The sequence below is a fragment of the Quercus robur genome, chromosome 9, assembly GCF_932294415.1.
Source record: "Quercus robur chromosome 9, dhQueRobu3.1, whole genome shotgun sequence".
NCBI lineage: Eukaryota > Viridiplantae > Streptophyta > Magnoliopsida > Fagales > Fagaceae > Quercus > Quercus robur.
Genome location: NC_065542.1, coordinates 20,763,703 through 20,907,881, shown reverse-complemented (window position 1 = coordinate 20,907,881; position 144,179 = coordinate 20,763,703). Strand labels below are relative to the sequence as shown.

At 35.4% G+C, this 144,179-nt stretch overlaps 5 protein-coding genes, 2 long non-coding RNA genes and 2 pseudogenes across 8 annotated transcripts; 5 read left to right on the top strand and 4 right to left on the bottom strand.

Moving 5' to 3' along the window:
• Window positions 1-43,032: 43,032 nt before the first annotated feature.
• LOC126700832 (benzyl alcohol O-benzoyltransferase-like) lies at window positions 43,033-48,209 on the bottom strand (annotated as a pseudogene).
• A 6,089-nt stretch (window positions 48,210-54,298) lies between these two features.
• Window positions 54,299-55,098, top strand: LOC126700830 (universal stress protein PHOS34-like). Its single transcript, XM_050399014.1, has 2 exons — window positions 54,299-54,313; window positions 54,655-55,098. The coding sequence occupies exons 1-2, from the start codon at window positions 54,299-54,301 to the stop codon at window positions 55,096-55,098; spliced, it is 459 nt and encodes a 152-aa protein (XP_050254971.1).
• A 1,719-nt stretch (window positions 55,099-56,817) lies between these two features.
• LOC126699712 (uncharacterized) lies at window positions 56,818-61,850 on the top strand. 2 transcript variants are annotated; one of them, XR_007646868.1, is made up of 5 exons: window positions 56,818-56,868; window positions 57,715-57,802; window positions 58,401-58,572; window positions 61,307-61,434; window positions 61,550-61,850. It is a non-coding gene; the product is annotated as an uncharacterized LOC126699712 (long non-coding RNA). The 2 variants fall into 2 exon arrangements; XR_007646869.1 differs by having other exon boundaries at window positions 61,304-61,434.
• A 14,031-nt stretch (window positions 61,851-75,881) lies between these two features.
• On the bottom strand, window positions 75,882-76,793 carry LOC126699889 (WAT1-related protein At5g07050-like). Its single transcript, XM_050397858.1, has 2 exons — window positions 76,230-76,793; window positions 75,882-76,138 (listed from the first exon to the last, which is right to left on the bottom strand). The coding sequence occupies exons 1-2, from the start codon at window positions 76,377-76,379 to the stop codon at window positions 76,001-76,003; spliced, it is 288 nt and encodes a 95-aa protein (XP_050253815.1). The 5' UTR covers window positions 76,380-76,793; the 3' UTR covers window positions 75,882-76,000.
• Window positions 76,794-87,334: 10,541 nt separating this feature from the next.
• On the top strand, window positions 87,335-88,165 carry LOC126700829 (uncharacterized). The gene has a single exon (XM_050399013.1). It carries the CDS (start codon window positions 87,335-87,337, stop codon window positions 88,163-88,165), a length of 831 nt encoding a protein of 276 aa, XP_050254970.1.
• A 960-nt stretch (window positions 88,166-89,125) lies between these two features.
• Window positions 89,126-96,723, bottom strand: LOC126699929 (uncharacterized). The gene is made up of 8 exons (XR_007646930.1): window positions 96,419-96,723; window positions 96,191-96,315; window positions 94,578-94,694; window positions 94,450-94,492; window positions 92,982-93,345; window positions 92,773-92,862; window positions 89,343-89,412; window positions 89,126-89,159 (listed from the first exon to the last, which is right to left on the bottom strand). It is a non-coding gene; the product is annotated as an uncharacterized LOC126699929 (long non-coding RNA).
• Window positions 96,724-103,295: 6,572 nt separating this feature from the next.
• Window positions 103,296-108,155, top strand: LOC126700828 (benzyl alcohol O-benzoyltransferase-like; annotated as a pseudogene).
• Window positions 108,156-116,374: 8,219 nt separating this feature from the next.
• Window positions 116,375-122,267, top strand: LOC126699343 (benzyl alcohol O-benzoyltransferase-like). The gene is made up of 2 exons (XM_050397096.1): window positions 116,375-117,086; window positions 121,175-122,267. Exons 1-2 carry the CDS (start codon window positions 116,631-116,633, stop codon window positions 122,090-122,092), a joined length of 1,374 nt encoding a protein of 457 aa, XP_050253053.1. The 5' UTR covers window positions 116,375-116,630; the 3' UTR covers window positions 122,093-122,267.
• Window positions 122,268-128,925: 6,658 nt separating this feature from the next.
• On the bottom strand, window positions 128,926-131,587 carry LOC126699344 (benzyl alcohol O-benzoyltransferase-like). The gene is made up of 2 exons (XM_050397097.1): window positions 131,050-131,587; window positions 128,926-129,909 (listed from the first exon to the last, which is right to left on the bottom strand). Exons 1-2 carry the CDS (start codon window positions 131,503-131,505, stop codon window positions 129,004-129,006), a joined length of 1,362 nt encoding a protein of 453 aa, XP_050253054.1. The 5' UTR covers window positions 131,506-131,587; the 3' UTR covers window positions 128,926-129,003.
• Between the last annotated feature and the right edge of the window lie 12,592 nt (window positions 131,588-144,179).

The following is a 144,179-nucleotide window of genomic DNA, read 5'->3' as shown; positions in this document are numbered from 1 at the left end:
TTTCATTCTTTCTTTTACTTATTCATTTTCATACTAACCAACTGACGGCTATTCTATCTTATAGGCACTGGTTTGTATGAAGGCTTTACAGGTCAAGGGTGTTGCCAACGAAGGGGTGATTGCTCATCAAGAAAAGTGTATTAAGAACCTGATCAATGGGCAAGATCAGTATAAGGACGCCTTCCGTACTCTTAACAAGGAGGTGAAGGAGTTGAAAGAGAAATTGGAGGAGGAGGGTCATCAGAGGAAAAAATATCAGGAAGCCAAAGAGACGACGGAGAAGGAGTTGACGGCTCTACTAGGCTAGGTGGAGATAGCCAAGGCTAATGCTGTAAAAGAGTTTAAGGAGTCGCCGGCATTCATTGATTCCTGCGCTGAATATTATGGTGTGGGGTTTGAGGATTGCCTTAAACAGGTTAAATCCAATTACCCTCACCTAGATTTGGTGAAGGTCTCAATGGATGAGCCTTTGCCAACAACTCCTACAGGCGATGCCATTCCTAAGGGTGCTGACGGTGCCATTGAGTCAAAGCAGGATACTCAAGATGATGGTGTCATCCTTGCTCAGCCTGCCGTGAATCCTCCCGTCATTCCTTTAACTTCGTCGGCCAATCCCCCAGTTGCTGACAACCCTTCATCTCAGGATGCCCCAGATTAGACCAAGGGCGACGGGACCCCACAAGACCTCTTTCTTGTAAAGTTTATCTAATTTCTGGACAATGTTTTATGCTCTTTTGTTTATTTTTGGGCTCTGTTTGTAAAAACGTCATCTTATTTGTATATCCGTCGTTTTAAGCATATATGCGTTGCTCTTTATCTATATGCTCGTTCCTTGTGCTTGTATGATATATTTTCATAGGTTAGAGACGAACCCGTTTGTCTGATAGGCTCGTCCACCTAAGGACGTCTACTTTGTAGACTTGATTTCTTGGCTTTTGACTGAGCCCGTTAGTTTAGTTAGATTCATCTATCTTATAACCTCGTCCACTTTTATGGACTCGTCTAATTTTTAGGATTGGCTAACAAACTTGTCTGCTTTTGTGGACTTTATTATTAAACTCGTCCACTTTTAAATGGTAATTTTATGAAGTCGTCAGCCTCAAATGACCTTTTCCACCTTATTAAGTAATGAATTCATCCACTTTGTGGACCAATGAACCCGTCCACTTTATGGACTTTGGTTTGTCTTTTTTGTGGACTTACTATTGAATTTATCCGCTTAATGGACATAATAAACTCGTCCACTTGGTGGTCTTTATAATATTTCATCTTTCTGGGATGAAGTCATCCACTTTACGAACTTTAATAAATTCGTCATTTTTTATGATAACGACTGTTTACTTTTGTAGTAAACTCGTCTAATTTATGGAGTTGTCCACTTTACGGAGTCGTCCACTTTATGGACTTAATAATGACTTTGTTTACTTAGTAGTAAACTCGTCCACTTTGTGGGGTTGTCCACTTTATGGACTTAATAATGACTTTGTTTACGTAGTAGTAAACTTGTCCACTTTGTGGGGTCGTCCACTTTATGGACTTAATAATAATGACTTTGTTTACTTAGTAGTAAACTCGTCCACTTTGTGGAGTCGTCCACTTTGTGGACTTAATAATATTTCATCCTTCTAGTATGAGGTCGTCCACTTTTTGGGACTTAGTAGCGAACTCGTCCACTTATGGACTTGGTAGTAAGCTCATCCACTTTATGGACTTAGTTGCAAACTCGTCTATTTTATGGACTTGATAATATATTGTAAAAAAAACACATTAAGTCATATCTGAATGAAACTCCTCTTATTATGATAAACCGTGCATTTGTAGAAAAAGTAGTTCTCAAAAGAAGAAAACCTGCCCTTTGGGCTTAAAAAAGAGTTATTGTAGCAAAACCTAAAGTAAAATAGAAAGATTGAGGAGTGTAGCTAAATTTAACTAAGGTATACTAAAAATAAGAGGGTCTTGCTCTTTACGCTATCCTTTTTACTGGTAGTACTTCCGTAGATGCTCGGCGTTCCATGGGTGGTGTAGCTTCTGTCCATCCATTGTCTCCAAGTGGTAGGTGCCCTTCCTCTGCCATGACGTGACTCAGTAGGGTCCTTTTTAATTGGGGCTGAGCTTTCCTTGGGTAGGGTTTCTAGCAGTGCCCATGACCTTCCTTAAAACGAGATCTCCGACCTGAAAGTCTCTGTGTCAGACCCAAGAGTTGTAGTGTTTAACCATGCGGTCCTGGTACCGTGCAAGCCTTTGTTCTGCTGTCGCCCTGACTTCGTCAACTAGATCAAGCTGTAGACGTATAGCCTCATCATTTTTTCTTTCATCATGGTTATCTACCCTATAGTTTGTGAGTTCGACCTCTGCTGGAATGACTGCTTCGCTTCCGTACGTTAGCCGAAATGATGTTTCTCCTGTGGGCGTCCTCGCCATTGTCCTATACGCCCATAGTATGCTTGGCAACTCTTCAGGCCATATACCCTTTGCCCCCTCGAGCCGAGTCTTGATAATTTTGAGCAAGGATCGGTTCATGACTTCAACTTGTCCATTTGCTTAAGGGTGGGCAGGGGAGGAGTAGTGACTTTTGATCCCTAATTGCGTGCAAAAATCTCGGAACGAGTCGTTGTCGAATTGTTTCTCGTTGTTTGAGACTAAGACTCTAGGGATCCCAAACCTGCATATGATGGACTTCCAGATGAAGTTTCTCATGTTCCTCTCCGTAATGGTGGCTAAGACTTCAACTTCCACTCATTTCGTGAAGTAGTCGATGCCTACTATCAGGAACTTCAGCTGTCACATCGCTATTGGGAACGGCCCCATGATGTCTAACCCCCATTAAGCAAACAGCTATGGGGCTGTCATAGGGGTCAACTCTTCGAACGGCTGTCGGATGATGTTGTTGAATCTTTGGCATTTGTCGCAGGCTTTGACATATGTTTGAGAATCTTTTTGCATGGTGGGCCAGTAGTACCCTGCTCGAATCAGCTTGTGTGCCATCGATCGTGACCTTGGGTGGTTTTCGTAGATCCCTTCGTGGACTTCTCTCATATCGTAGTTTGCTTCTTCGGGACCCAAACACCTTAGATATGGGTGGGAGAAGCCTCTCTTATATAAGACGTCCTTCATCAAGATAAACCGCGCTGCTTGGACCTTCAGCTTTCTTGCGGCCTCCCTTTCGTCTAGTAAGACGCCATTTTTTAAGTAAGAGATCAACGGCGTGGTCCAATTGGTTTCGGAACCTATCTCCTGCACATCGATGGTATCTATTATTGGAGAAAGCTGAACAAAAAAGAGTATGTTATCAAGGGTAGTCATATGTTCGGCTGAAGCTGCTTTGGCAAGACGGTCGGCTTGCTCGTTCTCTCTTCTAGGGATCTGGATAATTTTGGCATTCAGCTTGTCTACCCTTCTCCTTACTTGATCCAGATATCTCTTCATTCTTTTGCCTCTGCACTCATAATCCCCGTTTACTTAGTTAGTGACAACTTGAGAGTCGCAGTAAAGAACCACTCTTGTGGCTCCTGCTGCTTTGGCGAGATTAAGCCCTGCCACTAAAGTTTCGTACTCCGCTTCAATGTTGGTGGTAGGGAAGTTGAGGCGAACCATACATTCGATCAGGTCTCCTTCAGGAGAGAGAAGTACGACACCTACGCCCCCAGCTTGCTTGTTGGACGACCCGTCTGTATGTATACTCTACTGCGGATATTCATTTGCGCCCTTGTCTTCCCCATTGGTGAACTTTGCTATGAAGTTAGTGACGACCTGCCCTTTGATGGCAATGCGTGGATGGTACTGAATGTCAAACTCACTCAACTTTATCTTCCATAGCGCAAACTGACCAGAAGCTTCGGGGTTGCTCATTACCCGCCGTTTTAGGATGATTACCGTGTGGGCTTGGAAGTACCTTTCCTTTGCACCATGAAATGCCCAGCTGGTGTAGTACACGGGTTTTTGAACCTTGTCTTCTTCTCTGACCAAGGCCGTGTTGATGGCTGCCGGGGAGATAGCCAAATACAGGAAGAGCTCTTTCCCGGTTGTGAAGGACTTAACAGCGATGGGGAAGAGAGGTAGGCCTTTAGCTCCTCAAATGCTTGCTAACACTTGGTAGTCCATTCAAAAGATTTCTTTAGCATGTGAGAGAAGGGTAGACATTTATTCGTCGCTCTTGATACGAACTTGTTCAGGGCGGCTACTTTACCGTTTAAACTCTATACTTCTTTCACGTTCTTCGGGGGGGCCATCTCTACTATGGCTCTGATCTTGTCTGGGTTGGCCTCGATACCTCTTTGAGACACCATGAAGCCTAGGAATTTTCCCGCTGTCACCCCGAATGCACACTTACTCAGATTAAGCTTCATGTTGTAGGAGCGAAGGGTGCTGAATGTTTTCTCGAGATCCTTCAAATGGTCTTCTTCTCTTCGGCTTTTTACCAACATGTCGTCGACGTAGACCTGAACATTCCTCCCAATTTGGTTCACAAACATCTTGTTCATGAGCCTTTGATACGTCGCGCCCGCGTTCTTAAGGCCGAACGACATTACTTTGTAACAAAAAAGATCTTGGCTGGTAACAAATGAAGTCTTCTCCTGATCTGCTTCATCCATCCGGCTCTTATTGTACCCTGAGAAGGCGTCCATGAAGCTCAGTAATTGGTACTGAACTGTAGAGCCTACCAATACGTCGACTCGAGGAAGAGGGTAGCTATCCTTGGGGAATGCTTTGTTTAGATCCGTAAAGTCTACGCATATCCTCCATTTCCGGTTGGTTTTCTTAACCATCACCACGTTTGCTAGCCAATTGGGATAGTATACTTCCCTGATGAAGCCCGCCTCTTGTAACTTGCCGACTTCTTCTACTATTGCTCAGTCTCGCTTTTGGGCGAATACTCGCTTCTTCTGCCAGACGGGTGGAAAAGAAGGTGACACATTCAACCTGTGTACCATGACTGACGGATCGATTCCTGGCATGTCTTCATGACTCCAGGCAAACTCTTCCTGATTCTCCTCAAGGAAGGCGACGAGCGAACTAGGCCTCGAGGGAACTAGGCCTCCTTAGAGAATGAATGGAATAATGAAGGAGAGAGAGAGAGAGAGAGAGAGAGAGAGAGAGAGTAAAGGTAGTGAATTGTACATCAATCTTCATTAATTCCTACTCCTTAACAGATTACTCCTTTATAATAGAATGACCATGTTATAGTTACAATGATACAAGACTATAACTACCTCTAACTAACTAACTACCCATCCAATCACTTGACATAACTGTAACTAACGGCATAATCCACAATTATAACCACTAACTTCACAACTTATGCCTTGCTACTATCTAGCTTACAGCACAGCAGCAGCATGGCAACACCTAATCACAACCACAGCAACTCCTGATCACAGCAACAGCAACTCCTGATCATAGCAGCTCCTAGTCCACTCCTCTCCAATCATAGCAATACTTAAATCATTCCTATCATTCCATCCCCCTTTAAAAACCTTGTCCACAAGGTAGAATGAAAAGAAGAAGTTACAACAGCTAATAGGGTAGAGTGAAGTAAAAGGAAAGAAGTGAAGTTGCAATAGCACCCTTCCCTCAAAGCACTTTTCCCACAAGGCGAGGAAACTAAAGTTGAAGCTTGTACTAAGATTCCCAAGTAGCACACTCTGGGGACTGACCATGCCATTAGACCAACACCTCAGTGATTGTTCTACTTCTGAGCTGCTTAGACATGTGCTGCAAAATGGCAATAGTCTCAGGATTAAGAAAGCCCTCAGAATCCATAGGTGGAAGAGTGGGAATGGGAGTAATGTGAGCACCCAATTTAGGCTTAAGGCAAGAGACATGGAGCACTAGGTGAATTAAACAACCAAGGGGTAAGGCCTGCTTGTAAGCCACTTGACCAATTCTTTGTACAATTTGGAAGAGACCAAAATACCTTGGAGACAACTTGTGAAACCCTTTAGAATTGAGGGATAGTGGCCTATATGTTTGAAGCCTAAGAAAGACCCATTCACCAACTTGGAAAGACTTGTCAGATCTATGTTCATCAGCTTGAGTTTTCGTCCTAGCTTAAGCTGCAACCAAATTCTGTTTGAGAAGGTCCAAAAGAACAATCCTATCATGAAGCACAACATCCACTACAGCAACTTTAGTAAGACTAGGCACATAATCCAAGACTCGAGGAGGGGGAAAACCATAAAGAGCCTTGAAAGGGGACATTTTAGTAGAGGTATGATAGTTGGTGTTGAACCAAAATTCAACCAAATACAACCATAAAGCCCGAGTATGAGGTCTGTCACATACAAAGGCCCTCAAATACTGCTCCAAACTTCAATTCACTACCTCAGTTTGCCCATTAGACTGAGGGTGATAGGCTGAGAACATAGCCAACTCAATACCTTGGAGCTTGAACAACTCCTTCCAAAAGGTAGAGGTGAAGGCAGCATCCCCATCACTCATAATGGACCTAGGTAATCCATGCAACTTAAATACACCAGTCATGAAAACTTGAGCTACCTTAGCAGCAGTATAAGGATGTGAAAAGGGCATGAAGTGTACAAATTTAGTAAGCCTGTCAACCACAACCAAGATGACATCATAACCTTGAGATGTTGGGAGACCAATAATGAAATCCATGCTAATATCTAACCATGGTTTGTCAGGAATAGGGAGTGGCTGCAATAAACTAGCAGGTTTAATGGTATCCACTTTGATGCTTTAACAAGTCTCACAAGTTCTGATATGCTCCTTGATGTCTTTCTTCATACCATACCAAAAAAATCCTGTTGTACATGATGCATGGTCTTCAAGTACCCTGAGTGACCTCCCAATGGACTATTATGAGCATGCTAAAGGACCAAAGGTTTCAAAGGTGATTTGGAACTCAAAAATACTTTATCTTTATAAAGCAATAGGCCATTTTGAAGAGAAAAGTGAGTATTAGATGGGGTAGCAACTATCAAGTTAGAGAGTAGCTGTTGGTACTCTAAATCAGTCCTATAACCATCCTTCAAAACATCCAACCAAGTAGGACAAGGAAAAGAAATAAGGTATAGCTGAGCATTCTGATTTTCTACCATAGACAAGTCATCAAACAAATCATCATGGCCCTCCAATCTTCTAGAGAGTGCATCTGCAGCCTTGTTTTCCTTACCTTTCTTATATTCAACCAAAAAAGAGTACCCCAAAAGCTTGGTAATCCATTTTTGCTGAGCAGGAGTGCCTACTCTTTGCTCCAAAAGAAACTTCAAGCTATGTTGGTTTGTTTTGATGATAAAAGGCTTGCCAACCAAATATGGTCTCCATCTCTTCATTGCAGTGATTTATGTGAGGAATTCATTTTCATAAGTGGACAAATGCAAACTCCTTCCCTTAAGGGCTTGGCTGTGGAAAGCCAAAGGCCTTTGATCCTACATCAAAACAGCTCCACTACCAAATCCTAAAGCATCACACTCCACTACAAAGGTCTTAGAAAAATCATTAACAACAAGGACTGGTGGATTGGAAATAGCATGTTTGAGAGCTACAAATGCTTGCTCAACTTGTGGTGACCAATGAAAAGCATCCTTTTTCAAAAAAGCAGTCAATGGAGCTGCAATAACACCATAATTCTGAATAAACTTCCTATAGTACCCTGTCAATCCCAAGAAACCCCTTAAAGCCTAAATTGTCCAAGGAATAGGCCACTGCTACTTTGCCTCAGTTTTCTTTGGATCAGTCCTGACCCCTTGAGCAGAGATAAGATGGCCTAAATACTTCACCTCTCCACAACCAAAGACACACTTAGATTTCTTGGCATACAACTGGTTGGATAGTAGAACAGATAAGACCACCCTTAAGTGAACAATATGATCTTCCAAAGACTTACTAGACACCAAGATTTCATCAAAGAAGACTAGGACAAACTTCCTCAAATAAGGCTTAAAGATATGATTCATTAATGATTGGAATGTTAAAGGGGCACTGGTCAAACCAAAAGGCATAACAAGAAACTCATAATGCCCCTCATGAGTCCTAAATGCAGTTTTATCAATGTCACTCTCCTTCATCCTAAGTTAATGATATCCTAATCTAAGATCCAACTTAGAGAAAATGGCAGCACCACACAATTCATCTAGCAGTTTATCAACCACAGGAATATGATACTTATCCTTTACAGTGGCCTTGTTTAAAGATCTATAATCAATGCACATACCTCAACTCTCATCTGCCTTTCTAACCAACAAAACATGAGAAGAGAAAGGACTTTGGCTAACTCTAATAGAACTAGTTTCAAGCAATTCATGCACAATTTTCTCAACCTTAGATTTTTGATAAAAAGAATACCTGTAAGGCCTTTCACAAATGGGTGAGGTGCCTTCCTTCAAAATAATCTAATGTTCATGCCCTCTTAGGGGTGGTAAGCCAACTGGTACCTCAAAAACCTTAGTAAACTCTAGAAGCAGATCATCAATGGCTAAACAGTGTTGCATAGCTAGAAGTAGAGAAGAACAGGACACAATTTGCAATACCAAACCCTTCTTGATAGTGGGCTTGAAGAACTAATATCCATCTTGAAGGGTAGGAGCTAAAGGTTTGAGACCTTGGAGCAAAACTGATTTGCCATGGTAAGCAAATTGCATGGTGAATTTCTTGAAATCCCACTAAATCAAGCCCAAAGAGTACAACCATTGAGTTCCCAATACTACATCACAGCCTCCCAAGGGTAATACATTCAAACCAACACTAAAAAGGGTGCCCTGAATCTTGAGTTGAACATCAAGACATGCTCTCTCAGTTTGAAGAACAGCTCCATTAGCTACCTTAACCTCAAAGCAAACTTGAATTGAAAGAGGCAGCTGTAGCAACCTCCAAAGTGCAATATCCAAAAAATTATGGGTGCTTTCACTATCAACCAAGTTCACCATCTCTTGATGGTCAATTCTTCCCCACACCCTCATAGTACCTAGTGATGGACTGCCCAACAAGGCATAAAGAGTTATCTCAGCCACTCCTTCAGGAATTTTGTCCATCTCATGCTGCAATTCCAATTGAGAAGCTTGTTCATCAGTTACTTCCTCCAATTGAAGATCTTGTACACCTTAATAGTCCATTTCTTGTAAACCATCCATATAGAAAATTTCCTGGAGTCTTACACTTATGCCCTATAAACCACTTGTCATCACAGTAATAACATAATCCCTTCTTCCTCCTTTCTTCCATTTGAGAAGGGGAAATCTTCTAGATTGCCATCTTTGCACTCTTAGGGTCATTCATGATCACTGGTGGAGGACCAAGTTTTGAAGCTTTAGGCCCATCACCCCAAGATTTGATGTTTCTCCTACTAGCCATCAAATATTCTTCTAGAATTTTTGCTAATCCAAATGCTGCATTCAAGTTTTGGGGGTTAAGCATTCTGACTGGCAACCTAATCTTATCCTTCAAACCACTCAATAATAGCTTATTTTGTGCTTCTTTGATAATTCCTTGATTCTATTTGATAAAACTTCAAACTGTCCTTTATACACAACCACACTACCTACTTTTCTAAGCCTAGTCAGGGTCTCCATTGGATCATCATATGATGATGTACCAAACCTCACATGTAAGGATCTTATAAAGGCCTCCCAACTGGTAAACTGACCAGCCTCTTCTGCTTCTTGAAACCAAATCAGGGCCTTCTCCTCCACATGATAAGAAGCCAGAAGAATCTTTTGATTAGAGGGAGTGCCATACAATTGGAAAATTTGATAAGCCTTATAGACCCAACCCGAGGGATTTTCACCCCTGAACCTTGGAAATTCCAACTTCATTGCTCTAGGAATGGTTGCCAAGGTTGTTTCTGGATGGCTTGGAGACAAAGGTCTTTCTGGTGAGGTTGATTTCTGTCGCCATTGATTGCCAGCCTCAGTTAATCCTTGCACAATCTGAGATAGGGTCTACAACATGCTAGTGATAGCATCTAATTTCTGGTGAGTTGCATGTAATTCTTGATCATGTAGATCTGAAGTTTGATAGAGAGCATTGATCTTATCATTAAGAATAGAAAAGGATCGAGTCTCTGCCATGGTGGCAGAGGTAAGCTCTGATACCAATTGATAGGAATTTGCTTGTTCCTATCCTAATCAAAAAGCAATTCTGGTAGTTCTTCGAGGGAACTAGGCCTCCTTAGAGAATGAATGGAACAATGAAGGAAATAGAGAGAAAGATAGAGAGTAGAGAGAGTAAGGGTAGTGAAATGTACATCAATCTTCATTAATTCCTACTCCTTAATAGATTACTCATTTATAACCAAATTACCATGCTATGGTTACAATGATACAAGACTATAACTACCTCTAACTAACTAATGCCCATCCAATCACTTAACGTAGCTGTAACTAAATGCACAATTATAACTACTAACTTCCCAACTTATGCCCTGCTATAGCTTACAACATAGTAGCACACAGTAGCAGCACAACAACACCTGATCACAGCCACAACAACTCCTAATCACAACAACAGCAACTCCTGATCATAGCAGCTCCTAGTCCACTTCTCTCCAATCATAGCAATACTTAAATCATTCCTATCATCCAAAACAGTCAAAAACATGTTTGTCTATAAAATGATAGAGGTTGATTTAGGATCAAAGCACTCTAGATTTGTTTTTTCAATTCGAATGTTTAAACCTTTAAAAAAAAAAAATTAAACCCCAAATGCTAGATCTATTTTTCTATGAATGAAAATTTGTTTTTTTGTTTCTTTTGACATGTTGGTTGATATGACATGACATGATGGTAGCCACCAATACTCTAGAAGATCAGTTTATTGGGCGAGATGGATACCTAACACATTTCCACCTCGTAACTTAGCCTTTAATCTTAGATCAATGGTTCATACACTATGTCATGTCTAATGTAATTTTCAAATGTTACTAGGACTTTAATCCATGTAATTGGCTTAAATTGTATTTAGGATCAAAGCCATTTAATGTTCTTATTATATTTAAATCAATGTAAATTACACATTTGTTATCATTAAAATGATGAATTTATTTTATTATATGACTTTTTTTTTCCTAAGAATTAAAATAAGTGGTGCCTCTAAATGTACAATTCTCGATCTAGGGGATACAATGTTCATAGTCAAGCCAGCATTTTGAAAGACAATTAAACACAATCTCACCCATTCATGTGTTTGGTCCAAACACTCTAAACCAATAATGGACAGAGGGATTCTCACATCAGTACGTGTGATTTGGCCTCACGTGATAGAATTAAGCATAATCAAGACAATCAAATTTTCATTTTGAATTTGAATTTATATATATTTTTTTAAGAAAGAGTTTGAATTTATACTTTTTTTATGAGAGAATTTGAAATTATATTTAAATTTGAACTTAAATTTATTATTATTATTTTTTATATACAAGATAGAAATTCTACTCTAGCCTAATCTAAGTGTATATATGTGCGAAACTCCTTCTTGGAGACTTGAACTCCGACCTTTGTCCTTCATACCCTACGAGTACTTATACTTATGGAGTGACTATCACACCAAGGGTGCACGGTAATTGAATTTATTTTTCTATCACATGGAAAATTGAATATCATTAAATGCTAAAGATTTATTTATTTATTTTTATTTCCTCTTTTAATTATATCACATGCTTTTAACTTTACTACATGCATGATTTTGATTACTACAAAATGGTTTGATGAGATATCTTTTCATTAATGCTTTGTTTATTTCGATGGAAAATATTGTGTAAAGATAGTTTTCTATATTTTCCAATATTAGGTGGCATCAGAAAAAATAAGTCAAAGGAAAACTATCTTTAGTCAACATAAGAAATATGGTTTTTTTTAGAGATTGTTTTCCACTAATTTTTTTTTTTTTTGGATAATAATTTTATCTCACAACAAGCTAAATAAAGAAAGTTAAGAGACTGTTTTTCAACTTATTTAAAGTTGCTACCAAATATATGAAAATAAGATAGTTTTATAGAAAATGCTTTTTGAAAATTAAGGGCCCGTTTGGTACATGTATTTAAATAATAATTTTCAGTTTTTTTGGAAATACGTGTGGGTAAAAAAAATGTGTGGAAATATGTATAATATTGTTTAAAAACTGAAAACAAGTGTTTAAAATGGTGTACCAAACAGGGTCTAACTCATTTTCTAGAAAACATCATTGCTGAAACAAACAAAGCGTAAATATTAATTTAATTTTCTTTTAGGAAAAAAAAAAAGGGGCTTGCATGTGTAATCTTTGTGTGCATACTTAATGTAATAAATAAATTATGTGATTGAGTTAGGATTTCCTTAGTAAAATTTTGTCAAATATGGTTCAACATGAGTGAAGGCCAACCATACAATTGGATGAGTTTAAGTGTTTAATATATCCATAACTTTGGACTACTTAAGTCCAGACAAGTAGTCCTTTGGGTTCAAATTTGATTTTTGGACCTATAACTATAACCAAGTGACAACTTTTTTCCACCTGACCCACAAAATTTGTGACATACTCCTAAGTCCTAAGCCCATCTATAGGATAAGTCCACATTGAACTCCACTCTACCCAAGGGAACTATTGTTTCTTCTTCTATTTTTTTTTTTTTTTTTTGGTGGCAGAAACCCAAGATAACTATTCAGTTGACAGTCATGGTGGCCATGCCTCAAGGTGCTCACAGTTATTCCTTGAATGTTATTTGTTCATAAAGTCATCAAACTCTTGGCATATTTGAATTTCCAAACCATTTAACTTACTTGTACCACATATTCTCAAAAAAATAGTCAAATTTTTTGATATCTTAAGCCTATGATATAAAGCTGATAGGCCAAAACGAATTAACCCCTTGTGATAAATTAACCAATTAATTTAGCCAAGTGAATTAATTAAGTTAATTAACATGCAAACGTGTGGTAGCACAAACAAATTACCAATAAACTAAATATGCAGCAAAAAATAAATTAACACGGTGATTTGTTTACGAATGAGGAAAACTAACACGGCAAAAATCTCACCGGGTGATTTTAAGGTCACCACTCTTGAAATTCCACTACTATCACAACAAGCGATTACACGTAAAGGAATCTTAGTACCTTATACCAATCTACAGCTGAACCCTTACCCCAATAACCAATTGGACTTGTTTTGTAGTAACAGTTTCTTTTTTTGATGCATAACTCCTAGTACGTGACTAACCAATTGCACGAATCCCAGTACGCGACTTCAATCACCAACTAGAGAAGGTTGTTGGTTACAAAGTTCTTCAGTTCATTCACGATGAAGATCAAGAAGATGCTTGGTCACAAAACCCTATGGTGCACAAACACAGCAACTTCTTCACAAGAATGATGAACTAGGGAAAATTCTGTCTCTAGTCACAATTTGCTTGAACAAACTTTGCTCAACACTTGTGCAACTTGTGAACTTTTTGACGGCCCTTAAAATAATCCTTTTATATGTCTAGGGTTGTGAGAAAAGAAAGCCCAAACACATAATCACGGATTGGAGCTAAAACAGAACTGAAATTCTGTTTTTCATAAACCTCGATAGATACCCTATCAGTCGAGCTGCTATCGAGCCACGGGCTTTAATAGCTCTATAGGTCTCGATAGATAGCTAGCTATCGAGTTTTAATGAACAACACTTCTTCAGCTTGTTTCTTCGATAGACTTGCATGGTTTTAGCACTTGATCTTGAAACACAGTTTCTTGAAGTATTAAACACATCCTAGATCTACCCAATTACAAGTAAAGTGCGTTTTATCAAAGGATTAGCCAATTACATAAAATAGTGACATATGTTCCTAATAAGTGAATCACATATGTCCTAACAGTCTCTCCCTTTGGAAATCCATGACAAAACTATAACAAACAAATGAACATATGAGAGAAGTCATAAATCACTCAACTCATATTCACTTGTTGAATACAATAAAATCTATCCTAACATAGAGTCTTGAAAAACTTTGTAAGAAGAGAGTTTATGGCAAGTAGACTTTGACAACCTGTATTTCTGAAACACTTTAAACAAAACTCATTAAAGCATCTTTATGTGAAATAGAAATAATAGATTGTATACAAGTAATAAGAACCATGTGTATAAAGAAAGAAAAGAAACAACACATGCAAGGGTAGGTGAAAGAAACATACATCAACATATATAAAGAAGATAAGTACAATGTATGTCAATAATGGTCACAAGACTCATGTACAAGAATAAATGTATCTAAAATAGAGAAAAGAAAAAGATACGTGTAAACCTCATTACATCCCTCAGAAATATCAACACTCCCCTTAACAAAAATATCCTATACTAACTCTCCCCTTAAGAATGACTACTCTTATATCCAAAACTACTCCCCCTTTTTGTCACGAGTGACAAAAGGTAAGAGTGTCAAGTAGACATCTCATCGGTAGAGCTAGTATCTCCATCATCATCATCATCAGAAGCATCATCGTCATCACCATCATCATCATCCTCATCCTCAGAATCAGAAGCCACTAGAAGAGGTGGAAGAGAAGCCTCAGGAGCAAAGCCACCCATGATCTCTTGCGGCCGTGCAATACGACTGACACGAACGTTCACCTGATACAACTCTGTAGAGAGTGTATCGAGGTGAGCATTCATGTGTTGTAGCTGCGCTATGATGTCTTCGAGTGACACATCGCTTGTAGAAGAGGAGGGAGCGGATGTGGATGGAACAGAACGAGATGAAGCCGAAAAGGAGGGAAGAGCTGCTAAATCCGACTGCCGTGACCTAAATTGCGCCTCACTACGTTTAACTGTAGCGGCGTCTATGACACACATGACAGAAAAATGGTCGGAAGAGGGAAAAGGAACAGAAAAATGGCATAAAATTCGCCTGATAGCCGAAGGGAAAATAAGCTTATCACGGGTAGCTGTATCCCTATACACATTTATAAGAGAAAGAATAAAATGTGAAGGAAAATCAATAGTAAGATGCTCAAGAAGGGACAACAAAAATCAAACACGAGGCTCTGTGATAGAGTTGTAGTGAGAGAGTGGGTGCAAAACAAAAGTCATCACCATATTTATGAATCTAGGACCTTTAGCAAAGGCCTTATATGATTTAAACTAACGATCACCCTAATCAGAAGGGCGCTCGCAGAAAGCAGAAATCATCTTGTCTTTGGACACAGTCCTCAAACGCTCACATTCACGGTAGTCAGGATACTCTACCCTCGGAACACGAAGCACATTCGCAACAAGCTGCGGTGTGACAACAATGCGCATACCTCGAACGCAAGTAGAAAAGAGAGGTACTGAATAATCGAATCCATGCATGTTGGAGTAAAACTCCTGAATCAGCACGGATAGACATGTGACCAGAATGTCACATAGTGACTCCCAACCCCGACTGTGAATGACATTGGGTAGGTCAGTGTCAGCGAAGTTCGCCAAAATGACTCGGCGTTCCAAATGAACACCTCGTCGAGAAAAGTTCTCCGAGAAGTCCTTTCGAACATCCTCATCACGGAACCGAATATGAGAAGGAGTAGGATCAGAAGACGATGCCCTAGAACGCAAAGGGTTCTGGGATGGAGCTGACTTACACTTAGGTGCCATAGACATAACTAACGTAAATAGAAAAGAGAGGGAGAGAAAGAGACAAACAAAAAAGTCCCAACACATTTCAAATATAGCAAATATATTGAAAAAGAAGTACGTATGCATGGGGAATGCATGAACATGTGACATGCAAAAGAAATTGCATCATGGGCTCAGCCTAATCCAATTCTACCAATACACAATCAATTTGCACATATCTAAATGCATGATAATACTGTTATAATGCACATGAGATGCAATACATGAAGTTTTAAGATCACATAAGCAAATCCCAACCCAAAAATTTCACCAAAACTTCATCAATTTTGAAAAACCCCAAAATATTTCAAAAACCCCAAAACCTATGTTTCAAAACATGAAAATGCATGAAAAAGAGAGATTCGAAGCTTACCAAGTGAAGAAAAACTGGTAAAAGCTTGAAGAAACCTTGAGGAAGAAGTTTGGAGTGAGTGAGAGAGGTTTGGGAGGAGAGAACACGAAGCTATCGAGAGAGAGATCAAGAGTGTAAGGTTGAATTTATTCAACCATCTAATTGGCTTTATTCCGTGCCAAATTTGCTTGTAATTCAGCATTTAGTAACCCTGTATTTAGGTGGGATTGTTGTAAGGGTAGTGAGTGAGATAGTGTGAAGATTGCTCAAGAGTGTGCAAGAAAACAGAGTGTCGCGGCTGGGACTCGCGGCTGGACTCGCGGCTTCAACCCGCCAGAAGATGCACACGTGCCAAGCATGCTGGAAGATGAGCAGTCATGCTAGCTGGAGTACTACAGGACAAAACAGGACAACTGGCCATACGGTTAACTCGCGACTGGAACTCGCGACTTAGTCAAGCCGCGAGCCACCCCTGTTTTGGAAAAACCTGACGTTTCGCATTCCTCTTCACTCCAGTATAAATACCCTTTTAACCCACGATTGAAAGGGAGCTTCCAGAGAGAATTTTGAGAGAGAAACCCTAAAGAAAAACCAAATTGTTTCACCCACAATCTCTACCTTAGAGTCTCATCAAAATCCCTCACTCTCTTCCTCTCCATTGTCAAATCCTTGAGAGGCTTTATACCAAACCTGGTTCTCACCATTATCATCTCTGTGAGACAGACGTTTGGAGTTCTGGGAAGCAGTTAGGAAGGAGCCAATATTCATTGGTTGATGCTACGGTGTAGTAGCGGAATCCGGAAAGCTAGAAAAGAAAAAGGTTCGGCGCAACCTCGTTGGAGCAAGAAGCTTGGAGGGCTTAGGTGCATTGGGTAGATTAGGCTTGGAGGGTCTATTGCTGTCCTTGTATCCCAACTGTATTTTCTAGTGGATTGATTACCGCTTGGAGGGCGGCGGAGAGGTTTTTCGCCGAGGTCTTCGGTTTCCTCTTCGATAACATATCTGGTGTTATCGCTGTGTTTGCATCTTCCTTCCTCTCTATCTCTGCCTTTACATTATCTGCTGTAGTTTATTTTGTTGAGGCTTAGATAGTTGTTTAATCAATTCCATGTTATAGCATATGTTAAGTTTCCGCAAACTAGTTGTTTAACATATTGCGTGTGTTGATTAAATTGGTTTTTGGGGGTCTAAACGTTCAAAAGTATTTTTGTACACGTTTTTGAACTTTCAAAGAGAAATGAGAACCGGATCGCGTTGGACCTTTATATAGAAGGTCAGTAAATCTTGACAGATGGAGGTGTCGAGAGGTATCAAGCCATCTGTCAAGGAAGGTGTCGAGAAAAACAACGTTGACAGATGAAGCTGTCAAGAAGGTGTCGAGGTACAAGACAGACACAAAACAAGAAGCTCGATCGATCCACCAGCTGTTGAGAGGCTATTGAGGATCCAGGAACTTTCTCGATCGATCCACCTAGCTGTTGAGGAAGTGTCAAGATTGCTATAAGAAACAGCTTAAGATCTCGACAGATAGCTAGGTGTCGAGGAGGTGTTGAGATTGCTTAAAATCAGTTTTTCAAGAAGGAAAAAACATAGATATGAATGCAATCAAGCATGCAACTCAACCAAGGATCCAATCAACATTTTAAGCTCTCAAAATCATCTCCCAACAACAATTTTAAGCACACACACACACACACACACATACTAAACAAGTCTAACCAATTTTATATTTCAAAAACAAGTTAAAATAGTTTAGTAAGCATACATTAACACATGTAAACCTTGTGATGGCCAAATCACATTGTACCTGCATATGTATCAAGAGTAGCAAAAAATATTGCGTGTTGTGTGTGAAAAACATCGCAAGATTGCATAAGTGTATACATGTTATGACGATTTGAGATATGAGAAAATCACTTTAACTCACACCCAATCATAACTATTTGATGGAGACTATCACCTTCAAGGTACATCTTATAACTCACATATCTCTTAGAGTACACGCTTGCAATCATATTTAAAGCATTTTGATCTTTTTGCTTTTTATTTTTCTTTGCATATTTTTCTTTTTAAGCAAATCATGCATGGACATATAAGAGATAGAAAAGAAATACCCAATTATGTTAAACTTTTGACATTCCAATTTTACTATGTCGAAGCACACAAATGTCATTTCATGATTGGCGGGTAACAGTGGTGAGATGGTTATTTATGCCTTTCTCTTAAGATTTTTTAGTCCTTCCTGTCAAAAAGAGTGATACGAATGTTAAGTATAAGAGATCACTTAACCTTACTCATCACAAATACAAGCCACAAAGCTCACTTGCTTAGTTCTGCATAGTGACGCTCATTTAAGCTACAAGAGATACAAAATTTAGAAAACTTTATTTCAATGGCCATTCAAGGTACACAAGTACCAATGTACACATAACACACACTGTTTTTGTATTTTTTTTTATTTTTCAATTTTTTTTTTAAATATTTTTATATCAAAAACAAAATAAAAAAAACTGAAAGCAAAAAAAAAAAACATGTTAAACAAAGCAAAGCAAAACGAAACTAGATACAAATGTATGAGGAAGAAGGAGGGGAGAAAGAGATCAATCCATGGAGATAACACCAATGTTTTGACTAAGGAGTTCAAAACGTTTGCTATCAAGAGGTTTGGTGAACAAGTCAGCCTTCTGATCATCGCTATGAATAAACTCAAGAGTGAGAATACCATCTTCGACAAGCTCCCTAATGAAGTGACGTCGGATCTCTATGTCTTTGGTTCAAGAATGTTGAACCGAATTCTTAGAGATGTTGATGGTACTGGTATTGTCACAATATATGGTGAGATGCTCTTGACAAATACCATAATCATGGAGGAGTTTTTGCATCCATAAGAGTTGGGTGCAACAACTACCGACAGCGATGTACTCAGCTTCTGCAGTGAATAAAGAGATGGAGTTCTGCTTTTTGCTCATCTAGGTGACAATATTGTTACCCACATAAAAATAACCCCCCGATGTACTCTTTCTATCATCAGCATTCCCAGCCCAATCAACATTAGAATACCTAGCTAAGACATCATTTGTGTCCTTGTTGTAACACACACCGAACTCAACAGTGGTTTTAACATACTTTATAATTCTTTTTAAAGCAGTCATATGAGATTCTTTGGGATTAGCTTGATATTTAGCACACACTCCAATACTATAACTAATGTCAGGTCTACTAGCAGTAAGGTAAAGAAGACTACCTATCATGCTTCTATATAGAGATGAATCTACACTTTTGCCTAATAAGTCCACAGTGAGTTTAACATTTGGGCTCATAGGGATTCTAACTAAACTAGCATATTCCAAACCAAACTTTTTCACAAGATTCTTAGCATATTTAGATTGAGAAAGGAATATACCTGAATCTTGTTGACGAATCTGCAATCCAAGGAAGTGAGTCAGCTCTCCAATCATGCTCATCTCGAATTCGGCTTGCATGAGTTTTGAGAAGCCATGAGCAAGTTCATCCTTAGTCGACCCAAAGATGATATCATCAACATAAACTTGAGCAACTATCAACTCGCCATCTTCCTTTTTGATGAAGAGAGTTTGATCAGCTTTTCCTCTTGTGAACCTATGTGACATCAAGTATTGTGTGAGCTGATCATACCAAGCTCTAGGGGCTTGCTTTAAGCCATAAAGTGCCTTCTTGAGATACAACACATGGTCTGGAAAGTGTGGATCAATGAATCCTTTTGGTTGAGCCACATAGACATCTTCTTTAAGTAGCCCATTCAAGAAAGCAGTCTTTACATCCATCTGATAAAGTTTGAACTTCAAATGACATGCTAGGGCAAGGAGAATTCTGATGGACTCCATACGGGCAACTGGGGAAAATGTTTCATCATAGTCTACTCCCTCCATTTATGAGTATCCTTGAGCTACAAGCCAAGCTTTGTTGCGAATCACATTGCCCTCCTCATCAGTCTTATTGCGGAATATCTACTTTGTGCAGATGATGTGCTCACCCTTCAGTCTAGGTACTAAAGTCCAGACATCATTCCTCTGAAACTAAAGCAGTGCATCATGCATTGCTTCGACCCAACTTTCATCCTGAAGAGCTTCCTCAACTTTCGTGGGTTCAAACTGTGACAAATAACTATAATAAGACACAAAGTTAGCAACACATTTATCAACTGTACGTTTCGTTAATGTAAGTTCATTCATATTTCCCACAATAATTTCTGGAGGATGATTTAATTTAATCCTGGAGGAAGGTCATTTCTCTTCATAAGATTCAGAATCTGGTGAAGTGGGTATATCTGTAGAATCTTCCACAACATTAGGAGTACCGGGAGTACTTGGAGATGCAGGTTCTTGTTCAGCAATTTCTTGAACTTCCTTAGGCTCATGAGGAAGAATTTCTTTGGGGAATTCCTCAATACCTTTCTCAGAACTGGAATCTGAAGACTCATCAATAACAACATTCATTGTCTCCATTACCTTCATAGTTCTTTTGTTGTATACCCGATAAGCCTTGCTTGTGGAGGAGTAGCCCAAAAATATACCTTCATCGCTCCGAGAGTCAAACTTTCCCACATTCTTTCTATCCTTGAGGATGAAACAAGTACTTCCAAAGATTCTGAAATACTTCACATTCGGCTTCCTTCCTTTTCATAATTCATATGGAGTCTTCTTGGTACCGGGTCTGAAGTACACCCTATTAACCATATGACAGGCAGTGTTAACGGCTTCTCCCCACAAGTTTCTAGCCACATCCTTGTTATGTAACATGGCTTTAGCCATTTCCTGAATAACCCTGTTCTTCCTTTCTACTATACCATTCTGCTAAGAAGTAATAGGAGCAGAGAATTCTTGAGATATACTTGATCTTGTGTGTTAGGTTCTAAAGATTAGGATTTTATGTATTTAGAACTCTAATGTGTAATGTTGGCAAACCATGATCAAAACAATGTGTTTAGAAGTGTTTAAAGCTAGCTCAAAGTTGTGTGTCAATGTAAAGTTGGAATCGAGTGAAAGTAGGAAGCACTGTGGCTTTCGGCCTGGCTCAATCGATCGAAGCTTAAACTCGACCGATCGAAACTCGGGCAGAATGCTTTTCTGCAGATTCGTCCAACTCAGCCCTATTTGTTTTAAAACGTTTTTAGGGTTTCTTATTTGTCTTAAGTATAAAAGGCAAACCCTAGCCACGTTTTAGTGTTGCTCATATTTGCGGTTTGTGTAAATCTCTTGTGAGATCTAGAAGAGCTTTCCTTTACACAAGCTTAGGGTTTTCAAGGAGAAGATTTATCTACACCTTGATGATCAATTTAGTTGCTGCCATTAAAGCTTAAAGAATACACAAGCGGGTGTGCTTGTAGCTGGTGGGAATCCAAAAAAGAAGGAGTCCGTAGATTCGGAGCTTGCACGTGGTCGTGTCAGTAAGTTCTACTGGTTGGTAGCAATAAGAAGTCGAGCGTGGGGGCTTATAAGTCTTATTGTATGAACTTCGATTCTTTCAAGATAGTGGATTCAAGTTTACCTTGAGGATAGCTAGGTCAAATCCTCCCTAGGTTTTTACCGGTTTGGTTTCCTGGGTGATCATATCTTGTGTTATTTATTTTCCGCTGCTTTGCATGATTTGATCTTTTATATTGTGATAACCTAGACTTGTTTAATTGGACTAAGTAACAACTTGGCTAATTACCTAGGTTAAATCAATTGTTTAAGGGATCTAAAAACTGTCAAGTGGTATCAGAGCAGGTTGCTCTTTTGTTGTTGATCTTTTGATCACTGAGCTGATCCTTGACCCCTTTGGTATGGATTTTTGGAAATTCTTTCTGCTTATTCATCAACTTGCTTACTTTGTATATTTGTCTCTTGTTGAGTTTGTTAAATCTTTCCTTGAGCATCTTGGTTTTATCATATGTGGTAATAATTATTTGTGTTATACTGCCTTAACCGCCTTAAAGGCACGTGATTCTTGTCTTTGGTATTTGGATAGTGGTTGTTCCAGACATATGACAGGAAACAAAGGATTATTCAAGACTCTTTTTGAAGGAAAGATTGGGACAATCACTTTTGGAGATGGAAGCAAATCTGTCACCAGAGGCATTGGAACTGTAGACATCCCAGGGTTACCGGTCTTTGAAGATGTTTGGTATGTTGATGGACTAAAGGCAAATTTACTCAGCATCAGTTAGATTTGTGACAATGGACTAAATGTTCTCTTCACTAAGCATGAATGTGAGATACTTGATGGTGGAGGTGACTGTATGTGTGTTGGTGTACGAACAGCGGACAACTGTTATGGATTGACACCAAGCATAAGCAACAAGTGTTTTAGTGCAAAGATTGATCAAGTTGATTTGTGGCATCAACGGCTGGGGCATGCAAGTCATAAGCAATTAGAAAAGATTTCAAAATGTGATGCTGTTGTTGGTTTACCTAAGTTTGAGAAGATAGATAAGTGCATATGTGGACCATGTCAGATAGGTAAACAGATAAAATCTAAACACCCGTCTGTGGCTAGTGTTCAAACTTCAAGACCTCTGGAGTTACTGCACATTGATCTTATGGGTCCTGCTCGAGTTCAGAGTTTGGGAGGAAAGAAATATATTCTAGTAGTTGTGGATGACTTTACCAGATATACTTGGGTTGTGCTCTTGAAAGATAAAGCTGAGGCTCCTGAGAAGATGATACATCTGTGTAAGAAATTACAGGTTGAAAAAGATACAGTGGTAGCCAGAATCAGAAGTGACCATGGAAGAAAATTTGAGAATACCAAGCTAGCTACTTTCTGCAATGAACAAGGCACACATCAAGAATTTTCATCACCCAAGACGCCGCAACAAAATGGAATAGTTGAACGAAAAAATAGGGTCGTTCAAGAGATGGCATGTGTGATGTTGCACAATAAAAAATTGCCAAAATCTTTTTGGGGAGAAGCAGTTAACACTGCTTGCCATACACTAAACCGAGTGTATTTCAGACCTGACTCCAAGAAGACTCCCTATGAACTCTGGAGAGGAAAGAAGCCAGTTGTCAAGTATTTCAGGATTTTTGGTAGTGATTGTTACATTCTACGTGATAGAGAGCACCTAGAAAAATTTGATGCTAAGAGTGACAAAGGATATTTTCTAGGGTACTCCTCTACTAGTAGGGCATATAGAGTGTACAATCTAAGAACCAAAACTGTCATGGAATATTCAAATGTTGTGATCAATGATGAAGTATGTCCAGAAGCACATCCAGAAAGTACTACTCAGGTTCAAGATAAGCCAATGGAGGTTAATGACTCTCTCCCTGATGATTATGTTGTGAAACATAGTGATGAGGAACTAATGGTGTTGAATGATGCAATATCTGTGCCATCAAGTCCTGAACCATCCACTCCAGTTCATGAGACTTAACAGGTTCAACATGAGTTTAGTCCTTCATCAGAGCAGAGAGGTACATCCAGATCTCTGGTTAAAGGTCATTCCTCTAGAGTAAGGCTGAATCATCCCTCCTTAAATATATTGGGAAGTCTGAATGACAATATGAGATTAAGGTCAAAAGCCTTAAGTGTAATTACACACTTATGCTATCTGTCCCAATTTGAACCAAAGAAGGTAGATGAAGCACTTCAAGATGCTGATTGGGTGAACTCTATGCATGAAGAACTTCATCAATTTGTTCGGAATGATGTGTGGGAATTAGTTCCTAGACCAAAGGGTGTGAATGTAATTGGAACTAAGTGGATCTTCAAGAACAAGTCAAATGAACATGGCACTGTCATCAGAAATAAATCAAGACTTGTTACTCAAGGCTACACACAAGTGGAAGGGATTGACTTTGATGAGACCTTTGCTCCAGTAGCAAGATTGGAATCCATTAGAATATTGCTGGCTATAGCTAGTCATCTAAACTTCAAGTTATATCAAATGGATGTCAAAAGTGCTTTCTTGAATGGAATGCTGCAAGAAGAAGTTTATGTTGAACAACCTAAAGGATTTGTTGACCCTCACAGACCGGATGATGTGTATAAATTGAAGAGAGCACTATATGGTTTGAAACAAGCTCCACGGGCTTGGTATGATAGATTGACTGCATATCTTACCGAGCACGGCTTCAAACGGGGATTGGAGACACTACTCTCTTCATAAGAAAGGATAAGAACAATTTTGTTGTAGCTCAAATTTATGTAGATGATATTGTTTTTGGTGCTACTAATGACTCTCTTGCTCATTCTTTTGCAGATGAAATGAAGGCAATGTTTGAAATGAGTATGGTTGGTGAACTAACATATTTCTTGGGATTACAAGTGAAGCAAACAGATTCAGGGATCTACATCAACCAAGCCAAATACGCAAAGAATCTAGTCAAGAGATTTGGACTGGACCATGCTGCCCATGCTAGAACACCAATGGCTGCCAATGCAAAACTAACAAATAATCCATCAGGTGAGTCTGTTGATGTTACAATATACAGAAGTATGATTAGATGTTTGTTATATTTGACTGCTAGTCGGCCTGATATTGCTTTTAGTGTTGGTGTTTGTTCTAGATTTCAGTCTAATCCTAAAGTTTCACACTTAAATGATGTCAAAAGAATAATTAAATATGTTGCTGGAACTTGTGACTATGGATTATTTTATAGCAAAGAGTCTAATCTGTCTCTTGTTGGCTTTTCTGATTCTGATTGGGCTGGTAATGCTGATGATAGAAAAAGCACCACTGGTGGATGTTTTTATGTTGGTGCTAACCTTGTTGCCTAGATGAGCAAAAAGCAAAATTCTGTGTCCTTGTCTACTGCCGAGGCAGAATATATTGCTGCTGGAAGTTGTTGCTCACAACTTCTTTGGATGAAAAAGGTTTTAATAGATTATGAGATATCCCAAGATACCATGGTGGTTTACTGTGATAACTCTAGTGTTATTGACATATCTAAGAACCCTGTTCAGCATTCTAAGACTAAGCACATAGAGATTATGTATCACTTCATTAGGGATCTTGTTGAAAGAAAAATTGTGTGTCTTGAGTATATTCCTACTGAGCGTCAGAATGCCGACATTTTTACCAAACCTCTTGATAGAAGTAAGTTTGAGACTCTTCGTCAAGTGATTGGTGTAATTCTGTGTCCCTGATTTGTCTTTGGCCTCATGGTCCTTGTGCTTCATTGCTCTACCCTTTCTGACCATTGTTCTTTGGTGTTTGTTTTTTTGTTTCTAGGATTTACATTGCATAACATTCATGCATTTCATTCTAGGTGTTTTTTTTTTTTTATTAAAATTAAAAAAAAAAAAAAAAAAAAAAGGAAGAAAAAGGAAGCACATTTTGTTTTGCATTATTTTTCTTAGTTTTTGAGAATAAGGTTAGTCAATTTATTTTCATATAACATGTCCTTTGTACCTTGTTTAGCTTTGATGAGCTTATTTATTGCACTTTACTAGTTGAAGATTTGTAGTTCATCTTGTGTGGGAAAGATGTTTATGGTTTTTTGATTACTATGTCTTAATCTTGAAGTCACATGTTTTTAAATGTTGGACTTGAACTTTTAGAGAAAGGCATAAATAACCATCTCACCACTGTTCACTAGCCAATCATGAATACCTTAGTGCATATCATAAGATTTTGTGCTCGAGAAAGTGTAGCACATGCACAAAAAGAACATAAGGTGAAGCCTCGGTTAAAGTGCTTAATTCTTAAAATCTAATTGGTGTGTACTATTAGGCTTAATGCCAAACTCACATAACTTAAAATTGGAATGTATATTATGAGGCATAAATACAAGAAACTTACATGATTGCAAGCTTATGATCTAGGAGATGTGGGAGTTATATGATGTAACTCTTTAGGTGATAGTCTCTTTTAAATTCTTTGTGATGAATTTTGTAGACTTTGTGATTGATTGCTATTCACATATCACCTCACATGTATCTTAAGTCTTTGCTAGTCGCACACACTACACAAGTTACTCTTTGTTAAACATTGTACATGTTATTGTGTGTGTTTATGGTCTGACCAACCAAGTTATTGCAATTACTTTGAATTATGTGCAAATTAAATTTGTTGCTTGAAAATTTGTGGAGAATACAAGAAATTTTGTTTTGGGAATTTTGGGCTTAAAATTCTTGATTTGAAAAACATACCATCTCATACTCATGCATTTTTGTTCTTAAAATTCAATGCTTTGAGTCAAATCATCATGTTTTTTCAAAAATTGTGTTTTTCCTCGAAAATGGTGAGTCTCTGCTTGATTCGATCGGTCCATTCTATTTTTCGACTGATCGAAATTTTCAAAATTTTTTAAAATTTGAGAGAGTGTGTCTCTGTCTGTTTCGACCGGTCAAGGTTGATTTTCGACCGATCGAAATTCGTGGATCAGGTTTTTTTAAAAGGCAGAATTTGACTTTTTCAAAGTCACTTTTCAAATAGTTTCTTGCTTTTCTCTCTCTCCGCGTTGGCTCTAGGCTCCACCATTCAAGTTTTTGTCGTTTTCCTTCAAGTTTTTTGCAAGGTTTTTGTCCTTGGAAGCCGATAAGTTCCTTTTGCCCTTCTTTTTCAAGTTTTTTTCTTGATTTCATGCATTATTATGGGTATTTTCGGCACTTTCAAACATATTGGGGTTTTTGATGATTCGAATCTATTCTTGTGTAATTGATCAATGGGTTTTTGTGCTATGATGTTATAATGATGTTCCCTATAGTTTAATTTGATCAATTTTGTGGTTTTTGAAAAATTGAAAATTCTAGGGTTTTGAATTTGATCCGAATTGGGGATTTTGTCAAATTGGCTTAAATTGATGAAATTGGCTTATCCAATTGATGTATTTGGTCATTATTTCTGTTATTATATCATGTGTAATGATCAATTTGTCAATATTTTTCAAATTAATCAAGTGGTTTTCCAAATTTTGGGGTTTTTGTGTTAAAAACCTTATTGTACAAGCCAATTTTGTAATTTGAACCTTTTGGACTTAATTCACTGCATTAGAACATGCATCATGACATTTATACTTGTTCATGCATCATATAGATTTTGATTCTATATTTTGTTTTTGTGCTAACTTGCAGTCTGCTCTTGGCTTTGGTTTTGTGGTTTTGTTCTTTCGCTCTGTGTTTTGATTCTTATCTTAGCACCATGCCTAGGAAAACTAAAGCTCATAGGACCACTTCCACTTCCTCTGAGTCTCCACCTAGGGTTGAGCTGTTTAAGAATGATAAGTGTAGAGAAGCCTATGACACTTTGAACTGTAAGCGTAAGATCTTGTCTGAGCGAGCTGTTGTGTTAGATGCGCTTGATCCGGCCATTAGGGCCAATTTTGAGTCTAAAGGTTGGTTGCCTCTCTTAGAGATAGATCATCCACCCCCGACCGCCCTTATTAGAGAGTTCTACTCGAACCTCTCTTACCACGTCTATGATTCCAACACCCTAGTTAGAAGTTGAATACGAGGTGTAGAGTTCACCATTACCCCTCGGGTAGTGGCTGAGGCTCTTAGGGTGCCGGTTGTTCGGGATGCTGACTATCCCTATGATGAGTCACCCTCATTAGACGTTTTTATGTCTTACATCACTGGGTCATCTATCCAATGGGGTTCTGATCCTCGGATCACGTTTGTTGAGCTTACCGAGATGGCCTATCTCTTCTTTAGGATTGCGTGTTATTCCTTGTGGTCTATCTCTCACTTCCACACCATCCCTTTAGAGTGATGTGTGTTTTTGTACACCTTTGCTTCTGGAGCGTCTATCAGTTTTCCTCATTTGTTCTTTCGTTCTTTGAACGAGGTTCATAGGAGTTCTGCCGTAGGGCATGCTCTGATTCATCCTATTTTCATTTATAGGATTTTGCTCTACTTAGGTCTAGATGGTTTTCCGTCTGGTGAGCCTGTTCATGTGATTACTCCTATAGGTGCCACCTTTCTTCGTCAGAGGGCTGCTCAGTTGAGAGTTGCTCTTCCTCGTACTAGAGGTGCGTCATCTAGTAGTGTTCCCCCTCCTCCCTCTTCTACAGGTACTGCTGCTGCTCAGACTTCAGGTGCTGCTGCTGATGCTGATGTTCCTCCACCGACTGCTTCGAATGATTCAGACATTCGTCGAACGTTGGATCATGTCTTGACCGTTCAGGCGGCTCAAGGACATATTTTGGTGGATGTACTTGATGAGATTTGTGCCTTGCGTGCGGAGTTGGCGCAGTTTAGACCACCTCCCTTTTGATGATGGATATCTTGTTTGCCCTTTGGCATTCCGTCACAAAAAGGGGGAGTACATGGAGGATTTTTGTTTTCAGGGGGAGTTTATTTTTTGGTTGGAGCTTGTGGGGTTTAGATTGTATCTAGGTGCTTCACTTTGTACTTATGCATTTTTTTTTAGTTCTTACCTTGTTTTTGATGGGATATTCATGTTAGGGGGAGTTTTATGTTTTGTTGGTACTTTATTTTATTCTTGTTTCAAACTGCTTATTGATTTATATTTATAAGTTATTCATTGATTGTAAAATGTGCTCCCCCCTAGATCGAGGGTTTTACATGGAGTCTCCACCTTTAATGAAAAATACTTCTGTTGTATTAATGTATATGACAATTTACATCGAATTTTGTAACAAAAATTTACAATGCTTTTTGTCCTAGGTACAATTTAAGAAAAGTAAATTACATTGCTTTATTTCTTAGTTACATTCTAAAAAAGGTAAAATTGTATATACAAGAGCATTGTCTAGAACCCTTGATCTTGGTTCGGAGGCTAATTTACGAGATGGGAAGGGATTAAGCACCCATCTCGCCCGGTAAAACCAGTCTCCTAGGTTAAGGTGGCCAACGTCATGTCATGTCAAACAAATACAAAGAATATGTCATATAAACATGTGATTTGTAGGAATTGTAAATAAATATGTGTTAAGGGAATTTAACATAAAGAGGAACAAACAAAAAATAAAAATAAAAAATAAAACATGTTAGATAACAATTTTAATGTAAAAAAAACGAAGGTAATGGCATGTTCATCCAAGAGATCAATATAAATAAAGAATTCCTAACCTAGACATGTTCATCTAAGCATGTGAAGGAAAAACAAAATTGTCATGTTATTTGTCATCAACATAATTGTAAAGAGAAACAAATAAAAATAAAACCTTTAAGCATATTTGATCATCCAAGCAATTATGAAGAGAAGTAAAGGAAAAAACCCTAGACATGTTTATCTAGACAAAATCAAAATACTTTGACATGTTTGTTCAAGCATTTAAAAAAGTAAAACAACTACCTTGACATGTTCATCTAAGTATTAAAGAGAAAAGTTGTGTTTTAGCCTAGAAGTGCTCATCTAAGCATTCAAAAGAAAATTGTGTATTAGCCTAGAAGTGTTCATCTAAGCATGTAAGAGAAAATTGTGTATCACCTAGAAATGTTCATCTAAGCATGTAAGAGAAAATCAATAAGACATATAGGCATGTTCATCCAAGCATAACACAAAAGAAGTGAATAATTAATGATTTGTAAGCATTTATTCTAGCATGTATAAAGAATTTAAAAAAAAAAAATTAACTACTTACCAACATAAATTAAAAGGGGAAGTGATCACTTAAAGGGCTAGGGAGAAAGCAAGGAAGTACTAAACTACAACTAAAGTAAGAACAACAGTTGCTCAATAGTTTTTCTTTTCTGCTTTCTCACCAGCTCTCTAGAGGGAATTCGGGGTCCAGAGAATGGAAGAGGTCTTCTTTATTTATAGGGGAAGGAATGGCTTAGCTTTAAAGCTAAGTTATTAGCTTTCTTCTGAAGCTAAGGGAGGAGATAACCTGTTTAAATGAGCTGGGACGGATTTGGTGTTGATCCCCATTCAAATTTTGAAATGATGCTGCACCTGCTTCGTATTTTGGCTCTAATTTTCCGGAAAAAATTCCAATTGATTCAAGATGGGCTTTTTTTGAAAGGAAATTCAATTATCTACAACTTTTTCAGAAATAGAGAAAGCCAAATTTCAACGTTATCCATGCCAAAAATGTGTTTCAAATTGCTGCTGAAAATAGTAACGTCTTTTGAGCATTTTTGAATTTTTTCATAGGCTGTATCTGTTTCTTTACCCAATTTATTTTTCAAAAATCTTTCTTCTGAAGCAAAGGGAAAGGATAAGTCTATTAGATAGGCTTGACCAGATTTGATGTTGAACTCATTTGAAATTTTGAGAGAAAATTGAAGATAATGCTGAATTTGTGTTATCTTCTGCACCTGTTTCGTTTTTTGGCCATAACTTTCTGCTCAAAATTCCACTTGATTTGGGATTGATGTTTTTTGAAAGGAAATTTAATTCTCTACAACTTTTATATAAATAGAGAAATCCAAATTTCAACGTTTTTCTGACCAAAAATGCGATTCAAGTAGCTGCTGAAGATAATGACGTTTTTTGAGCATTTTTCTTTTTTTTCTTTTTTTTTTTGAATTTTTCATGGATCATATCTCCAATTTTATTTTTTTTTTAAAATAGCAGATAAGATGCCATAAAGAAAAACATTTTTTATTATTTATTCAAAAAAAAAAGAAAAAAAATGAAATCCAATCAAAAATCACACTTTATTAACTTTAAATTAATTCTTGTGAGAACCAATCAAAATTAAGTGTTTAGAATAGGATGTGATCAAGCCCATCGTATAGGCGAGCCATGATCATTGAAAATTGTTTGTATGATAACTTTTGATCAGGTGGTCCAATCAAAACCCATGACATATCATTATGATCGTGAGAACATCAAGATTTGTTTTGTATCACAAATTTGAAGATCTATTGGTTGGTTAAATATGCAAGTTGTAAAATGGGGTGTCTACATTGATATATGTCTTTATTTGTGTGTTGTTTGAAATTCAGAAGTTATTTTGTTTACTTGTATTGTTTCCACACATGCGGTTATGCATTTTGTTTAGTGTTTCAGGAAATATACAAATTGATTCAATTAAGTTGCTGTCTACACTTGTAACTGATGGATAGTAGTTAGGATTGAATTTGGTTTATGAGCATTATTTTGTAAAGGGCTTTTCATTTTGTAAACTTTGAGCTTCTAAGTTGTGTTTTGTCACGGATTGCCAAAGGGGGAGTTTGTTAGGTTCTAAAGATTAGGATTTTATGTATTTAGAACTCTAATGTGTAATGTTGGCAAACCATGATCAAAACAATGTGTTTAGAAGTGTTTAAAGCTAGCTCAAAGTTGTGTGTCAATGTAAAGTTGGAATCGAGTGAAAGCAGGAAGCACTGTGGTTTTCGGCCTGGCTCGATTGATCGAAGCTTAGGCTCGACCGATCGAAGCTCGGGCAGAATGCTTTTCTACAGATTCGTCCAACTCAGCCCTATTTGTTTTAAAACGTTTTTAGGGTTTCTTATTTTTCCTAAGTATAAAAGGCAAACCCTAGCCACGTTTTAGTGTTGCTCATATTTGCGGTTTGTGTAAATCTCTTGTGAGATCTAGAGAAGCTTTCCTTTACACAAGTTTAGGGTTTTCAAGGAGAAGATTTATCTATACCTTGATGATCAATTCAGTTGCTGCCATTAAAGCTTAAAGAATACACAAGCGGGTGTGCTTGTAGCTAGTGGGAATCCAAGAAAGAAGGAGTCCGTGGATTCGAAGCTTGCACGTGGCCGTGTCAGTAAGTTCTACTGGTTGGTAGCAATAAGAAGTCGAGCGTGGGGGCTTGTAAGTCTTATTGTATGAACTTCGATTCTTTCAAGATAGTGGATTCAAGTTTACCTTGAGGATAGCTAGGTCAAATCCTCCCCAGGTTTTTACTGGTTTAGTTTCCTAGGTGATCATATCTTGTGTTATTTATTTTCCGCTGCTTTGCATGATTTGATCTTTTATATTGTGATAACCTAGACTTGTTTAATTGGACTAAGTAACAACTTGGCTAATTACCTAGGTTAAATCAATTGTTTAAGGGGTCTAAAAACTGTCATTGTGCAAAAGGACTCCATATTCGAGTTCTCGAATTTTTACCATGGTCACTTCGAATTCGATCAATCTTCAGGCTTTTCTCATTCTGCAGTCTTGTGCACAAAGCTTCAATGTGCTTAGGAGCATCAGACTTGGATCATAGGAGAATGACCCAAGTATACCTAGTGAAGTCGTCTACCATAACCATGATGTATCTCTTACCACCAAGAGACTCGGTTCTAGTTGGACCCATAAGATCCAGATGTAGAAGCTCCAATGGTCTAGATGTAGCTGATGTCTGAGTGCTCAGATGCTTAGCTTTCTTCTGTTTCCCAAGCTGACATGGTGCACACACTACATTGCTCAGTCTATTAAGCTTTGGTATCCCTAAGACTGATTTATGCTTAGATACAATAGAAAGATGTTTGTAACTAGCATGTCTCATCCGTTGATGCCATAGATCTTCATTTGGCAAACGAATGCTATTGCACACAATATCAGCATCCGGAACCAATCCATAACAGTTGTCTAGAGTGCGAACACCACTTATGAGTTTCTTTCCAAACTCATCCATGATAAGACACTTTCCTTTTGAGAATAGCACCATGAAGTCTTGATCACATATCTGACTTATGCTCAACAGGTTCACCCTCAGACCTTCCACATATAGAACATTCGCAATGTCCGACAATCCAGGTAGAGAGATGATTCCCTTTCCTTTAATCTGTGACTTGCTCCCACCACCAAAAGTGACATTGCCACCTTTCTTTGACTCGAAAACCTTGAAGAGAGATTGGTCTCCAGTCATATGTCTTGAGCAACTGCTATCAAGGTACCACAGACATGTATCCATAACTTTAAATGCAGACTTCGTCATAAAACACACTTCGTGCTTAGATGACAGGTCAGTAGGAATGATGCTTTCTCTCATGTGCCTTTTACGAGCTAAACCTTTAACTTTCACTTTTCTCAGATGAACTCCTTTGTACATTTTCATTCTAAGACAGTCTAGTTTCTTCTTAGGCAAACTGAGATCTTTTATAATGGTCATCACAAGTGAATTCAAATAACTTTTAGACTTGTATTTTCTAAGACACTCAAACAAGCAGAGATTAGAAAAACAAGATGTATTTGAATTAAAAGATCTCTTTAAGTCAGTTGCAGCCATGACAACAGGGATCAATGGATTAACACAGCAAAGATTAAAACCTAATCAGAGTGTGCTTGCTCTGATATCACTTGATAGGCCAAAACGAATTGACCCTTTGTGATAAATTAACCAATTAATTTAACCAAGTGAATTAATTAAGTTAATTAACATGGAAACGCGTGGTAGTACAAACAAATCACCAAAAAACTAAATATGCAGTGGAAAATAAATTAACACGGTGATTTTTTTATGAATGGGGAAAACCAACATGACAAAAACCTCATCGAGTGATTTTAAGGTCATTACTCCTGAAATTTCACTATTATCATAACAAGCGGTTATAAGTAAAGGAATCCTAGTACCTTATACCAACCTACAGTTGAACCCTTACCCCAATACCCAATTGAACTTGTTCTATAATGACAATTTCTCATTTTGATGCACGGCTCCCAGTACGTGACTAACCAATTGTGCGGATCCCAGTACGCGACTTCAATCACCAATTAGAGAAGGTTGTTGGCTGCAAAGTTTTTCAGTTCATCCACGATGAAGATCAAAAAGATGCTTGGTCACAAAATCCTACGGTGCACAAACACAACAACTTTTTCACAAGAATGATGAACTAAGGCAAATTCTGTCTTCGGTCACAATTTGCTTGAACAAACTTTGCTCAACACTTGTGCAACTTGTGAACTCTTTGACGACTCTTAAAATAATCCTTTTATATGTCTAGGGTTGTGAGAAAAGAAAACCCAAACACATAATCGCGGATTGGAGTTAAAACATAATTGAAATTATGTTTTTCATAAATCTCGACAGATACCCTATCTGTCGAGCTACTGTCAAGCCACGGGCTTCAACAGCTCTACATGTCTCAATAGATAGCTAGCTGTCGAGCTTTAATGAACAACACTTTTTTAGCTTGTCTCTTGGACAGACTTGCATGACTTTAACACTTGATCTTGAAACACAGTTTCTTGAAGTATTAAACACATCCTAGATCTATCCAATTACAAGTAAAGTGAGTTTTGTCAAAGGATTAGCCAATTACATAAAATAGTGACATATGTTCCTAACAAGTGAATCACATATGTACTAACAAAAGCTATGTATCAGTGACGGCTCCAGGAATTTTGTTCAGGGTGTTCCTTAGGAAGCATAAATTACACAATCTTGTTTCTTTTTAGCCTTTAGGTAATTACGTTTGATTCAATGTTATTAATTCCATTCCATTCTGGCCATAACGGCCAGAAAATATCATGCCAGTAAACAAACCGGAATAGTAACCCACCCTATTCCACTTCGGAAAAAATTTCGGGTAATTTCGGTGTATTTCGGGTGTTTCGGTAAATACCGGCCGAAATTCAAGATTTGGCCAAATCTTGAATTTCGGCCGGCATGAAGTTTGTGCTTAAAAAAAAAAAAGTTCTTAAAACCAATATAAATTTGCATTTTGTAAACCAAAAAAACTCAAAAGGAAAAAAAAATGAAAAGAAAAGAAATGAACAAAGGTACTTGTACAGCAAAAAAAAATCGTATTGAGAAATTTGAGACTCAAAACTTGAGAAGAGGCACTGCCGCACTGATACTGGTAAAAGACACAAAAGTTACGAATAAGGAGGAAGGCAAAACGTAGATGTAAAAGTGTAGATGAAGATGTGATAAAATTTAAAAGTATGAAGTGTAAAAATCAAGGAGATAGAGATGTGTGTGGTTAAGAATAAACAAGAAAAAATAATTAAAAATGAGAAGTAAATAATATATGTCTGGTGAGGAAAAATAATACTGTAATAAAAAATAATAAAAGGTTGAAAATTGTGTTGTATTGGATAGTGTGTTTAGTCGAAGGAATCAAGTCACTGCCCAGCCTGTAGTAGTTTTATTATTATTATTTTTTTTTTTTAGTTTTTCCTTTTTGCTTGAAATGCCCTAATATATTGCTAAGTTGCTCAAATTATAGATCAAAATTTAATTTTATTGATATAAAAAAATTCAGGGTGATCCCAATTTTTTTTTAAAGGTAAATAAATATAAAATTTTAAATTATTATATATAATTATAAGGTGGCGCCGCCACTGCTATGTATTGCCCACTTTATCATTCACATACTCGTCATGTGGCATTATTTTATGTGTAAACACTCAATGTATCAATTTGATTCCCCACCATGGCAACCACCAACCAAAATGAAGAGAAAGGAAAGTAAATACGTCTAGGGCCTGGTAGATATGATTTTAGGCTTAAGGCATTATATATAACTTTAGGCAAGCCATTTTCTTATTCATTTGAGATTTTCACTTTTAAGTGTTTGTTGTATTTTGTTTATCACTACCAAAAAAAATATATATATATATATATATATATAATAATAATAATAATAAATAAATAAATAAAATAACAATAGAAATGTAGAATATCTAGTAACCTATTAACCTTAAAATTTACCAGTAAAGAAAAACTCACTTAAAATCAAATTCATGTGTTGGTTATTTTATGTTTGATTACAACCTTAATTTTAGAAGCAAAAGTTTCATTTGAACATTTTGTATAACTTGTAACTACCTTGTCATCCTTTCGGCCAACCACAACGTAAATACAAACTCTACTACTGTAGTAATTTCTTCACTAAAAACTCCATGGTAAAATTTCTACTAATTCTCACTTTTCGCTTTACTTTATATACTGTTCTTTAAACCATCTATTAAGGCCTCGGAAAGTTAGTCCTAGGCCTAAGGCCCCAATAAAAAATAAAATTCTCCTTCGGAAAAAAGACCACACTTTTAATGGTTAAAGGCCCAAATTTTTATAAAATCACATACATATATATTTTAAAGGTTGTGCATTTTTTTTATCAGTAATGTTAAGTATACTACAAATTTTACTATTGGCTTACAAATTACCATGTTATTAATCACAAAAAAAGTATTTAAACATTTATTAGTTAAATTGATAAAATTCATCAATGAGAATCAATGTCACATTATATTTTGAACATTTTATAGCATTTTTAGCACATTTTTCATTTTCATTTTTATTAAGACTCTTAAAGTATGAGGCCAATAGAAACCCTAACCCAATTGAAACCCTAAAATGTTTCAAAAAAAAATGTTGCAAATGTGTTAAATCATCAATTATAGATTAATCTCCCCTAATACTTTGAGACTATAATTTTTGTAAATTGATATCACACAAAGCCACACACCAAATAATATCTATCTCCCTCTTAAAAACGAGATATAAAATCAAAAATTAGATTACAACTTTACTTAATTATGCAATGTCATATTATGTTGGGCCGCCAAGAAGAGTTTTGTGGGAAAAAAAATGTATATATTATGATAAATATTAATAAATGAAAAAAGAATTAATACTTGTTTAGAGTAATAATTTATTTTTAATTACTCAGCACCCAAAATGATATATATATATATATAGATAGATAGATAGAGGACAAATTAAAACAAGACATAAAAGAATCAAAAGGGAAATAGGTGTTCTCTAAAAACAAATCCTTTATCTATCTTACTATTTATGTTTCACTTTATAATTTATACTCATCAATTACAACTCTTCTTACTGCATCGACATCAGCTGCTAAAAAAATGCTATTTTTCACACAACAAAAAGTTACTTTATTTATTTTGGATTTGGCTTACTTCCAATACTTTTTTAACTGGACATCTCCTATCGTTTTAAATATACATTAGTAAGTGATTGTGAGTTTTGGCCTCCACATTTTATTTAGTTAGTCGGTGATGTGGCAGTTTCTTATTAAAACAAAAGGAGATGTCTAGTTAAAAAAATACTAGAGGTAAGCCAAATCCATTTATTTTAACACATTAGTATCATTCATTAGATCTTCTATTTTAAGATCACAACCCATAAAAATATTTTATATAATACTTCTACAGAATTTTTAAAAAAAAAAAATTATAAAGCCAGTACCATATCATAATAGGTACAACCAATCACCATCCACCAACAACAACCCACCCGCCACCACCACCACAAACCCACCACCACCCAATACTACTAAAACAAAACCCCAAAATCAAACCAAAACCACAATAAAGAAGAAGAAGATCTCAACCAAAGAAGAACAATTTGTTCTCAACTAAAAGAATAATCTAATCTCAACCAACCAAAATCAACCCAATACCACCAACAAGAATGCTAATAATCTGATCTCAACCATGTAAGACAAAATTCAGAGTGCAGCGGAAACAAAACAACATAAACATACCTTCAGCCATAGTTGTTTAAGTGTTTAGAGAAAAAGAAGACTCACTTTACGATGATAGTGTATATAAAAGGGTCTTCTTGTCTATGGCCTTCACCTTACATATATCCTTTTGATGGAGATAGGCTATATACATAGGCTAGACTAAGGACCCTTTTAAATGAAGATTTCCATAACTCTCCTTCCATCAAGGAGTTTAAAAGTTGTAACTTCATGGTGTTTATTAACCAAATGGGTTACACCATTTGAGAGTTACTAAAGGATGTTACATCTAACATGTAACTTTCACAAATAGGAAACTTAAGACATGAGTTTCATCTTCACTCAAATGTGGGCCACATAAAATTCTCTTTAAGGAGATATAATCCTACATTCTCCCACTTGGCCCACATGAAATTTAAATAACTCAATAAGTGATTATCACTATGCTATAGCCATGATATTATCCATGTCACTAGTTGTGAAATGCTTCCACTCAAATAAAGAATCCAGTACATGAATCATGGCGGCAATACCCTTAATTATAATGAGTACTTCCTTCCATGTATTATAATGTATGGTAATCCTTAAGTGAGTACTTTATGGGCCATTAATTCTTTATGAATGGACTACCTATTAGCCATTCGGGTCCTCCTCTAAACATCCCTATGGATATATTGTTCTTTATTTATCCCCATGGATTAAATAAACTTTATATATATACTTTATGTGCACAAAATAAAAATCATATATTTTCTTCTCCAAAAATAACCAAATATGTGTCCAAAACATAGAATAATTAGAGAGAAATTAAACACTAAATGAGCTAACAGGTTCCATATGTCCAAAAGACTTTTATACTGCTTTGCCGGCAAACCTTTAGTTATGAAATTAACAAATATTAGCTCAATAATTTTAACACAATGGACACTTTCAATTTCTTAAAACTCTCTCTTAGACTGAGTTACTTTATGTCGATATGTTTATTTCGGCTTTCACATTCATTGTCCTTAGAGACGAAAATTATAGCCGAGTTATCTTTGAAAAAATCTTTAAAGGTCTTATCATAAAATCGACAATCTTAAGACTTATCCATAATGCCTGTCTTATAGCTTCATAGCTTATAGGATATCATACATGACATAATCAAATCACTACTTCCAAGTAGTGTGTCATTCATATTTAGGCGTAAAAACAATGCATTTACTCCCACTGATCTTAAGGTATATAGTATATACACTGATTAACAATGTGCCCAGTAAAACCAAATGGCACAACAAAGTTGGTGTACCTTTATATACCATTAGTAGCTTAATGGATCTTGTAAACTAATATAAATAGCTTTCACAAAACCTTTACCTTAAAGGAATAAATTCTCAAGTTTTTACTCTTGAGCAATTAGATCACTCCCGCCCTTATACTTAATTTCTCATTTTAACATATTTTATTCAATTCAATGAGATGGGTGATTCATCCACATGAGTACCAAAACATAGATCCACAAACCCAAAGAATATAAACTTTTAATGCTATGAAACTTAAACTTTAATTCTAAATTAACCAATGTCAATTTAGTAGTAAATTCGACCTTCCTATGGGCAGAGGCGCATCATTCATGAATTTACTATAAAACTTTATTCATAAAACTAGTAAATATAAACACTAAGTATCAAATTTTCCATACCTATGGGCCTAGGAAAAATCTCATCTTAATGCTACATTCACCATTTTATTCCAATTAAATCATAAAAATAATAACCTCCCTATGGGGCCAAGTCATTATCTTCATGAATTAATTGCCACTTAGATGCCTTTATCCTAATGAAGTCTTGTAAAAATTTCTTGATGTGATTATCATCATGGCTTAAGATGCTATGGCTACTCCTAAGTCATTTTGATATTCACTACTTCAAATAGCATCATAAAGATCAATCAATCCTAATAATGATCATGACAGTATGCACTCCAAGATGACATGAAATAATATTTCACAACATGATAAGTGCAAAGAAACCTAAAATGCACTTAATTAAACACATTCTTCACTTCAATGATCCAAATCTCAAATGTAACAATAAACTTTATGAAATAATTGCAAACTTATATGCAACACATTTATCCCCATAATTTATTGTAAAAAGTTATGGTTTCCAAAATATAAGGATCATTTGTATTATCATGCCAAATATATTGATCCACAAAAAATTGTCTCTAAAGCAATTTACAATTGAAAGTTGTACAAATTATTGAGGCATGTTTGTCATATGAACCACCATACTATTAAAAATTATTTTCCAAATAATTAAGATTTTCTATCTAGGAAACAAACATAAATACTTGGATGAGCACTTGATGAATATCAAAATCAAATATATGAACACTTTAAGTGCCTTGGCATGTATTTTAGTCAAATTACCCACTAGTCCACATTAGCATATTGTAAAATACTATATGTGGACAATTTAAGATTAGAGAAAAAAAAATCCTTGAGTCGCACATGTAATGAAAAACAAATACATACAACGTAACTACCATTGAACATGTCTAGTTCTATATAGATAATAATCACGTGGATTCCAAATTAATACTTCCAATCTCAAAACTCAATGGTAATTTGTTACACATATACCAATAAAGATGCAAAACAAAACTTGTTCTCTAGGATTTAGAGTACACATGCTCTATATTTGCATTTAGGACAACTTAAATTAGTGCATACAAACTTTTACCATAGATGCTACAAATATACTATGATTAGAAATTTCTCAAACTAAGATCACTAAACAACATAGCATGAAAGATGGCTCTGATACCAAATGTAAGACAAAATTCAGAGTGTAGCGGAAACAAAACAACATAAACATACCTTCAGCCATAGTTGTTTAAGTGTTTAGAGAAAAAGAAGACTCACTTTACGATGATAGTGTATATAAAGGGGTCTTCTTGTCTATGGCCTTCACCTTACAGATATCCTTTTGATGGAGACAGGCTATATACATAGGCTAGACTAGGGACCCTTTTAAATGAAGATTTCCATAACTCTCCTTCCATCAAGGAGTTTAAAAGTTGCAACTTCATGGTGTTTATTAACCAAATAGGTTACACAATTTGAGAGTTACTAAAGGATGTTACATCTAACATGTAACTTTCACAAATAGGAAACTTAAGACATGAGTTTCATCTTCACTTAAATGTGGGCCACATAAAATTCTCTTTAAGGAGATATAATCCTACAAACCAACCAAAATCAACCCAATACCACCAGCAAGAACATCAACCCACAAAACCCATGGACAGAACCATGGGTGACCCATAAACTAAAACCTACCACCCCTCACTTGCAACCCACAACCACAATCATAACCACCAGCACTGCAACCTACCTTCGAAACAACTAAAACCCACTAGATTGAACCATCGTCGAAGACCCAGTGGCGTAGCCACTTGAAGACCGAGGGGGGCACGGGCCCCCCCAAAATTTTTGAAAAAAAAAATATATATATTTTTTTTGAAAATATCCTAAATAATTTGAAAATTTTTAAATAACTTTATTATTTTGACCCCCCCCATACTTGATAATATACATATATATTTAAGAAAGTCTAAAAATAAACATAATTTTCTTTTAAAAAAAATACAATCCATAATTACATATGTCAACAAAATACAATAATTAAACATTCAACATCTTTAAAATAAACACATAGGTATTTTAACAATTACCTCAACAAAAAAAGGAAAAAAAAAAAATTTCATCCCAACACATTTATGGCTTACTTGTACATAGCAGTAGAAAAGTTGAAAAGTCATCAATACTAGATGACTTTAGATCTCTTAAAGAGTGTAGGTTACAGTTTTGAAAAAAGATGTTTAACTTTTATGTTATTTTATGTTTTGCGACTTTGCCCATTTTATAGTTGATTAAAGATATTAAATCATTTTGTCAATCTTGTCTCATGATTGTTTATTTTTAATTAATACACTTTTGTTTATAGCACATATTGAGTTATGAAGTATTGTACATTACTATTTTACATTTCATACACACAAAAAAAAAAAAAAATTATATATGCTCCCCCCTCCTCAAAGATAAATTCCTGGCTCTGTGACTACGAAGACCCACATATTACAGCTAACAAACCACAAGTTTGGCCATGCACTGCCACCAAAAAGCCACCGCCAGAGAGAGAGAGAGAGAGAGAGAGAGAGAGAGAGAGAGAGAGAGAGAGAGAGAGAGAGAGAGAGAGAGAGAGAGAGAGAGAGAGAGAGAGAGAGAGAGAGAGAGAGAGAGAGAGAGTATAAAATAAAGAAATTTTTTAACATTTTACTGCGTACCGTCTCATTTTTAGAACAACACTATAGCCCCATGTCAAAATTTTTAAGGTTTGAAATATTTGATGTGGCTGTGTTTTTGGTGTTTGATGTGCTAAATGTTAAAAATTTAGAATTTAGCATATCCATTACAGAGCATCTGTATCAGGTGTGTCAAATGCCAAATTTTTGGCATTCAGCACACTAAACACCAATATCCATGCCTCATGAGATGTTCCAAATCTCAAAATTTTTTGCAATATGCTACAGTGCAGATTCATATATGGAACCGCACTATAGCATGTTGCAAAATTTTTTATTATTTGTTTATTCAGATGCTACAGTGTTGGTTTCAAATGCTTTAGTGTTGGTTTTTTTAATATTATTTTAATATTTGTATATATTATTTTAATGTATAGAATTGAAAAATAGAAGATGTGATGTGCACTAAATTGTAAAATAGTGTGTTAAAATAATAAAGTAATCTTTTTGATACGTCGAAATAGCATTTTTTTGTAACTCCAGATGAGAATGCTAATGCTCTTATGAAATAACCACTTTATACTTCATTTTTTCTTTTCACTTTTCTTATAAAACAGCCAAAATTAAAATGAAAAAAAGAAAAAAAAAAGACTTTTTTTTTTAGACAAAAAGGACATTTGGTATACCATAAAAAATGAGACAGAGAATTTTTATTTAGTGTCCCAATAAAATAATCGTTTTGAACAAGTATGATTAAGTATATACAACTTTACGAAAAGAAAAATAAAAAAAGATAAAGAAAACAAGAGTCTGTACAACTTACTAACTAAATGTATGAACGTATGGTATATACAACTTCACTTAGTGCAACAGAGTAACCAACAAGGGTGAAGAAAGTAAATTCCATTTGTAAGAGAAAAACACAAGTGAAAATGTAGAGACAAAAAACACAAGTGAAAATGTAGAGACAAACTTGCTTATCTAATAATAAAGGGTAGTGTTTATAACACACTGCCTATTACACATATCATACTCACATTTCGATATTTGAACAGAAATTGTAACTTCGAAGTCACCATTTAAGTCTAAAAATTAAATTACGTGTACGGCGTGTGTAATAAGGTGCACACATTAGCAATTACCCAACAATAGAACATTAATGCATGACTATCGTTCTGTATGTGATATCTTTATATTTTTGGGCCGGGATACAATATATACCAACATAATCTTTTCTCATATTTTTTTGAAGAGTAACAACATAATCTTAACCATGCACGAGTGGTTAAAATAGTAACTATCAAAATGAATTTCCAGAATCATCGGAAGCATCATATACCCCAGAAATATCATAGAAATAAGATTATGCATTTTGTTCTCATATCACATATTAGTCCCCATAAATACTGAAAAGATATGATTACTTAGAGCAATATCTATCACACAAAAAATTGTGTAAATTTTTTTTTAAATTGAAATTTGTGACTTCGTCTTAAATTATTACACACAACTTTGAGTGCAATAACTTAAGTGCACTAGTCATTTATCGTGATTACTTAAGAAGTTGTACTGCTATCTCAGTGGTCTCCCAAGATGCTATCTAGCTCCTTCACAAATGTTTCCATGGCTAAAGTTGGCAATCACATTGGCACCGTAATTCCCTCCTCTCCATGACTATTCTTCATTGGCATGTAGAAGTTTGCAGGGTCAAGGCTGCTTTGCCCAACCCAAAATCCAAAGCTTCAAATCTTATACGTGTTATGTCTGATACCAAGTAGGAATACACCATGGTAAGAAAAGGTCGACCTTTTATCACCAAAAGATCTATAAGTGATCGAACTTACTCAGCAACATTATTCTTTGCACTTTTGATTAGTTCCAATTCCAAAGGACTTTGACATAGCTTTCCAGCAGTTGTTAAAGCCAATGAGACTGCAATCCCATTACCATAGTACCCTATTGGTGAGTTAAATTTGTTTCGCACATTAATGCCAAATATCAAGCGCACTTCATCCTTTGACTCCAGTTGAATTGCTATGGTGCGGCATCTCCGTAAGCATGCAGTTAATACCTCGAACGTGGAAGATTTATGTAGGTGACGAGGAAGTTTTTTTTTTCGAATTGCAGATATCTGAGTTGGACCAAAGAAGAAACAATTGCAGGCCATGTCATGGAGGGAACTGGCAAAGGCCTTGGACTCGACCACTTCATCAAATTCATGATGTGTGAATGTCACTTGTGGTGGGTTTCTAGCATTGAGAAGCTCCCTTTGCCACACAGGTGGGATTGAAGGAGCAGTTGCGCCTTGTGCCATCTCACCCACAGCAATCATGAATTGAAGTATGCTCATACCATCACTCATTATGTGATTGTATAAGCAGATTAGTACACACAAAACCTCCACACCTTAGTCGTGTCACCTATGTATCATACCAATCAACATTAGTACACACAAGCATAAGCAGATTATTGTATTTATATATATCACTTATAAGTAACATACTTTTTTTTTTCTTCTTGAAAACAAAACTTTTATTAAAACAGCCAATTGCTACAATACAATACAGGGGAGAACAGAGCTTCCCTCGAAAGTACATCCACAAAACTAAAAAAAATACATCAACCAAGCCAAAAAAGACTATAAGCACCAGAAAATCCAGAAAATTATCAATTCATATTCTTTGATGTATGCTTTGTATACAATGTCTACACTTCAAGTATCAATTTTTTTTTAAAAAATTTGTATTGTGTGTTCTAGTATTCACTGTTTTTAAACCCAATCTACAACTACAAAAGTTAAACCATTTTGTAGTTGTACTCTAGTTATGTAATGTATTATAAACCCAATTTAAAATACTAGTATTGCTATTTTTGTATGTGTTCTAATAAGTATTACTGTTTATTCAAAAAAAAAAAATGTTAGTAAGCTAAAGTGTGATGTTTTTTGGACAAATTGTTACAAGTGGGGGGAGGGGGATTTGAACATTAGTTGTCCTCATAAAAGAAACTAATCAATGTTTTTAAACTACAAGACACTTAATATACTAGGTGTGAGTTATTATACAAGACTAATTGATTACTTGTATATGCATGAACAAACTAAATAATGTTGGTATATTATAATATGAAAATATGAGTTTGATCATAACTTCCCCAAATTTATAGTCCAATAGCATAAATTATAGACAAAGTACCTTCATTTTTTTTTTCTTAATTCCAAATCAAATAAGATAGATAATTCAATTATTGGTATATGAAGAAGAAAAAAAATGCATGGTTAAAGTTTGAAAGACAGATTAGTACATGAAAATTTTTTATGTAAGCTTGGTGTATTATACCTCTCTCTCTCTCTCTCTCTCTCTCTCTCTCTCTCTCTTATATAAGGGTGAATTTGATACCTAAGACTCATAGCTAAGAGTTAGGTAAACCCTATATAAGATGAGAAAAAAATAATACGGGGCTTTCTTGTTGAGTTAGCAGAAGCTCTGACATTAGATTATTAAACAAATGACTGAACAAAGAGCTTTTATTTTAACTTGACTCTTTGAATTACAACACTTTACAAGCACTAAATGCTTTTACAAGACACACACACCAACTCTCTAGACACCTATGTATTGACACTACACAATAGCTCTTACTTATTTCTTCACTTCACACTCTTCACAAGTCTCTCACACATCTCACTAATCTCACACTAGTCTCACACTAGTCTCTCACTGGTCTCACACTAGTCTTACACTAGTCTCTCACACTCTACTTCACATACCACCACATCTATTTATACTAGGTGTGTGTTGGTTAGGAAACCAACTTGAAGCTTCTAGCAACTTCCTTTTTATTGGCATTAAATGAATGCCATTCTCCAACCTTCTAGACTATTCTATAAACATGTGACTAAAATTCACTAGTGCAAGGAAGCTTCTAGAGAAAATATAAGAACTATCTTGGAGAGAATTCCGGAAAGAGAGCAAGAGAGAAATTTCCGGAATTAGAGAGATTGTGTGAGAATGTTCTAGAAGTTTCTAGAATACTGTAGAAATTTCTAGAGACAAGAGAGTTAGTGTTGATTTCTAACACTCCCCCTCAACACTGACTCTCTCCCAATTTTGCCATTGTCAACATACCATTCCCTCGGCGCTTGTTTCAACCCGTAAAGTGTTCTTTGTAGCTTACAGACATTGTTTGGCTGGGCTTTGCCCTCAAATCTCTTTGGCTACTTCTTGTAAACTTCTCGATCTAACTCTCCATCTAGGAAAGCATTCTTTACATCATCTATTTGCCATAACTTCGAAGATTTAATGGGTTTCATATCCTTGGGCTTTGGCACCTGCTTTAATGCGTGAATCTCTTCTTTAATTCTTGGTCGATCCTCCTCTAGTGTCACTTCTCTAGACTCTGGCTCACCTTCGTCTTCAAAAGATTGTAACTCATCAATTATCATGAACTAATCTTTCCTAGACTGCTCCCCCATGCTCTCAGGCATTTTCTCTTCAATTTCCTTTAAGACTGTTAGCATTGCTTCCTCTTCCACTACTTCTTCAACTAGCTCTATCACAGCCAGACACGATTCAACAGCCCATTCTTCTTTGCTATCATCTTCTAGGTTGTTTAACGTCACTATATTTCCTTGAGCTGTTCTCCACTTGAATCGACAGTCTCGTGCAAAGTGGCCCGTTTTTCCACACTTGAAACACTTGACATTACGATTTCTGTAACCCGTGGATCTTTGATCATTATTGTCGCGACTTCCTCGAGCTCCTCCATCTTGAGAGCTCTCTTTATCTTCTCTATCTTTATCATTTCTATTCTTAGAACCTGCATTAAATCTTCTCTTGGGTCGGTCTTTATATTGACCGCTAAAGAGTGCCTCATCTTCACTCTTTAGTGAGACCCCAACCATTTGCTTGACCAATGCTTCTTGGTCAACTAGCAAATTTTCCAATTCTACTAATGATGGTTGGACAGGCCAACCTTGAATGGCAGCTACAAAACTTCTATATTCAGGTCTCAACCCATGAATGACTATCCGTCTCATTCTTGCATCAGAAATATTTGATGCAGGATCTAATTCAGAGATTTCGCAACAGAGAGACTTTACCTTGGTGAAGTATTGCGTGATCGTCATATCTCATTGTGCCACCGACATTAGCTCATTCTCAAGCAATTGTAGCCTTACATCATTCTTCTTTGAAAATAGTGTTGAAAAGGTGTCCCATGCAGCCTTTGGTGTGTTTACATGCTTGATGTGCTCCAGCATCTCTTCCTCGATGCTTGTCTTGATTGCAAACAAAGCCTTCCCGGCTTTAATCTTCCACTTTCTCAAAGCTTCAGCATTCTTAGGAGGTGTGGTTTCACCACCAGCCACGATCTCCCACAGATCTTGCCCCTGCAAGTACGACTCCATACAAGTCGACCATGTGTTGTAATTCTAGTTATTGAGCCTTCTAATGCTACCGACAGCTTGGAGGTCCGCCATCACAACTTGGTGAAATCTCTCGCTCTACCAAATAAGCTTGGTCCCAGACCACGAACTTCATAGTCCTAGATTGTACACGAGCGGAATGAACACCTCCAAAAATACTGTCCTAGACACCATAAACACGGTCCCTGACCGCCTCGCTTTGATACCAAATTGTTGAGTTAGCAGAAGCTCTGACACTAGATTGTTGAGCAAATGACTAAACAAAGGGCTTTTATTAAAACTTAACTCTTTGACTTACAACACTTTACAAGCACTAAATGCTTTTACAAGACACACACACCAACTCTCTAGACACCTATGTATTGACACTATACAATAGCTCTTACTTATTTCTTCACTTCACACTCTTCACAAGTCTCTCACACATCTCACTAATCTCACACTAGTCTCTCACTAGTCTCACACTCTACTTCACATACCACCACATCTATTTATACTAGGTGTGTGTTGGTTAGGAAACCAACTTGAGGCTTCTAGCAACTTCCTTTTTATTGGCATTAAATGAATGCCATTCTCCAACCTTCTAGACTATTCTATAAACATGTGACTAAAATTCACTAGTGCAAGGAAGCTTCTAGAGAAAATATAAGAACTATCTTGGAGAGGATTCCGAAAAGAGAGCAAGAGAGAAAAATTTCCGGAATTAGAGAGATTGTGTGAGAATGTTCGAGAAGTTTCTAGAATAATGTAGAAATTTCTAGAGACAAGAGAGTTAGTGTTGATTTCTAACATTTCTCACACACATACACAAGTTAGAAGAGAAAGAAAGACAGTGATTATAATCAATGAGGTAAGTTGCTTACAAAATTTGACAGAGAAGAGCCACAAATTACCTGAAAAAGTAACAATGGGCAATTAAGCATCCCTCTGGAGCCGGGAAATTAAAAATGAGCTCGTCCATAGGAATGGAGGATGAGGTGCATCACCAAACTCCTCCAGAGTAACATCAGCATCGGCCTCAATGAACATCACACCCTCACCAGTACACTCTACCATGAACTTGGCATCAGGACCTTCCCTAAGCCTACCTGCATATGGGTAGTAAAACGCAAGTGGTTGTGCAAGTGCCTCTCTAATGACCTTCACAGGGTCTTTTCCTACCAATGACTGATCATAGCGATAAAACATTATGACCAGAACATGATGGCGTTCTCGATCATCCACATCTGAAAGTTGTTTGAATTCATGGGGAGTGGATTTAGCTGGAACAACCAGTTCTGGTTCACATCTCCGAACATTGAAAACTAGAGAAGTGGGTGAGGGTGCCATAATTGACATTGCTACAAAAATGAGCTACAATTGAGAATGACATGTATAGTGCCAAGTGAGTTTAAATTAAAAGACATTGGTATGCTCTTTATCCTAATTAAAAACGCAAGGAAGAACAAAATAGAGACGGTTGCCGACCCTTTCTCTCTATCTCAGACAAAAAAGAGAGACGGCGTTTACAATTAATTAAGTGCGCTTATAACTATTTTGGGTGATTATACTGTAAATAAGCAATGCCTACAATGCGATAAATCAACTAGTTTCTAGCTAGTTACTTTCGTCTATCACAATGAACTTTCACCTAACATTGTACGACTTCTATGCCAAAAGATTAGAGTAAAGCCACGAATGATCTCTTCTTAACATAATGATCTTACTTGAAAATGTCTCAAACTCATCCCTCACGGCCACCAGCCAAGAACAAACGGAGGAAAACAACTCTAACATAAGTCCTATAGTATCCGAATGATTGTCATCTGTCCATATCCAGTTTTATACTGATAATGCTAGTATTACACCAAACACACACTTTGCCACAATTGTCTTACTTGGTAGTCTGTAATTGTTTGTCCGTCACTATTACATGGAATAAATATTTTTCCTTTACCACTCATAATTTACTACGTAAGATAGTTGTGATAAAATTTGTATTTATGTGTGATACATTGATACTGACAACCAAAAAAAGAAAAAGGGGCTGGTAATAAATAAAATAAGAATTGAAATTGTTGAGATGAGAGTAATAAAGTGAGAGAGAGTCTAAAATGATAATAGAAAAGAGAAAAATGGAAGAAAGATAATATTTTCTATATCTAAAAGCTAAGTCACTAAGAATAACAAAATTGTTATAATTGCAAAGCCAAAAAAAAGCATAATTGAGAAACTATCTTGTGTGCTATATTTGGTTGATTGGATTGGCCTAGAATTTGTTTAGCCTCTCTCTGTTTTGCAATGCTGTTGTAAGTTCTTGAAATAGTTGTGTGGTGGAAATTGTTGTGGTGGAAATTGTTGTGATTTTGTACTATACTCATGCCAGTAGTTGTTAATTTTTTTGCAGTATTCTTGTTGTAGAGGCGGACTTTGGTTCTTTGGTCCAAAAGATGAATGGATTAGGGCCCAAAGAGCCTAATACAACAAATTTGTAGAGAGTGGGCTGAAAAGCTAGGCTTCAATGAAGTGATCATGCCCTTAATGGGCCAAAGATGGTAAGAGAGCAAGGAGAAATAATGAATAGACAAATGTGATGCACATAAATTCTTCCTTGGCAATGTCCAAGGAGAGTAGTTCTTGAATATATTTATCTTGGATTTGATTACAATTCATTTTCTTAATACTACAGTGTTTTCCCTATAGATTTCCCCTCCTCCTCCCCTTTGGAGGGTCTCTCGCAGTATATAGCTCCCTTCAGGCGATTTTAGCCCTTCACTTATTGATTGCCCAGTCTACCACTTGAGTGCTTGTCCCATTAGACACCTTTCCAAACCTCTTGTGAGTTGCAATGGCCAAGGCAGCATTGTTCAGGGGTCTTCTCCATATAAATGCAGCCAAGAGGTATGGTGGGATGCATTGAATGTGAAGGCACCCACCATCCCTCCAGTCATGTCAGGGCTAACTCCATTTCCGAAACTTTTTCTCCACAGCAGGACCTCCCCTAACAATGTGCCGTTGATGTGGCCTTACTGTCCGAGCGTGTGGCCTCCTCGGCATGATAATGGGCTCCTCAGCCATGGACACGACACGTGACACAAGTACCTTACCTAAATTCTTGTGCCCCACACTTGTAATGACTGAAAAGTTTTTGAATTAAAGTCCTAAGATTGTTTTAAGCTATTAAAAAAAAAATTTGAGTTTTTAAAATTTTCATTTTTCTATGTTTGAAAACTTGTTTAAAAACAACTTGCTAATAGTAAATATTGTTGGCCACATGCTGACCATATGGTGGGATGCATTGAATGTGAAGGCAGCCACCATCCCTGTCATGTCAGGGCTAACCCCCTTTTCGAAACTTTTTCTCAACAGCAGGGCCACCTCTAGCAATGTGCCACTGATGTGGCCTTACTGTCCAAGCGTGTAGCCTCTTCGGCACGATAATGGGCTCCTCGGCCATGGACATGACACGTGACACAGGTATCTTACCTAAATTCTTGTGCCCCACACTTGTATTGACTGAAAAGTTTTTGAATTAAAGTCCTAAGATTGTTTTAAGCTATTCAAAAAAAATTTTGAGTTTTTAAAAATTTCATTTTTCTATGTTTGAAAACTTGTTTAAAAACAACTTGCTAATAGTAAATATTGTTGGCCACGTTGACCTTAGGAGGTGCAATTTGGTTGAACCTCATTAGCCATGAGTGGTATTGGTATGACAAGTTGTTAACCAACTATTTTTAGCATAATCCGACAAATTTTATTTGTGATGGTTGGTCAAAGGATTTGTTTGATCCCGTTGAACTCATGAGGTGTCTAACCAACATCGAACCATCAAGTGTGAGGTTATTATGTTATGTTAAATAAAAAAAAGTACAAAATAAATTTTGTTTTGAAGCAGTATCTCGGAATTATCTATTAGCTGATTTCAATGTTATTTAAAAATTTTACAATTTATTTATTTATTTATTTATTATTATTATTATTATTATTATTATCACTACAAGAAAAACGAGCTATTGCAGCGGGTGCGAAAACTGCCGCTATATGTCGCCTATTGCGGCGCGTTTTTGGCCCGCCGCTGTACATGAGATCTATTGCAGCGTTCTATATGCCCACCGCAATAGTTCTAGTATTTTGTGGCATACTACAGCGGGGGGTCAATGACCCACCGTAATAGACCTAGTTTAGCAGCGTTAAGCTTAGATATAGTAGCGCGTCAATGACCCACCGCAATATGTACTCCTTTTTGCGGCGGGTTGGACCACCGCAATAAACCTTTAAATTTCTCAGCCCCAAAATTTCCCCCTATTTTTTTTGCCTTCCCACTTAAAGATCAAACGGTAAATTACCCCGATTGGTATGAAAATTGGCATGCATGATAAGAACATATAGAACATGTAATCCAACGGTTGGATTTTCAAAATATGAATTCAAGAATAAGTTATTGGTTGGTGTAACGTTTTTTAGAGTTATATCAAGTGTAACTTAAACCCAACCTTATATTTCTTAATTCGATGTGAATTTTGACAAATCTATCGTTAGATTACATTATTTTCATATATTTTTCATACTTTAAAATTTTCAAGGTGATTAAAGATTGAAAGCCATGTCATCAATCAATTGATTAAATTCAAGTTTTTGTAGTTTAAAATAATGCATAAAATATGAGTTTAAAGATGAAATGGTAAATTACATCCGATTGGCATGAAACTTGGCATGCATGTTGGATTTTCAAAATATGAATTCAACATGTGATCCAACGGTTGGATTTTCAAAATATGAATTCAACAATAAGTTATTAGTTGGTGTAACATCTTTTAGAGTTACATCAAGTGTAACTTGAACCCAACACTATATTTCTTAATTCGATGTGAATTTTGACAAATCTACCGTTAGATTACATTATTTTCATATATTTTTCATGCTTTAAAATTTTCAAGGTGATCAAAGATTAATAGTCATGTCATCAATTAATTGTTTGAATTCAAGTTTTGTAGTTTAAAATAATGCATAAAAGATGAATTTAAAGATCAAATGGTAAATAACATCTGATCGGCATGAAAATTGGCATGCATGTTAAGAACATATAGAAAATGTGATTCAACAGTTGGATTTTCAAAATATGAATTCAACAATAAGTTATTAGTTGGTGTAATATTTTTTTAGAATTACATCAAGTATAACTTGAACCCAACCCTATATTTCTTAATTCGACGTGAATTTTGACAAATATACCGTTAGATTACATTATCTTCATATATTTTTCATGCTTACAAAATTTCAAGGTGATCAAAGATTAATAGCCATGTCATCAATCAATTGTTTAAATTCAAGTTTTTGTAATTTAAAATAACGCGTAAAAGATGAGTTTAAAGATCAAATGGAAAATTACATCCGATTGGCATGAAAATTTTCATGCATGTTAAGAACATATAAAACATGTGATCCAACGGTTGGATTTTCAAAATATGAATTCAACAATAAGTTATTGATTGATGTAACATTTTTTAGAGTTACATCAAGTGTAACTTGAACCCAATCCTATATTTCTTAATTCGATGTGAATTTTGACAAATCTACCGTTAGATTACATTATTTTCATATATTTTTCATGCTTTAAAAATTTCATAGATTGCAAATCAATTGTTTAAATTCAAGTTTTTGTAATTTAAAATAACGCGTAAAAGATGAGTTTAAAGATCAAATGAAAAATTACATCCTATTAGCATGAAAATTGTCATGCATGTTAAGAACATATAGAACATGTGATCCAACGGTTGGATTTTCAAAATATGAATTCAGCAATAAGTTATTGATTGGTGTAACATTTTTTAGAGTTACATCAAGTGTAACTTGAACCCAACCCTATATTTCTTAATTCGATGTGAATTTTGACAAATCTACTGTTAGATTACATTATCTTCATATGTTTTTCATGCTTTAAAAATTTCAAGGTGATCGAAGATTAATAGTCATGTCATCAATCAATTGTTTGAATTCAAGTTTTGTAGTTTAAAATAACGCATAAAAGATGAGTTTAAAGATCAAATGGTAAATTACATCCGATTGGCATGAAAATTAGCATGCATTTTAAGAACATATAGAAAATGTAATCCAACGGTTGGATTTTCAAAATATTAATTCAATAATAAATTATTGGTTGGTGTAACATTTTTTAGAGTTACATTAAGTGTAACTCGAACCCAACCCTATATTTCTTAATTCGATGTGAATTTTGTCAAATTTACCATTAGATTACATTATCTTCATATATTTTTCATGCTTAAAAAATTTAAGATGATCAAAGATTAATAGTCATGTCATCAATTAATTGTTTAAATTCAAGTTTTGTAGTTTAAAATAATACATAAAAGATGAGTTTAAAGATCAAATGATAAATAACATCCGATCGGCATGAAATTGGCATGCATGTTAAGAACATATAGAAAATATGATCCAACGGTTGGATTTTCAAAATATGAATTCAATAATAAGTTATTGGTTAGTGTAATATTTTTTAGAGTTACATCAAGTGTAACTTAAACCCAACCCTATATTTCTTAATTCGATGTGAATTTTGACAAATCTACCGTTAGATTACATTATCTTAATATATTTTTCATATTTACAAAATTTCAAGGTGATCAAAGATTAATAGTCATGTTATCAATCAATTGTTTAAATTCAAGTTTTTGTAATTTAAAATAGCGCATAAAAGATGAGTTTAAAGATCAAATAGTAAATTATATCCAATTGGTATGCATGTTAGGAACATATAGAAAATGTGACCCAACGGTTGGATTTTCAAAATATGAATTCAACAATAAGTTATTAGTTGGTGTAACACTTTTTTAGAGTTACATTAAATGTAATTTGAACCCAACCCTATATTTCTTATTTCGTTGTGAATTTTGACAAATTTACCGTTAGATTTTTAGAGTTACATCAAATGTCTTCATATATTTTTCATGCTTACAAAAATGGACATTTCATTACACTCTTTAAATCCAACGGTTAGATTTCAAATCTAAGAATGACACGTGATGGACATGTGTTGTGTATTTATATAGCTATATATATTCTCTCAATCTAACCATCCATTTAGTCATATTATTTTTTTTAAAGGTAAACGTAGTTTTTTTTATTTTTATTTATGGGAAAAGTAAACATAGTTAGTCACATATTAAAATTCTTATATAAATTTATTATATAATAGCTATGGCCATTTTTTTTTTTTAAATTTTTAATAAGATAGAACGTGTGATAATTTTTGTTGTGTGGTATTTTTTTGAGAAAGTGTGTGGTGATTTTTATTAAGCATATGTGATTGTTTTTTGTTTTTAAATTTTATTTCATAGCTCATTAATATTAGATTTTTAATATTTTGTACTCATTAACTCACTTAAATATATAGATGTGTTTGATTCATGTACAATTACAAAATGCATGACAAAATGGTAATTACAAGTCAAAAATGGTAATCAATTAAAATTGTCTTCTTTTATTTTTATTTTTTCCTCAAAATAAATCTGTCTTCTTTTATTTTTACCACCCAAAATTTCCCAAAAATTTGTTGCCCTCCTAAGTCCTAACGTGATTCACTTAGCTTCTCCACCGCCCCCCCCCCCCCCCCCCCCCCAAAAAAAACAAAAGCTAAAATCTGACTTTTAACTTAGGTTTTTTTCCCCAAAATTTTTTTTCCTCTCTCTAAGCCGTCACTCTTCTTCTCTCTCTCTCCATTCCCATTGCCATCCTCACCGCCACTGCCAAAGCTCTTTGGCTCTCTCTATCAATTCAGCGCCACCCCGATGAAGTAACCGCCACCCCGACGTCGTCTTCTTCCTCCAATAATCAGAAGAAGTTGGAGGACGATTTCGACACGTTCATCGCTTTGAAAGCCGCCGATCTGGCGAGGCCGCTGAGGGAGGCGCAGATTCCCTACAAGATCCACATCGTGAAGGATCACGACATGAAGGAGAGGCTGAGCCTCGAGGTCGAGAGGCTCGGACTCAGTGCTGTCATCATGGGAAGCAGGGGATTCGGCTCCGTTCACCGCGGCAACGATGACGGCGGCGTCAGCGATTACTGCGTCCACCACTGCATCTGTCCCATCGTCATCGTCTGCTATCCCAAAGATAAGGATGCCGTCGCTGAAGCTGTCCTCACCATCAAGGAAGGGGAGGAGGACGATGAGGCTGTGATCAAGACTGTCCCCATTGAAGGTGTCCATGAGAAAGGTTAATCAATTACTTGAACAGTCATTTCTTTAGATCATGTGATTAATTGAGTGGAATTTTGGTTATTGTTTCATAACTGTGTGTGAGTTTGATGAGTATTTATATTTATTTATGGTTTTGAATTTTCATATTATTCTAGTTTGGTGTGAATTGATTGAGTGGAACTTTGTGATTGGTGATGGATTGGTTTTGATGCTTAAAACAAGCTGATAATATTTTTGTGTGATTGAAGATTGAACCGAACTGAGTGAGAGTGCATTATGGCAAAGGATGCCATTTAGAGCATATAGGTTTTTTTTTTAGTAATCCTTCGTTTCAGTGTTGGGTAGATCCAATGTGTATGGTGGTGTTTTTTTATAATTTTTTTATTTTTAAATAATACAAAACTTTTTATTTAAGTTATATAGTTTTTAATGATGATTTGGTGGGTTTTTGTGCTGTTTAGATGAGGAGAATTTTTTGGGCGGAGGAAAGAAAAGAAATCTTTTGATTTTTGGGGGGGAAGAAAATTGTGAAATACTTTCGAGTTTTTTCTAGTTTTGGGATTTTGGAAAACCCAAATAAGAACATAACTATACGCCTCTGTGTAGCTCACAGAGGCATAGGATTTCATTAGAGTTATAGTGAAGCTTGATTGTGTAACCTTTTCAATGAGAAATTTAAGTTGGGATAATTTGCAATTAGGATATGAGAAAGTAGTGCTTTATATATGCTCAAAAAAAGAGAAAAGGTTAAAGTAGCAATTTCTAATTTTATTATTTGCAATTAAAAAGGGTTTGTTTGTTTTAGCTCAAAGTGGCAGCATTATTTTCAATGCCAGTTACAATTATATTTTTAAAAATCTAATTTCTTTAATCAAAATAGGCTAATGAAAATCAGCCAATCCAAACACACTCTTAAACTCTATTGATGTTTTATAATTGTGTTGTGTGCTGTCGACTGGAAACTGATGGCTGTAATTGTTGATGGAAACCCTAATGAGTTGATATATTAGATAATCTTGTGTTTGCCAGCAAACTTATTTTTTCCATGTTATTTTGGGTTGTCAATTGAAGATGGATGAAATCAGTTGAGTAAAATTGTTTTTATTAAGCCTAGAGAGTGGAATTGCATAAAAAGATGGGCCTATATAAGTATGCTGTTTGAAAATGTTGGCCCTAATGAATATGGGTTTTGTGAATGATTTGAGACCTTAATCATTGCCTGGTTGCCAAGAAAACAAAAAAAAAATTTGACCCCAAATCTAATATGTGTCAATAGTCACTCGTTGTTCCAACAAAACTTTTTATGCAAATCAAAGGAGATGTGAAGATAATTACAAAACAAGAATTTTTTTATTCATTTTTAAGCTTCATCTTGGCTATATTCCCAAATATCAATGTTTTGGGGTCATTAAAATTTATTAATCTTTATAATAGAAACAGTACCTTTAGTTGTAGAAATTTATTAATCTTCTAGACTTATATGATAAATAAAGAGTTTACAGGATCAAATTTATAATAAAATTTCAGAGGTGAAAATAACAAAATATTTAATATTTCAATCTAATAATAACTAAAATTCTTGTTCCTCAAAAAAAAAAAAAAATAATAATAATAACAAATAAGTTATTAATAAATCGGGGGAGGGGGGAATTGTTTTTTAGTTTTGGGTTTTGTAACTTACCTGCGGATTATATATAGTTAATGGGCAGTTAGCTTACAGATTTTAATATTTCAATGCAGGTTGGATATAGGCACATTGATTGTGCTTAAGTTTACGACAATGAGAAGGAGGTAATTTTGCATAACACCAGATATTGTATATCATTTTAGTTGCCATTTCATATCATGACATTTTGTTAAGTCATTCAACTTTGGTCAGATCTACTCTCAAGGGTTTTTTTTTTTCCTAAAAATTTTTCTGACCAAAGTTTGACAATGGTTAAAAAGTATTATTAGAATTGAAATTTATACATATTTATGAAAGAAAAACCAGCTGTGACCAAAGTTTGACAATGGTTAAAAAGTATTATTAGAATTGAAATTTATACATATTTATGAAAGAAAAACCAGCTGTCCCCAAGTTGCAGGGGTACTATATAGTGCATTTCACCTTTCATGTCACTGTGTGGTGTATGAAGCTTACTGCTTGATTTGCTAAGAAATTACTAAAAGCTAGCAGAAGTAACCATATTCCTTAGAATAATTTAGAAATGGTCAATAGTCATCTCTTTCATCTTCATGGCATAGCTCACTCTTGATATTTTCTAAGTCAACCAAGTGTGGGGCAATGTTAGGATTTAGTTGTGAGCAATTTAATAAATCATGCTAAATATAAATAATTTTTTTGATTTAGATTGTATAGGGAGCTTGTTGATTCACCTCCAAACTCTGGTTTGTTCTAAAAATTATTTGACTGGAAACTGTACTAAGCTTTCTTTAATGAAACTTTAAATAAGGTGCAAGAGCCTAATGGCTCAACTAGCATCTCTTGATGTTTCCAATAGAGACATCCAGCCATCAAGGGTTCAAAAGAATCAAAACTCCCCTCCCCTGATTATCTAATTATCAATAATAAGAATAAGCTGCATTTTTTATTGGCTGTTCTTGTTATCTAATTGGAACTATAACTATCTGCAGGTGTACTGATCACATGCCAGAAGATATACCAAAGGCATTAGATAAAACCTTGCAGGACTTGCAACTTGACTATGGGGATCTGTATCTAGTATGTGTACCACACTTAAGAGTGCCATTTTTTTTCCTCTCCTTCACGTTAATTTGGTTTTTTTTTTTTTTTTTTTTTTTAAAATCTTACTTTTTTTTTTCCCTTATCCTTATCCAAAAAAAAAACTCCATCAAGAAAACTCTTCACGTGTTCCTTGCAATAACTTCCTACTAAATATTATTAACAGCCCAATAACAGTGGTCACTAACTACAACAAACTTCTCCTAAATTCAAGCACCGAATTTTGCTATTGAAATTTTGCTAAAAAAATAATTGAAGCGTGGTATTTTTTGTTCAAATGAATTCCAGCTTTTTTTTATTTTATTTTTTATTTTATTCCAACTTCTCATCATACCCACTTACAAGTTTTCAACTAACGGAGATAAATATGTAAATTAAAACTCCTATACTTTAAGACACACAAACTTATGTACACTTTGCCAGTTTCTCTCATTCTTCTTTAAATTAAAGATATTCAGATTAGTTCTAAATCCTCTTCTTTCTTCTTCTTCTTCTACTTTTAGATTTGGTTTCTAAATAAACTTTTACGGACTTCGCTAATGTATTTTGTTACTAAGAGTGCTAATTTCTTCTAAAGATCCACTGGGCAGCGACTGTATCGAAGGCTATCGGCTTTGGGAGCCAGCGGAGGGAGCGTGGCAGAGACGTTAAATGGTTACGTCCACAATGGCAATTCCGTCCATAAAGCAACTCTCAAAAAGTGTGTTAAGGAGCTCCGCAAGTACGGCAGGTTTCAACATGCCCTCCAGGTACCCTTCCAAATTCAACTATTAAAGAAATTATAATCCACATTTTGTTATTTCTTGGAGAGAGAGAGAGAAATATATATGCGCTTTGTTTTTTTGCCAAAAAAAATTGTTATTCAATATGAGATTTTCGTGTTTTTCAATTTATTTATTTCATTTGTGAGACTTGAGCTGTGTTTTTATGCCAAAAATTCTCTTGCTAAAACTTTCCAACTAGATACTTAAATCTCATTGCTTCTAGTTGATTCTTGTGGTTAGGAAAGTAGTTATAGAAAGTACTCCGCATTTTGTTTATTTGAATTCGAATTGAATTTTTATTGGCCCAAGAGCTCAACTGGTCTGCCACCTCATTGGTGTTTTAAATTGAGGCTTCCAGAGTTCAAATCCGTCTTCCTTATTGAAATTATTGAATGTTCAAAAAAAGACTTAGTTTTTATTGGTTTTTCAAATTGATTTATATTTTTGGTGTTTAATGTCATCCAAGTCATGGGTCTTTTTGTGTATTAGGATCCACTCCGTTTATTTTTGAAACAAAGTGAGACCATTTCGTGGTGAAGATTTAGGTTTTTTTTAAGAATCTAAATGATTATATGGTGCAATGTCATTTGAAATGCAGTTGGTGTTCCTTAACTCTGTGCATCTTTTGTTCTATTCCTTTTTTTTAATAATATTTCCTTATAACCTATCAAAACAAGAGTATGCAGGAAACTTAGACCCTTTTTTCCCTTGGTTGAAAGGATGGGATGGTTAATAGGGGTAGCCCTTTCCTATCCATACAACAACAACAACTACAACAAATTCTTTGTCCAAAAAAATATGTCTCAGTGTCGCTTGAGAAATTCAAACTCTTAAGGGGAAACCCTATGTATAGCCCTTCCCTATCCATAAATTCTCTAATCTGGGTGAGATATAGAAGGAATAGGATGGGGAGATAGGATGGGAATTTAGGAAAAACTTAGGAATCAACACCCAACAATTGGAAAATTTCCAAAAAAAAAAGTGTTTTCTGTGTTTACTAGGGCTCTTTGAAATAGGCTTGCAAGGATTACATCAATCAGGAAAAAATTTCGAAAACAAAAGAAAAAAAATCCCATTATCCTAAAAAAAATTAAAGTCAACATCAAAATTAAAAAATAAATTGGGTTCAAAAATAAAAAATTGTGGAAGAAATCATGAAATGATATTGCTTGTACTCCTTGCATAAATGTGACACCAAGATCCTTATATATATTTCTACTAATATTTTTTTCCACATTTATTCAAAATCTAGATGAAGGTTAAGTTTAATGTTGCTTGTTAAACTACCACTTGATGTGAACCCCATCAGGAATAACGAGACCCAATAACGAAAGGGAACCCAAGATCGTTCTATGGACAGATTCAAATGGAAGACCTCGACCCGTTGTTTATGACAAACAAGAACCTCGGTATAAGGAAGACGCCACAAACGGTGGTGGAAACTCCGTTTGATAAGTCGAGATGAACGCCATGGGAATTCCCGATAAGTTCGAGTAGTTCTTCAAAGAACCAAAGAGAATAAACCTCACAAGTTTTATCAATAATATCTGAAAAACGTTTACAAACTTAGATGACTATTTAAGGGCTCCTTAAAACTTGACAGACAAAATATATTCTAAAATAACTCCTAATTGATACCTAACCATATTAGGAATAAAGTTTGACCTAAAAAGCATTAAATGCACCTAAAAACAAGAAAATAAATCACCTAAATCTAGAATAACGTTTTTTACATAGACCCAAAATATTTCATGCCAATTCTTAGCCTTGACCGGATCCTTCTAGAACTTGAATCAAGGTGACGATTTTTTGTTGCCTATGTGGATCATGCTCAATGGGCCTCCACGAGTTTGCTTGAGCCCATAACTCTTGGATGAGTCCGTTGAGTACATCCTTGAACTTCTTTGCTCGTGCTCTTGTAACCGGCCCAATTGGTACTTGAACGAGATCCTTCGAAGCGGTGCCTTGATCTCCATCACCACTTGTCTTGAAAGTCTAAGCTATTAGGAAATAGAGAATTTAATTATTTAATTATTATTATAACACCTCCCTCACTTGTGGGCCTAAATTCTCCTTAATGACTGACCTCGACCTGGTGCAATTTGATGGGGTTGGTTGGGTGTGAATGTTCCGTTTTGGGCTTGGCTGAATTGTGGTGTTTTATTTTAAATTTTTTTTGAGGGCTAAATAGGGCCAGCTCAAGTGCCAAGTCACAGTTTTTGTTTTTTGTACTGCTTTAAACAGGGTTGTTTGGTGCCAGCCCAAATGTCATATTTACATAGAAGAAAATTATTTGCCATACATTAATTAAAAATTTATACAGGCACATGGTTATGAACACAATCTGTTACCTAATATTGTAATTCCAGCACAGAAACCCACAAATTGAATCTAATTTACATTGAAAACCCAGCAACGCATACATAAAGACATAGGTTAGCATTGGAACTAACAAAAAAAATAAAAAAAGAATTTGGTAGGAAGAAGAAATGTAACTTTAGCAGTAGCCATTGCAGTTTTGAATAATTCCAGCATATTAAAATAGCCTTAATAAATCAAATCCTTTCATTGGACATATGTGTTAAAATGTACGATGTGAAGTAAGAAAGATGACATATAATTTGGCCTGTTTTTTTGTTAACATAGATCTCTCTATTGGCTTTACTGGTTTAAGTAGGCTTGGAATATGAAGCTAATTTTGTTCTCTACTGGATAGCAGGTTAATGTGACAATATATGGTTGGGATATAATTAGGAAAGCGCTGTTCTTGGTTCGGTGACCATTCAAGTTGAAAGTGAAGGTCAAACTGGTGCAGTATGGCATACATTGGATAGCACGTCAGGGCAGGTATCTTCCTTTTTTTTTTTTTTTTTGTTGTTGTTGTTGTTTCACTTTAATAGTGTTTTAACATCATTGATCATACTTTATAGAGACCAACACAACTTTGGTATTTGCTTGTCAGGTTTGTCTGGACATTAGAACAATAAAACTGTCCGCAAATTCTCTCGGGTAGCTTTTTGTTGTACTTTTTCTAAAAATGTTTTGCGTTTAATTATATTGGTTGACTCATCAATCTCTCTCTCTAAATATAGACACACACATATGTAATCCCAAATTGAACTGTTTTTGGGGTACATGGCTTTGTACTTGTGCAGAGAATGTACCCTCGTTTTGGAAATTTTATGTGTTTTGCATCCTGGAAATTGTTATAGAACGTTTTTATATTGTTTGTACTTTAATCTTGTTAAATTTGTGATGCAATCCATCTAGATAGTTAGCACATATTTCATTTGACTTGACTCCATATTATGTATAGTAATGATGCAGTAGCCTGATGTATTAACATTACTCATTAGCTTGCAGCAGCAGTAGCAGTTAGAAGAATAATCTAGTAGTTTTAGTGTAAAATTGTAATAAGCAACTTTAAGTAACAGCTAGAGTTAGCTAGAGCTTTTGTAACTCAATTAGTTAGCAGCCAAGGCTGTTAGCTAGAAGTTAGTAATTCTGTTAGCAGTTTGTACAGCTGGCATTAGGCCCTATGCTGAGTATGTTAAATTCCTTAGAAGTTAGTACTTAAGCATGGCATGTATAAATATCCCTAAGCTGTACAAATTATTCAGTTTTGAATGCAATTACATAGATTAGCCTAGTGCTAATTTTCAAGAGATGTTTTATGTTGCATTTTTGTTCATTGTTGTGCTCCTAATGTCTTAGTGGAGCTAAAAATATTACAGGTTATTTGTAATAGAAATGTGGTTTTAGGATCCAGGAGGAAAAAAAAAAAAATTAACCTATAGTAGCGGGCGAAACCGCCGCTAAAAGGTACATAGGGTATGCTGTACATGAAATCCTATAGCGACGCTTATTGACCGCCACTAAAAGGCCACATGACCTGAATGGCAATCTCCTATGGCGGCGGTTTTTAGCCCGCCTCAATAGACCAAAAGCGCCGCTAAATGGCAGATCTATTGCGGCGCTTTTAGCGACCGCTGCAATCGAGCTATAGCAACATTGCAACACTGACGGGACGGCCCGCCGCAATAGGTCAAATGTACCTTTAGCGGCGCTTCTGGCCTGCCGCAATAGCCCCTTTTTCTTGTTGTGATATGATTATTATTTTGATATTGAACTCTCCATGGTTAAATTTTGATTGATTTTCAAGATTTGGAAATACTACATTGGAAATTTTCCTTGTTCTAATTTGGTGAAAATTGATGGATTGACTTAAGTTATGTTTTAACTTTAATTTTGTTGTTGACCATGGTATAATTTTTGTTGTCCCATGGATCTTGTTTAATTTTAAATTGATGTCAGTTAGGGTTTTCCCAAGCTATTTTAGATGTATGTTCTCCGATATGTTAAACTTTCATCAACTATTTACCGGGATTGTTTGGAACTTTTGTCCCTTCTTAAACTAGTATAAACTAGTATAATTTGAACTTTTGTCCCTTCTCAAGTTTATGTGGATGATTGGACTTTAGAAAATTATAATTTGAGTTTCCGAACTCAGATTTAGAAAACTTCGTATGCATTTGTTTTAAGGGCACATTACTTTGGTAAAGTCATCTTTTTCGTACATATTTACTTTGAAATTTATCATGTTCCCATGAATTGCCACCGTCCTTTAAATTGTATCATGTTGGAACGTATTACTTACGTTTGGACTGCTATATATGGAGCATCCGTTTGGTTAGCTAACTCAAACAACAATTTTCACATTTTAAATAACTTTTCACATATTTTAACATACTTTTTTATCCACATGTATATTAAAAACACTCAAACAACAATATCCTTAGAAATGTATATTATGCTTTCCACGGGTTTCAAAAATTAGACAGAATTTTATTCGATTTATGGTTGGGTTAACCTTAAAAATGGTTTTTGAACCTAATTTAATTTATAATACTTGAATGTTCTTTCAGATTCAAACCTTTACAAACACTTGGAAAATATTTTTGGAAATTGCTATTTTCTCACAAATTTTTTTTTTTTTTTGAGTTATTGGAAAACTTGTATTGTTACTTTGTCATTATGAATTTTTTTTCCAAAAATTGGGAGTTTAGACACGTTTTAGTAGTCGCTATATATTTTTTTCGTTATTGGCCCCTGTATCTCTTGAGAAAGTATTTGATAATGGAACTTGAGACTATTGCATACGTGGATTTTAAAGGTTATTGTACACTTCCTTCTAAAAACGACCATCTTTGTGATGGATCTACCTTTGTCTTCATAATTAGCATTAATTTTGCAAATTAATGGCTTCCTTCACTTTAATTTTAAAAATTTTCTTCTAATATGAAGTGTCTGTTTGACAAAAATTATTTTACTATTTTTCTACTATTTTATGGGTTTTATTCCACTTTTTGGTACTTTTCATGGGTCCTACTATACTATTTCAGACTTTTCAATTAATTTTTACTTTTATTTGCAATACTTTTAGCAAAAAGTTTTCAATTTCAGCAAAATAAGCGAATCCCAAACAAGAACATCCTTGCAAATGTCTTGAATTAAGTTGGAGAGTAGTTGGAATGTGGATTTGTATACTTTACATGGGTTTTCAAAGCCATTTTTTTTAAAGCCTTCCTTGCAAATGTCTTGTTCCAAATGGACATAATTTTGTCTTCGTGATAAATGTTAAATTTCTAAATCCTCGACTTATTTGGTTTTAACTATTGGTATTCTCTTACCATTTTACTTATGTAGCTAACAGATAATGACTTGACATTTTATTTTAATTAAAAAATAACAAAAACAGGTCCCAACGTTTTTATTTTATTTTTTGGTATAAATTGGGATTTTATTAAATGTAAATAGAAACACGCTTTAAAAATTCTTACAACACCACAAACTTTACAGCCCAACCTGGTTGATAAAAATACACACACTAACAAGACATATATTAACACAACAACTACACAGAACTGCAACAAAATATAGAAACAGAGTAAACTAAAATAGCTAAACATTTGCAGACATTCCACGGGATGAAACAAAACCCATGGAATCCCAGTAGAGGCATAGCAGCAAAAAAGCAGGGCATGTATCATATAGCACTTCGCAGCATCTTTGCTTCTCTTTTGTTGTCTCTTTCTTTTATTTTCTTTAAATGTTTGATTTGTTTTTGTGTTTTGTGGATGATGAGGGTTAAACTCAAATGGGTTTTGTTTTCTGGGTTTGAGATTCTATTTTTAGGAATTTTGTTTTGTTGGTGGGATTAAATTCAACTGAGTTTTATTTTATTTGAAACAAGAAGACCACCAAAACAACAAAATAGTAAACACCACCAAAAAAAAAAAAATAAAATGAAGAAGAAGACCTTAGACCATCAGTGTGTGGGTTCGTGCAAGAGAGATAGGAAATAAAAAGAAAAAGAAGAAAGAAGAAGACAAACAGTGGGTTTCGTGCAAGAGCCGGAAAAAAAGAAAAAAAAAAAAAAAAGCCATTTAGAAGAGAAGAAGAAGTTGTCTATGTTCACATCAGTGGGTCCCACGAATTTTGATATATTTACAATTGGAAAGAAGAAGAGTTTTTTCTTTTTTTTTTTTTTTTTTTTTTTTTTTTTTTTTTTTTTAATTTGGTACCATTGTAAAAAGAAAGTTTCTCATGTGTATTTTTAATTTGTAATATTTTAATTAAAATATGCCACATCATTAAAATAAAATGTCAAGTTATTGTTCGTTAGCCACATAAATAACACCGTTAATGGCAATCGGTAAAATGACTTATATTGCTCATTTTACAAACTTGAGGGACCAATTGCGCATGTTTCAAACTTGAAGGATCAACTGCGCACATAGGGTAAACTTGAGGGACTAATATTGTAGTTTCGCTAAGACAATTTTAACCCTACTTTCAAAATTTGGACCTTGTGAAAAAGGAATATCCTATGTGATTAGTTTGGTTTTAAACTCTTGATATAATTTTGGCCTTATGGCTCTTATTCTACACTTGTGTTTGAAACTAGTTGGAATCAAAATGGTATTTTCAATGATGATTAGGTTGACCCATCTGTATTCTTGATATTAAGAACGATTATAATTTAAAATGACCTTTTGAATTTTTTGAAGTAAAGAGGTATTTCTAAAATTTCCACTTGATTTTAAGTAGGGCATATTTGTGCTAAAAATGGAGAAAGGAAGGAAAAAGCCTAAAACTTAGGAATTTTTTTTAAGTCAACGTCTTTTCTTAGTTTTAGAAATAGTAAATTACACTTTTAACCTATTTATGTTTTTTCATTTAAAGTTATTTAACTAAAAGATAGGGGTATTTTAGAGAGTTTTATAATTTGTGAGGATATTTTGATACACAAAATGGTAAAGCCTAAATAGGAGATTCCTATTATTGGTAGTACTAGCCTTATTGTACACACTCTGCACGTGTGATGAGACTCTCTCTCTCTCTCTCTTTTGGATTTAGTTTCATAATTTTCAATGAATCACACTATGGTTTAAGTGTATGTTAGATCATATTATGCATTTGAGAACTACTAATACACTCAAGAGTGTTATTAGGCTAGCTTCAAAAGATGAACACATTTTCTTTTAATCATCTCTCTATTATTATTTTCATTTTTTTGAAGTTAGTCTAAAGACACTCTTTGGGTGTATTAGTAGTTCTCAAATGCATAATATGATTCAACATTCACTTAAATCAAATTGTGATTTATAGAAAATTATGACACTAAACCCAAAAATATAAAAGAGCCTTATGCATGTGTAGAGTGCGTGCGATGAGATTATTATTCCATAAATATAATAAAATTTTTGTGTTGCTTTTAATGTGATTGTTAATATGTTAGTTTTTAAAATCAAACTATAAGGCAGTTATTCCATAAATATAATCCAAGGATGTAAGTACACATATCAATAAACTCAGGCATAATAGGACAATTATTTATTTTACAAAATAAAGAATCACTAAGGAGTTGTGCATGATTGCATGCAAGTTTTAACTTAGACCCGAACTCAACTAACACCAAATTATGATTCTTTGGCCTTTATGCAATCCACTAAAAAAGTCACCCTGCATTTATAAAAAACAAAAATTATATGACTTAAATTTGTTTTCTTTTTTTGGACATTGAAACAAATACATGGTTGTTTCATATGTTTTTTATTTTAATTTTTTTTTACCACGTTAGAATTTAGTGCATATAATATGAAATTAATTTCAATTTGGTTCCAAGTATATAATTACTTGTCAGTATTGTAATTAAAAAAAAGAAAAAAGAAAAAAGAAACCAAACTGTGGAGATTAGTTTTTATTTTGCAAAGAGGAAGAGGAACCAAACTATGGAGGTTATTTTTATTATTATTATTTTTTTGCACAGATAGAGGAAAGACATTCATTAAAAGAAAAAATACAGTACAAAGAGATGTCAAAAGAAAATAGCTCAAACACCAAAATAACACAATAAATAATATATTTGTGAATTTCGAGTGGTTAGTGGATTAATTTAATTAAGGTTTGATTAATTTTTCTAAATTCATATGTGGGTTTGACCTTGTTCATATCAAACTATACTTCGGTATAATTCATGCATTTGCGAGTACTTAAAAATTTCACTACATTTAGCAATCATAAACAAGTTCTCAAAAAAAAAAAAAAAAAAAAAAAAAAAGCCATAATACATGGATAAAAAAACGTTAACTTTTTCAAAGAATATACCTAGGTGTTACATAGGTTTTTGGGGGACACTTCAAGAATGAAATTAGTGTAAAGGCCGTTAAACAATTTTTGTAATTTCTAGGAATTTTGTGTCAATTTATATTGGATTTTTCATCCAAAACACAAAAAAAATGCTTTGAAGAAAACTTCATACATTTTTAATAAAATAAAGCAAGGTTTGTAGTTTATGCAGAGACCGTGCAACAAAAGGAAGTGAATACTTCAACTATCTAAGTGTCTATGGACGTAGCACTCAAAGAAAAAAAAAAAAAAAATCACCTTTTAGCTTTACAACGTGTTTTGCTCTTCTATTCAATTAAATCACACACACTGCTTTTATACAAAGAAATAGCTACTTGAAAAGGAGTAGGAATAGGAATCCTTGTACACACGTTTGTGAGTACACTAACCACCTGACCAAAATTCTATTTCAATTAGGAATTGAAATAGGAATAGTAGTCTCTGTACACATAACAAACTACTAGGAAGATTTTTTGTTTGTAAGATGTTCAACTATTGGGAAGTTTTTGTTTGTAGAGGGTGAGAAATTACATTTTACTTCCCATTGTAACTATCATTCGGGTACATTACATTTCATTGAAGTAGTGTTTCAATGTACGGGTAGTAGGGTAGAAGTTGCAGCGTTTCAACTTGGAGTAGTTTTGGTTGTATCTTCCTACTATCTAATGGGGATTTCTTAGTCTGTAGGTTTTTATTTTTTATTTTTTATTTTTTTTATTGGTTTACGATTTTATCTTCATCTCTTACGTGTTAGGAATAAGGATAAATTAATTAAATTAAGGGTTATACTAATGATGCCCTTAGAGTATTAGTTAACAATTTATTTTAAGAAAGTTTTGACATCACTTTTATGAGAAATGAAAAAAACTGTTTGAAACATTAAATTTTTTTTTCCTATAAAAATTTTCTTTAAATAGATTATTAATTAATGCCTTAATGACATTAGATAGCATTTCTTTTAAATTAAATATATTTTTAAAAGTAAAAAAAAATTATTTTATTTATGAAGAAGTCAAAAAGTTACAGCAAGCTCACAAACTTTTTTAATTATTTATTACATCTGATTGGTTGTTTATTATTTTACATAAATTTTATCTGTTTATTAGTTGTAGCAGGCTAGCAGCCAATCTTTCTTTGACAATCAAAGTCAACTAAACGGAAAATTGTAGTAAAATTTATGATTTTCTTTTACGAATAATGTTAGATACAAAACGGTGGCTATTCGGAGTCCAAGCATTTTTTTTAGCACTAGATTCCTTTGTTAAAGTAATACTTAATAGGTTCTGACAGAGAATATTTTTTGTAATCAATTATTGTACGGATGTCTACGGCGACAACCACACGACCTATCACACGTGTCATGACACCATTACTTCTGACCTCACTGTATCACAGTTTTTTGAATTTATTTCCTCTCTCTCTCTCACTTGTTTGTTTTGCTTTCCTTCCATCACAGGAAAATTCTGGTGACACAATTATTTGTACAATTTTATGCGCAATTTGTTCACGTGGTGAGTTGTGATTGGTGGACAATTGTGTCACCAGAATTACTCCCCGATTCTTTACTTTCTCCTCTGTCTTCCTCGCTAACTTCCAAAGTCTCTTGGATATTAAGTACAGCCTGTCATGGATATTTGGGTTGGCTTTGACGGTTGGTGACCCAGTTTCAACTTTACTTCAGTAGACTTTGGATACAGCCATGCATGTGCATCAGATGGCAGACCGGCAATGTAGTGTATGCATTGGCAGGTTATGATTACCCAAAAAAAAAAAAAAAAACATGGGAACTTTTATAATTTGTGATTGTGTTAAGGGGAGCTCTAAGGTGCTCGTTAACAAATTTTTTTTTTTTTTTTTTTTGTAATTGTTTACCATTTTTAATAATTTTTTTAGCAATTTTTAAATTCTTTTTAGCAAACCTTTTAATAATTTTTTCTCCTTTTTATTAACACAACTCATTAAGAGAAATTTGAACAAGCAACATTTCCATGTATTTTTGATAAGGGTATCTCCATCTAGTATAGATAAGGTTGAAGTTTACAAGCGCATACAAACTAGAATTTTTAATTTTTTTTTTTTTTCAATTCTAAAGATAGTACACATACAAATTAGATTGTACGCTTGCAATCATTACAAAATTAATACGTCTATATCTACGTATTTAAAAAATTTAATTATTAAATTGTATGTTCTTTATATTCTTAATATACATGTCAAATTTCGTTCAAATCAAATATTATTTATTATTTATTCTATAAACTTATTTTTATATATAATTTAAGATTAAAAAAACTTAAAATTTAATTGAAGACATAAGTATTTATTTAAAAAAATATTTTTGAAATTTTACCAACATTGAAGAAATAATAATAAAATGCAATCTAGTTGTATATTTATTTATAGTAAAAATTATCATCTAATAAAAAAATATAGGTAAAGTTTGTAACCATTGCCTACGACTTTGTTTAATAAACAAAATGAATGAGAAAAGTACTATAACTTTTCTAATTACGAGTACAGAAAACGGATTTATCAATCTTTTTGTGTGCTTCACATATAAACTAAACAAAGCGACTACCGAACATCAAAAAGTGAAAAATTTAGTCGGAGCGTATTAAGTACAACCTGTCTTGGATATTTGGGTTGGCTTTGAACTCATAGTCAAATCCATTGCTACGCTACTTTGCCCCATCACCATCCTTCTTCTGAAGTAGAAATGACTTCTCAAAGGCTCAAAAGATCAACTAAGAATGTGAAGATTTTCTTCCATGAAGGTCATCAATTGTCTGCTACAAAATATCCAGATGATCATTAGTGAATTCACAAAGCAAAATGTAATCAACCTAACCTCTATTAGCGGTTCCTTTTTTGTTGTCTTTTCCCTTTTGACTGTGTTAATAATAGTAGTACTTCATATGATATAACTTCATCTGTTCTATTGGATTTCAGTGTGTGGATAACATCCGTGTACCATGTATATCATTGATTCATTGGACAGCATCTCCATTTTGTGGGTTACTTTTTAGCATGTCCATTTACTGTGTGAAAATTATTAAGTATCTTTTTTGGTTTGTGCATTTTGTCCTTTAAAAGCCTTTTTTTTTTTTACAGGTTTTTATTATGTGTATTTTTTGTTGTTGCCTTTTTTCTATTTTAAGTCGTGAAACACACAGAGTGCTCTTGCCTCTTAATTTTCTTTTACTTGGCTAATGGTACACAAATGAGGTGTTTTTAGTTTTTGCTATTCATGTGGGTGGACATGATATGGTTTGTCCCAAATGCTTAAATCACAACCATTTATTTATATTCATATATATATATATATATATATATAGAGAGAGAGAGAGAGAGAGAGATGTTCGAAGCCACCAATTGGAAATAACATATATATGGACCTCATTCAAAAAAGTAAGGCACACTGCGCTTACTTTTCTCCCTAAAAGCAAGGATGTCAATACCGTACCGAAGGCCATACCGGTTTGGCCACCGGTACGATATATTTCGGATACCGGTCAATACCGGTGTACCGTTTCGGGTTTACCGCTATTTTTTATATTTATAAATATATATATATATGTATGTATGTATGTATGTATGTGTTTGTATATATATATATTATAATAAATATAAAAGTTTACCATAAAACATTTTCTCAATTCAGAACTAATTATTCATGGTTTTAAACTTTAGTATCAATTAAAAGGGAAAAAAATAAAATAGAAAGTTTAAAAGTTACCATTGCATACTAAAAAAACAAATAATACTAATAAGTTAATGCAAATAAGTTACCATTCTTTTCTAACAAAAGTTCAAAAATTACAAAACCTAAAAAAAAAAAAAACTTTTTTCTATACCGGCCGGTACACTCGGTACCGGCCGGTATTGTCCGAAATTGGCCAGTACGGCCGGTACGAGACCGGTATGGCCAGTATTTTTTCCGGTACGAAACAGGGGGGTCAAGCATACTGGATTACTGGCCGGTACGGTATATTCCGGCCGTATCAGCCGGAACGGTACGAAATTGACAACATTGCCTAAAAGCCCCAATCAAACCCCTTCCTCAAAGTGAAAAAGTTTTCACTTTGAGGAAGGGGTTTGATTGGGGTTTTTAGGGAGAAAAGGAAGCACAAAGTGGGTCTGGGACCCACTTTTCACTGCTCTGTCTGTGTTTCACACTTCTTCTCTCTCTCGACACAATATATATGGAGGCCGTTTGGATTGTGTGTTTTGCGCGTTTAAGTTTCAGCGCCTTTTTTTATTTTTTTATTTTTTATTTTTTAATATCAGCATATGAATAGTAAAATCACATGAAATTACTGTATAGAGATAAAAATCACTGGTTACGCACTGTAGCAGCACTGTTTATGCATTAAACAAATTAAAAATGGATCTCATGACACTATTTATACATTTAAAAATTATTTTGTTACAGTATTTTTAGTTTTTAGTTTTCAATAACAATAAGTTCAATCTAAACGGACTCCCCACATATAGGCACGGCCACAATCTCTCTCTCTCTCTCTGTTATTTCAAACATTTATTCATTATATTTTTAAATATATTTTTACTCTATCAGTTTGTAAATTTTTTAGTAGTTATGAATCGGTTATTTTTGTTTATTTATTTTAATAATATGAAATATATTCATATTCATATATATTTTATTATTATTATTATTATTGATTAATATTTTTTAGATTAATTTCATTTTTAATATTATCTTTTAATTTTGCTCCTCTAAACTAAAATCGTAACTCCGTCGCTCTCATGTTTTCTTTCATTCTTTCTCTTTTTTTGAGAATGGTATCTATTACGTATATAAGGACAAAGATAAAGTTGATGCAAACAAATTAGATTTTTTTTTTTATTATTATTGTACGATAGTACACGTATAAACAAGAAATGAATGAGAAAAGTTAAAGCGAGTATAAGAAAACTTTAGAAAATGGATTTGACACATTTTTGTTATTATATGTTATTTCCACATATAGGCACACTTTTGAGGAGGGGGTTTGACTGGGGTTTTTAGGCACAAAACGAAGCGCAGAGTGGGTCTGGGACCCACTTTTCGCTACTCTCTCTGTGTTTCACTATTCTTCTCTCTCTGTGACTAGAGGATTTCCTAGTGAGATTGTGACTTGAGGATTAGAAATAGATTTCCTAGTGAGATAATCCTCAAGTCCCATCTCACTAGGAAATCATCTCACTAGGAAATCCTCAAGTCCCATCTCAGTCCCATCTCACTAGGAAATCCTCAAGTCAAATTTAGGCCTCCCTATTCTTCACACAGACCCACTTTTCACTACTCTTTTCTCTCTCTCTGTCTGACGGGTCCCAGACACAGTTTGCGCTTCCTTTTCTCCCTAAAAGCCCCAATCAAACCCCTTCCGGTATTTACAAACAACTTCTCTTCTTTCTCTCTCTCTCTCTCTCTCTCTCTCTCTTTTGATTAGTGTTACAAATAGGCACAGCGACAAGACGTTAGAAAATTCGGTCGACAAAACTTGAACCCCAACTCCCATCAAATTTCAAAACTTCTTCTTCTCCCTCTGCATGATGTGTTTATAAATACCGGGCAGCCCCCCGCCCCCAAAATCCTCTCGCAGTCCCCCTTCGCACTCTTTCAAGTAACCATATTACACAAGAAGACCACCATGGAAAACCCTACTGATTTCCAATTCCCTCCCAACCAGACGCAACACAACCGTGGGACTGTCAATGCCGGCCGTAATGCATCAACTTTGCCAAAGACTGAAGACACCAAGAGGCCCATAATTGGAGCACAGGCTCAGCTGCCTAATCGTAAGCCGCGTAAAATTGTCAAGGCTAAAGCTCTCGCCCTTGATTTGAATGTGCCTCCGTATAAATGTGTCCTTTGCGGAAAAACCTATGACAAGGAAAGGGCTATATGTGGCCACATGAAGGCGCATCGCTACCGTCAATGGAAGGGACTGAAGCCTGGTCCAACTTGGGAGAGTTTGGATCTGAATAAGGTCCCTAATTATGGATGAGGATAGTGAAATTTGAGTTGATGGTATGTACTGCCTTTTACCTCATCCCAAGACGCAGTTGCACCTGAAGATTTGCCAGCATTTTGTGTTTGTTGTTCTTATCTGTACTAGTTGTTGGTCTTATCTGTAGAATATTTGTGCCGGTGTTTGTGTTTGTTTAGGTCTGTGTGTTGTTTGTATTTTCAAGTTGTAGTTTCTCGTCTGTACTCGTAAGATGTAGTGTTTGGTTTGTAGACTGTTAATGTATTAGGGTTTTTTTTTTTAGCTGAATAAGATGATGTATTAGTTTGTATTTTCAAGTTGTGTTTGTTGTTCTTATCTGTACTAGTTGTTGGTCTTAACTGTGGTGAGTTTCAATCTGAATGAGGTCCCTAAGGATGACGATAAGTGAAATTTGAGTTGATGGTCATACTGCCTTTTGGTTCACAATATAGCGATTTCGCTTGTTTTAATTTTTTTAGAATGCTATGTGTGGTTATCATAAGGAGAACAATGTTTACATTCCATAAAGATGATGTATCAGTTTTTTTTTTTTCTTTCTTTTTTTAGCATGACGCATGTATTAGTTTCTTATTTAAAGTTTATGATTATCTTAAATATCCTACAATTCATTCATCCACTCTCTTTTAAAAAATGAAAAATAATAATTGATTGAAAAGTTTATGGATACGAAATGACTCGGGAGTGAGCAGAGCGATATTTTGTTTCGTTCTGTAAGTGTTTTCACGTTTTGTGTTTTGTTGACAAAACGATTAGTTTCACTTAGTAATTAAAAAACAAAATATTTCAAAACGGCGTCGTTTTGATTTAGGATTGCTGATTTCTGCCTAGTATAAATAGCATTTTTCTACTCTCCGCCGCTCAAATCTCTCAGACGCTCTATCTCAGTATCTCTCGCTCTCGCCTAAGTCCGTGGACTGTGACCAACAACTGACCGTGAGTCACTGAGTCGCCTCTTGCAGTTCGGCAGGCTCACCATTCACGAGTCACGACCAGGCCAGCTACCGCACTTATGGAACTTCAAAATTGGCCAAGTTAGTAATGAGGTGAACCTGATATCTTGCCACGTTTGTACAATTCTAAGTTTGTAAAGTATGTCTTCATATTGGAGAAAGTCATGTTCTGTTGTCCCATACGTGAGAATATGTAAATTTCAAGTCAGTTGAACTGTTGAAGAATATTTCTTCTATGTGTTCCTTATTCCTGTCTTGACTCTTGAGAATGCATAACAGGTGAGAGCTTCGGCAATTGAAGAAAACAACTACATTGGGTTCGCAATAGGCTATTTTAAAGGTGTTTCCAAAGAAATGGCCCATAACGTAGCAGCCAATGGCCCATAATTAATAATTAACACTTTAATTGCTAATCAAATCAATTATAATTTTAAGTCTGCTAACTCGCATGTTTTTCACTTAAGTCTGCTGGCACGACTTCACTTTTTAGTGGCCAACAATTTGTAACAATTACGCGCAAGTAAGTATGGTACTTTTGTTCCAACTATTTATTTTAAAAGCTATATTTTATGTAATATACGACCAGGCAGAAAAGGAAAAAAAAAAAAAAAAAAGAAGAAAGAAAGAGATAGAATCGGGTGAGATTAACAGTGTGTTTGGATTGAGTGGAAAAGAAGAGAAAGTGAGTCTTTTTCATTGTTTGAGAGAAAAAAAGGAAAAGAAAAGAAAAGAAAAGAAAAGAAAAGAAAAAGGATAGGCCAAAGGGTGAGAGAAACCAAGTCCTTCTGGCCTACATTTTGTGCCCTCCCAATATGGCCGAAAAATGGGGAGAAGCTGGAATGTTGACTTTTCTTAAAAAGTATATATTTTAAATTTACATCACTAATAATATCATTTTAAGTATATATTATGAGACTAAATATATATATATATATATATATATATATATATAAATAAAGAGACTTGGCACATGCGATGAAACTACTACTAATTAATAATAGGATTCCCCTATTTAGGTTTTACCATTTTGTGTACTAAAATATCCTCACAAATTCTAAAACTCTCTAAAATACTCTTATATTTTAGTTAAATAATTTTAAGTGAAAAAAACAAAAATGGATTAATAGTGTAATTTACTATTTTTAAAACTAAGAAAAGACATTGTCTTAAAAAAAATTCCTAAGTTTTAGGTTTTTTCCTTCACTTCGCCATTCTAAGCACAAGATGCCCTACTTAGAATCAAGTGAAAATTTTATAATTACCTCTTTACTTCAAGAAAGTCAAAAGGTCATTTCAAATTATAATTGTTCTTAAAATCAAGAATATAGATGGGGCAACTTAATAATCCTTGAAATGACCACTTTGATTCCACAAGTTTCAAACACAAGTGTAGAATAAGAGCCACAAGGCCGAATCACACGTAGATATATTTATCAGTTTGTGCCTTAGTGGTAAAACTAAAATAAACATTTTTTGTTTTGGTGGGGCAGGGTGGTATAGTCCACTGCAATTATTCTCTCTACTAAGTTTGTCTTTGTGTGTGGTGACTGTGATATATCCATGAAAACAAATGAAAGTGGAACTTTGTTTCTTTGGACAAAAACGAATTTTGTTTAACAAAAAAAAAAAAAAAAAAAAGAAGAAGAAGAAGAAGAGATTTTTGAAATGTTATTTTAATTAATTGTGGGAAATTGTACATAAATATATAGTTTTATTGAGATAAATATGAGTAAAGAAAACCTACCCTCCGACATAAATCTATTCAGCAGGGATAAAAGAGCCCATCATAGCAACAATGATCATCATCAGAGGGCTAAAGGCAGTAACAAAGACAGGTCCTCTTTTCTGCATGACCAATCCTTGGACATAGTATGCAATGCTTGATGACACTATACCCTGTTCATGAAAATTACATATTTAATTAATCACTAAAGCCTAATAGGGTAGAGATAAAGTGAGAGAGCCAGAGAGAGAGAGAGAGACTTACAGCGTAGGCAGCAGCTAGAAGATTCATGTCCCATCCAATGGTCCAAACTGAGTGCCTGTGCTCCATAACAAAAGTGACAACTATAGACTGTAGTGTGCCTATGAAGCAAACAAGTGTTGTAAGTGAGAGATGAGCAGCGTATTTCCTCATTGTTACTGCCTGTAAAGCAAATCAAGGAAATTTCAATTTATTTATCATACAAACAACAAATTTAGATATGTAACTTTTTTGTTACGGTTTTTGCCACAACTGTATGTAATATGATCGACTGTGATTGGTGAATAAAAAATTAGATTAATAGTTAAAACCAAAAAAAATCACATGGGATATTCCTTTTTCACAAGGTCCAAACTAGGGTTAAAATTGCATTTTACAAACACAAATTGCATACACTTTATTAAGTGATTCTTAAGACCTTATGATATTTATAAGACTCTGGATTCGAAACTTCTTACCCGCATCTTAGGGCCACCATCATGGATTTCTCCATGTAATAATTCGGTATGTGTGTATGAGACGGAAAGACTACGTACACCCTAGAGAATAGTTAAATATTCAAACAAGTCTAAATACTATCGTTTGTCAAAAAAAAAAAAAAAAAAAAACTTTCCAAAATGGTAAGAAAGCACCAGTAGTTAAAACCAAAGAAGTCATGGATTTAGAAATTTAACATTTATCCTAATTGTTTTTAAAAAGAACTCTACGATAACCTTTAAAATCCACATAAACAATACTCTCAAGCTCCATTATCAAATACTTTCTCAAGAGATACAAAATAACGAAAAAAAATATATAGTGACTACAAAAGCATGTCTAAACTCCCAATTTTAGGAAAAAATTTCATATCCACAAAGTAACATTACAAGTTTTCCAATAACACAAAAAAAAAAAAAAAAAAAAAGGAAGAAAATTGCAATTTCGAAAAATATACCTAGTGTTTGTAAAGGTTTGAATCTGAAAGAATATCCAAGTATTAGAAATCAGGTTCAAAAACCATTTTTAAGGTTAACCCAACCATAAATCAAATAAAATTATATATGTCTAATTTTTGAAACCAGTGGAAAACATAGTATACATTTCTAAGGAAATTAAATGCTCCATGGAAATTAAACGTTCCAGCATGATACGATTTAAAGGACAGTGGCAATTCATGGAGACACGATAAGTTTCAAAGTATATATATGAAAATGATGACTTTATCAATGTAACGTACCCTAAAAACAAATGCATACAAAGGTTTCACAATCTGAGTTCGGAAACTCAAATTATAATTATCTAAAGTCCAATCGTCCACATAAACATATACTGTAGGTTCAAATTGACCGACAAATATTTATACTAGTTTAAGTCTTTAAGAAGGGACAAAAGTTCCAAAAAAACCTTGAAAACAGTTTATGGACGTTTAATATATTGGAGAACATACATCTAAAATAGCTTGGAAAACCCGAACTGACATCAATTTAAAACTAATTAAACAAGATGCATGGGACAACAAAAACTTTACCATGATCAACAACAAAATTAAAGTTAAAACATGTTGATGGCCATTTTAGTAGCCCAAGTGGAAGAGAAAGGCCCAGCAACACGGATAGAAAAGAGTTGGCAAACGGATAGAAAACTCATTAAACCCAAGCGACAGGAATAATGGATCACAGGCCTATGAGATGAACAAATGGGTCTTGAGGAGGTAAATGGGGTTAAAGGAGCTCGGAAAGAGAGAAAAAGCAAACCATGGGCAGTATATGATGTGGAAAAGTGAGAATGGGCCACGACAAGCTCAAAGTAATGAAAGTAAAGAAAGTAAGGGGTTGAAGGCAAGTCCATGAATCCCAAGAATGAGGGATAATGTAATTGGGCTAGGGAAACCCAAAGAATTCAGTAAAATCCCATGAGAATGCAAAGTTAAGAAAAGGGCCGAGGAAGCCCAAGGAAAGCAAACAGGCCCAGGACACTCAAGGGAAAACAAATGGGACACAAGAGCCCACTAGCAATATTACAAAAGAACTAATGGCCGTGTTGGGCCATTAGGAGAAAAATAAACGGCAGACCTAAAGAGGCCCAGCCAAACTAAGGCAAAACAATTTCGTAGTAGGAATGATAGAGTGGTATGGTAAGAGATGGTAGTAGGAAAAAGGATGGGCTGAAGAAAAGCAAAGTCCACTGTCAAGTAAGGCCCAGCACCGAATAGGGCAAGCCATAAAGGAAAGGGAAACAAAAAAAATAGTAAAAAATGGATGGCAGACTGTGCAAGCCAACCACGGTAGACGCATGAGTAGCAGACAGATTTTGGACATACATAGAAGAGAGGCACGCGCAAGGCCCAGACCTCACCAGCTTGTACCCAGCCAATACAGGACACGAGGAGGTCATGGGTCAGAGGTAAGAGGGCATGGTTTGGCGGTAGGGAGAGAGGAAAACCTATTTTGAGGTTACTGCTAGGGCTCTTTTGGGGGAAGTGTCTGCTGGGATGACATACCACCCAAAGGAGCAAAGCTGAGTTGGAACCACTAGGTGCATGCCATGAGGGATATAGAGAGAGAAGGCACCCACATCATTGCAGGAAAGGATATCACAGCAGACAAACAAACAAAATAGTTTTCTTTTGTTTGGCAATGGGGAGTGGCACACAGGCGGACCAGTGGTAGTCGGCAGGTACACCCATACCAGATAAAGGTGGTTAAAGGGTTAAAATAGTAAAATCTGGTCACGACAGGCACTATAAAAAGACTCTTGCCGTGTACAAGAAGGGACACGACAAGCACCACGACATTAGAAATTTGAAAACCAGGAAATAGAAAACAAGTATTAAGAAAAAGAAGTAGAAAGAAAAAAAAGATAAGAAAGGGGAATATTAGAAAAGAAAGAGAGAAAAAGATAGAGAGTTAGAACGACAGGCATGCACCAATAGGTTGATTCCCTCTGTCCCTCTCAAAATCTTGCTCTTTGCCAGAAACAAAGAGTGTTCTTGTGTACCAACCATTCAGGCTCGCTTCTCTCAAAGTGATTAGTTTTCACAGTAGGATCTCCCTAAGAGATTATTCACTTTAAGAAGAGGCATTCTTCCCTCTCTGTTTTGGTCTTGCGGATCAGACTTGATCTGATTCATTTCCTCTCTCAATCAACTCATATAATACCCACTTGTTTCCATTACTTTTCTTATAAAATAATTGTTATTAAACTGTGATTATCTTTTCTTAAATAGAGATTATCTGTTTACCTTAATAAAGATCTCAAAGTACTTTATTTTATCTTGTTATTATCATATCTACCTGCCGTAATCCATTTGAAACAGTTCTGCCCGCCATAAGTGTGTTCCTAGCAGATGAGGCATAGTTTGCGCACAAGTCGGACCAAATTGAGTTACAGTTGGATAGGTCTCAACTCCCTTACTCAGAATACCTAGGCCCAGTACCGCAAGAGGCAGCCTAGCCCACTTTAACAAAAAAAAAAAAAAGCCCACTACACAATGCATGTGTCTTTTTCTTTTCTTGACACCTATCCCTATTTGTAGGAGTTGCTATAGTTTTTGTGCAGGAAATCCCTATCTTTTAGATATATTTCAGCTCAAAAAAATGTTATGTCCACAATATTTTCACAATAAATATTAAGTGACAAGTTGTTATCGGTTGTTACTGGTGGGCAAAAAAGTAATTTTTGTGGTCAATTCAAATTAGAATTAATAACAACTTACCATCTATGATTTATTTTAAAAGTATTGTGAAAATGTTGTTGACATAACACTTCTTTAAAAAAAAAAAAAAAATTATTGTTGGTTTTTAAACCCCTTTAAACACAATTAGATTAACCTAGTTAATTAGCCAAGTTGTTACTTAGTCCAAATTCCAAGTCTAAGTTATCACAATCAAACAATCATATCATGCATAGCAGCGGAAAATAAATAAAACAATTATATGATCACCCATGAAAACCAAACCGGTAAAAAACCTGGGGATGATTTAACCTAACTATCCTTAAGGTAAAAAGCAAATCCACTAGAAAGAATCGAAGTTCTTACAATAAGACTTACAAACCCTCACGTTCAACTTCTTATTACTACCTACTAGTAGAACTTACTGACATGACCACGTGCAAGCTCCAAATTCACAGACTCCTTCTTTCTTTGGCCTTTGCAAAACACAAACACCTCCGTTTGTGACTTTAAGATCCCACTCAAAGGTTTAACAACATAAACTCTCTTGTTTGTGACTCCAAGACCACCCTTGAAGGTTTAGATCATCAACATCTTTGATGACAAGAGAATGCAGCAACTTCTATAATACCAGATCTTGAGATTTTTTAAGGAATAGCACTGGTAGAAGACATAAGAGAGCTTTTTAGGAACAAAACTCTAAATACAAAAGAGGCACACTCTTTTCTCTCTGAAAAGCCACATAAAAACGTACTAAGGGTTTCCTTTATATACTGGGAGAAGTAGATTAGAAACCCTAATCCTTAATGGGTTGAACTGCTGTTTGGGTTTAATTAAAATTCTGCAGATACGACTTTCGATCGATCGAGCCTGTCTTTTGATCGATTGAACCAGACAGATTATGAAATCTTCTTCCTGCAGCTTGTATGTTCTTAAATCTTGACTTGAATCATCTTGAGTATTGTCTAATAATACCTATAGACTCTAAGATTTATATCTAGACAAGTTTGTGTTCACAATTTGCCAATTGTTCTAAATATTTAGAACCTAACAAACTCCCCTTTTGGCAATTCGTGACAAAACTTTCATACAAAATGAAATGTTCAAATACAAGAACAACTCAATACAATAAAATGCCCAATTACATCACAAATTCCAATCTAAGACTCCTAACCTAGAAGTTGCAAGAAGAGGTAGAAGGTCTTGATCAGAATGCGCCTGTCTTTCCTGAAACACTCAACAAACACATCACCGCATGTGTGGAAAGAAAGACATATAAACAATAATATGAAACAGAATATAAAAAAATAAACTAACTCTCACCCTAAGTTATATACAATAAAAAGTTTTTTATATTCTCTCCCTAAACAAAACAAACAATTCATACAAAACTAGTTTTGGGAAAAACAATTTTGGGGAAAACAGTTTTGGGGAAAAATAAAGGGGGTAGGGAAAAAAAATAAAAAGACACAAATCAAACACAAAAACAAGTTGAGGATATACATGAAGAAAAAATATTCTCTCTTTCAATAAAATGCAAACATGACACTATGTGACCCATAAACAGTTGCATGAGTAGAGAAAATATTTGCACATTGATTATCCATCATATCTCTTAAGAAAAATATTTTCTACAGTTCACACATAAAAAAGGCATATACTAGAAAGTACATAGCTCAAAAATTAATCAATCAATTTTTTGATCAAATTGAGTACCCAATGTAGCAAAGTGTATGCATGTTATGTGTGAAAATAATGAAAGATATGACTGCAAAACTGCAAGATGGATACAAAAACAATGCAATGCATTTCATGTGAATCCTAAACATAAATGATGCATGGAAAAATCAATTTTTTGAAAAACAGAGCAATTTAATGCAGAAACTCTTCAAAGCACAATATTTCATGAATAAAATGCATGAGTATGAGATGAAAAGTTTTTCAAAAACACTTGAATTCAACCCAGATCTTCCAAAAAAAATTTCAATCAATTTGACCTCAACTCTCAAACTTTAAACACATTTTGCTTTAAAATCAAGGAACTTTAATCTTGGATGGCCACAACAAGATCACATACACAATATAATGTACCAAGTTTAGTAAAGAGTAACTTGTGTAGTGTGTACAACTAGCAAAAGTTTAAGATACATGTGAGGTGATATGTGAATAGCAATCAACTACAAAGTCTACAAAATTCATCACATAAAATTTAAAAGAGACTATCACCTAAAAAGTTACATTATATAACTCCCACATCTCCTAGATCATAAGCTTGCAATCGTGTAAGTTTCTTGAATTTATGCCTCATAATATATACACAAATTTTAATTTTAAGAATTAAGCAATTTAAACCGAGGCTTCACATTATATTCTTTTTGTGCATATGCTACACTTTTTCGAGAACAAAATCTCACGATATGCACTAAGGTGTTTATGATTGGCTAGTGAACAGTGGTGAGATGGTTATTTATGCTTTTCTCCAAAGGTTCAAGTCCAACAGTCAAAGACATGTGACTTCAAGATCAAGACAAAGTAAAAGTCTCAGGGAGTGCTCTCGAGCCTTAGGCCCGTGAAAGCAGGAATCGTCCCACAATCACTTGTGGGAGTAAAGTGACCTTCTGCCTTTGGGTAGTAAGGTCAGGTGTGAGGTTTTATTGTGTTCTCTTAGGAAAATGGCAGAAGAGTTGGAGATACTATGGCAGAGACTGAAAGTTTTGGAGGAAGAGGAGGAAAGCATCTCGCTGGGAGCTGAGTGTACTAGAGCAGCAGTGGAGAGAGGAAAGAAATGTGTGTTTTTGAAGGTGTTGTCAAGGAAAGGTTTAATGATAGAGGCGCTGCGAAAAAACATCAGGATGCTCTGGAAACCAAATAAGAACATCCAGCTCTTTGTAATAGGAGAAAAACTTTTCTTGGTAGAGTTTGAAGATGAACGTGACAAAAGACGGATCATGGACATGAGGCCGTGGCACTATGAAAAACAATTAGTGTTGTTTCAAGAGTTTGAAGGAGATAAAAATCCAAAGGATATCTTGCTGAAATGGTCTCCTTTTTGGGTGCAAATATATAATCTTCCATTGAAGAGCCGAACAAAGGAAACGGGGAAAGCCATTGGAGAAAGCATTAGGAAGTTTATTGATGTTGATGTGGAAGACACCGGTGTACAATGGGGTACTTGTCTAAGGGTACGGGTTGAGATAGACGTTACCCAGAAACTGATCAGAGGGCGGAAGATTAATATGGAGAAAGGAGAAACAAGGTGGGTGCACTTCAAATACGAGCGCCTCCAGAACTTTTGCTACAGGTGTGGGCTCTTAGAACATGATTTGAAGGATTGTTTGGAAGAATCCGGGAATGACAAAGCAGTGGGGAAGGGTGATCTCCAATATGGAGCTTGGTTGAGAGGAGAACCAATAAGAAAGGGAGGTTGGGAATTCGGTTTTGCAAAGAAGAAGTTCACCGGTGAAATGAAAAACAGAGTAAATTCCACAGAGGTTGGGCAGAATGGTATGGTTGAAGCGAGGGAGGGGGCGGCGCGTGAAAATCAAGGACTGGAAGCTATCTGCCTCGGGGAGGGTAGGCAGGAGAAGCAGGGTGATATGACTGGTGGGTGTGAGGTGACTACTGAGGAAAAGGTGGAGAAAGGTATGGCAGAGAGCATTGGGAGAAGCCACATAGGAGAGCTAGTTGAGGTAGGAAAGGAAAACTGGGAAGTTGGGAAAGGGAGTGGCGGGAAAGAGGCTTGTCAACACGGGAGGGCTGAAATATTAGCTAAGACTATCCCAAATTTCGAATTTGGGCAGGGCTAGGAGACGGTAAAGAAAGATAACATTGTGGGCTTGGGCTTGGGATTAGATGAGAGTAAGGAAGGCCCTATGGCCATGCAGTATGACCCAGAGGTGGGTTGGGTAGCAAATAAGCTGGGCCCGACTAGTGGCCACTGGAAAAGGAAAGTGAGGGCTGGGCCGGATGAGGAAATGAAGGAAGTACTGGGCCCATTGCAGAGAAAAAGAGAAGGGGACTTAATACTCAGTGAGATTGACCAGAACGTGAGAGTCACTAAACGAAGGAAGTGTGAAGGTTTGAGCAAGGAAGAAACAGGGGAAGAGTGCATCAAGGATGGCGGAGTGGCGGTGGCTGCAAGGCAGCACCGCCGAGCCAAATGACGGCGCTAGCATGGAACTGCCGGGGAATGGGATCAGCTCCGGCGGTTCAAGCTCTCACCGACGAGGTGAAGAAAGGCGATCCGATTTTGGTTTTTCTAGCAGAGACCAAAGCTTCTCAGAGAAGGATTAAGGGGCTCCAACGCAAACTGGGTCTAACACAGGGCATTACGGTGCCGTCCGATGGCCGGAGTGGGGGCTTGGCAATGCTATGGAGAGAAGGAGCTGACGTGAGGTTCAAAAGCTGCTCAAATTCGCACATCAACGTGGTGGTGTGCGAGAGTAACGGAGCTTTGCCATGGCGAGCTACGGGATTTTACGGCCACCCCGATGCAGGTATGAGACCTATCTCATGGAATTTACTTGAATTATTAAATAGGCAGTGCAATATGCCTTGGGTTGTGTTTGGAGATTTTAATGAAATTCTGAATTCTGATGACAAATTAGGATGGTTAGAGAGGGATGCTAGACAGATGGAATGTTTTAGGGAGTGTTTAAGTAATTGTGGTTTGTTTGATTTGGGTTTTGTGGGTCAGAGATTCACCTGGTATAATGGGAGAATTGGAGATCAACGAACTCTGGTTAGGCTGGATAGAATGGTAGCTAATGAGGCTTGGTTGAATTTGTTTCCGGAGGCGAAAGTAGTTCACAGATCAATGGCGGCCTCTGATCACTGTTTGTTGTCGTTATCGATTAGAATGAGAGAAACGAGAAAGGTAGCTAGGAGAAGATTTATGTTTGAAGAGATGTGGACTAGGGAAGAGGGCTATAGAGAGGTGATTGAAAGGGCCTGGGACCCTTTAGATTGTAATCCAGAGTTTTCGATTCAGAAACGCCTGAAATGCTGCCAGTTTCAACTCCAGAATTGGAACCGGAGAGTGTTTGGAAATGTTAATAAATCTCTGAAGCAGAAGCAAAGTCGATTACAACACTTGGAAGAGCTGAATTTACTTCACGAGTCGGCGGAGGAAGTTCAAAAGTTGAAAATGGAAATTAATGAAGTTATGCTTAGGGAGGAGATAATGTGGAATCAGAGGTCAGGGCGCTGTGGATCAGATACGGTGATAGGAACACAAGGTTCTTTCATGCAACAACGAACAATAGACAGAGGAAGAATAGAATTGAAGGAATAAATGATTCTGAGGGGAGGTGGAGAGAGAACAATGAGGAAGTTGAAGAGGTTATTCTGGAGTATTTCAGGGAGATTTATAGTACGACTTTCCCCACGGAGTTTGGTGCGAGTCTGGGGGCAGTAGGCAGGAGGGTGACGGAGGCCATGAATGACGATCTTTTAAAAGAATTTAAGGAAGAAGAAGTTTGGCAAGCCCTAATGCAAATGCATCCGACAAAATCTCCGGGATCGGACGGTATGTCCCCAATATTTTTCCAAAAGTATTGGGATGTGGTTGGGCCTCAAGTAGTTCAAAGTGTTATCCATACTCTTAGAACGGGTGTTATGCCAAATGGAGTTAATGATACATACATTTGTTTGATCCTCAAAGTAAAATGCCCCCAAAAAATTACAGAATATCGCCCAATTAGCTTATGTAATGTGATTTATAAACTTGTATCCAAAGTTCTTGCTAATAGGTTGAAGAGGGTTCTTCCGGATGTTGTTGACGAAGCTCAAAGCGCTTTTGTTCCTGGAAGGCAAATCACAGATAACGTTCTTGTAGCATTTGAAGTTATGCATTGCATTAATCAAAGGAGGAAGGGGAAAGAAGGGTTAATGGCAATTAAACTCGATATGAGCAAGGCGTACGATCGGGTTGAACGGGGGTATTTGGAGGCAATGATGCGAAGAATGGGTTTTCGGGAAAGATGGATATCTTTAATGATGATGTGTGTGACCATTGTTTCTTTCTCGGTGTTAATTAATGGGGAGCCAAAGGGAAGGATTGTCCCTATTAGAGGACTTAGGCAAGGAGATCCTATTTCTCCTTACCTTTTTCTTTTATGTGCGGAAGGCCTCTCGACCATGTTGCAAAGAAATGGGGGTGGGGAGGCCGTGAGTGGGATTCAAATATGTAGAAGGGCGCCAAGGATCTCTCATCTCCTTTTTGCGGATGATTGCATAGTCTTTGGTAAGGCGTCGTTGGAAGAGGGTTTAAAAGTCACCAAAATCCTTGAAGACTATGAAAGAGAGTCCGGACAAAAGCTAAATAAGGAGAAGACTTCCCTCTTTTTTAGTAAGAACACGTCGGTCGAGGTTAAAGAAGTGGTAAAGGAGATGTTTGGGGCTGAGATAATCCACCAACACGAGAGGTACTTAGGGCTGCCTCCGTTGGTAGGTAAGGGCAAGAGGAAAGCTTTTAATCGTATAAAGGATCAAGTGGGGTGGAAAATAGCAAGCTGGAAGGGTAGGTTACTGTCCACTGCAGGCCGGGAAATTTTGATAAAGGCTGTGGCTCAAGCTACCCCGACGTATACAATGAATTGTTTTATGCTACCCGACTCCCTTTGCAGCGAGCTAAACTCTTTGGTTCGCAACTTCTGGTGGGGCCAAAGGGATAAAGAAAAGAAGCTTGCTTGGATCGCTTGGGGGAAAATGTGCAAGCCAAAAGCTGATGGGGGGATGGGTTTCAAAGATTTGAAGGCTTTTAATCTGGCTTTGTTGGCGAAACAAGGGTGGCGGCTCTCCCAAAACCCGTGCTCCCTTGCTCATAGAGTTCTAAAAGCAAGGTACTTCCCAGGTAACAACTTCATGGAGGCACAGCTTGGCAATATGCCGTCATACACATGGAGGAGTTTGTTGGCAGCAAGGGAGATTCTGGAGAGGGGAATGCGGTGGAGCATAGGAAATGGGCAAAAGGTGCGGATTTGGGCTGATAGATGGCTGCCAACCCCTCACTCTTTCAAGGTGATTAGTCCTAAACCACAAGCTTTTGAAGGTGAAATGGTGGAGTCTAATTAATCAGTATGAGGGGGGCTGGGATAAAAATCTGGTGAGGAGTGTCTTTATCCCCCACGAAGCGGAAACTATCTTGAGTATTCCAATAAGTCTCTCTCTACCTGAGGACGCTGTGACATGGGCTTGGACTCCAAATGGGAGGTTCACGGTAAGCAGTGCCTATAAGGTGGCGTGTAGCTGGTTGTGTGAAAGAAGAAGCAAAGAGGAAGCTTGTGAGGTGTCGGATCCAGGAAAGGGCAGACAGTTTTGGAAGTTCCTCTGGTAGTTGCACTGTCCTAGTAAGATAAAGCATTTCTTGTGGAGGGCGTGCAAGAATATTCTCCCTACGAACTATTGCCTAAAGCTTAGGAAAATTCCCATTGAGGAGGCGTGTGGGTTATGTGGAATGGTAGAGTCATCTGGGCATGCTTTATGGGATTGTGAGGCGGCGGGGGCTGTGTGGAGGGAGTCAAATATGCAGCTGCCTAAACTCAGAAATGCACACCGTGACTTCATGGAGGTTGTGTGGAAGCTTTGGGAAGGGAGAAGGGAGTTAAATTGGGAGTGCTTTGCTACTACGGCTTGGTGCATTTGGAAGAATAGAAACTCCTTAAAATTTGAAGGGCGGGGCAAGGCAGTAAAGGTGATTGTCAAGGAGGCTGAGCTGCTGGTGGAGGAATTCAGATCAGAGAATATAAGGGAAAAGCTTCCTGTGGTGTTGAGAACTCAAGCATGGAGGCCGCCTAGGGAAGGGTGGTATAAAGCTAATGTGGATGGGGCGGTGTTTAAGGAGACTAACAGCTGTGGTATTGGAGTTGTGATTAGAAATGACCAAGGCCAAATTATGGGAGCCATTAGTAAGAAGCTGAATCTCCCCTTAGGAGCTGTGGAAGTTGAAGCGAAAGATTTTGAAGAAGGCTTAATGCTTGCAGGGGACCTCGGTTTGAAGCAAATAATTCTGGAAGGAGATGCTCAGATTGTTACTAACGCTTTGCTGGGTAAGTGCTTGCCGCCAACCTCAATTCAAAGGCTTATTTCTGGTGCTAGTCGCTGGAAGCAATGGGTTCAGGAGTGGAAAGCAAGCTATGTCCGTAGAACAGGAAATTGGGCTGCTCATGTAATGGCTCAAAATGCCAAACTTATTACTGATTGTGTAGTGTGGGTAGAAGATACCCCACCAATGATTCAATGCCAAGTGCATAGAGATGTTCTTTTGATGAACCAGTGTTCAAATTAATGAAAGCTATTTGTGTTGACTATCAAAAAAAAAAAGATCAAGACAAAGTAATCAAAAACCATAAACATCTTTCCTACACAACATGTACTATAAAGCTTCAACTAGTGAAGTGCAATAAGTAAGCTCATCAAAGCTAAACAAGGTACAAATGACATGTTATGTGAAAATAAATTGGCCAATCCTTGATTATAAATCCAAGATGTGAAATACAAAACACAAAAATCTTTTTGGTTTTTAAAAAATTTATGACCAAAAACAAAAAAACACACATTATGCTAAATGAACAATACAAATGCAATGCATGACAGTGCTTAACTAAGTTATAAAGGGTACACAAATAAGAAATATCAATTTCTTAATTAACCCATGAATACATGTACAAACTAGTACATACACAAAATCAGAAATAGCTTAGCACATATATAACACATTCTATTCAAGTTTCTCCACAATGTCAAGCATGTTCTAAATTAAGAGAGAGATATCATAATTCATGTAATCCTCAAGAAAAATAAAACAAGACTCAAAATAAAATATTTTTGAAGTTGCTGTCATTGAAGCTTAAAGAAAACACAAGCGGGTGTGTTTGTATCTGGTGGTAAATCCAAGAAAGAAGGAGTCCGTGGATTCGGAACTTGCACGTAGTCGTGTCAGTAAGTTCTACTGGTTGGTAGCAATAAAAAGTCGATCGTGGAGGCTTATAAGTCTTATTGTATGAACTTCGATTCTTTCAAGATAGTGGATTCAAGTTTACCTTGAGGATAGCTAGGCCAAATCCTCCCCAGGTTTTTACCGGTTTGGTTTCCTGAGTGATCATATCTTGTGTTATTTATTTTCCCCTGCTTTGCATGATTTGATCTTTGTTATTGTGTTAACCTAGACTTGTTTAATTGGACTAAGTAACAACTTGGCTAATTACCTAGGTTAAATCAATTATTTTAAGGGGTCTAAAAACTAATAGCAAGGATAAGAACATTACATGTTTTCCCAACATCTTGTCAAAATGAAGCAAGAATATATAAAGTTCATAAGAAAAACTAAAATGAATAAAGACCAACTAGAGCTGAATCAAATGAACATTCAAAACAAATTATAGGTATTAATCCAACATATTAAAATTATCCTCTAAAATGTAATAGCAAATAAATATTTCTAACGAAAGCATTCCATTCAATACCTTTCACAACAATCACAAGAATAACAGCAAATGCAATGCTGCCTCCATCATACCATCCTTCCTTAATACCCTTTCAGGAAAAAAAAAAAAAAAAATTAAGGCACAATATCTTGAGCGAATAAAGATAAATGTCACAGTTACTAAATAAGAGGAAACTAGCATACTAAAACAAGGCTAAAAGGGAAAGGAAAACAAACAGAGAGAGACTGTGTGTCCCTTGCTAACAAACAATGATCAAAAGCATATCAGAAATAAAAGTCTAGATGCTCTTAAAATAAAGCTTGATCTATTTGTACTGTCTTATTGATAATGGAAAGGGGTGCAAGCCATGCATGCAGCAGGAAGTTAGGAGCCCCCGAACCAAAAAAAAAAAGAAAAGGAAATTACACCAACCAGCTTGAGGTATAAGGAAATAATAGTCATTCCCAAAGTTCACAAAAATGACAATCACCTCCCTAAGGTTTGTGGTAAATATAGAAATATGATGAAATCCCTATTTTGCGCTGGAGTTACCATAATTTTGTAGACTAACTTGCCCTTGGTTAAGTGATAATATTCCTATTTTGTGCTTGGCTTATAAATGAAGTCTATATTTTGCCCTTACCTAAACACCCAATTTACCAGAAATTATGAATGCTTAATTCGGTAACTCAAAGACGTATAATAAGTATTTCATTGTATTTGATATGTTTATCACAAACCTCAAGGAGGGGACTATCATATTTTCAAAACTTTGAGGTTCATTGTCATTTCCTTATATTTCAAGGGAGGATGGTGTAATTTTCCTGGGGAAAGAAAAAAGGTAGACAAGTCGGGCCTGAATGGAATGACAGGTACGAAGCAGGAATCCTGGCCCCTGCATTTGTAAATCCTAATCTTTTCACCAAAAGAACACCACCAGGCATGTGAAACAGATTTCTATGCCACTTTTCAGCCTCCAAATTTCTCCAAGGGCCACTAGATTCTTTGTGACAGAAGAATGAAACAAAATGTCACCCACAGTTACAAATAAAAAAAATACTGTTTTGCAGATCAACCATATACCGCCATCAGCACATGATAGATAGAATCTAGCATCCGACTCAAAGAATAGTAAACAACAATTTTTTTTTCTAATAACAAATTCTTTTCTTCTTTGGGGCAATGATGTCTTAAGACTTAATAGTAAACAATAATTTGACCAAAAACAAAAGTAGATAATAAAGTTGATAATACCAAAATGTAATAATAAAGTTGAAAAAAAATTAAAACATATTACATTTTGGCCGAATGGTGAATGGGGGACCAACATTACCATACACAACTCATAAACAGAGAAAATAAATTCCTAAGATAAAGTAATAATAATTTTATTGAAAAGGAGGTTCCTTACACACATGCAGTGTGTTCACAAGGTATTCCTAATGAATACAAACACCAATTTTAACAAATTTAAGGAGGGTGTATTAACGTCTAACAAAGATTGCAAACCACTAGAAGCTATAATATGGGACCACTCATACAATGTTCTTAGGAGACTAGATTTCAATTCCAAAATAGTAGACTCCTTATCATTTAATAAATTTTATTAGAAAAACGGAAACACCAAGTACACAGGATGTATTCAAGATGTACATCACACCGAACCCTGAATAGGGCAAAGGCAATATCCCACAAATCTCTAGCAACAGGGCAATATAACAAGTGATCCTCTCTCCATCTTGCACATACAACACCAGCTCACCAAAATATTGTTTCGCTTCCTCAGGTTATAACAAGTGATCCTCTATAGTCTACACTTTAACTACTACACATGCACATTCAACACTGATTTACCAAAGGAATACCTCTTTTGATAAGGTTATCACCTGCAGGATCTTATCAAAGACTGCCGTCGAAAAAACAAAAGCTTCTCTTTGGTATCTTAGCATGCCATACACTCTTCTATGGAAATCTTACATCATTTCATCCACGAATAACTTCATAATATGATTTCACATCAAACTTTCCATTGCCTCTCAAATGATCGTGAACACCATGACTTGGAATATTGGAATAGAGAATATCAAAGAAAGACTGAACTGACTCCAGCTTCCAATCATTAAACCGACTAACAAATCTAACATTCCATGATGAGCTTCCTCCTCCAACAGCTAGTTCCAAACATGAATATACTGATAAATCTTTGTCAACCATGATAGAGGACAACTCAGGACACAACTCTTTTAGTTTGTGATAACGACACCAAGTATCATGCCAGAATCTTACCCTAGAACCATCTTGAACCACAAAAGCAAAGTAGGTCACAAATCCATCCCTCACACTCCTACTCTTCCAGAAACCACTCTGGTGAGTAGTTATAACCTTATCTGTGGTCCAATGGCCCCATGCATCCCAATATTTCCCTTATCCAGAGATGATTTTCCTCCTCTCTGAAACACCGCAATCACTTCCCCAATATAACTTTATTGAAAGTTTCTCACCCCAACCATACCCACCCTCCCCAGTGAGATCATTTTGCCTTCAAGTATCCTATCAGTGAGATTCTAAGCGTATTGTCACTCTTGGAGAATTTCATTATGTATTACCAATTAAATTTTATTTTGGACATTTGCTTCGTTAGGATTTATTTGGGACTTTTGTCTGTTTATTTTTCTGGAGTTATAGACCATTTAGTTATTTGGAGATAGATGAAATACTGTATGATTTGATTTCATGACTAAATTTATTTGATTGGGAGATTTTATATTGTGTTTCAAATATAGGAACTTTTGGAATTTAAAATTTCAGAGCACATTACATCTAGTTTAGTGTGGGTTGATCTAAAGGAAGAGGAACAATCACATATTTAGTGGAGTGCAGGTCTCAGATATAAAGTTTAAAACATTGGATTTGATATCATTGTTGTAGTGGTTGAGTACTCTCAGAACTAGTGATATGCATTTCCTTGTAGATTTTATACTCTCTGTTAGAATGCATTTCTTCAGGACTTTGTGTACACACCCTGTGTAAATGATGTCTCTCCTCCATATAAAAAAAAAAGAATAAATAAATAAAACCTCCAAGTTTTCAAAATAATAACTATGCAGATTGCAAAAGAACAAGGATACCATATTTACATAGTTATGATGGGCAACATTCAACTTACATTCAATGTGAGCTAAGACATGTATTTGCGTAGCACAGATGTCTAAAGTTTACTAAACCAACTCTGAACAGCCAACTCTTAGCTTTTATCAACACACTTGGTTTCTTAAGAAAGAAGGATGTAGCTCACGTAATTCTAAAATGCAACAAGAAGACAAAGAAAATTGTCTTGCACAGAAACAATGAACCCACAAGTTACCTAAATTCTTTGAGTCTGATCAAATCTTAATGCAATATAGTTTGGAAGAGTCATCTGCTTAATTACTCAATAAAAAGTGAAAAAATAAATAAAATAAAAACTCACTTGAGTCTTTATACCCAGTGCCAAAGAGGTCACAGCAGCTACTATCAATATGATTAATGTCGGGTTTTGCCAAGCTTCCCAAAGAAACATCTATGAGACAGCAAAAAAAATAAATACAATTAGCTTATATTCTCTTCTTCAACAAAGGAAAAGTTAATAGCATAATAAAACAAATGAGTGTTAAAAGATCAAATTGGTAATGAAATTACCCAAAAACTCCTCCCTTTTTTCCTAGGATACGTATTTGATCCAAATTCAGATTTCCTCTTCAACAAATCATCATTATCACCTTTAATACCCTTCTCCAAATTTGTTTTTAACGAATCTGATAGTCCTTTGACCTGATGTAGAGGTAGAGAAGTAAATAATATATAAAATCAAACTTAAATAAGTACTAATAATACAAAAATCAGATAAAAAAGAATGAAAGAAAATTTAAAGGCAAACTTGCCCCTCCACAATCCTGCAGTGCTACAACATTGTGATCCCTTGACAATACAGTAAGCTGGTCCTGTCCAATTGCAAAATCACCACTGGGAGGTGGAGATGGAGATGTTTTTAATGTTCCTGACACTTGAATGCAACAAATAAATCATCTTGTGTACAAGTAGGATTTCTTAAAAGTTTTAATTCAATGATCTATGACACAAGAGTGAAACTAAAAATCCACGTGGCACTGAAAGTAACTGTAGAAAACAGGAAATTTAGATAAAGATAATATGGCACCATGGCATAGGGACATGCATCACAAGTTCAAAGAATAAGTAAAAAATAAATGATAGTTAAATATAAAACTTGAATCCTGACACAGCTTAAAATCTGGCTCCAAATAAATTATCTCATAAAGTATGGGTAACCCGGTTGATATTATGTATACTACAAGAAAAGGCCGAAAAGAAAGGTTCATGTCCTGAAGAAAGAAATATTCTCCAGCAATAAACACTACAAGGCCTTCAATGGCACAGACTGGTGGGGGGAACAAAACGAAACAAACTATCAAGATTTTTTTTTTTAAAGGTTTGTCCCCGGTGGGAGGGTAAAGAGAGATTTGAACTAGTAACCTCTGCTTCATAAATCCTGGTGTCCAGCCGATTATGCTAACGAAAATTGTGAGAAAATTTAGAAAGAAAGGATTTGTGAAGCCAAAATCCAAGCAATTAAAGCAACCTATGTCCACTGGATTCCATTTTTTAGGCTCAATTATTCCATTAGATTGACTGCCTAATACATAAGCAAGACTCTACTTGTTACTCTTCATGACCCTGTTGGCACAATCTGTGCTAAAGAAGAAAAAGAACTATGAAAATTGTAAGATTTTTTAAAAACAAAATACTAATTACAAAAACAGTATGAACAAGACAGAGAAATTTAATAATTCTTCTGAGCAGCAGGTTATGGGTATAATTAGTATTAGAAATGACATATGAGGAAAAAAAACAATTATTATTAGAAATAAAACTAAAAAAATATTCCTAAAAGGCAACCTCAAACACAAACAAAAAAAAGGAAAAAAAGAGAGATTAATGTAGATAAGAGAACTCTAGTAACAAAAGGATAGCAATAGCTTCAGGGGAGGGACAGAAACTATAAACTATAAAGCCATATCAAGTTGCTTTTAGATCTGAAAATAAAATAACTGCTATAATAAAGAACAGGAAAGCACATAAGTAGATGTACCATTTGGTGGTTCCTTCCTGAACACCTTGGGCACTTCTGCAAACTAATACAACAAATTTCATAAATTCAAAGATACATTACAGCCATAAATAGTGTTCAAGAAAACATGGTTTGAAGAATTATATTACTATTCTGGCTAAAACATGTCCTCTACGTCTCCTGAGCAGTTGCTCCTCCTCTTCTTTCCTTTCCACGCCCCAGGTGAAACGAATTTGACGAGAAGCATTTAGCGCAAGTGCTGCTTGCTGTAGATGAAACAGTTGAGTAGCCCAAATGTTAAAAAGCATTGTCTTCTAATCAAGACAATAAATTGAGCAACCATGAAAAGATTCACTTAGCAACCACTAAATATTAAGAAAAATGAAATACAGAGTTAGACTTGCCATTACTGCCAAACACAGTAAGATTACATAAAGAAATTTTTTAAAAGACATGACCTTCTAGTGCGCGAGGATCAACTGCAACTAGGAAATGAATATCACTAAAACCTTTACAATAAAAAGAAAGAATAAGCAAATATTATGAAAATCAATGGTTTTGCTTGCAAGAAACAAGGACAGTTCTTATCAGCTGAAGATTCAAGATAGAACCAGCAATTTTAGGAGGACAGGATAAAGCCAAAGATGATGAAAGGCAGCCGTGTAAGGGTTAGGTACAATTTTTGAGAAATGTTCCTGCATCATTTGCATGCAACTGACTCTTATTTCGTCATTGTTACAAAATTTCTAGCCTTACTTCATTAACATCAAGCCACTTATCAGTTCTGTCATTAGAAAAGTAAGTGTTTTAGCACTTAAATTTTTCTTTTTTTCTTTTTTCTGCACTTACAAACTATTGTATTTCTCTATCTCATTGTAGAATAGCCAAGAATATTGTAGGAATTCTAACCCCAATGACATTGGCTGTCAAAGTCTAGCAATCATTTCTATCCCACACACCCAAACATCCTCAGTTAATAGCAAAAGGTACCAATCATTTAATGGCAGAAAGAATGCAAGCATCTGTTGCACTATTTTTTTTTATAAATCTAAGTATGATACACCATATTTTACTTCTTCTTTTTTGGTAGTTTGAAGAACAAACCATAATTTCTAATTTGAGTATTTCTTAAACATAATTGTTTCCAAGAGCACAAAACCCTTCTTGCCATAAATGAAATCTTGTTTGCTGCATATACAAACATCTGACCCCCTAATAATCAATACTCAATTTTCTGCTTTCGTTTTCTCACCAAATATTACTAATACTCATTAACGTTTTCCTAAAGAAGCAGAATATAACAAACGGTTATATTAATTTTCTGCTTTTATTTTTTGGCAAAAATGCAAAGTGTATCCTCTAAGTTTGACCAAAATTCATTTCAATCCTCCATCAACTTTAGTTAAAATTTAAAAATAAATATATAAATAAGAAAATATTTTTCAATAATTAATTGGATTTTTTAATTAAAAATTTTTGAAGAAAAATTAAAATTTAGACACTTAATCACAACATTTAACGAAATTTTATGGAGAGGCCTTAATTTAATAAACTCGAAATTTAGAAGACTTTGAAGTTGAAAGACTTAAATAAATTTGCATTTTTGCCTTATATAACAAATGGCTTAAACACCATTCTCAAATTAATTTAAAAAGGTGCACATTCCAGTTTCAAATACGTAACAATAATAAAAATAAGTTTGGAAAAAAATAGAAACAGAAACAGAAATAGAAATAGAAATATAGAGAGAAAGAAAACATACCCGTTCATGGAGACGCTCACTAGAAGAAAAAGACTCCTCCTCCTGATCGCTTTCCTTTCCACCGGCTTCCCAATCGTTGTTGTCGTAGTGCCGGCGGTACGGAGGCTCCTTAAAGAAACTCATCTCTGTCGCAAGAGATATGGCACCGTCAATTCTCTTAATATATATAACCAGTAAAGTGAAAAATCACACATACACACAGAGAAAAGCTTAAAGCTAGTAACTCACCTAATATCCTAACCTGAGCGATTTTGTTTTTCAAATTCTTCCAGGAAAAAAAGAAAGAAAAAAAAAATAGCAATAACAAAGCAGAAGTAGTGCTTTCTTCTCTACTGTTTCCCTTCTTCGTCTTTGAAGTTTTGCATTTGTTGACTCTCTATATTGTGTTTATGTGAGGGTGGACTCATCAGTCCACCCTCACATACTCCTCCCATGTGAGGGAGAAGAAAAATGCACCCGAAACGGGATAGGGTTTTTCCTTTCTTCTTAGGCTGTGTTTATTTCGGCTTCAAATCACTTCTGGAAATGCTTTTTCCTTAGTGCATGTAAAATAAATTTTCTAGAAAATTTTTTCAGTTGACCGTGTGTTTTAATTTAATGGCTTTGACTTGAAAATTGGTTTCAATTAAAATTTTCACTTTAAACCATTTCTGAACTCACACGCAAAGAGAGAGAGAGAGACAGAGAGCAAGGCCGATCCACCAAAAGCACCGATGAGTCGCACCCAACATTGGTGAGATCACACCCATTGTAGCCGCTAGAAGCTCATCGACACCGCCATCTAGATCGTCACCACCCAAGACCGATCCACCCAAAACCGATCTCGTCCTCGACCCACCCAAGACCAAGCTCGTTCGTCGAGCAATGCCCAAAGCACCGGCGAGTCGTCCCCTCCATTCCCGAAACCAGAAACCTAGAAACTCAGAAAACCCATTCCTCAAACCCACTCCGACGAACCCACCACTCCAACGAACCCATTCGTCAAACCCACCACTCCGACGAACCCATTTCTCAAACCCCCACTGGCCGCCGTCGATCTCTCTCTCTCTCACTTTAAGTCCCTCTCTCACGCTTCGTTGCTTTTTTGATTTTTTTGTTTTGATTTTTAATTGTTTATATATTTTGATTCTCTGTAATAGTATATGTTTAGATCTAAGAAAATGTGAGAATCATGATAAAAATGGATTTTCTAGAGCATTTTCAACAAAACAACCAAACACTAGAAAATATTTTCCAAAATATTTTTTGAAATACAACCAAACACTGAAAATATTTTTCTTTTCCAAAAATAACATTTCTGGAAAATAAATATTTTCCGAAAAATATTTTACATGAACCAAACACAGCCTCTAAGTACTTGGAGAAAGTATGTCATGTCAGCATTAGTGTTTCTAAATGAATGAGATGATGACGCGTACAGGTGTAGACCCGAAACCACTATTATGTGGTGTTAGTGCCGGGAATCTACGTTACTCCTAACATCCAAATTCCTAAGAATGTGATTCCTTGCAATTTGAATGCTTAAGAATGTAACTATTTCTATGTTTGGTTCCACTGTGAATCTTTTAAGATTTCTAGGAATATGAGACGATGATGTTTGGTTTATTCCCAAAAATCTTAAATGAATTATTTATTTTTCTTATTCTATCCTTAAATTTGAATGTAAACTACCAAGTCTTTAAAAAAAAAAAAAAAAATTCCTCTAAATAAATAATGAAAAACAAAATATAAAACTATTAATTATGTCTATCCTATTTATGTTATTTTGGTGAAGAAAGATAAAGTTAAGGAAAAAAACATTGATGATTTGTTTTTATATTTTATCTTAATTACTTAAATGATAAGGAAAAATGGTTGAATTGTCAATTTATAAAATATAAAATTTCATTTAAGCTTGGGAATCTGGATACTCACCTATTTTAAAGGGAATTCACATTTCTACTAAGAAGGGTTTAAATGAGGAATCTAGATTCTCCTGACATTTGATTCCTTAACGTGATTTGCAACTAAACATGAGAGTCTTTAAATATTCTTAGGAATCCTAAAACATTACCCCGTACCAAACGTCACTTTAAGTCACCCCACTCACTGTTTCTTTTAAGTTTTAATCGTTTATCTAGTACTGTTGGATGTGTTCTAAACTACTTTATTTTGAACCGCTGTATTTCTTGTTTTTGTCCCGCTGCTGCACCTATTACTTTTTCTTTTTTTTTTAATCAATTTAGAACTCATGCATGATGACTTGGTTTAGTAATCTGATTCTTACTTTTTGCACATGCATGCATTGGTGTTGATTCCATTGAAGCAATAGAGTTTGTCAATGATTTGAATTTTAACTGGATTTTGTTTCGTAATTTGATCTTCCACCGCATCCTGTGTTGTTTTATGAAAATTAATGATTTTTCTTGGTTTCATGTCGTAGTTAAAGCTAAAATTATATAGAAAAGTCTAAATGATTGAAATTATGGTTGAAAGGATAATTGTTTTATTAGCCTAGCAATTAACACTGAGTGCATTGATGTAAGTTATAATCTATTAATTTTTAAATTTATTCATTTTGGTATTTTTATTTAATTTTCATTATTTTAGGTTTATGATATTTATTCTCTTGTTTTTAGGTGTTTTTATTGCTTTTTAGGTCAAATTTGTTTCCATTATAATAAGATATTAATTAAGATTTATTTTAGAATATATTTTCTTATGTGTCAAGTTTTACGAATCCTTTAAATCAATGTTATGAATACCGTTTCAAAAGCCATTTCGGTTTATCCATTTAAATGAAATGTTTCGATACTAGTCAATTTGGCGTATTGTTTCATGATGTTTTGGGATTATTATTATATAAAATAATAGTATATATATTATTATTATATAAAATAATGAATTTAATTTTTTTATATAAAAAAATCAAATAAAGGGAGTAGAGTTTTTTTTTTTTTTTTTTTTTTTTTGAGAGAGTTTCAACCTATGGCATCTGCTTCTGATAGTAATTCTTTATCATTAAACCAAGACACCAATCAGTTTTTGGTGTAGGCGGGGATTAAACCCCAGATTTCTTATTCAACCATTAGAGACTTTATTAGTTGAACTAATTGAAACTCACAAAGGGAGTAGAGTTTATTATGAAAAATACAATTATTTATGATTTGTTGTTAATAAAACCAATATTTTTGGTAATTGTAAACAAAGAACAACCTTCCAAGAAGGTTACTTTACACATTTTTCAGTTCCCAAGCCCACCCATGTGAAACAAGTGACTTTCTCGCCTACTTCTAATCTAAACCTTTACGCTTTGTTTAGTTACAGCTGGGGTGAGGGAAGAAAAAAGAAAAGATAGGAAGGGAGTAAAAAGGGAAAAGAAAAATCATTCTCTAGGTGTGTTTGAATATAGGAAGAAAAGAAAGGAGAAAAAACCTTTCTTTTGTTTGATTTAAACTTTTTGATATGTATATTTTTACATTTATACCCTTATATATATTTGACATGTTTAAACTTTTTGGTTTGAAACCACTTAAGGGTATATTTATAAATTTTTCCCATATTATTTTGAAATTAGTCAACAATTTGTCTTATTCAGCTTCCATTGCTCTTTCAACCAATTTGGCAGACAAGAATTTGTGGGCCCATGAGAAACCTTTTCTTTTCAATTTTCTCAAATTTCTTTGCCACCCTTGAAACCAAACAATGGGAATCTCTTCCTTTCCATTCTTTTCTTTTTCCTTCCACCAATCCAAACATACCTTTAAGTATGTCAACATATTTTTAACAATTATTTAATCAATAAAATTCAGACTTTTGTCTTTATTTTTGGGTGGAGTTTAGACCCTTTTCTCTTTGTGAATTTAAGGACCCTCATGGGTTTGAGATTATATTTCAAAAGCAAATGTATTTTGTTTCTTATTTTCTAGAAATAAACATTGTTCTACTTCTTGTCGCTTCACATCCCACATCAATTGATATCAAATCCTTTACTTATACTGGTCTAGTGGCTAACAATGGCACCATTGGAGCATGGCAACAATAGGGATAACTATCATGGAGGCGTAACTTATAGGCAACCTATTGGTAAACAAATTTCATATAGGTTTTATAAAAGAATTGCAAGTTTTAATGATTATTGTTATAAAGAAGATTTTCTTGATTGGTTACTTAATCTAGATGATTTATTTGACTATGAAAATACTTATTGTAAAGTTGTGATTTACAACTATATTTTTGTTGGTTTTAATTCAGTGTTAAATTTGATTGTATTTTTATTCAATCTTTTCTCTGTATGTTTGTGAGATTTAATGTAAGGGTTGAGTGTGAGAATTTGGTAAAGAATTGTGAAGACAATGAAGTTTGTGAATATCTCATGAGTGGACAATCCGCGAAAGGCCATGTGAAAAGCACATACTAGAAGCTAAGAGGACTAATGCCAAGCTAGTTTTCACGAGTCACTTTGTGACTCAGCCAAGTTGCGAGTGACCTGCGAAACTCTCTGCCTGGAGGTTTTTAAAGTATGCTTTTCTCATTTCTTTACCAACACTATATCAGCACACATTACCCACGAATTTGTCAGAAGGCTTTTAAAGTGAAAACCCTAGCAATACACTTGAGAGTTAGAGATTATAAACCCACAATCATCTACACAATTTCTCTTAGTTTTTCTCTACCCCTACCTCTCCAATTACAAATCCTTGAGAGGTTCTTAGTTCAAATACTTACCTCACCCAATCTAAGTGTTGAGAGAAGTTTTGGTGCGTGTGGGAAGCATTGAAAGAAGCCATCGATTAGCGGATGCAATTTGGAGATAATTGTAGCATCTGGATAATTAGTGAAGACATGGCTCGGTGAAGTCCATTGGTAGCTGGAACTTGGAGGGTTTAAATACTTTGGATTGATTAGGCTTGGAGGGTCTTTTTGATATCGTTGTATTCCAACTTTATTCACTAGGGGATCGATTCTGCTTGGAGGGCCGTGGAGAGGTTTTTCGCTGAGTACTTTGGTTTCCTCTTCAATAACACGTCTCGGTATTATCTTGTATTTGCATCTCTCTACCATTACTCTTTAAGCTTTACATTTATTGTTTATTGTATATGCTTATGCCTTAAAGAATTGTTCCGATTTCTTTGCATTACACTTACTCACTTAGTTAAGTAGGGTAAAAACAATTTAGCCGTTTGTTTCAATTTGGGAGTCTAAACAGGTAATAGTGTTTTCACACTATTTGAGCATTCACTTATGATGAGAGAAAAGTTAAACTTGTTTTGTATAAACTTAGTGAGCATGCCTTACGTTGGTAGGAACGAATATGGTCTAATAGAATTCGACGAGGTAAAGGCAAAATTCGTTCATGACCAAAGATGAAAAAAAAAAATGCTTGCTATCAAATTTTATCTTCTAGATTGTGATGAACTTTTGCTATATACAAAACAAGATTATTGTTGGGCAAGAAGTTCACACTTTAATTATTTTGAAAAGCCATATATTCCACCATAAGATTATGTAGAAGTCAAAAAAAGAAAATATAAAGATTTATGAAGAAATTAGTGAAGGCCCTATTATAGAAGAACTATTATAGAGAAAGATCTTGAAGTAACTTCAAACCATTAAGGAAGAAATTGAAAAAGAAATTTTTAAGGATCTTAATGAAACCAAATCATATGATTGTCAATCTCAAGATCCTTTTATTTTAGTGGTAAGCTATACACCAAAGTTTATTGATTTTATTGGGGTTGATAGATTTGATTCAATTGTAAGTTCTTATTTGGTAAATCTCTACAATTGCATGAAGACCAAGGAAAAAGAAATTCAAGTTGATTTGTACTCCATTGATGAGTTGCAAGTATGGAAAGAAGATCAATGGGCTCAAGTATTCCAAATATTTGCTTTCTAAGCATGGAAGATTTCAGATCTCAAAGATGAACTCGAGGGTGAGTTTGTTTGAAGTGGAGGGGTCTGATATAGGACATAATCTACCATTTTCTTTTTGTAATTCACTAATTTTGGTATTTTTTATTTAATTTTTGTTATTTTAGATTTATGGTATTTATTTTCTTATTTTTAGGTGTTTTTAATTTTTTTTGGATCAAATTTGATTCCTAATATGGTTATGTATTAATTAGGATTTATTTTAGAATATATTTTTTTGTTTGTCAAATTTTTAAAGCCTTTAAATAGGTCTCCAAGTTTGTCAATGATTTTTTTTTTTTTAAACAATTATTCAATCAATAAAATTCAAACTTTTGTCTTTCTATCTAGTGAATTCCAGACTCTTTCTCCTTGTACTCTTTCACCTTGTAGATTCAAAGACTCTCAAATTCGAGAAACTTTCGTGAATTCGAGGTTATATTTCACAAGCAAATAGTTGTTTTCCTTTGGGAACTTGGCCCATATGGATTATTAGGATAGTTGAAAATTTTAAAATTGTCTTGATTTAGTTTTGGGTGAATTTGAGAGAGAGAGCGACTCTATTTTTTTTTAATCATATTTCTCTATGAACTTCCAAAAAAAATGTAAGACACCAATCATCTTATTGTTTTTCATCCCCATTTTTTTTCTTTCAATAATTTGCTTTCTTTGGTCACAAGCTCGTATAGGATGATCCAAAGAATTACTTACTTTAAAGTGCTTCATTTCGTTTTAAGCCGTCCTTTGAACACCTCTCTTTTTGTGGATATTCTAAAGGACTCTATTGTAAACACCGTTTCTATTTTTTCTTTCTGTGGAGTCTCTTTTCGTTTTTCTCTGTTTGTACTTGGCATTATATTATAAAGTTAAAAGTTACTTGACATTATTATATAAATTTACATAGGAAACACACACAAAATAATAAATATTGTCCACATTTGCAAAACGTGTACAATATTCATCACTTTTTGCAAAACATTTGCTACTTTTTGTTTATCCACAATGTAAATTTAGATTACAAAGTAAGATGTAACGATAGAATTTTCCATTATATATATACTTTCTTATCACTCAACAGTATAAATCAAGAAGGCAATTAGTAGACCAAATCCGGAGTATCTCAATCATCCCCATTGTTGCTTAATCAAAATTTTGTTTTTATCAGTATTATTTCTTTGTCACTGATTTCTATTACACAACCATTTTTGTGGCAATGGCAATTCTGGCACCATCACCCTTTTCTCTAGTGTTCAAAGTTTAGGAGGTGTGAACCACAACTAATAGCTCCAGCCAAGCCTACTCCCCATGAATTTAAACCACTTTCCGACGTTGATGATGTGGAACGATGTCAAATTCCTGTCATACAGTTTTATCGCTTTGATCACTCAATGCAAGGGAAAGACCCTGTAATTGTCATTAGGGAAGCACTAGCACTAGGGGTGGCAATTTTTATCCATATCCATGAACCCACCCATTACCCACCTTATTTGGATAAGTCTTAACCCAACCCATTTGAATATTTGGGTTAAATGGGTAAAGACCCATTTGGTTATTTAATTAGATGGGTCTAAATGGATAATCCTACTAATACCCACTAAACCCATCTAAAATTTAAATAAACAACATAAAATCTAAATTTCTAAAAAATGACTAAAATACCCCTAAAACTTTAAAAATGACCAAAATACTACTAAAATCCAAAAAATGACCAAAATACTCCTAAAACCCAAAAAGTGACTAAAATACTCCTGAAACCTAAAAAATGACCAAAATACCGCCCAAAACCTAAAAATTACTAAAATACCCCCAAAATCAAGAAAATGATCAAAATATCCCTGAAACCCAAAAAATGACTAAAATACCCCCAAAACCAAGCAAATGACAAAAATACCCCCCGAAACCTAAAAATGACCAAAATATCCCCAAAATCCAAAAAATGACCAAAATACCTCTAAAACCCAAAAAATGACCAAAATATCCCTAAAACCTAAAAATTACTAAAATACCACCAAAACCCAAAAAATGATCAAAATACCATCGAAACCTAAAAATTACCAAAATACCCTAAAAATCCAAAAAATGACCAAAATGCTTCCTAAACCTAAAAAATAACCAAAATACCCCCTAAACCTTCAAAATGACCGAAATACCTTTGAAACCTTAAAATTACCAAAAATACCCCTGAAACCTAAAAAATGACCAAAATACCTCTGAAACCTGTAAAATGATTAAAATACCCCAAGACCTAAAAAATTACTAAAATAACCCCAAAACCTAAAACTATGACCAAAATACCCCAAAAACCTAAAAAAATAACCAAAATACCCCCAAAGCCTAACAATTACCAAAATACACCCTAAACCTAAAAAATTACCAAAATACTCCCTAAACCTAAAAAATTACCAAAATACTCCATGAACCTAAAAAATGACCGTAATACCTCTAAAACCTAAAAAATAACTGAAATACCCCAGAAACCTAAAAAAATTACCAAAATACCCTGAAACTTAAAAAATGATTGAAATACCCCTAAAAACCTAAAAAAACGACCAAAATAACCCCAAAACCTAAAAAAATTATCGATAAAAACCCCTGAAACCCAAATTATGACCAAAATGCCCCTAAACATGTAAGATGACCAAAATACACCTGAAACATCTAAAATTACCGAAATAGAGGTTCAGGGTATTTTGGATGTTTCAAGGATATTTTTGACAAATTAAAGGTTCTAAGAGTCTTTCATTCATTTTATAGGTTTTGAGGGAATTTCGGTAATTTTTTAGGTTTCGGGGTTATTTTGATCATCTTTTAGATTCTAAGGGTATTTTAGCAATTTTTTAGGTTACGGGGGCATTTCTGTCATCTTTTAGTTTTAGGGTTATTTCGGTAAATTTCTAGGGTTCAGAAGTATTTTGGTAATTTTTAGGTTTTGGTGTATTTCGGTAATTTTTTAGGTTTCGGTGGTATTTTAGTCATTTTTAGGTTTCGAGGGTATTTCGGTCATTTTTTGGGTTTCAAGGGTATTTGGTATTTTTTGAGTTTCAGGGGTATTTTGGTATTTTTTTTGAGGTTTTGAGGGTATTTTGGTCATTTTTTGGATTTCGAGGGTATTTTCGTAATTTTTTAGGTTTCTGGGTATTTTGGTCATTTTTTGGGTTTTGGGGGTATTTTGGCCATTTTTTGGATTTCGGGGGTATTTTGGTCATTTTTTAGGTTTTGGAAGTATTTTGGTCATTTTTAGGTTTCGGGGGTATTTTGGTAATTTTTTGGGTTTTAGGGGTATTTTGGTAATTTTTAGGTTTTGGGGGTATTTTGGTCATTTTTTTGGGTTTTGGGGGTACTTTGGTCATTTTTTGGGTTTCGGAAGTATTTTGGTCATTTTTAGGTTTTGATGGTATTTTGGTCATTTTTTTGGGTTTTGAGGGTATTTTGGTCATTTTTTGGGTTTTGGGGGTATTTTGGTCATTTTTAGGTTTTTGAGGTATTTTGGTCATTTTTAGGTTTTGGGGGGTATTTTGGTCATTTTTTGAGTTTTTGGAGTATTTTGGTAATTTTTTGGATTTCAGGGGGTATTTTGTTCATTTTAGTGGTTTTTAAGCATATTTGGTGATTTAAGAGATATCAGGGGTATTTTGGTCATTTTAGAGGTTTCATGGGTATTCTGCTAATTTTAGAGATTTTGGGGATAATTTTGGATGTCCAAGGGTATATTGGTAATTTTGGAAGATTAGGGGTATTTGCATCATTTTAGGTATTTATGGGTATTTTGGAGGTCAAGAGGGTATTCAAGTAATTTTAGAGGTATTTGGGTCATATTGGGTTAAATGGGTGGGTTACTAATTAAATGGGTTGGGTTGGTAATGGATAATTAATTTATATATAAACGGGTCATAAATGGATAAATGGGTAATTATACACCCAACCCATCTATGACCCAACCCATTTATGACCCAACCCGCCCATTTGCCACCCCTAACTAGCACAAACACTTGTGTTTTATTACCCATTTGCAGGTAGGCTTAGGGAAGGGCCAGACTCAAAGTTCATTGTAGAATGTACAGGTGAGGGTGCCATATTTATTGAGGCCGATGCTGATGTTACACTTGACCACTTTGGTGATGCACCTCATCCTCCCTTCTCGTTTATGGATGAGCTACTCTTCGATGTTCCTGGCTCTGGAGAAATGCTTAATTGCCCATTGTTGCTTATTCAGGTAATGTATGCTTGAAATTTCATACATTTTAACAATAACAGTTAAACCGAATTGATTTGATCTGTTATTCATCGTTTTGTGTAGATGCCAAACTTAGTTTTATTCGAGTAAACATACAATACCATAGACTGTAACGTATAAATGAGTTTATGCGGTTCAATTAAAAGGTTTAAAATTGTTTGATTTAGACCTAAGTTTAAGTCATCTATAATCTGAGTAATTATTAAATACTCAGTGGCAATAAGCTCTCATTTCACATAATAATAGGCCCGTTAATTGAAGTAATCAGTCCGTAATGTAAGACAAAGGGGTAATTTTCCTTACAGGCTAGCTTAAACGTGTCCACATGATTGATCATTCTTGGTGTCATCGACAACCAGCACAAAAATTTCAAAAGATGTGCTCATTCGATATTGTGCACATTTCATATGGAAATGGAAAATTAACTTACAAAGATCCAGTAGCTTGTGTGTTAAATCCTCAATTCTTGACTGCCAATGTGCTCACAATAGTCATATTATCATAAAATGCAATAATAAAGAAATATTTTAATGAAAATAACGATTTGCTTACATATTTGTGTGCTCATGCTAATTGGTATAGGTGACAAGACTAGAGTGCAGAAGTTTTATTTTTGCCTTACGTTTCAACCATGTCATGACCGATGGAATAGGAATAGTTCAATTCATGAATGCCGTGGGTGAAATAGCACAAGGTGCAACTGCCCCTTCCATTCTACCTGTGTGGCAAAGGGAGCTCCTCAATGCCAGAGACCCCCCAAGAGTAACATGCACACATCATGAATTTGATGAAGTAGCCGACACAAATGACGGCTTGTCCAACGCTTCCAATGGCATGACTCACTGCTCTTTCTTTTTTGGCTCAACACAAATATCCACTATTCGAAAAATTATCCCTCACTATTTGCAAAAATGTTCAAGATCTGAAATATTAACAGCGTGCATGTGGCGGTGTCAAAACAATTGCACTTCAATTAAACCCGGATGATGATGTGCGCTTAATATATGCTGTTAATGTACGAGATAGACTTTGTCCTCCATTACCAGCAGGGTACTATGGCAATGCAATTGTAGCCTCAGCAATTCTAACTACTGCTGGGAAGCTTTTTCAGAATCCTATAGAATACGCTTTTGAGTTAGTGAAAACAGCAAAGGCTAATGTCTCTGAGGTATATGCACGATCCCTTATAGATTTGATGGTGATTAAATCCCGACCAAGGCTTCCAATGGTGAGGTCTTACATTGTTTCAGACTTGACAAGTGTGAGATCTAGAGATGTGAACTTTGGTTGGGGAAAAGCTGTTTATGGGGGATTAGCCAAGGTTTTCCCAGCGCCTAATAAAGAGCCTATAAATTTTTACATTCCATTGAAGAATAGTAACAGGGACAATGGGATCCTGGTGCCAGTTTACTTGCAAAGCCTAGCCATGGAAAGATTCTTGAAGGAGATGCACTGCATGTTAAAAGATCAATCAGATAGCAATCCAATGTCCAAATTGATCATATCTTCGTTCATTGAATGGTAGGATATTGCAGCAAGTACTGCACCAAAAGTATGGTGGGTAAGTGAGTAAGTTCTCTGAGGCATTCACAAGCTGATAGGGAAAGATTTTTGAACAAGCTGGCATGGGCTGCTACTGTGTACCATGTATGGATCAAAAGAAATGATCGGGGGATCAATGCATTGGATTCTCAAAGAGGAAAACATATATAGTTTGATTGATAAAAAAATGATCTTATGAATAGAATAGTGTTTTGCAAGAATGTTCAAAACTCCCTTCTAAATAGGGTCTATCATACGTGGCAGATGGAATATTTTCCCTTATTCCTAATGGAATTAGTCAAAGCAAAAGATTTGGAATTTGTTGATTGTTTTAGGCAGTGGCGACGCCACGTTCAGGCCAGGGTGTTCCCAGGAACACCTTGACCTGAAAAAAAAAAAAATATATATATATATATATATAATAATTAAAAAAATTTTATTTGTTTACCCTTAAAAAAAAAAAATTTAGGAACACCCTTAACCAATGTTATTGATTCAATGTCGTTCCGGCCGAGATGTGGATTTTGGCCGGTACTAGTTTTGTATCTGACACAGAAGACAAAAGAAAAAAAAAAAGTGAAGAAGTGGTTGTGATGAGAACGTAGAGGGTAAGATAAAGAAAAAGTAGAAAGAAGATAAGAAAATAAGAGACTTACGGTAAAGATCTGGGACATTCAAACGAAGAAGACGAAGACTATAAGAAGAGAAGACAAACCACCAGTCTAGACTCCTTTGAAGGAGAAACTACACCCTGTTTCGGGTGTATGTTTCCTCCATCTCACAAGCTGGTGGAACCCACAGCTGGTAGGTCCCACCAGCTGTGAGACAGAAGAAACATACACCTGAAACATGGTGTAGTTTCTCCCTTTGAAGAGATGAATCTTAAAAAAATAAAATAAAAAAATCATAAGATCAGCAAACGCGTTACTAAGAGGGCGTTTGGATTCAACTTAATCCTACGTCTACGTTTTGCAACACGTTTTCAGTTTTTTTTTTTTTTTTTTGCACATGAACATTGATTTTACTGTTCAGGAGACAATTTTTACTGTTCACGTACTATTTCGTCACTGTTCACACACTGTTCATCACTGTAGTAGTACTGTTCATACATTAAAAAATATTAAAAATAGGTCTCACGGTACTATTTACACATTTAAAAATTATTTTGTTACAATATTTTCAATTTTCAGTTTTCAATTTCAGCAACAATAAGTTCAATCTAAATGGACCCTAAGCCTAAATAGTTTCAAGTTTCAATGTATTGGTTTCCGGCTGTATCTAGAGTAGAATGCTAAAGGCTGTTTTTTTATTATTTAAAAAAAATAGTGAGTGGTTGAAAAGGTGCTAGTAACAATACTTATCCAAGAGTAATATTTCTACCGTTTCTAGAATTTGTACATACAAGAGGTGCTTTGACTTTCATATTTATTGTACATTTGTACTGTTTACAACTATTTGAAATGTGAATTTTATTTATAAAAAAATTATAAATAAATATTTAATCCAATTTTACTTAAATATTAAATTTAATTCATTATTTTATGTAATAGTAATAATATATGTATATTATTTTAAGGAACTCCAAAATACTTTGAAACAGTACATCGAAATAGGCTGGTACCAAAATGGCCCACTCAACTTTTAATTACATTATACATATTAATTATACACATAAAAAATTATAGAAGACAATTAATAAACAAATTAAACAACTAAATTATATTAGGCTAAATAATAATGAAACAATACATTATAAAAGAAAAACAAATTAAATTATGTTAGGCTAAAAAATAATTAATAATTTTATAATTAATGAAACAACAATATAACAAATCATAATTTATAAAAGACAAACAAATTAATGAAACAACTAAATAACAATAATTAATATTTGATAATTTATTGTTTTGCTAGAATTATGGACAAATATTTGATAAGAAAACCACGTATAAAGTAATTGTAAACTTCGTGTATTTGCGTGTTTTTTATTATTATTGTTGTCAATATACAAATTTTTCTCTTTATTAGATTGTGTAATTTATACTTATTGATAAACACCCTAAAAAAATTCCTGGAGTTGTCACTGGTTTTAGTTGCTTGGTCGGTCTTGTTTGTAATGCTTGTCCGATTTTTACTTGTGTTTTAATTGTTTGTATTGCTTGTTGTTTTGAGTTTGTTATACTTATTGAACAAACTAATAAAGACAAAAATAAATGAACAAGTACACACAAAAATATATATATATATATATATACTTAAAAAATTACGTGGTTTGATAAGACGCATGTACATTCATAGGCAGTGTGTTAAAAAATTGACGAAGAAAAGTACAGTGGCATGAGCAAAGTAAAGAAGAAAATAACAGAAAATGATCGAAGGAAGTCCACGTGTCAGAGAAAGAAGAAAAGGAAAGTTGGAAACAGCTGTCAAGTGATATGACACTCAGCTACAAGCCGAAAGATCCGGACAAAGTTTCCACCCGTATTCCTATGTATTAGTGGAGACAAAATGTAATCATGTGATCAATTTTTAAGGGGCTTATGGACCATGTTGATGCTCAAGGAAATAGGCAGCAGGTTAAAGATAGTGGGCCTCAAAGAATGGAGAAACAAAGCAAGTGGACAAGGCTTACACGTATGGAGTTGGGCCCTGTGGATTTATTCAAAGAAGGGGCAAAGACTATCTTGGGGAAGAGAGGCAATCAGGGAATGCAGCTGGATTTGCATGACAAAAGTGATGAGCGTGCAGAGAAGAAAGTAAAGGGTTGGGATGATTCTGAAATTGTTGGAGCGGCGGGGGTGTTGCAACACCCTTGCCGAGAGCAATGAGGATTTAAGCTGGAACTGCCAAGGGCTTGGGAACCTTTGGACAGTTCAAAGCCTTCACAAATTAGTGAGGGAACAAGCTCCTGATATTTGTTTCTTAATGGAAACAAGGTTAGATCGAAGTGGTTTTGAGCAACATTGTGGTGACGTGCCTTTTAAAAATAAGTTCATAGTGAAAAAGCCAAACTCGGGTGGAGGTTTGGCCTTGATGTGGAAGGAGGAAGTGAATTTGGATGTGGTTAATTTTACTGACAATCATATTTTGGCTAAAGTGGTGGAATCTGATGGTTTTGTGTGGCATTTGACTGGGTTTTATGGGTGGCCTGAAGTGAATGAAAAGAGGAAGTCATGGGCACTTTTATCTCATTTAAAGACTTTTGTTGAAGGTCCTTGGTGTTGCATTGGGGATTTCAATGCAATACTTCATGCTTCAGAGAAACAGAGTGTTAATGCGCCTTACTTTAATCAGATGGAGGATTTTCGAGTTGCATTGGACAATTGTGAGTTGAAAGATTTGGGTTTCACTGGGCATAAGTTCACATGGACAAACAGACGGCCAGGTTCAGCTCATACAAAGCAAAGGTTGGATAGAGCCACGGCTAATGAAAGCTGGTTTGAAAAGTTCCCTGCAAGTTTGGTTTCCCATTTATTTAGCCATGCTTCTGATCACATTCCTATTCTATTAGCAACCATGAATGATAGGCGGGTAAGGGGTAGGGGGGCTAGTGGTTTCAAGTTTGAGGAATGCTGGTTAATGTGGGATGATTGTGAGGAGGCCGTTTTGGAGGCATGGACAAAAGGAGAGCATGGTAGCATGGGGTTGAGTGGTTTGAGGGACCAAATCCAAAGTTGTGGGGCTGAGTTGCATGCATGGGGTTCTTCTAAAACTAAACCTGAAACAGAAGAGATTAAAAGATTACAGAAGAAGCTGGAGCTTTTGAATGCTAGCGAAATGACTGAAGAAAGCAGGAATGAATTTCTTTTACTGAGTAAACAGTTGGATGATTTATTATTAAAGCAAGAGGTTTTTTGGTGTCAAAGATCCAGGGTGTCCTGGTTAAAGTATGGAGACAGGAATACTAAATTTTTTCACTCCAAGGCTTCTCAACGAAGGCGTAGGAATTTTATTGAGGGAATAAAGAATGCTGATGGGGTTTGGGTGGAAGAGGTGGATGAGGTAGCAGAGGTAGCTTCTAACTATTTCATGAATATTTTTAAAGCAGGTACTTGTGACAAATTGGAGGAATACCTTGATGCGGTTGACTGGAAGATGTCTGCTGATATGTTGGAGGTGCTATCCAGGCCGTACAGCAGTGAGGAAGTTAGAACAGCGTTGTTTCAGATGGGACCAACAAAGGCTCCTGGACCCGATGGTATGAATGCCCTTTTCTATCAAAAATTTTGGCATATTGTTGGTCCTGAGGTGACTGAGGCTGTGTTAGATTTTTTGCATACTGGTCATATGGTACCTGATATTAACTATACTCATATAGTTTTAATTCCTAAAGTTAAGAAACCGGAGAGAATGGCAGATTTCAGACCTATTAGCCTTTGCAACGTGATTTATAAAATTATTTCTAAGGTTTTGGCGAACAGGTTGAAACTGATTTTGCCACAGTTAATTTCCCCTACTCAGAGTGCTTTTGTACCTGGACGCCTTATCACTGATAATGTGCTGGTTGCCTATGAGACTTTGCATGCCATGCATAGTCGAAAGAAGGGGAAGAAGGGGGCATTAGCTCTTAAACTGGATGTAAGTAAGGCCTATGATAGGGTGGAGTGGGGTTTCCTTAAAGGCATGATGCTTAAATTGGGTTTTCCGGAGTTTTGGGTTGATAGGGTCATGTGTTGTGTCACTACACCTTCCTTTTCTGTCCGAATAAATGGAAAAGCTTATGGGAATATCACTCCTTCTAGGGGTATTCGACAAGGAGATCTGCTATCCCCTTATCTGTTTCTGTTATGTGCTGAAGGTTTTACTTCACTTCTTGCTAGGAAAGAGCTTGAAGGACGTTTACATGGGGTGGCTTTATGTCGAAATGCGCCGTCTATCTCTAATTTGCTCTTCGCTGATGATTCTTTGATTTTTTGTCAAGCTAATAACAATGAAGTGCAGGTGGTGTCTGATACCCTACAGTTGTATGCTGAAGCCTCGGGCCAATGTATAAATCTTGAGAAGTCCTCTGCTTATTTTAGTAGTAATGTGTCTGTGGAGCAGAAAACATGGATCGTTGACAAATTAAAGGTTAAGGAAGTGGCGAGGTTTGATAATTATTTGGGGCTGCCTACTTTGATAGGAAGAAGAAAATATGAGACTTTTGCTTTCCTGAAGGAGAGGGTTTGGAGGAAATTGCAGGGCTGGAAGGGGAAAATGCTTTCTAAGGCTGGCAAGGAAGTTCTTATAAAAGCAGTGGCTCAATCCATTCCCACGTATACCATGGGGGTGTTTCAGTTGCCGAGGAAATTATGTGATGAGTTGGACTCTATGTGTGCTAGGTTTTGGTGGGGCCAGGTTAGGGAGGAAAGGAAAATTCACTGGAAAAGTTGGAGTTTTTTAACACAGCCAAAAAAAGAGGGCGGAATGGGATTTAGAGATTTAAAATCATTTAATTTAGCTATGCTAGCAAAACAGGGTTGGAGGTTGTTACAGGATAAAGGCTCTTTGTTGTATAGGTGTTTTAAAGCCAAATGTTTTCCGCGGTGTGATTTTCTTGATGCTACGGATTGCCAAAATAGCTCTTATGTTTGGAAAAGTTTGTTAGCAGCTCAACCAATATTGAAGAAAGGGTGTTATTGGAGAGTAGGAAATGGGGCTTCAATTCGTGTGCTTAAAGATTGCTGGCTACCAAACCATCCAACAAAAAAAATATTGTTTCCACCAGAGGAGGAAATTTGGGAATGGAGAGTATCTGATTTAGTTGATTGGCAGACTCATCAGTGGGATAGAGAAAGAATAATGGCCATGTTTCATCAGTTTGATGCAGAAGCGATTCTTCAAGTTCTTTTAAGTAGGCGGGTTGCTCAGGATGGGTTGGTTTGGTCTTTTACAAAAAGAGGCAGATATACTGTCCGGTCTGGGTATTTTGTGGCAAAACAATTAAGGAAGGATGAGTTAAATGCTGGGGAGTCTTCAGAGCACAGAGCACTTGGGTCCCTTTGGTCACGTCTATGGAAAGCAGCTGTTCCTAGCAAGATAAAGATTTTTTCATGGAGGGCTTGTCTTAATATTCTGCCCACACAAGATAATCTTATTCGAAGAAGGGTGATGGAGAATGCACGTTGTTGTCTCTGTCATCAAGAAACTGAAACGGTTCTGCATGTTCTTTGGAGTTGTGGAGCGACGCAAGATGTTTGGGCTGGGAGCTTGGGTAGACTTCAGAAATCTGGTACAGCACAGAACGATTTTTTGCAGTTGGTCACAGGTCTTCTGATGAAGCTTTCCGATGAGGAATGGAATCTGTTCTGGATTACTTGTTGGCTGATATGGCACCAGAGGAATACGGTTATTCATGGAGGGGTTTTCCAACATCCCTCAAGATCAGCCCAACGTGCAATTGATTATTTGAAGGAGTATTCGATTGCACAAGACTCTTTGCATGTGCCTATCCCGAATCATGGTCCAGTACAGCAGACATGGCAGCCTCCACCAGAAACGTTTTTCAAGCTGAACTTCGACGGTGCTTGCTTTGATGAGGGTGCTGCATCAGGTTATGGGGCAGTGATTAGGAATGAGAAGGGTGATGTCATGGCTGCTTTAGCGGTTCGAGGAGGAGCTGTACGTGACAGTGAGGAGGTGGAAGTAATGGCGTGCCGTAAAGCGCTTGAGTTTGCCATTGATGCGGGTTTCACAGAGATTGTACTGGAAGGCGATAATGCTTTGGTGATGAAGATGATTACTCAGGCCCAACCAGACCTTTCACGACTTGGCTTAATCTACGAAGACATCTGGTGTTTGGCTGCAGGTTTCAGGTCCATCTCTTATAATTGTATTAGGCGTAGTGCTAATGGTGTTGCTCATTCTTTGGCTAGGTTTGCTAGATTACTTGACAATGAAATTGTTTGGCTGGAGGAGGATCCTCCACCTGCTGTGGATGCTTTGTATTTGGATTCTTCTTTTCTTAATTAATGATATTGGTTCCAGTTTCAAAAAAAAAAAAAAAAAAAAAAAATTTTTATCACGTGTCTGAATTGTGTGCAGTGTGTACTGTACCAAAACCAAATCCAAAGAATAAAATGACAATGAGTCCCCTTAAAAGGAAAATACAAATGAGAGTGTTTGTTATACACACTTTTTATAAAAAAAAAAAAAAAAAATCTAAAATCATAAGTTGAAAACACAATTTCAAATTAAAATCATGTTTTTAATTTATAATTTCAGTTAAAAAAAGTGTGTAATAGTTTCTATTTAATTAAATAAAAAAAAAATTCTAGAACTGCAAAAAAAAAAATAAAAAATAAAAAATAAAACACAACTTTTATCACAATTATTCATAAGGTAGATTGTAAGAAATGGATTCATGTAAAATCATATCTTTAGGTACAGTTCTAGGGGTTCAACTTCAAATGAACCCCCCAAACTAGGGAAAAAAATTATATGTAATTTTTTTTTATTGAACCCTCCTAAAATAAAATTTTGAACACTTTGGATCTAAATTTTTTCTTTTAAGTCCAGTTGTAATAAATTTGAATATGATCATTTTAACAATTTCTTGGTCTTTTTAAACACAAAAAAAGACCCAACTACAAACTAATTTGATCTAAAATTTGAGGAAAAAAATAGAAAACCCAACAACAAAGTAGAAATTTTTTCATCTAAAATCTCATAAAAAGTCCATTTAGATCTTAACAAATTTGAAATAAAGAATAGATAAAAATTTATTGTATTTAGATCTCACTTGCCAATTCACTTAACAACAATCAGTTCACTTAACAACAATAATTAATAAAGAAATGTTATATTCACAGTATTTTTATAATACTTTTACAACAAATTGTAAGTGACAAGTTGTTATTAATTTTAATTTGAAACTACCACAAAAATTATTTTTTTGTTTACTAATAACAACCTGTAACAACCTGGTACTTAATATTTGTTGTGAAAATATTGTGAATATAGTATTTCTCTAATCAATAAGTTTATTGTATTTAGATACAACAGATGCTTTACAAGATTTAATCTTAGTAATAATAATTAGGAATTTCATTGTATTAAGAAATAATATGCCAAATGAACTTATGGTTTGTCTTTTATGAGAAATGTTATGTCCATATTATTTTCACAACAAATCATGAGTGATAAATTGTTATTGGTTGTTTTTTATGGGGTAAAAAATAATTTCAATAGTGGGTTTAAATTAGAATCAATAATAACTTATCACCTAAAATTTGTTGTAAAAATATTGTGAACGTAATACTTCTCATATCTTGCTAGTATGCATTTGTAATAATGAAACTACATAAACTTCAAATTTTATATTTTTATCCGAGATTCATTTTATACCAACCCTCTAAACAAAAATCCTTAAGCTGTTACTATGTTAAAGTGATAGGTAAACATTCACAACCTGCCGTATAAGACAATTGTGACAAAAATGAGACTTTTTATTCAAGCTTGCCTAACTGCTCTAGTCTTGACTCTTGAGGAACATCCAGACGTCAAGTTTAGAGTCCAATTCAATTGGTAGAGATGGTAGCAACTTTCAAAATTGTACAACATGCACCAGCATAGCCCAGCTGACCATTTGATCTTATCACATATATCGCCGGCTCACATTGGGAGATTGGAAGAGTTCAAACGTGACTCTTGCTGAGTGTGACATAGCGACAGTTGAGTGACAAGTTACTAAATTACTAAAATTTCCCCATGCTCCAATCACAAGAATCAAAACTTTCCTAAACTCCTCTCTTCTCATAGTTGCTGTAAGCTCTGACTCCCGTTTGATCATCCATGGCAGTCATGGCTCCATCATCCCCTTCTCTAGTTTTCACAGTGAGAAGGTGTGAACCAGAACTTGTAGCTCCAGCCAAGCCCACCCCTCATGAATTTAAACAGCTTTCAGACTTGGATGACAGAGACAGTCTTAGATTTCAGGTCCCAAATATACAATTCTATAGATACAATCCCTCAATGCAAGGGAGAGATCCAGTGAAGATCATCAGAGATGCACTGGCACAAACACTTGTATTCTACTACCCTTTTGCAGGTAGGCTTGTGGAAGGGCCTGGTGGAAAGCTTATGGTAGAATGTACAGGTGAAGGTGTCATGTTCACTGAGGCTGATGCTGATGTTTCATTAGACCAGTTTGGACATGCAATTCATCCTCCATTTCCGTGTATAAATGAGCTCCTTTATGATGTTCCTGGCTCTGGAGGAATGCTTGATTGCCCATTGTTGCTTATTCAGGTAACATGTAGGGGTTTACTGGTTTTCCTCTTAAATCAATTGAATAGATTTGATGTATTAGTATGCTTAATCTCACTCATTTCAATGTTTTTAATAAATTTATAAAATACCCTTGAAGGTGTTTGATAAATAGTTCTAATTAAAACAGTTTATAAAACTATACTGATAGGAGAAATTAAATTAATCCCACATGAGATTTGACTCGTTTTCAGATTATTTATATGTGGTCCACTTTTGTTTTACTCCATTTGGTTTCTATTATCTATGAGTAAATAAATATTTTCACTTATGCTTTGTCTCTCTTATGAAAACATAAAAATAACAAAAATATACAAAAAAAACAATATCAAAAAGGAGATTTTGAAAAAAAAAACTAACTAAATAGAGCCGGTATCAATTTTCATATGCTTCATCTTCTCTGAGACTCTGAAATTCCCATCCCATCGTCTCTCTCTCAAACTTAGATCTATGATTTCTCTTTCTCATCTCTTCTCTCTTCATGGCGTTGAGGAAACCAATTGAGCATCACAGCGAAAACCCAGCTAACCCAGCGTAATGGAGGCCGATCAGATGAAAACCCAGCAACACCCAGAGTTGAGGAGGCCGATCGGACTGCACCACTTCATGGGTTTCATTTTTTTATTTGTTTGTTTTGCTTTTGGGTTGTGGGTTTGATCTGATTTTGGTTTGCTAATGGTGGTCGATCTGATTTTGGTGGTGTTGTGACTTGTGGCTTGCGGTGGTTGTGGATTGTGGGGCGATCGGTGGTGGTGGTGGGTTCTGATGGTGCTGTAAATGAACAATGAGAGAGAGAGAGGGACAACAGAGAGAGGATGAGATTTGTGGTGTGGCGTAACAATCTGATAAAGAATTTGGGGGGTTTTGAATGTGATAAGCAATTGTAAGAGGAGAATTAGCTCGTCAAGTAAAATTGGCAATTCAATATATCAAATAACCAAAAACCCAACAAAATAACCTTGTTAAGACTTAAGAATACCTGAGCTTCAGCTTCTTATCGCATTCTGTCATAAGGCTGAGCAAGATGTCGAGCATCTTCCAAAGGAGCTCCCATTACCATTGCTCTTAATGGCTCTACAACCTGATAATCAAAGCATTATTTGTGTTTATAATGTCTGGGAAAGAACATTGGGCAGAAAATGTTAAAAGTTTCAAATCTGCAGTGTTTATAATGTCTTTGTTTCTTTCATTTTTTAAGCATTCTTTGCCACTTTTTTTCCTGTACAACATCTCCAAGTATGCCATTTTCTACCATGGCATGGAGATCTTCCAGACAGTAAATTCAACTAGGAGACATTTGTTACCGATATATGTGTAGCAAGCAATAAACTAGGAGACACAGAAATATTGTGTGATATGATTCATGAGGGAAGGGGAGAATTATTTTATATATCGGTAACAAATGTCTCCTAGTTATTAGCATGAATCACACAATGTTATAACTTCTAATCAAAATAGTTAGAAGAAAAAGCAAAGAAAAAAAAAAAATAGTAATCAAAATAGTTAGAAGAAGAAGATAGGGGTGACCAATGATATTGACGTGGCCTATGGAATTGGCACTTTTTATTTATTTATTTGATAAACTCAAAATTTATTTTATATCATTAGGATATATCATACTTTGGTATGTAATTTGATCTTAAATTTGGACTCATTAATTTGCTTATTTAATTCATATACTTTTATCAAAGTTTTGTTTTAATTTGTAGGTGGTTTGAAGTAATTCTTTTGTGACACTATATATATATATATATATATATATAAATAATAGATGAGTTCAAGTTAAACTTGGAGAAAATTTTATAACTCTAAATTTGTTAGAGATCTTATGGTTAGAATAAAGGTCAACTGCCCATGTTATTATTAAAAGTTTATTGCTTGCTACATCAATTAACTTAATTATGGAGCTTATTTCCCTCTCTCTACCTTATATATTACAACCTCCTAGAGCAATCAAGAGAGAGGTTTAACACGGTAGAATTTACAAACAGATTGAAATGTGAACTGTTGTCATTCGATAAGACTATTTTTATAACAATATTAGAATTTGATAGTTTCTATTCAATAAGGATTAGATTTTGATATTTTCGGCTACCCGAAAAAAAGGCTTTTCGTAGTTTCTATCTTACCAATAATCTTTACAATTTCATAATTTCTATCTTATATCTAAGGATCAAACCTGATGTGAACTTTTGCTTTGATTTCGGATTCTATGTGAGGAGGGTAGTGATTATTCTTAACACACTATTGGCTGGAAAAGAAAAGAAAAATCCTGCCATGTAACCGAGTCATCAAGACTACAGGAGGAAATTTGACTTAAAAAAAAAAATATGATACATCTACTATATGATGAATGTAGCATAAGTGCATAACTCACTTAAGTGTATTGCTAAATACTTCTAATTTAATCACACCACAATACCTTTTCTCTCTTCCTTATAATTTCCCTAACCTCTTATATTATTCAGTGTTACAAATTAAGCATAGATGTACACATAGATGTATAAGTATCACCTAACCACAAGTTTTTCAACAGAACTTAACACCTTTACTTTACAAATCATATCACATCACAACATGGGCAGCTAACTAATGACAGGGAAGGGAAGAATTATAGAATTTAGCTTAATACTCCCATTCCAATATACACAGACAGACCCTTAGAAGTAAATGGGAAACAGAGAGTCGGTGTTGTTGCAGTAATGAGAAAAATGAAATAGCGCTGTTGTTGGTGGCACTTTGCAGCAGATTAGCAGAGCTAAAACTGTTGTTAACAACACTTCTGATACTGTGCAGTTTAGACACCTTTTCAGTTTCTTCCTTCTCATTTCATCATCTCCATTTCCATTGGATGGTAAATTTAAAAGGAAATTATCGATTTAAGCATGAGGTTCACAATATCTGATGTTATTTATTTTGTTCAATTTCCTCCTGCTACGGGAGAAGATGGATCATGGATGTACTATATATTGTGGAAGCAACTCTTAATAAGTTTCTTGGGGTTGAAACTACAGGGGGAAGTGTTCTTGACTTCTTGCTTTTCTTTTTCTGCTGGGTGTTTGGATGGTTCAGTTCAATGGAGGATAATTTGCTTATATTGATTTTCTTCTCCAGCCGGGTGTTTTTAATCTCTCTCTAAACATAAACGTTCAGATTTTGCATTATAATTTTTTTCTCCCTCCCTCTAAACATCTTAGAGAGAGACCAAAAAAAACAAATGTGCATATTATTATTATTATTATTATTATTATTTTTTTTTTGAGAAGGAAATGTCCATAATTAAGTTAGCTAAAGTAGCAAGCAATAAATTTTTAATGATAATATGGGTAGTTGACATTTTTCTTAACCATTAGATTTCCTAAAATCTTCAGTTTAAAAAATGTATAATTTTATACATAAAAGTTATAGCAAGTATAACTTGAATCCTTCTATCATCATAATTTTAGTTCTAGTGGTAATTGATGGTTATGCAATTGAAGATATGAAGTTTCAAGCAATGCTTGCCATAGGTTATGAATTTATGGCTTTTGTTAATGTGTGCCATGGTAGCATAAGTTAAGGTGCGTTTGATAATCCATTAATTGATTTTATTAATAATTTTTTTTAAAAGTCAAACAGTACCAAGAAAAATACACATAACAACAATAAATATTTGTGCATGCTATTAACCACTTCGACAATGTGTATTTTTCTTTTTTTTAAATGTCCATTGCAGTTTGTAATTGCATACATATTATTCTTTAATATGTTCTTAGTGGTATAAACACAAAGGCAATTAGTTTTGGATGAAAATTTCTTGAAAAGTTTTATCGAACCATATGACATAATGAGCTGGAATGAATTTTCTTCAAATTACAGGTTCAAATCTTATTGTATCTAAAGATAACCATACTAATAAGAAATTGTATGATGTGTTCTTAATCCTCGCTGGTCGCACCAACATGGGAGATGCATAACACTCCTAACATATGTGAAATTAGAATAACCAGACAACCAATGTATTCTTTACTGCCGAAAATGTTTCTAATTAATGTACAAACACCAATGTTTTTAATTGTGATATTTGGCAGGTGACCCGACTAAGGTGTGGTGGATTTACCTTTGCCCTACGCCTCAACCATCTCATGAGTGATGCTCCAGGCTTAGCTCTATTCATGAATGCCTTAGGTGAGATTGCACAAGGAGCATGTGCACCTTCAATCCCACCTGCGTGGCAAAGGGAACTTCTCAATGCTAGGAACCCACCACAGGTGACATGCACACATCACGAATTTGATGAATTGGTTGAGCCTCAGAGCTTGATCATCAACCCTCTTCATGAACTAGCCTGTTGCTCTTTCTTCTTTGGATCGACCCAAGTATCTGCTATTCGTAAAAAGATACCTCACCACTTGGGTAAATATTCCACATTTGAGGTACTAACTGCGTTCTTGTGGCGAAGTCGTACCATAGCACTTTCACCAAACCCAGAAGACCAAGTGCGCTTGATATTTATGAATAATGTGCGAGCCATATTGAACCCTCCATTACCAAGAGGGTATTATGGCAATGCATATGCAATCTCACTGGCAGTAACAACAGTTGGGAAGCTTTGTGAGAACCCTTTAGAGTATGCATTGGAATTAGTTCGAAAGGCAAAAGCTAATGTCACTGATGAGTACGTTCGATCATTTATAGATTTGGTGGTGACTAAAGGCCGACCTCGTACCACCATTGTGAAATCCTTTGTTGTGTCAAACACGGCACGGGTGGGGTTAAGAGATGTAGACTATGGGTGGGGAAAAGCAGTCTACGGTGGACTAGCTAAGATTTTTGAAATCCGAAGTACTAGTGCAACTACATTTTACATTGAAGCAATGAATAGTAAAGGAGAGCATGGGATTATGGTGCCTGTGTGCTTAACAACCCCAGCCATGGAAAGATTTGTGAAGGAGCTGAATAGTATCTTACAAGACCAATCAGATGGTGGTCCGATGTCAAATTTATAATTTCATCCTTGTGATTTATATATGACTTATATAAACATGTATCTTTGGAAGACATGATGGGGGAGAGTAAAATGTAATGTGCATATGCTGATATGCATTAGAAAATTACTTGAATTCATGTTTTACTAGTACTATATATCATGCATATGCAATACACATGATTCTAGTTTTCATCTTTTGCCGGCTTCTTGCTACTTTTGCAAAATCAGTGGAACATGATGATAAAAGAGGTGGTATATGTAATATATATCATGTACATGTTATGGTTAGTAATAGAATCATTCTGTTTGCCATATATAGGGATAACTTTAGATTTATTCTTAATTCAGCAGAAATAATATCTACATTTTCTATATAATTCTAACATTAAAAATGATATATGAATAGGATAAAAAAGGACCTTATATCCCCTGACATATATGATATATCACGTGCTTTCCTTCCAATGTATAAAATACTTAATAAAAAACAAAAAATTAGAGCCTTTGCTACTATTCGAAAGAGATTGAAATCAATATGTACTCTCAACCTAAATATGTATTGACCGAATTTAGACCAAATGGACTAAAATGATCAAATGTATAGAAAGGACCAAAATGAACCAAATAGACCGAAATTGACCTAATGTATAAAATATGTAATGTTGTTATCAATTATGAAATTGAAAATTATACAAGAAAAAGTGCAAACACGAAAAGGACTGAGCAGCTTTTTCTTTTTTTTTTGGGAAAAAAAAAAGCACCAATGGAACTCAATAACTTGATTTTAATAAAATCATTTTTCTCTTTTTGAAAAAATAACATACAACTTAACTTTGATAAAGTCAAGTTCTGGCAATTTTTTTAAGATAGCCACAACACTGCCACCTCAAATGAACTCAAATTTTTTTTTTTTTTAATTTTTTAAATCAAGATGCAACAAGAACTCAATTTTAGCAAGGTTGAGTTGCAAAACAGAGCCACTTGCTCAAATATTTCAAACATAGGGCTTTTGCTAAAAAAATCACCAATGAAAGTTAGGTGGCTGATTTGCCCTGTTTTACTAGGACTCATATTGCTAACAAAAAGCAATTGATTTTCTTAAGTCTAAATTAAATGAAATTGTTTGGGTTCATCCAAACTTCAAAAACCTTTTAACGAATTTAATTATTCCAAATCTTAAAAAGTCAAAATGAAGCAAATAAAAAGTTTGTAGAATTAAAGTGTATTAGGGACAAACTAAAACCGTTAAGTTGTAATTAACGTTTGAGTTCTGCTTTATGTATATGTTTCTGAAATAGAGGTCTGCTGTACTAAAGCACCCTCTTTGTTCTTGTCACAAGCCCTCTTAATTTCTGCACTTTTTGACCATATAGATCATTAAATGAAGGCAATCATTTTTTTTTTTTTTTTGCCCTCACTAAATTCTGCCAATAATTAAGCACAGTTTTAAAGGCAAGAGTAAAATTTTCTAGCTTTGATATTGCACAGTACTCCCAAATTTTGTGGTATCCCTTGTGATCTAGAGGTGCAGAATATCCTTATCACATGACAATCATTCCAGTAACTACTCACGAAGCAGTCTACACTTGATGAAAAGTTCAAAACTTTTTTTTTTTTTTTCCTATTTTCTGTTCTCTTGTGATCCTAACTCCCAAGCGTGTTAACTTCGTTCTACATACATTCATCGACATGAAAGTGTGAAACATTTTCAACATTAACTTCCCAGTTGAAAAACCTGGTGAAATAAAGTCTTCATATATGCATACAGCAATGTGTGTGTTTATATATATATATATATATATATATATATATAACCGAAGCCTTTAAACCTCCCACAATTTTTCACATCACCACTATTTTTTTTTTTTTTTTAAGATTCCTTTTATTTTATTTATTTAAGTTTAATTTCTCTGAAGCTCCCACAATTTTTCGCGTTACCACTATTTTCTTTTTAAAGTTTTTATTTTTTTATTTAAGTTTAATTTTTTTTTTAAGAGAATAACCCGACTATTCTATATCTCTTCCATCTCCCCTCCTAATGCAGAAGAACTCCCTCTCTCTTTAAATCTCTAACCTTCCCCCAAATCCTTAACCTCATGCACGCAATCTCGTCCATTAAAATAAATAAATAAATAAATAAATCCTAACGCTAATGCAGAAAGAGGCCTAATGCAAAAGCACTCCCTCTCTCACTCTAAATCTCTAACCTCTATGGGCTATGGCGTTCATGCTACAACGTTTTCAAATATATTGATTGGACTGGCTCAATATTCCGAGAATGGTCAAGATCGATAGCTCTCATGGACTGGCTCGACCTTGAACAAACATGAGATGTAGCGCCGAAATTCGATCCAACATAAGCCAAAGAGGAGCGAAAAGGGTGATGATTGTTGTGAACCTTTGCCATAGTTTGTTGGTGCGAAGAAGGGGCTAGGGCTAGGGCTAGGGCTAGGGCTGAGGCTATCTCCCTCGAAGCCGAGAAGGAGCCAAAGCGAAAGTGATGATTGTTCTGAACCATTGTCACAGTCCCAAGGTAAGTTTAATTTATTAACAAATTTGTAATTAAGCATATTCAGATCAGGGTTAGGTTTTTTGTTTCTTTTATCTTTGTTTTTTTCTTTTCTTTATATATTAATTAGAAAGAATACAAAAATTAAGCATATTTAAATCAAGGTTGGGTTTTTTGCTTTGCTGTGTAGGCAATAATATACATCTAAATCCATGTAAAAGGCAGAAGATAGCAAAAGTTAAAGAATTGCAAGATGATATCCTCTTTCAAACCCTAAAACACACAAAGGCTGACGTATTAGAGGGCTTTAATCTCTTTTATTTTTATTTATTTATTTTTTGCAAATCAAGTATAGATTGTTTCATTAGCTTTCAATCAAGCAATTCAACATGCAAGGTATTTGATGAGCAATTCAACTATGGCAACAATTTTTCTCTCATCTTAAATGGAAAGATTTATATACACAAATGTTCTTTGTTAACTTAAATTTGTTAAGAGTTTCATCCTTTTTTTACTATTTTGGGTTAAAATGATAAAGAAAAAAAATATATAATACGCTTTGAGCCATATTGTAAATAGAAGGTGAAACATATTCTTTTAATCTAGAGTATGTACATAAAATCTTTTAACTTTATAGCCAAACTTACATGTTTATGTGGTATCAAAAATACATAGGTACCTACAAAAACCTCATTTCATGTTTTCAATTTTTAGGCATAAAGGAGCTTGCGTAGGCCTTGAGAGAGAAAAAACAACCCTTGGTTATATTAAAGTTAGTGTTACTGCAACATGGTACTCTCTTTTCTTTTTAAAATTTTCTCTTTTATAGGGTCCGTTTGAATACAGTTTATTTTGTTAAAAACTGAAAATACTATAGCAAAATAATTTTTAAATGTGTGAATAATACCATAAGACCCATTTTTAATGAAAAAGTTGCTAAAAAGTAAGGTTTGTGGGTCATATGAATAGTGCATGAGACCCACTGGTGTGCACTATCCACTACTTATTTTGCTAGTGTGAACAGTGTACTAATAGAAAAGTCAAAAATCACGGCTCAAAAAAAAAAAAAAAAAAAAAAAAAAAGAAGGAAACACAGTCGCAAAATGTGCTCCTTTTCATCCGTATCCAAACCCAGCTATAGAGTCTTTTGGAAGTTTTACAATGATTCATGACTGTTGTCCTACTATTTTAAAGTAGAGTAAAAGATCATTCTCATTGATGTCCACTTTCATTAAGTGTTGTTTCTCTTACACAAACACAAGCTGTTTGATAAAATTCCTAAGTGATTTTTTGTTGTTCTAGAAGTCATAATACATGAAGAGTGGTAAGGAGGAAGATAAGTAGGGAATGTGATGCTGTGTTGTTGATTTAATCAGGGTGAGATGTTTTGTTGGCCTTATTTTCTCAATGTCATATGTTTCATATTGGGATTGGTATTGATGGTGAGATTTTGATATGATTCCCTTTGAGAAGTAGGTTTGATTTTTTTAATGATTTATTTCATGGTGGGTTTGTGCATTAAGATTAGAGTTTGTTACCCTTAATAACTTCAATGGAATCAAATCTTTTAGAAAGTTTTATTGGCATTGATGGTGAGATAGGTTTATATAGTAGAAAACAACATTTAGATAGTTTTGGTAATAGTTGATAGTATTATACAAATGTTTTTGTTTTTGGCTACACTATTGTAACCATATTGATTATAAGTCTACGGACTAGTGTCACTTTGGAGCTTTAGGGGCTTCTGTTGGGCTGCTATTGCTGTGGACCAGAAGTGTAGTAAAGAAAGTTGATGGGGCAGTGGGAAATTATTCAATTTATATAAGTTCAGATATGTGGATGATCAATACAAGTCGGTGTTTCAGGTGCCTATGGTCCCAATTCTGAGCATGATTAGATCATACGAGTTAGACCTTGATGGAAAGGTTTCCATTGTAGCTTTAGTGAATTGTTTGCAGGTTTTGACTATTGAATCTTAATTTGATATGTATGTCATCAAGACTCAATATTGTACCAACTGAAACATTTGAATTAATTTCCAGACTCATGTCCTTGTAGGAATCAGCACTTAACCACCTTAAGAGTGTGGGACTGCTTGCTGATGGTTTTAGTTCAACCCCAAAGATGCATAGAAGGGACCTAATATGGCTGGCCTATCAGTTACAAATTGAGGTGGACCTTCGGACTTCATGGTAACCTTTACAAGCTTTTTCGGATTATATCCATTATTATAATTATTGTTTAGCAAATAGCACACTCATGATTCAAATTAAAGAAGAAAATAAATTATGCAAAACAAAATCAAAAAATAAAAAAGAGTTTGCATGGTTTGACAATTGCTTAAATAAACGGATGGCGACATGAAGAAAGTTTAACTATAGAAATTAGAAAGATTATAATAGTAGCACAGGGTGTGATTCTGCACTTGCTTGATATTGAACAAGCAACTGAATCCTTGAATGGGATAAGAATGGAAATGACTAATGCTGCCTTTCCTCTTCTGAAAGGTATGTCCCTTATCTTGAGAGCTAATTCTAGGTAGGTAGAATTATTCTCTTCCCTCAGGTTTCTTCACTCATGTCATGAATATGGTTCAATAGGTGTGGTTGCTATCACAAACGTTGTTGAAGCGTGTAAAGATGTCAATATTGCTGTTATGCTTGGTAGATACCCATGCAAGGAAATTACATTAAGGAAGGATATGTTGTATACAAATGTGTTTATTTACAAGGCTCAAGCTTTGGCCTTCAAGGAGCATGCTGTTGCAAATTGCAAGGTGACCATATAAATGCACTTAGAGGAGCATGATGCTCAGATTACAAGGCTTAAGCTTTGGCCTTGGAGGAGCATCTGCTGATGCCAAAACAATTCAAATCACAAGTGACAATTCAAGAAGAGATGAATATCAATAGAAGAACCATTAGTGAAATAACAAAAATTATGTGGGACTCTGATAATAAGGTAAGAAAAAAAAAAACCTTGAATAATAACATTGTGTCCTTAACATTGCTTTATGTACTATAGATTTGCTTTTACAAAATTTAACTATAAAATTATGAGTTGATTGATATTCACTATTTAAATGGAAAATAATTTGTTTTCCAAATACAACTAAATGACTATATTCTCAAGTATGGATGAGAATTCTTCATTGTCAAGAAAGTTTTTGAATCTTTTGAAGAAACTGACAAAGCAATTTAGCTTGATAAAATGACAAAAGTATGTATTATTTAATATGGCAAAATTACTTTTTAACTTCTATATGTTGTAATACATTTCTCAACCTATTCTGTTGCCAAGCTTACATCAATGATACTTCAAATGAATGTAACAACAAATTATCAAGTGAACAATATGGTGATTTTACAAAGTTTCAAAAAGTTTATGTTCAAAGTTATGTATAACTCACACCAACATCTATAACCAAGGGAAAAAAGGGCATATTTAGTGACTTCTACGAAGCAACAAAGGAAGAAGATACAAAGAACACTTTAAAGTTGTCTTTCAATTTATTTGAAATGTTGATTGAGTAGTTTTTAAAATTTGTGTTTCATACATTTAATGGCTAATTGAGGATGTTAAAGATTTGATTCTTTATTTTAATTTAAACTTAAGTTTGATTTCTATTTTTCATTACGTAATTTAATGTTTCATATCAACAATTAAAAAGGAAGAGAAAAAGAATAGTTTATATTCATATACAATAGCTTTCCTGTGCATCGCACGGGTTAGCTACTAGTGTATATATATATATTATATGCAGTAATACATAACACCAAAAACGTGCATATTGCCTATATTTTCATTTCAGTCATTGCATTTAGCTTCTTAAACTTAGCTCACAATGCGCATATTTTATCTTCATTAATTAAGTCATCGCACTGGCTATCTCATACTCTAGCTCATCACAACAGTCATTTGTAAACGGCTTTCGCTATTAGGTGTCTTTGCACACAAGTTATGGAGACTTTAAAAGAGTCTAACCTTTATTAATAAGCAATAAAACCTAATAAAAATTTAAATATTAGGATAAATTCCATTAACCTACTTTTAGGTTTGGACTAATGTCAAACAAATCCATAACATTTCAAAATTGATCAATTTGAACCCTTAATCCAATTTGGTCACTAAGAGACAAGAGGAAAATAACTAATGAATTTAATTAATGTATAGGGAGTAAGTTGGGTTTAGGGACCAAATTATTAATTTCTTAAATGTCATAAGGCCTAGTTGACATTAATTCAAATCTCATGATAAGTTAATGGAATCTACCCATTTTAGGATGAAAGTTACTCGAGTCCTTTAAAAAACCTAATGGATATAAAATTCAAACTTAAGGCACATGCACAAATTAAGATATTTATTCTCAGTAAATTTGGTTCATATAGAATTCAAACTTAAGCTTGAGCATAATGGAATTCTTATAAGTGACTAAATGGTCCTTCAGCAAGTAATATATCCAACTGGTTTTGAAATCTTTCCATGGCTTGGACTGGCAGGGCAATTGGCACTACTATCCCATTCTCTCCTTTACTATTCTTACTAGGAATATAAAAGCCAGACACTCCGGGTATGGCCCCTACCTCACCCTTGGCAGGCCCACCATAAAGCGGTTTACCCCACCCAAAGTCCACCTCTCTAAATCCGGCACGTGTCACATTCGACACAACAAACGACCCCACCCCATAGAAGTGGGGCCGACCCTTAATCATCATAAGATCAATCACCGACCGTATGTACTCCTCTGTTACGTTGTTTTTTGCCTTCTTCAGCAATTCCACAGCGTAACCCAATGGATTCTTACAAAGTTTCCCTGCTGTTGTGAGTGCCACAGAGAACGCAATAACGTTACCATAATAACCGTTGGGTAAAGGAGGGTTGAATCTGTCACGTGCATTGACAATGCACAACACACGAACCTCTTCTTGGGGGTTTGTTAGGAGAGCTATGGTACGACAACGCCAGAGGCATGCAATGAGCAACTCGAAGGTGGAGCATTGTTTCAGGTGATGTGGCATGAATCTCCGGAGGGCGGAGACCTCTGTGGAGCCAAAGAAAATGGTACGATGGGCCATGGCATCGTTGAGTGGGATTGGAACAACAACGGTGGAGGCCATGTCATCATACTCACGGTGTGTGCATGTCACTTGAGTTGGATCTCTTGCTCGAAGGAGATGTCTTTGCCACACGGGTAAGATGGAGGGGGCACATGCACCACGTGCCATCTTGCCCATGGCCATCATGAATTGCACCAATCCAGCGCCGTCACTCATGGTGTGGTTTAGGCGAACGGCAAAGATGAAACCACCACACTTGAGACGCGTCACCTGCCCATCTCCACCAAGCAAAATGATTATTGGTTTATTTAATAATAATGAGTGATGCTATATATATATATATATATATATATATAAATTTTGAGTAATGCTATATCACAATATTTTCATAACATTTTCATAATAATTCACAAAAAACTTAAGTGACAAATTGTTATTGGTTTTAATTTGGCCCCACCACTAATGTCATTTTTTTACTTAACAATAATAACTTATCTAAGATTTGTTGTAAAATTATTATAAAAATATTGGAAAGGTAGCATTACTTTTTATTATCTAAGATTTGTTGTAAAATTATTGTAAAAGTAGCATTTCTTATAAATTTACTATGTAACATTTAGATATGTCACCAATTACATTAAAATAACATTGACCTTCATATTTTCCATCTACAAAAGAACAAGGTACCGATAATTTTCTATCCCATGATTCATATTTATATATAAGTGAAGTTTCTCATTATAAAAGTTTTCGAAAGTTTATCATGACCTAGAAAACACAAAGTTAACATGTTGCAGTATTTATTTTCTTCCTTTAATCATCCAATGATACATCAATTTAGATGTAAACACACACACACACACACACACACATATATATATATATATATATCTGTATATATTAAGAGGATTCATAAAGTTAGTTATTGCTTCTTCTTTTTTTTGTAAAAAATATCCCTAAATTAATTAACTAACAACTTAAAAATTGAGATAAAATAGTAAATTGGCAAAAGAAAATTAGTTATTGTTTTTTTTATTGTCAAAAATACCCCTATCTAAAACTTAAAAATGAGGTTAAAATAGTAAATTGACAAAAATAATAAATTTTTACTTCTACGTTGAAATGCCTTCCTACTTCTAATAAGCTCCTACTTTTACATTAATTTAAATTCCTAATTCTACTCTCTAACTCCTTACAAAATATGATCACTCTTTTGTTAGTTTTAAAACTCCTCCAATTTACAAAACTCACCCCACGTTTATTTTATTTTTTTATATTTTTTTTGTAATTGGAAAAAGTAGAAATCGCAAATTATAATAAATGCAAATTATTAATTTTTACCCAAAAAATAGAAGAGCATCTGAGCACGCTAGTATATATTAGTGAGTTTTAGAGGCACAGTATATGAACCTGAATAAGCAATAATGGGCAATTAAGGATGCCCCCAGAGCCGGGAACATCAAAAAGGAGCTCCTCTAAGCATGGGAATGGAGGATGAAGTACGTCACCAAACTGTTCAAGCATAATATCGGCGTTGGCCTCAATAAACATAACACCCTCACCGGTACATTCTACTAAAAGCTTTCGGCCAGGTCCTTCCCTAAGCCTACCAGCAAATGGGTAGTAAAATACTAGTGTTTGTGCAAGTGCTTCTCTGATGACTTTCACTGGGTCTCTGATCTCTTTCAATATTGAGGAATCATGTTTATAGAAATGTATGGTTGGGATTTGAAATCGAAGACCCTCTTGGTCATCAATATCGGAAAGTTGTTTGAATTCGTAAGGTGTGGGCTTTGCAGGAGCAACCAGTTCTGGTTTGCACCTTTGTACTTTGAACATTAGAGAGGTGGGTGGTGCCAGTGCCATGCCAAGAAAATGGATTGAATATGAGACTAAGAAACTTGGGCAAGCTTACAGGTTGTAGTGTGTGTTATGACTTATGATGGACAGGAATTTATAGCCAGAGATGACGTAATCTAGAAATAGAAATATCTTTCAAAATAGGGAAAATATTATCACACACAATATAAGTATTACACACCAAGTATGGACACTCATAAAGACAACAAAAACCATGTGCAACAACTCATGTATAGCAAGTATTTCCTTTCTTTAAGTACAGTATCATTCCAATGGTAATACTAAAGCTTGTGAGTGGGTGACCAACTACACAAGATAATATAATAAAAAAATACAATCAGTCTGCCAAAAAAATGAATAGGAGTTTTCAAATGGTTCTACTTCATGTGATGGTTAGTGGTCTAGTGGGTAATGTTTTTCCTTTCTAACAACTGCAATCGCAATTCATAACAAAGTAAATAAGGTTTGCTGCAATTCAGTGGAGGCATAAATCCGCTATTTTTTCTTCATTATTCACAACTTTTCACATCACAGTTCTGACAAAATTTCTGTAATTTGTTGAGATCTTAACTCTTTCCCCCCCCCCCCCCCCCCCTCTCTAACTTTTGAAGTACAAGAAAAAAAAAAATCTCGGCTTTTGTAAAGTCAAAGTTCATGGGATATGCACACACCAATTAAGAAGCCCCCTACACTTTGCCCACATTACAATTAAAAACGAAGTAATAAAAAAAAAATAGAGGAGAGAGAGGAATAACCAAGGTTCACGCCGGCTAAGAAAACGAATAAAGAAACAGCAAAGAAGTTGACAAATTGAAGAAGAAGGATCGAGGGAGGGGATTTTGGGGTTAAAGTGATATTTAAATTGAGACATTTAATATATTTAACTTTAATTGAATAATCCTTTTTACTTAACTCTATTCTTTTAATTTGTTAGGCGTAACAAAAATTGTACTCGCTTATATTTTTTGTTAGTCAGTTAGTGTGTGTGTATAGATATATATTAAGCTACCAAAAATTAAAAATGAACTAAAAACACAAGAAATGAGTGGACAACAGTCCACCTACACTTTGCTATTTTTTTTTTTTTTTTTGGGTCATCGATAAACAATTGAGTAATGCTACGTCCACAAGATAATATAATAAAAAAATACAATCAGTCTGCCAAAAAAATGAATAGGAGTTTTCAAATGGTTCTACTTCATGTGATGGTTAGTGGCCTAGTGGGTAATGTTTTTCCTTTCTAACAACTGCAATTGCAATTCATAACAAAGTAAATAAGGTTTGCTGCAATTCAGTGGAGGCATAAATCCACTATTTTTTCTTCATTATTCACAACTTTTCACATCACAGTTCTGACAAAATTTCTGTAATTTGTTGAGATCTTAACTCTTTTTCCCCCCTTAACTTTTGAAGTACAAGAAAAAAAAAATCTCGGCTTTTGTAAAGTCAAAGTTCATGGGATATGCACACACCAATTAAGAAGCCCCCTACACTTTGCCCACATTACAATTAAAAACGAAGTAATAAAAAAAAAATAGAGGAGAGAGAGGAATAACCAAGGTTCACGCCGGCTAAGAAAATGAATAAAGAAACAGCAAAGAAGTTGACAAATTGAAGAAGAAGGATCGAGGGAGGGGATTTTGGGGTTAAAGTGATATTTAAATTGAGATATTTAATATATTTAACTTTAATTGAATAATCCTTTTTACTTAACTCTATTCTTTTAATTTGTTAGGTGTAACAAAAATTGTACTCGCTTATATTTTTTGTTAGTCAATTAGTGTGTGTGTGTATAGATATATATTAAGCTACCAAAAATTAAAAATGAACTAAAAACACAAGAAATGAGTGGACAACAGTCCACCTACACTTTGCTATTTTTTTTTTTTTTTTTTTTTATGTTTTGGGTCATCGATAAACAATTGAGTAATGCTACATCCACAATAATTCCACAACAAACCTTAAGTAGTAATCTATTATTGATTTTAATTTAGACTTGTCATTAACATCACTTTTTTACCCATCAATAATAAATTTCCACTTAGAAATATTTTTTTTGTGAAAATGTTGTGAACGTAACATTATTGTAAACATTTTCTTTTGAGTAATGCCAGGGATACAACAATTTCACAACATTCCTAAATTAGCATAGCAAAAAATTAAAATCAGAGATTATGGAGAGCCCATGTGTAAGTTGGCATGTTAATTTAGGAATGTTGTGAAGTTAGTATAACATTTTGTTGTGTCCATTGCATTACTATATATATATATATATATATATATGTTAAGTTTTGATTTTTATTGTTAGGTTCTAAATGTTTAGAACAATTAGCAAATCGTGAACACAAACTTGTCTAGATATAGATCTTAGAGTCTATAGGTATTATTAGACAATGCTCAAGGTGATTCAAGTCAAGATTCAAGAACATACAAGCTGCAGGAAGAAGATTTCATAATCTGTCTGGTTCGATCGATCGAAAGACAGGCTCAATCGATCGAAAGTCGTATCTGCAGAATTTTAATTAAGCCCAAACAGCAGTTCAAACCCATTAAGGATTAGGGTTTCTAATCTACTTCTCCCAGTATATAAAGGAAACCCTAAACACGTTTTTATGTGGCTTTTCAGAGAGAGAAAAGAGTGTGCCTCTTTTGTATTTAGGGTTTTGTTCCTAAAAAGCTCTTTTATGTCTTCTACCAGTGTTATTCTTTGAAGAATCTCAAGATCCGGTATTGTAGAAGTTGCTGCCTTCTCTTGTCATCAAAGGTGTTGATGATCTAAACATTCAAGGGTAGACTTAGAGTCACAAACAGGAGAGTTTGTGTTGCTAAACTTTTGAGTGGGATCTCAAAGTCACAAACGGGGGTGTTTATGTTTTGCAAAGGCCAAAGCAAGAAGGAGTCCATGGATTTGGAGTTTGCACGTGGTCGTGTTAGTAAGTTCTACTGATTGGTAGCAATAAGAAGTCGAGCGTGGGGGCTTGTAAGTCTTATTGTATGAACTTCGATTCTTTCTAGTGGATTTGCTTTTTACCTTGATGATAGCTAGGTTAAATTCTCCCTAGGTTTTTATCGGTTTGGTTTCCTAGGTAATCATATCTTGTGTTATTTATTTTCCGCTGCTTTGCATGATTTGATCTTTGTTATTGTGATAACCTAGACTTGTTTGATTGGACTAAGTAACAACTTGGCTAATTACCTAGGTTAAATCAATTGTTTAAGGGGTCTAAAAACCATCAAGTGGTATCAGAGCACTAGCCAATCATGAACACTGTTCACTAGCCAATCATGAACACCTTAGAACATATCGTAAGATTTTGTGCTCGAGAAAGTTTAGCACATACACAAAAAGAACATAAGGTGTAGCCTCAGTTTTATTACTTAATACTTAAAATTGGTGTGTACTATTAGGCTTGATGCCAAATCACATAATTAAAATTGGTGTGTACATTATCCTGGCTTTTTAATAAATTTCTAAATGAATTAAAATTGGTGTGTATATTATGTGGCATAATTCAAGAAACTTACATGATTGCAAGCTTATGATCTAGGAGATGTGGGAGTTATATGATGTAACTCTTTAGGTGATAGTCTCTTTTAAATTCTATGTGATGAATTTTGTAGACTTTGTGATTGATTGCTATTTATATATCACCTCACATGTATCTCAAGTTTTTCCTAGTTGCACACACTATACAAGTTACTCTTTGTTAAACTTGGTACATTATATTGTGTGTGATCTTGTTGTGGCCATCCAAGATTAAAGTTCCTTGATTTTGATGCAAAATGTGCTTAATGTTTGAGTTTTTGAGGACAATTGGTTGAAAAACTTGTTTTTGGAAGATCTGGGTTGAATTCAAGTGTTTTTGAAAAACTTTTCGTCTCATACTCATGCATTTTATTCATTAAATACTATGCTTTGAGGAGTTTCTGAGTTTTTGACCAAACTTTTATCATGCATCATTTATGTTTAGGATTCACATGCATTGCATTGGTTTTGTATCCATCTTGCAGTTTTGCAGTCATATCTCTCATTGTTTTCACACATAACAGGCATACACTTTGCTAAATTGGGTACTCAACTTGATTTAAAAATTGATTGATTAATTTTTGAGTTATGTACTTTCTAGTATATGCTATTTTTATGTGTGAATTGTAGAAAATATTTTTCTTAAGAGATATGATGGATAATCAATGTGCAAATATTTTCTCTACTCATGCAACTGTTTATGGGTCACATAGTGTCATGTTTGCTTTTATTGAAAGAGAGAATATTTTTTCTTCATGTGTATCCTTAACTTAGTTTTTTTTTTAAAAAAAAAACTTGGTTTGTATCTTTTTATTTATCCCCAACCCCTTTATTTTTCCCCAAAACTTTTTTTTTTCCCAAACACTTGTTTTTTGTTTCCTATTTTTATAGGGGGAGAAGCTTGTTTTTAACCCTTGTTGTTCATAGGGGGAGTTGTTGCTTTTCGTAGGGGGAGTTGCCTCTATTTTTTATAGAGTTGAATTGTTTTGTGTTCCCTTAATTCTCTATTTTCTCTTATTCTCTGTTGCGTAAGTTTTCTGTCGACCTTCTGATTGGGTTGTCTTTGTCAATACGTGACAAAAAGGGGGAAAGAGAATTATCCTCTTTGTTTTGTTTAGGGGGAGTTGAAATTGTTTTTTTTTTTTTGAAAGGGGGAGAATATAAAAACTTTTTGATATATCTAACTTAGGGGGAGAGTTAGAATTTACTTTTTTTTATATTCTGTTTCATATTATTGTTTATATGTCTTTCTTTCCACACATGCGGTGATGTGTTTGAGTGTTTCAGGAAAGACAGGTGCATTCTAATCAAGACCTTCTACCGCTTCTTGCAACTTCTAGGTTAGGAGTCTTAGATTAGGATTTGTAATGTAATTGGGCATTTTATTGTATTGGGTTGTTCTTGTATTTGAGCATTTCATTTTGTATGAAAGTTTTGTCACGAATTGCCAAAGGGGGAGTTTGTTAGGTTCTAAATGTTTAGAACAATTAGCAAATCGTGAACACAAACTTGTCTAGATATAGATCTTAGAGTCTATAGGTATTATTAGACAATGCTCAAGGTGATTCAAGTCAAGATTCAAGAACATACAAGTTGCAGGAAGAAGATTTCATAATCTGTTTGGTTCGATCGATCGAAAGTCGTATCTGTAGAATTTTAATTAAGCCCAAAACAGCAATTCAAGCCCATTAAGGATTAGGGTTTCTAATCTACTTCTCCCAGTATATAAAGGAAACCCTAAGCACGTTTTTATGTGGCTTTTCAGAAAGAAAAGAGTGTGTCTCTTTTGTATTTAAGGTTTTGTTCCTAAAAAGCTCTTTTATGTCTTCGACCGATGTTATTCCTTGAAGAATCTCAAGATCCGGTATTGTAGAAGTTGCTGCCTTCTCTTGTCATCAAAGGTGTTGATGATCTAAACCTTCAAGGATAGACTTGGAGTCACAAACAGGAGAGTTTGTGTAGCTAAACCTTTGAGTGGGATCTCAAAGTCACAAACGGGGGTGTTTGTGTTTTGCAAAGGCCAAAGAAAGAAGGAGGCTGTGGATTCGAAGCTTGCATGTGGTTGTGTTAGTAAGTTCTACTGGTTGGTAGTAATAAGAAGTCGAGTGTGGGGGCTTGTAAGTCTTATTGTATGAACTTCGATTCTTTCTAGTGGATTTGCTTTTTACCTTGAGGATAGCTAGGTTAAATCCTCCCTAGGTTTTTACCAGTTTGGTTTCCTAGGTGATCATATCTTGTGTTATTTATTTTCTGTTACTTTGCATGATTTGATCTTTATTATTGTGATAACCTAGACTTGTTTAATTGGACTAAGTAACAACTTGGCTAATTACCTAGGTTAAATCAATTGTTTAAGGGGTCTAAAAATCATCATTTATCATGACATTAGTGTTGACTTATTCCATGACAAAAAGTGTCGTAATTGTATAAATTTATTTCTTTGTATTTTTGTGAGATTTATTTGTAATGGATTTAATATTAAGTGGTGGAGATTTGATCAAGACAACTGAAGAGTCAAGTGCCAGCTGTGGAAGTTGAAGAGTCATGTGCTAGCTGTTTTCACTACTCAGGTGAACCGCAAGTAACCCACGAGTGACCCATGAATTTCACTGGTTAGAGGATTTTTGAGTGTGACCTATTTGCCCATCACTCATATTATATATACCTTCATTACCCACAGAAATGGTAAGGAGCCTATTGAGAGAAAAACCCTAAGAGAGGTTTCTACAACACACCCACCTTATTAGAGAGAGAGCTACTCATTCTTAGAGAAAATATTTGTAGTCTCTTCTCTTTCCCTCTCCCATTGTTATACCCATTGGGAGGAGATTTCTACTCAAACACAACCCACACCCACCCACACCCATTTAGAGTGTTAAGAGTGTTTTTGGAGATTGGGAAGTATTGGAAGATGCCAAGGATGGCAAATGCAATATGGAGCTTATTGTGGGATTCGGAAAGCTAGAGAAGACAAGGTTAGACGTGACCCTGTTGAAGCAAGAAGCTTGGAGGGCATCGGGTAGATTAGGCTTGGAGGGTCTATTGCTATTCATGTATCCCAACTGATTTTCTAGTGGACCATTTTACCGCTTGGAGGGCAGCGGAGAGGTTTTCCTCTTCGATAACACATGCCGGTGTTATCTGGCGTTTGCTTCTCTCTATCCCTTATTCTTGCTTTTAATTACTGTTGTGTTGTGATTAAATTATGGCTTAGAATAGTTTGCATATTTGGGTATTGCTTACATTTATCATTTCGCACATCAATTGTTTGAATATAAGTTTGTTTTGGTAATTTTGTAATTAGGGGTCTAAACATTCACAAGTGTTTTACACACCAAGTGAACTTTCAATATATATATATATATATATATATATTATATCTATTGAATAATATCTAAGCCTAATTAATAATCATACAGGTATAGAAATATCTTTATTGGTTAAAATTTGGGGGCTTTAAGTGACCGCTTAATTGGCCTAATGGTAGGACTGACCCTAAGAAGGAAACCAAAAACCAGCAACGGTCTAGTGATCGATGAAGAGTTGGGCTATTCGTATGGATGGGTTGGGTTTCTCTCTCTCTCTCTCTCTCTCTCTATTTTCTTACTAAAATAACCAATATCCTTTGGTATGTTTGGTATAGACCAGTACAACCTTGTATCTAAAGTGGTACATTGAAAAATACTGGTTGTATCGAAGCTATGGTACAGTACTGTATCAACTTCCTTTATCTTATTTTTTGTATTCCACTTTATACTTCATTAATCACAATTTCTTCTTCTTCTTCTTCTTCTTCTTCTTCTTCTTCTTCTTTTTTTCCCATTTTAAACATTGGTTATTTTATAAGGAATGTAAAAAAAATAAAAAAAAAATACATTACCAAGTTTTGATTAGTGGAGTATAAAATGGAACACTAAGAGTGATACAGAGGATTTGTATTTGATTTTTTTGTGTGAGGGTAAAAGTATAAATACATTAAATTGTCTTAACAAGTTTAGCGATATTAAGTTATTGGGTAGGTGAATATAGATTATTTTTTAAAAAATAAGGAAGGTTTGTATACAGTTTAATAGAAGGTCTAGGCCTTCTTTTTATTTTATTTTGTTCTAATCCAAATTAAATTAATAACATCAAGTTCAAAAGAAAAGTAGAAGAGAAATTGGAATCTTTCCCAATGACATTAACAAATGGCCTCGATTAAGGCTATCCAAAGCAAACCGAGCCCCGACTAATTTTTCCAACTCGGTGCCACCCGATTGGAACCAACTTGTTCCAAGTAGAAAGGCAACTAGTGGTGGATCTAGCATCACCAGCTGATGTGAGTGGGTTAAGTGACGGGTTAGAGGTTTGAAATCCGATTTAAATTGAATCGATTGACAAATCTCACCGGTAATTGCCACTGACAAATCTCACCAGTAATTGACATTCTCTTCATCTCTCTCTCTCTCTCTCTCAGATCTAGCAATATCTTGACCTGATCAATCGAGATTTAAGCTAGATTTGTTGTGATCTTGTCAAGATCTGACAAGATTTGGGTTGGATCTATCAAGATTTGACGTAATCCATCAAAATTTGGAATAGATTTAGTGAGATCTTGTTCATTGTCGCCCCCCTTGGTTTTAATCGAAATTGACTCAATCCAAACGAAGAACTGCTAGATCCAACCCAATGGTGCTCACAATTGGTGACGGGTCCTCTGTTCTATCACTCGCCGAAATTGGGTCTAGTTTGAGTAGAGTCCAAACTCAACCCGAACCAATCTATGGATAGCCCTAGCCACGATTGCGAAGAAAGGGAAGAGCAACCATGTAGCTAGAAACAAAAGGTAAAGTGTGGAAAAGTGTACATAATATCTTAGGTAGTCTACAATTCGCAAGTATATATATGTTTTCATATTTAAATAAACATTGGAGAATAAAAATGAAGTTAGTCTCATCTTTACCAGTTACCACCCCCTTGCATAAATCAATTTTAAGCGTTAACAAATTGAAAAGAAGGGCTTTCTTTTAGTTGACCCAGCCAATATATATATATATATATATGTGTGTGTGTGTGTGTGTTACATCACTTATTATTATTTAATTATATGCAAATTTTGACATATTCATCATTGGATTACATTATCTTCATATATTCTCCATGCTTGCAAAATTCCAAGGTGATCAAAGACCAATAGTAATATCATCAATTAATTGCATTAAATATGAGTTTATGGATCATTTGGTAAGGAGCACCTGATTTGCATGAAAATTGGCATGCATGTTGTTAGGACATATGTGGAACTTGATAGAACATATGTTATTGTAAATTGGCTAATCCTTTGACAAAACGCACTTTACTTGTAATTGGGTAGATCTAGGATGGGTTTAGTACTTCAAGGCACAAGAGTTCAAGTCTAGTATTGAAGCCATGCAAATTTGTCCAAGAAACAAGTGAAGAAGTGCTATTCATTAAAACTCAACAAATAGTTCGATAGATATATCTATCGAGGCCTCAACAGATGCTCGACAGATACAATATCTCTCCACTCGGTGAAATAAGGGTAATCGTAGGAGGAAACACTATGGCGGGATCCTTCAAGAAGGCTAGGAAAATGTACTTACGTATGGTGCAGAGCGTCTAGATTTCCGGATGACCCCCAAAAGCTACTATGGTCAATAACCTGACCATCAACTTCACAGAGGAAGATGCGAAATGTTTACACCACCCTCATGACAATGTCTTGGTCATTAGCTTATCCATCACAGACTTCAATACCTGACGAGTATTGGTAGACAATGGGAGTTCAGCAGATATCCTCTACTACCCTGCGTTCCAGCAGATGAGGGTCGACCGAGAGCATCTCCTACCTTAAGACACACTGTTGGTAGGATTCGGGGGCATCAAAGTCTTTCCTGTTGAGATTATTCTTTTGCCAGTAAACATCGGAATGTACCCTTAGCAACTCACTAAAGAGGTCAATTTCCTTGTCATTGATTGCTCCTCTACCTACAACGCCATCATTGGTCGTCCCATACTTAACACATAGCGGGCGGCAACGTCCACATACCACCTGCTGGTGAAGTTTCTAACGGAGTACGGGATAGGAGAAGTGCGAGGAGACCAAATGGCCGCCTGTGAGTGCTACATAGCCATGCTTAAGATGTGGACAATCATTTACAAGCCTTGAACATCTAGGAAAGAAAGGTTACAGTAGAACCAACAGAGGATCTAGATCCTTGGATGATGATACAACTTGCCCTATTCCTAAAGAACAATCGAGACGTCTTCGCTTGGTGCCACAAAGATATGCCAGGGATCAGTCCTAGCACCATGGTACACAAGCTCAACATATGCCCGTCCTTCCCCCCGATCTAGTAGAAGAAAAGGTTCTTCGCTCAAGAAAGGGACAAAGCCATAGCCAAAGAGGTACGCAAGTTTTTGGAGGCAAACTTCATCAGGGAAGTTTACTACCCTGAATGGTTGGCCAAAGTAGTCATGGTCAAAAAAGCAAATGGAAAGTGGAGAATGTGCGTAGACTTCACCGACCTGAATAAAGCATGCCCAAAGGAAAGTTATCCACTCCCGTGCATTAACCTCCTCGTGGACTCTACAACTAGCCATCAGCCATTGAGTTACATAGACGCCTTCTTGGGGTACAATCAGGTCAGGTTAGATGAAGCAGACTAAGAGAATACTTCATTTGTCACGAGCCAAGGACTTTTCTACTACAAAGTTATGTTGTTTGGGTTGAAAAACGCAGGGGCAACATACTAGAGGCTTGTAAACAAGATGTTCGCCCAGTGGATAGGGCGAAATGTGGAAGTGTACATAGACGACGTGCTCGTGAAAAGGGCATAAGAAGTTAGCCACTTGGACGACCTCTGGGAAACATTTACCCTTTCGCCTCCATGATATGAAGCTTAACCCTAGTAAGTGTGTCTTCAGTGTAGCTTCAGGAAAATTCTTAGGCTTCATGGTATTGCAGCGTGGTGTAAAAGCTAATCCCGAAAAAATTTAGGCAATAATGTTGATGGCTCCACCAAAAAACATCAAGGAGGTGCAAAGCTTGAACGGTAGAGTTGCAACCCTTAACAGGTTCGTTTCTAGGGTGACGGATAAATGTCTACCCTTCTTCAAGGTACTATGGAAGGCTTTCGAATGGACTGACGAGTGCCAAAAGACTTTTGAGGAACGAAAGGCATACCTTGCCTCCCCCCCCACTGCTCAATCCATCCAAACCTAGTGAAGAGCTCTCCCTCTACTTAGTCGTGTCCTAAACGGTCGTTAGTTTTGCTCTTATATGAGAGGAAGACCGAATGCAGTTACCTGTGTACTACACCAGCCTGGCAGTTTGGGGAGCTAAAGGAAGATATCCCCCAATGGAGAAGTTGGCCTTTACACTAATCACAACTGCCCGAAACTCAGGCCGTACTTCCAGGCACACACCATAGTGCTCCAAATAGACAAGCCGTTGTGGAAGATGATGAATAACCTGGAGGCAGTAGGACGACTGGTTCTGTGGGCAATTGAGCTCGACGAGTTTGATGTCCAATACCGACCCAGAATCGTAATCAAAGCGCAGGCTTTAGCTAATTTCATTACCGAATTCATAATAGGAAGGGATGAAAAGGAGAAACTGATGGCATGGATGATATGGACAGACAGTTCGTCTAAACAACGGGTCGAAGGAGTTGGGGTCCTGCTACGGTCGCCGAAAGGAGATACAGTAGAATGTGTGGTTCGCCTTCAGTTCTCAACAACCAACAATGAGGTAGAATACGAAGCGGTCCTTTCGGGCCTTAACTTGGCTAAAGTAGCAAGGGCCGAGTCAGCTATCGTATTGATTGGACGACGCTAATCGTATCCTACCTCAGGAATGGGACATTGCTAGAAGACCGCAATGCTTCCCGTAGACTAAAGGTACAGTCTTCACGTTTTGTTATAATGGGGGAAGTCCTTTACAAAAAGGGTTTCTCCCGTCCGTATCTAAGGTGCCTAACCCTTGATGAAGCAGATTATGTCATGAGAGAAGTACACGAAGGAGTATGTAGGAACCACTTAGGGGCACGCTCACTAGTTCACAAGCTGATACAAGCTGGATACTATTGACTCGCTATGCAAAAGGACGCCTATACCTACGTAAAAGCGTGTGACAAGTGCCAACGCTTCAGTAACATCATGCGACAACCAACTGAGGAACTAACACCAATGAGCGCCCCCTGGCCATTTGTCCAATAAGGATTGGACATAGTAGGACCCTTCCCCATTGCAATACGACAGCTCAAGTTCCTCATTGTAGGGATCGACTATTTCACCAAATTGGTTGAGACAGAACCATTGGCCACTATCACAGAGAAGAATGTCTGGAGCTTCGTTTAGAAAAGCATCATTTGCCGCTTCGGAATCCCCAGAGTCTTCATCTCTAACAACGGAAAGTAATTCGATAATGACGCATTTAGAAATTTCTGCCAACAGTTAGGAATTAAGAACCACTACTCCTCGCCCTTTCATCCCTAGGCCAACAGACAAGTTGAAGTCACAAACCGATCCCTGCTCAAGATGATCAAGACTTGGCTTGAGGAGGAAAAAGGTATATGGCTAGATGAGCTACTCGGTGCCCTGTGGGCGTATAGGACAACGACTCGCACACCTACGAGGGTGACACATTTACACCTTGCATATGGACACAAAGCCATCATCCCAGCAGATGTGGGACTGACCAGCTATTGAGTAGCCCACCATAATGAAGAAAAGAATGGAGAAGGAAAGTGCCTAAAATTAGATCTTCTTGACAAAGTTAAAGCGACGGTAGAACAGAGGATGGCCTGTTATTAGGATCTGATGGCAAAGCACTACAACACGAAGGTAAGGCCTCGTCATTTTCAGGTTGGGGACTTGGTTCTAAGAAAGGTAACAACGGGCACCAGAGATCCCTCACAAGGTAAGCTGGGCCCTAATTGGGAAGGACCCTACAAGGTCATCGACTTCTATAAAAAGGGGACTTACTACTTGGAAACCCTTGACCGATAGAAACTCCATCACCCATGGAACACCGAGCACTTGAGGAAGTACTACTGGTAGCAGTAGCTTAGTTTATCGCTTTCTTTTCGTTTTTCATTTTTATGTCAAAATTGAATGTCAAGAGATGTTAAGACTCTAAGGATGTTAAGTT

What these genes read in the sequence shown, in the direction of transcription:
- LOC126699889 (XM_050397858.1), bottom strand. Translation starts at nt 76,379, where the DNA reads ATGAGGAAATACGCTGCTCATCTCTCACTTACAACACTTGTTTGCTTC. An exon ending in TTCTAGCTGCTGCCTACGCT is followed by an intron (nt 76,139 to 76,229) that starts GTAAGTCTCTCT and finishes TTTCATGAACAG; the next exon opens with GGTATAGTGTCATCAAGCAT.
- LOC126700829 (XM_050399013.1), top strand. Translation starts at nt 87,335, where the DNA reads ATGGTAGAGTCATCTGGGCATGCTTTATGGGATTGTGAGGCGGCGGGG.
- LOC126699343 (XM_050397096.1), top strand. Translation starts at nt 116,631, where the DNA reads ATGGCAGTCATGGCTCCATCATCCCCTTCTCTAGTTTTCACAGTGAGA. An exon ending in GCCCATTGTTGCTTATTCAG is followed by an intron (nt 117,087 to 121,174) that starts GTAACATGTAGG and finishes GATATTTGGCAG; the next exon opens with GTGACCCGACTAAGGTGTGG.
- LOC126699344 (XM_050397097.1), bottom strand. Translation starts at nt 131,505, where the DNA reads ATGGCACTGGCACCACCCACCTCTCTAATGTTCAAAGTACAAAGGTGC. An exon ending in GCCCATTATTGCTTATTCAG is followed by an intron (nt 129,910 to 131,049) that starts GTTCATATACTG and finishes GGAGATGGGCAG; the next exon opens with GTGACGCGTCTCAAGTGTGG.